The 121,896-nt window shown below is 41.1% G+C and overlaps 10 protein-coding genes across 12 annotated transcripts; 5 read left to right on the top strand and 5 right to left on the bottom strand.

Annotated features, from left to right (window-relative positions):
- The first annotated feature begins 6,428 nt into the window (after positions 1 to 6,428).
- Positions 6,429 to 9,594, top strand: LOC108601662 (cryptochrome-1). The gene is made up of 4 exons (XM_017989563.2): positions 6,429 to 6,657; positions 7,828 to 8,171; positions 8,226 to 9,145; positions 9,198 to 9,594. The coding sequence occupies exons 1-4, from the start codon at positions 6,516 to 6,518 to the stop codon at positions 9,409 to 9,411; spliced, it is 1,620 nt and encodes a 539-aa protein (XP_017845052.1). The 5' UTR covers positions 6,429 to 6,515; the 3' UTR covers positions 9,412 to 9,594.
- Positions 9,595 to 11,703: 2,109 nt separating this feature from the next.
- Positions 11,704 to 17,239, bottom strand: LOC108604481 (phosphatidylinositol transfer protein beta isoform). Of its 3 annotated transcripts, none has more exons than XM_017993968.1 (9): positions 17,144 to 17,239; positions 16,674 to 16,733; positions 13,482 to 13,512; positions 13,303 to 13,414; positions 13,086 to 13,237; positions 12,527 to 12,607; positions 12,280 to 12,389; positions 12,043 to 12,222; positions 11,704 to 11,982 (listed from the first exon to the last, which is right to left on the bottom strand). In XM_017993968.1, exons 2-9 carry the CDS (start codon positions 16,688 to 16,690, stop codon positions 11,844 to 11,846), a joined length of 822 nt encoding a protein of 273 aa, XP_017849457.1. In that variant the 5' UTR covers positions 16,691 to 16,733; positions 17,144 to 17,239; the 3' UTR covers positions 11,704 to 11,843. The 3 variants fall into 3 exon arrangements, with proteins under 3 accessions (XP_017849457.1, XP_017849459.1, XP_017849458.1); XM_017993970.1 differs by lacking the exon at positions 12,527 to 12,607 and adding an exon at positions 12,817 to 12,894 and having other exon boundaries at positions 17,144 to 17,237; XM_017993969.2 differs by lacking the exon at positions 17,144 to 17,239 and having other exon boundaries at positions 16,674 to 17,004.
- Positions 17,240 to 17,720: 481 nt separating this feature from the next.
- On the top strand, positions 17,721 to 19,633 carry LOC108602082 (serine/threonine-protein kinase rio2). Its single transcript, XM_017990106.1, has 4 exons — positions 17,721 to 18,005; positions 18,061 to 18,439; positions 18,498 to 18,689; positions 18,743 to 19,633. The coding sequence occupies exons 1-4, from the start codon at positions 17,798 to 17,800 to the stop codon at positions 19,578 to 19,580; spliced, it is 1,617 nt and encodes a 538-aa protein (XP_017845595.1). The 5' UTR covers positions 17,721 to 17,797; the 3' UTR covers positions 19,581 to 19,633.
- A 298-nt stretch (positions 19,634 to 19,931) lies between these two features.
- On the top strand, positions 19,932 to 21,298 carry LOC108602007. Its single transcript, XM_017990009.2, has 2 exons — positions 19,932 to 20,995; positions 21,056 to 21,298. The coding sequence occupies exons 1-2, from the start codon at positions 19,963 to 19,965 to the stop codon at positions 21,250 to 21,252; spliced, it is 1,230 nt and encodes a 409-aa protein (XP_017845498.1). The 5' UTR covers positions 19,932 to 19,962; the 3' UTR covers positions 21,253 to 21,298.
- A 313-nt stretch (positions 21,299 to 21,611) lies between these two features.
- On the bottom strand, positions 21,612 to 23,210 carry LOC108603711. Its single transcript, XM_017992750.1, has 2 exons — positions 22,078 to 23,210; positions 21,612 to 22,016 (listed from the first exon to the last, which is right to left on the bottom strand). Exons 1-2 carry the CDS (start codon positions 23,156 to 23,158, stop codon positions 21,817 to 21,819), a joined length of 1,281 nt encoding a protein of 426 aa, XP_017848239.1. The 5' UTR covers positions 23,159 to 23,210; the 3' UTR covers positions 21,612 to 21,816.
- A 113-nt stretch (positions 23,211 to 23,323) lies between these two features.
- On the bottom strand, positions 23,324 to 24,963 carry LOC108603712. Its single transcript, XM_017992752.1, has 2 exons — positions 23,900 to 24,963; positions 23,324 to 23,764 (listed from the first exon to the last, which is right to left on the bottom strand). The coding sequence occupies exons 1-2, from the start codon at positions 24,936 to 24,938 to the stop codon at positions 23,559 to 23,561; spliced, it is 1,245 nt and encodes a 414-aa protein (XP_017848241.1). The 5' UTR covers positions 24,939 to 24,963; the 3' UTR covers positions 23,324 to 23,558.
- Positions 24,964 to 26,163: 1,200 nt separating this feature from the next.
- LOC108603710 lies at positions 26,164 to 27,863 on the top strand. The gene is made up of 2 exons (XM_017992749.1): positions 26,164 to 27,322; positions 27,377 to 27,863. Exons 1-2 carry the CDS (start codon positions 26,209 to 26,211, stop codon positions 27,574 to 27,576), a joined length of 1,314 nt encoding a protein of 437 aa, XP_017848238.1. The 5' UTR covers positions 26,164 to 26,208; the 3' UTR covers positions 27,577 to 27,863.
- Positions 27,864 to 28,252: 389 nt separating this feature from the next.
- Positions 28,253 to 29,643, top strand: LOC108603713 (zinc finger protein 664). The gene is made up of 2 exons (XM_017992753.1): positions 28,253 to 28,466; positions 28,518 to 29,643. Exons 1-2 carry the CDS (start codon positions 28,332 to 28,334, stop codon positions 29,556 to 29,558), a joined length of 1,176 nt encoding a protein of 391 aa, XP_017848242.1. The 5' UTR covers positions 28,253 to 28,331; the 3' UTR covers positions 29,559 to 29,643.
- A 318-nt stretch (positions 29,644 to 29,961) lies between these two features.
- On the bottom strand, positions 29,962 to 97,478 carry LOC117134631 (irregular chiasm C-roughest protein). Its single transcript, XM_017992223.1, is given in 16 exon segments — positions 29,962 to 31,229; positions 31,231 to 32,048; positions 54,534 to 54,774; positions 56,570 to 56,603; positions 57,942 to 58,055; positions 58,397 to 58,570; positions 59,550 to 59,708; positions 61,807 to 61,970; positions 63,302 to 63,422; positions 63,539 to 63,650; positions 63,852 to 64,000; positions 64,571 to 64,765; positions 64,928 to 65,071; positions 65,241 to 65,481; positions 67,732 to 67,859; positions 96,904 to 97,478. Coding segments are annotated over 16 exon segments (3,630 nt in total). The 5' UTR covers positions 97,004 to 97,478; the 3' UTR covers positions 29,962 to 30,493.
- Positions 75,269 to 76,094, bottom strand: LOC108603422. Its single transcript, XM_033294215.1, has 5 exons — positions 76,051 to 76,094; positions 75,935 to 75,997; positions 75,759 to 75,884; positions 75,542 to 75,707; positions 75,269 to 75,483 (listed from the first exon to the last, which is right to left on the bottom strand). The coding sequence occupies exons 1-5, from the start codon at positions 76,081 to 76,083 to the stop codon at positions 75,269 to 75,271; spliced, it is 603 nt and encodes a 200-aa protein (XP_033150106.1). The 5' UTR covers positions 76,084 to 76,094.
- Positions 97,479 to 121,896: the final 24,418 nt, after the last annotated feature.

Genomic DNA, 121,896 nt, shown 5'->3' with positions numbered 1-121,896 from the left:
AAGCACAAGCCAAAGCAAAAACGAAGCAAAACAAAACACAAACATAAATATCTGAGTATACAAATACGCAGAGCAAAAGGCAGTTACGGGCTGAGTGGGGTTGGGCTGGATGCCTCATGCATTCCAAAGCCCCAACCATTAGAGCACGGCGTTATTATACATTCAGCATATTATTTGAGCACGTTTTCGGTGTCTGAGATTGCATTTAACATTTTGTATGCATAACCGTCCGTCTGGCCAGAGAGAGCGAAAATATAACTGACAAGATAAAGCAGAAAGAGCTAAATACTTAAGCCAAGTGGAGCAGTTGGCATGCAAATGCAATTAAATGTTTATAATTTGCACAATGTTGAACGGGGCCATAAAACTTTGGGCCAAATATTAAATTAAAATCAATCTCGTTCATATTATTATGCAAATTACGCTTTGAAAATTTCACACAAAAGTTGCCATTGTCTGTATGTGTGTGTGTCTCCCTATGACAATAAAAGGTAATTTGACTGAAACAAAATAAAAGCAAACACTTAACTAACTTTTGGATATGTGCTGCTGCTCAGCAACTGGCGCTGGATTTATCTACAGTGGAGACCCTGAAAGAGCGTACGCGACTCTAAGTGGTGTGTGTGTGTGAACATTCGTTCACACACACATGCAAAGTAAAAAGCAATTTTCGTAACATTTTCATGGGGTTAAGCCCCACACGTCGTGGGCGTGTTGAGTGGGCGGGGCGAGGCGGGACGCAGGCCACAGCAACATCATCATAGCACCAAAAAGCAAGGACATGCGGCCTACCTTTTGGCTGAAGTTGCAAAGCAGCAACAAAAAAAGAGAAACATCAACTACAATTCCATGTGTGTTCCATCTGTATGTGTGTGTGTGTGTGAGTGAATGGGTGTGTAAGCAGAATGGAGTACGTGTTATACTGAAAATGCAATTTGCCTTCTGTGCGAAAAGTACGTAAAATTTATGCAAATTTAACACCGCACTGCCCCCTGCCCATTCCAATTCCCATTCCCATGCCTCCCCTACCTCCCGCTCTCTGACCTCTGCAATTGCCGGCAATGGCGACTATGCTACAAGCGGAAACAGGAAGTCTGCCATTGTGTGCGTGCCTGAGAATGCATGTACTTAATCTGTGTGTGTGTGTGTGTGTCCATGTGTGTGTGTGTAGATGCATGCAGCGAGCGCTAAAATGAAAATGTTGTGAAATATGCGGCCGCTGGGTAAAAAGCAGGCCACATGCAATCGCTCGCCGTATACTACACCTCAAGCAATATCCTATAAAATGAAATTCATTTCGCTCGCACTGCCTTCCATATTTATAGTTTATTTCTATTTAAATCCAAATTGATTTGTGCCCAAGGGTCAGCTAATCTACCCTTTGCTAGTTTCATCCCATGCACACAGAACAAATAAGCTTAGGCGCAAAAGCTAGCACAACATTCCAAACTATTGGCAACATGGCGTAAATTCAACATCAATAGTTTTTACACATTCCGTATACGCCATGTGTGTGCGCTGCGTGGTGTTGCTGCTACACATGTATAAGTGATAGAAAAAAACCAACAGCTCCGCCTTTTTCAAGCCCGGCTAAAAGTATACAAAAAATACCAATGAAAAAATAAAATGCCGCTGGTTAGTGCAGCATCTATGTGCGAAATACATTGCTATGTGTGTGTGTGTGTGTATGTGTGCTCGAAATTATTTATGCTGCAGTGTACGTGCCTTTGACATGCCGTCGTGCTGTTGTATTTACAGTGAACGCTCCCCAATTTCAAGTGCCTTCTTGACAAATTCACATATATTCGGACGTACTTCTAAAGTTACCATCGACTTTTAAAGTTCAATTTCTTCGCTGGAAATTAAGCTGATTTTCTACTTAAGCACCAAATAGCAAACTGTATACAGACCAATTTATTTGATATTTAATAGTCAACAAGCTGCAAGCTTTAATATTCTTCGATTGTTTTTTCAAACAAACTTCTAAAGATTATTTTGAACAAAACAATTTTATATTTTTATCTTATAGAAAAATAACAAAAATTACTACAAGAATTAAATGTAATCTAAAAAAGCTTTTAAGGGCTTCAGTATACAATATATAATTATATACAGAATGGAACTCTATTCAGATATGCCTATAAGCATATTATATCCTTGATGATTACTAAAATCTGAATCGATTTGCGGATTATCCTTATCACAATAAACAAATTGTTTTTCTCCAAATCTACAATGAATTCTTTTGAAGTTTATTTCTATTTCGATGATTATTCTATGATTATGATATTTGACTTCATATACAAAGTGCCCAATTTCGATGCGCTTACAACTATTTGCGAATATTCACTGTATACATATATGTATGTCTGTGTGCGTGTGTGTGTGTGTATGCGGCCTAAGAGTGCGCACGTAAATTCGTCTGCGTTTTGGCTTATGGACAAAGAAGCTGAAGCGTATTAAGCAAACAACGCCGCAGGCACTGCTTGAGTCCTTTTGTAGCCACATGCAATACACGTGTGTTTCCAATAGTGCGAGAAATTGCCTGTTGAGCTGAGAGAGAGCGAGCACGAGTCTGTTAGAGCGGGACAGGGAAAGAGTTGCGCGTGTGTGTGTGTGTGTGTGTGTGTGCTCCGGAGATAAGCGCAAGCATTTAATGCGTTCAAATCTTTTGCTGAGCCACATCAAGACATTTTTCAATCCTGATCTAAGCATAAAGATTATATTGTCTTCAGCTTGCAGCTTTTGACGCCTTGTGCGGGGATTTGGAGCGTCTAGATAAATTTTAAATGCCCATTTGAACATAAACATATTTTATAGCATAGCAACGCTTACAACTGCCAAAGTTAAGTCTCTATGGTAATTATTTCGTCCTTTGTCGGTTCGCTTGCATTTTGCTGACTTCAAGGCAACTAATTAGCTTAAAGTTTGCCCTAACTGCAGCGCAGTTCAATAATACGCTTAACTGCGCTATTCACTCACCTCTTGTCGACCTACTTTCAACGCGTTCGCTATGCAAAACGTTGCCAATTATGCGAGCCGGGCTGAGGCCAGTCCAGTCCAGTCCCGGACAGTCCCGTCCATGGCCCAGTTATGTATATGCAAAATGCCTGCTTGACTGTGGGGGGTGAGGGCTGTGAAAAAGGACTGGCCCTGGCTGTTTTACATAAATATTTATGCGAGTTAATTTGTCGGCACATGGAGTTGAAAGGAAACTGTTGAGGCCACTGTGCGATCAATCAGACATAAAACAATATTTACAATTTGAAAACGACATGCGAGTTAACTCGATTGGCTTCACTTCTCTGTGGTTGCTGCTTACCGCTGTGCCACGACTGTGGTGCATAAGGAGCGCTTGGGAAATTTGAGGAATGTGCGTATGCGTGTGTGTGTGTATGTGTGTGTGTGTGTTTGTGTGTTTGAGCGTGTGTGCGCTTGAATGCGTGTTATGTCCATATGCCCGCAGGTGAATAAACAAAGGCTGCTCGGTACTCTTGAGCCTGCCACTGACAGCCACATGCCAATGCCAAGCACACGCACACACACACACATGTAAACATACATATATGTGAACACAAATGTGTCTCCAAGTTCGAATTGAACTTGTGCTGGGGTCAGAGCATAACATTTTGACTTCGCATAAACAATAGTCAGCAAATAAGATAAACATTGCTTACAAAGAAAAAAACACAAGCAAACTAACAAGCACAAGTTACAACAAAGTTACAACAACAAACTTTAATATATATATGTATTTATATTTATATGCAACTGTTTGCGTATATTTACAAGTATTTAATATGTATTTTAATTACAGTTTGTACTGTTTTTTGCGCTGCGCATAATTTGCGCATTAATTAATTTGCAAATGTATTCATTTCAACTGCTGACATTAAAAGTGCATTAAAGCACTCTCTGCAGTCCTTAGAGCACAATAGAATTTTATATTATTTAACACGCAACACAATGGGAGTTCAACGTTGCGTATGATTGATATGTCTGCCCCAATATCAAGGCTGTAAGGTCAATTTGGCTTTATTGCATAGGCTACGTTTCGAGCAATTGATATTTGCTTATTGTCTTACTTAGCTCCAGACCAAGAGCCAAAAGCAATTAAGATAAGCTGCCAAAGTATACCCAAAAGCAAAGCTATACCTATGCGTATGTATGATGGATGAAATTCGCACTGCTTGCAGAACTGAAGTAAAACTCCCATAAATATTTGCTCAGTTGCTTGTCAAGCGTTTTTGATTGATTAGTATTACGCATGTTTATGTCTGGGAAAATCACTAACCAGTTGAGCATGAATGATTACGTATTACAAATTCATTATTCAACTGTTAGGCAAGCAGCGCAACTTATATAAAAAATATATCCTTTTAAACTATGCGCAATTCCTAGCAAATTCACAATGCACTCTTTGCTTGCTTTGTGCTGCAAACTCAACTAGCAATGATGTAAAGAAAGTAAGCTGCCACACAAATGTAAGCAGCGGCATTCAGGCACACACACACATACACATGTGCGTGTGTGTGTGTGAGTTGATTGAACAAAGACATGCTTGCTAGTCCCTGAATGAAACAATATAAGTGAAGCCGAGTACCAAAGCAATATATGGAAGCTGAGCACCTGAGCGTACTAGCTGACAATAGCTGATTTATAGCATTTTATGGCAAGAGTGGCACTTCAAGATATCATAGAATATATATTAAATAAATATAATAGACAAGTGACCATAAGAAATAGTGGGTAGCATTTATATACATTTAAAAACGCTTTTAAAAATGTTATTTATTTTCTTGCCATTTAAGTATGCTAAGCTTTATGAACTTGCACATCTTCAAGTTTATAAAAATTTAATTTTCTGCTGCTTAATCTAAACTTAAATACCCAACAAACTTTGCTCTAAGTGGTAGTTGAGCAGCTCCATGGTGATTTTCTTTTTGCATCAGCCTCTTACTCTCACTCTGTGCCCCCCAAAAACTTTCTCATCAACTCACGTTGCATTGTAGTTCTGCGTGTGTGTGTGTGTGTCTATGTGTCTGTGTGTGTTGAAGGCACGTGTGTCACGTGGGGCTTGACTGTGGCAGTTTACAGTTGCCGATGCTGCTCTATTCAGCGTGCATGTTACGATAATTTGCTGTTGCCTGGGCGACATTCAAAAGCTGCAGATTATGATGCACACACACACACACACACGCACGCACGCACACAAAACAGCAGAGAGGCAAAATGAAAGGTTGATAGGTTGGCTTATAGCAGTAAGCAGGGTGAAGGCTTAGCTATGCACCTCGCATGTCATGACAATAGCTAAAGTGCACAAGATTAAAATTGCTGGGCTAATTATTTCCCTTAAAATGACAAGAATTTCAAATATTTGTTAGCTATTTTTCATTGCTGTTCAATAATGATTAGCAATTGTCATCATAAGTAATTAGATAATATTTGCTGTAAAGTTGAACTAATAATTAAATAAAATAATAATAATAAGTATTATTAGATTAGCAATTGTCATCATAAGTAATTAGATAATAGTTGCTGTAAAGTTAAACTAATTAAAAAAAAAGCAAATTAACTGTGTAGATTACTCTTATCTTTTCAATTCTTTTTTATTATTAAACTTTGATTGTTTTCATAACAAATTAATTAAAATTAACTAAAAATATAACAATATTAATCTAGGCATTTATACGTAATTACGGATAAGATTGATTATAGTTGAAAATACTTAAAATTGAATAGTTGATCAGAAAAATATTAGCTTTGGATTATTTTATATTTTTCTCATATATTTATATAATCTCAAATAATGCTACATTGTCTTTCCATTGTCTGTAATTGTACTAATTAGTAATTGAACATATTTCACCTGAGCATAAACATTATCATTATTCCAGCTATAATTTAATTGATTAACAATGGTAATTGAGACTTAACAGATATGCTCATTTCCTAATTTCAAGGTATTCAATTGAGGGTTCCAATTGTATAATGGGCATAGCTGTCATGAGTACTCTTCAATTGTAGCATCCAAGCAAGCGATGTCATGAGCAGCAACAGTTTGTGGTCGCTTGGGAGAGCTTTGCGGTAGTAGTCGCGGCGTGGGAGCAGTGTTCTGGTTAGCTGAGCGTACTGCAGTGCTCAAAATGCAACGAGCCGTGTGTTAAGTGCTTACCGCTGTTATTGGCACACACACAAACAGAGACACAGACACACACACACACGCTTTTAAGAGAGACAGTCAGCTTTGCATTGACGCACTCAACGGGGAACAGAGAGAGAGAGAGAGAGAGATAGAGATTGAGAGTGAGATAGCCCCTTGGTTAGCAGCGACGCTGCGACGCAGCAAGCGAAGCTTTGAGCGCAGCGCGTGCAATTGACGTTCTGCGCTATCTACGGCGTCGCAACTGCTTCATTCGCGAATCGAACGTTGCTGCGAGTGTATCGCGTACTTGCTAGAATTCCAAATTTGTCTATTCTCAACTGCGCTTCAGTCTTAAGCACAGATCCTCACCATGGCGGCGCTTGCAGCGAATGTAATTTGGTTTCGCCATGGCCTGCGCCTGCATGATAATCCAGCTCTGCAGGCGGCTCTGCTCGATCAAGATCAAGGCGTTGCTTTAATACCCATATTCATATTTGATGGCGAGAGCGCAGGTAAGCAAGTTCACTGCATTATTATATTACAGTGTAATATTATGACACACAACAATGAGATAATAGTGCAACTCAGCCAGTTTTTGTTTTCTTATTTTGTGTACAGAAAGTTCGCATGCCAACTTACCAGCTGTTCAGTAAGCTTTGAGTAGAGCTATAATCAACTCAAGCAGCCAAAAAGAGAGAGAACAAGATAGCTCGCTATGCCGGAATTCAATTCTAATGCAATTGAGTGCTCAGAGAGAAATTGTATATTTGTTACTAAAGTTCGTTCGCATGCATTCGCATTTAAACACACACACACATGCAAATGTTTCGATGTATGCACGTGCAGACACATGTAGTTGATTGGAAATGCAAATAGCAAGTTTAGGATTCTGCAATATTTATCGTTGTGCAGTTTACGTTTATTTTTCTTGTGGTATATTAAGTATTAAAGGCATAGCCCAGGCGCATATTACGCATACGACATGTTGGCACTAAGCGTAGCTAATTAATAGATCATTCTTTTAAATTGAAAATATTCCCTCTTCAATGAAAGCCAACAAGCTATAGTATTAAATATTAAATATAATCCCACGCGGAATGTTGATTCTTAAAAACTTAATAACAAATATATTTTATTAATTTTAACATATTTATCTTAATTTCTCTTATGTTAGAATCAAGAAGTTCTTGTATAATTTACATTATATATTATCTTTTGTATATTGATAATTTGAAAATATAGCAAATTCAGTGGAGGGTTGTGTGTCTCAAAAAGTGTCTCAAAAAGCAATAAACAAAAAACATAAATAAATAGGCAAGCAATCATAATATACAATATATAATAAATATAACAAAAAATACACATTAAAACGACAATTGACATAAATAAATATTTGAAACATATCAATAAATTAGATAAATTATATAAAAACATAAGCATGCCATTTATTAAAACAAAATTTATTTATTTATTTACATCCTAGTGCAAGCAAGAATTATCTATTGATTTTAAGCATAAGTTACAAAACTTATACAAGCGTAATGATTATTATTTCCATTATTAATACTTATATTTCATTAAATTGAATTGGCAAACCTGAAATGATGTCCTTGTGATTTAATTACACATACGACATGCTGTACCTCAGAGTTTATGACTTTTCTATTTCGTTCCTTTCGCAGGCACCAAAAGTGTTGGCTACAATCGCATGCGCTTCTTGCTGGACTCGCTGGAGGACATAAACGAGCAGCTGCAAAAGGCTACAGAGAATCGCGGCAGGCTGTGGATTTGCCAAGGCCAGCCGGTGGATATATTCAGGCGCATTAACGAGCAAGTGCGTTTGATCAAGATCTGCGTGGAGCAAGACTGCGAGCCCATCTGGAATGAGCGCGATAATGCTGTGCGCAATCTCTGTCGACAGCTGGACGTGGAGTATGTGGAGAAGGTGTCGCATACGCTGTGGGATCCACGCTTAGTGATGGACACCAATGGCGGCATCGCTCCACTGACCTATCAGATGTTTCTGGTGAGCAAAAAGGGGCGCAAGTCTGCGAGCTGCAACTAATTCCCAAAATCGTAGCACACTGTGCATATTATAGGCTTACCACCCAGACCAGTGGATGCGCCCAACTTGCAGCGGGTGAGCTTTGTGCAGCTGTCGCCTGAGCTGGCCGACAAACTGGGCTGCCTGCAGCAATCGTTGACGCCGGAGCAGTTTAATGTCTACAGCGATAACATGGGCTACTTGGCCAAGACGAACTGGCGTGGGGGTGAGACGCAGGCGCTGCTGCTGCTGGGCGAACGCCTCAAGGTGGAGCAGCATGCGTTTGAGCGCGGCTTCTATTTGCCCAATCAGGCCATGCCCAACATTCTGGAGCCGCCCAAGTCGATGAGTGCGCATCTGCGCTTCGGCTGCCTCTCAGTGCGTCGCTTCTATTGGAGCGTGCACGATCTTTTCAAGAATGTGCAGCTGCGCGCCTGTGTGCGTGGCGTCGAAATGACGGGCGGCGCTCACATAACCAGTCAGCTGATCTGGCGCGAGTATTTCTACACCATGTCGGTGAACAATCCGCAGTACGATCGCATGGAGGGCAACGAGATTTGTCTGAGCATTCCCTGGGCCAAGCCGCATGAGGAGCAGCTACAGCGCTGGCGTCTCGGCCAAACTGGATTTCCTCTAATAGATGCAGCCATGCGGCAACTGCTGGCCGAGGGCTGGCTGCATCACACGCTGCGCAACACTGTGGCCACATTTCTGACACGCGGCGGTCTCTGGCAGAACTGGGAGCACGGCCTGCAGCATTTTCTCAAATATCTGCTAGACGCCGACTGGTCTGTCTGTGCAGGCAACTGGATGTGGGTGTCCAGCTCGGCATTCGAGCGTCTGCTGGACTCTTCGCTGGTCACCTGCCCAGTGGCGCTAGCCAAGCGGCTCGATCCGCAGGGCGTCTACATCAGACAGTATGTGCCCGAGCTGAAGCGTGTGCCCCGAGAGTTTATGTGAGTCTAGCATATGTAGCTTTGAATCCTCAATTAATTTGTCCTTGCTTAGCCATGAGCCTTGGCGCATGAACGCAGAGCAGCAGGAGCGCTTTGAGTGCCTGGTGGGCATACACTATCCGGAGCGGATTATTGATCTCGAGAAGGCTTGCAAGCGCAATATGCTGGCCATGCGGGCGTTGCGCCATTCGCTAATTGAGCCGCCGCCGCATTGCCGCCCCAGCAATGAGGAGGAAGTGCGTCAGTTCTTTTGGCTGGCCGACTAATCTCGAGTTTTTGGTTCGTTTGTTTGTATAATGTTTTATTTTGGTTTTTCAATTTGTAATTTTCGGTTTAAATAAAATATTTGCTACAGTACAATTTGTTTTTAACAGCTTATAATTTGTTAATGACACATACTAATTGGGCTTTATGCTTTAACTTAGACTTTTAAATTAATTCATAGTTTATTATCATTCGTATTAATTGTGAAATTATATGCTTTTTATTGGAGTTATATAAATTGATTTAATTGTTTTAAAATATTCACTTAATTAAATTTCATTTCATTGTATTTGTAACATTTGAATTTTTTTTTTTGGGTTTTTGTATTTTGTAAATGTTTCAATTTCGTTTATTTTGAAATATATATGTATATGTATGTATACCTAATTAAATTTGTGTATATTTTATTTTAATGCCTAGAATAATATTTCAAAACTATTATACATACGTATGCGTTTTGCTGTCATTACCAATTTATAATGAGTTTTAGCTAGTTTTTTAAATGGGACCTAAATGGATTTATTGTTGAAATTTGAGTCCCTCGACAGTTGCCACAAAACCAAAAGCAAAACAGTTAGCACCGGCGGCCACTGAGCGTTCCACCAAATGCTTTATTTTAAATGAACATAGTTGTAAGTTCTATTATTGGCAAAGAAAGCGAACTCTTCCGATTCGCTGCTATCGTTTACCATCATATCATCATGTCGTATGTACATGTTTAAGTAGTTTCAGTTACCGAAATACGAATAAATTCGAATAAACATTTAGAGCGCAGTTGGAATAAATTTGTTGCAATTTGTAATGTAAGTAAATGTAAATTTTCAAATAGTAGGTATATACGAGTATATTTTGTGTACTATATGTACGTTTAAATTGTTAAGGAAACAAAGCAACCAACCAACCAACCAACCGACCAACGAGAATGAACGGGAACTCACAGCAATTAACAAATTTGGTTTTCTTCGTTTAATACCTATATTGAATATATATCTTAACATATTATATCGCAACACATACTCAAATAGTATATTCATTTAATATATGTACAATATGCCAATGCATTTTTATATTTTTTTGTTTCTTTGTGTGTCGTGTTTGTGGCCGTGTCTCTAAGGATCTAACAAAACGCCCGGTTCACTTTGGTGCTAAAACCGAAATCTAAACAGAATCTAATTGTTTTTTTTTTTTTTTTTTTATATCGAAACAGTGCTTTAAGCTTATGAGGTTCAATCAAAGTTCATTTTGTGTGTGTTGTATAGATATTTTGTTCTGATTTCTATTGGGGCTAATATAGTACATGTGCTTTGTATTAAAAGCCGTTTATAGTTTTAAAATGGACGTTTCATAGATTGATAAAATAGATGTGTATATTTATAAATTGTTGAGCAGAAAATAGCGGCCAGTAGTTGTTGAGGCTTTCGGTGTGACTAGATTTCAGAGTAATAAGAAGTGTCCTATGTTCGAATTTGTGCATCCAATAAATTGCGGCATAACTTTAAATATTGGCAGTATTGTTTGCATTTGTGTCTCAAGTACTTTTTATACTTCAGCCATACCTCTAATTTTGAATAAGAGTTTAAAAAAAAGCAATCGCTCGTATAAATATTCTCAAATTTAAATACTACTTGAAGAGAAAGAATAAAATGCTAAATGTTGATTTACAGCTTTTTTTTTTGTTGTGTATTTCAAGAGTTAAGCTAACAACGCTGCGTTGCTTCGATCGTTGATGCAGCTGACACAAACAAAAATATATTTCAGATTGAATAAAAACATACACTATATATAAATGCATTTTATCTATATGCGGGCAACGATACTGCGCGTAGAAAAGAAGTGTGATCTTTACATTTGTTTATGTTTCTGCATAAATTCAATGTAATTTATGTTTTATTTCATTTCATAGTTCTTTTTTGTGTGCAGTTGCTTTTTACCTTTTTACATTGTCAATTTAACAATTTAAATAACGAATTTCACTTAAAAAAACACATGGTATTTGAGGAACCAACTCCAGCACTTATAGTTGTAATTAACGCTATAGTTTGACTGTTTATAGAGAATGTGCAGCTAATCCGGGTTTGTGTGCGTGGGTAGGGAGTGTGTGTGTGTGTGTTCCTAGTCAACAGTTTGTACAAAATATAGATTAATTAACAATTTGTTGGTTGACATTCCTGGGCTATTTGGGTGCTATTTATGTATATATATATATTAGAGCTAAGCCTTGTTGGTGTTGTTGTTGTTGTTATACATTTGGTGTTTGTTTTTCGTTATTATTTTTAACATTTTTGCTTTATTAGTTTAGATAGTAATTTTGTATTTATTGATGCATTCTATCATTCGCTTGCTTCAGTTATCATAATTTTGCATATTGTTTTGTTTGTTTTTTTTTTTACATTGTAAATATGTTTAATAAAAACTTTGTCTAGCACATTATTATTTAATCACCATCCGCCCGCATGCCTCGCACCTCGCCGGTCTGGCGTGCCTTATCCAGCTCGTCCTTAACCTTATCCTCAATAGCACGAATATCCTCCATTGTTAGACCGTACCAGCGATCAGTTGAACAGAAAACTTGACTGCAATGCATAATAAATGAGTCAACCATATGCTTCAACAACTTCAGCAGCTTAACTCACCGATGGAAGTTTGTGAAGAGGCGTCGTTCCGATTTCTGTATAAAGTTTTCTACCCTTGTCTGCAGGCCAAACCATTTGAACTCGCATGTGACCAGTTTATAGCATGTCATCACAGGTTCGACGCGTTTCTTCCAGTCGGCGCCCGTCAGAGGTCCACGGCCAGTTTTCTTTGACACATATCTAAAAGTAACATAGATATAATTATAATCCTTGGTTTATCAACATGTCTAAGCTTACGTGGTAGGATCCTCTTCGGGCTTGTAATCCGCAGGCAGCACCGGATCGTTGGCAATGTCGACGTGAACAACTTCACGTACTTTCAGCTTATCGGGCGTCAGTTCATGCACCTGCAAGAATAATGAGCAAATCCGTCAGTACACAAATAACATGCAAAGCAGTAACTTATAAAATAGTTATCATTTGATATTTCTTTGGTGCATGCATATAAGATGATCATGATTATGAAAACCCAAGTGCAACTCACATTATCTATCTCGCCAATGTCATCTTCAAAATGCATTGAGTCCACATAGAGCACAAATTTTTCTTTCATATAGCGAGGGTTCTTACACAAGACAGCCAAATAATAAATTAAATTCCCACAAACGCACCCAATGAAGAAATGAATTTGCAATCTCAATGTACAATGATATTGTTTGGTATTGTTAGTGATATACGTATGTTTTATTATATATGTATGTAAGTGTAGGTAATGAAAACAAAATAAAAACGAAAAACACGAATTAGTCAAATATGTAAAGAGAGTCGACTTACATTATCTGAGTCTCCCGCATCGCCGACGTGCAACGTGTCGATGGTAATTTTAAAAGCATCTTTCATGAATTTTGGATTCTAAAAACATTCGCAAAAACAAATCGTTTCTATTAAATTTACAAATTTCACAAAGAATTCAACTGAAAGAATTACATACTAACTTTTTAAATTACACTCAACAATATGGTCTAAAGAGTTTTTCAATATACAAAATTAATTTATAACTTCATGGCGTATGAATTTGTCGGCCTCTTTTTGTGCACACTTACCGTTATAATCGTGCGACAATAAGGATAAGCATTCCATGCCTCCTCATGTATCTCCAACGAGCCCTTGGGGGCCAATAACCTTATATACGCTGGTACTTTTGATTGCAGATGATAGATCTTATATGTATACTGACCGGAAGTGTACTTGCCGCCTAAAAAAAATGGCGTGAAGCAAATGATTAAGCTGCACAATAAAACTGCAAAGTGGTGCGCTTACCCAACAAGGGAAAATTGGTGAAGGGCTCGTTTTTTAAAACCTCAATGCCCTCGCCACCGCCCGTGTTTTCCTTTGACGCTTCTGCCACCGCAAATAATTGTGCTACTTGATACTGTGGGGAGCAGATTAACTCATTAGCGACAGACAAAACAATTTCATTTTCTTTTTCTCTCTCTTACCTCTTCCACGGTTAATGGCAAAGTCACGCGGCTGCAATAAAAGAAAGAGAGAGAGAGAGAGTGTGTGCATTAGTGTGGATGTGTGTGTGAGTTAAGTGACTGCAAAGCTTGTTGCAAATTAATTTATATTATTAGTTGATGCTTAGGTTTTTAAATGAAATTTTAATTACAACTTTTCGACATGGCTTGCTGCAATAACTTCCTAAAAGTATGCAACATTCATATAAAAGCAGCAGCAGTCAAAATGCCATAGAGCAGGTAGGAGAGGGGGGGTGGGAGAGGAGGGTAGGGGTTAAAACCTTGACAAACTTTATGCAAAAGTTGTGCGTTTGACTGCTTTAGGCGTTTCTACAAAATAAAATTAAATATATAAATTGAAACTTTTTAAGTTACAACCTCTGACTAAAACCACAAACCATGTGCAAGTTCAACAAAATTTTTGTGACAAACTTTAAACTTTGTTAATTGAGCCCATTTTATGAATTGTGGCCAGCTGTACTAACAACAATGGGGGGCAAGCTAAGCCATAATTAACCTTCTGCTGTTGTTGACACATGTAATGACACGTTGCCACATGTTGGACTTGTGGCTGTGGCTTTGGCTGTGGGACGCCAAGGGTCAGGGACTTGGACTTTGCTAATTAAAGCATGGCTAATGAACTTGCATAAACTTGGAGTTGGCTTAGAGTTTCTTTGCCAAGTTTGCTTAATTTAATCATCATCATTTCAAGCAAGCTTATCAAATTAAGTTCTAAATGGATTTTGAAGCTAAAGCTGCAGGCAATTTACTAAATGCAGTGGCCACACATAATATAATCTTTAATGTAAATATAGTCTAAAATACATTTAAGTCATACACACACATAAACATATTGTTATTAGCTTCAATCAGTTGTACAAATGACAATAAAACAAATTGGGGTCTGTGCTTTCGGTTTTTGCTCTTTTCACAATCAATAACAATCAGTAATCGACTATAGTTCGACATGCTTTGTGCCTTTCAGCTTCAGATAAGTGAACAAAGTTTTAGGGTCAATAAACAAATAACGAGAGATCAAATGAAATGTTATCGACAAAAGAGAAAATTAGTAAACTATAACAGAATTATGCAAAAGTTTGCCGACTGGTGGGCTTGTTTAGCAAACAGCCAAGCAAGTGCCATATGTGAGAGTCACTTAAAGCTAGAAATGTACATATGTATATAATTATGGAAGAGCGCTTACTAGGACTCAGATGCAAGCTTGTGGTCTCTGAGCGAAAGGCAATTAAGAAGGGACATTAGGGTGGCCTTTGTTGGCGTAATTGAAAATAGAAAGTGAGTGCGCGCATACAAAGCCATAGATAGATACATATGTGCATATGCGTGTGTGTGTGTGTGGCAAGCTAAGAGAGGCGTCTTGTTGAAGGCTACTGCATGGCTGACTGGTCTGCTTTGGTGGGCGTCTCGTTGGGCACTCGAGATTTGTTCGTTTGCCATAATTAAAGGTCAAAATGCGTCATAAAAATATCTGTATTTGTTTATACACACACATATGTCAAAAGTCGACGGGCAATAGTCACATAAATTAATACTAATAAGGTTTAATAATGGGGTAAACAATTGCTAAAAATAATAATAAAAACATACGTTTTATAATGTTAAACGGTAGTAAAAAGCGAACATTGTTATCTTATCAGCGCGATCAGATCTATAAAATAAGGTCTGGCTAATAGCGCGTGTGCCAATTTCGAGTCAGCGCTAAAACGTAGCAAATGTTCTATAGACAGACACTAATTACATTTGTACACACGCATACCTATATATATACATACATATATATATATATATATATATACTTATATTGTAGATGCAACATTAATGGGCATACGTGCGGGTACTTTGCCTGCGAATTATTCATTTCGGAACTGTTAAGTCACGCAAAATACAAATAAACTTTTCTATAAATATATACAGGCTTAGCCAGCTATATAAGGTTGTGGGTAATACAAAATTTGGATTATATGTAGATTTTTCTGCCAATTAAACAATATATACATATATATAAATACTTGTAATATATTTACGCTTTATGAATGGCAAAGTCGAATGAAGCACACACAACTTTTAAGCACACATCAGTAATTAATGAATAGGTAAGCAAGCGTGGTATGCATTGCTTTTGTTTAAGCATTAACAAATTGTTTACCTAAGAGTAGCTTGTTTTTCTTTTTTTTGTATCGTTATTGCATTGCCAATAAGCGCTGAAATATTTATGGGGCAAAAACAAGTGTGCACACTTTTACTACAGCGTGTTGAAAATGATATATATATTTGTTATAAGAATCTAAAAAAGTTTGCTGCATACATATATCTTCTATACTATCTTAAAGCCATTATTTTCTTATTAATTGTTTTCTTTATTGACATAACGAAATGGCCTGAAGTGTATTGTGCGAAAGAGAGCGCAACATTACGAGCGTGCATGCAAGGAAGTGTATGAGTATGTGTGTGGCGTTATCAATGTTGCCAACGCTGCAGCTGATAACGCACAGATGGAAAACCGGCTCATACAGTTGCACAAAAAGTAAAGACAAGAGCGCCACTGAAGAGCCAGTGAGCAATAGTGAGCAAAGCTGGTTGAGTTGAGTTGAGGTTGAGACTATGAGTCAGAGCAAAAGTTTACACAACTTGGCCCTCAACGGCAGTTGTAAACGTGGCGCAGGGAATTCCGATGTTTATGTTGACAACTTACGATAAATAAAAACGGTCTTATTATAAACTTTTGAGTATAAATCAAATATTTAGCGCTTTCGTTAACTATTATTACGTCATCGGAGAAGTAGTGTAGGAAAAAGCACCAGCAACTGCTGAATTGAAGGCGTAAGATAATGCCAAACACATTTTTATAGATAAGTCATACTTGCAGAGCAGACGGTGACGAAAATTATAGTTTATACGAAATAATAATGGAGTAGAAAGTTAATAAACGCAGATTATTGCCACGCAGTTGGCAACGCGTAACAGTAATAAACACAACAAGTCCGTTCACAATAAGAGCAAAAGAGAGCGCAGCAAGTGCGCCGCAATCTGAGCACAAACAAATGAGTATAAAATCGATTTGTCACACACACACAGGTCGCTGTAGGACACGTTTTGCAAATTGCTTGTGTATCTGAATTAAATATGTATAAACAATGTTGCAGTAATACTCACAATTCCTTGATCTGCATTTTGTCCAAATGTTTTGTTGCTGCGTTTCCTCTTTACGAATGTCTGTTTGTCAGGCAGCGGTGGAGGCGGCGGCGGCAACAACACCGACACACACACACACACACGAGCACACAACGTAACGTGCGAGAGAGACCGACGAAGAGAGATAAAGGGGAAAATTTTGATTTAGATATGTAGTATTTTAAATGCAACCTTCACACACGCGTACGCGAAGCAAATTCACTTTTATTCACACGTACACACAGCGTATGCACATATGTATTTTCAATGACAATTGCTAAAAAAATGCGCCAAACTTTTCTTTGAAACAAATCTCTTTTTTTTATTGCATGTCGGCTGAAAAGCACGAGTCATACCAAAACTCATACACACAATAAATTTCTCACACACGCATACAAACCAGCGTACAAAGGCCAACTATGTTTTATACAAATGTTAATAACAATACGTACAACAGCTGTAGCCGAACGGTGCTTGCTTGCCGCTTTGTTTACTCGCGGAAACGCTTTGCTTATTCAGTTTAGTAGTAATATTAATTGATTTTTGTACACGACAGCGTTGCCAGAGTTTCGTGGGCTAAAACAGCTAAATCAGTGAAATAAAAGATAAAAACATATGTTAATCTAGCTAGTTTCTTTTTACAACTCTATATATATAACAGCATACGTAAATACAAAATAAGGAATAAGATAAACTTTAGGGGCTATTTGTGTCAATTCATTTCTGAATTTGTTTACCTTTTAAATTGCTAATATGGTAGCTCTGCTGGCAGAAAAAGCTAAATTAGCCTAGCGACTAGCTACTTCACAACAAACTAACAAAGCTGACCTGTTCTTAACAGGGTAAAATATGAAGTAAAATATTAAAAATAGTTTGTTCAAGATCAACCAAATACAAACAAATCATGATATTTTCTAATAAAAATGAGTGAATGAAATTTTTCATTCAATTGTACGATAATTTTACAACACTAATACCACATAAAGTAAAATATTAATACCAAAAGTAACTACCTATCGATAGATTCCGATAGATAAAAACAAAACTTGCACGTGTAACACGTAAATTCCGCAAATGCATAGCAATTTATAAAAAACTGCAACAAAATGGGAAAACTGAACGTCACTGTACTGCGCTACTTGACCAAGGATGACTTTCGTGTGCTGACAGCCATTGAAATGGGCATGAAGAATCACGAACTGGTGCCTGGACCTTTAGCAGCAGCGATTGCGAACCTCAAAACAGGAGGAGTGCACAAACTTCTGAAAGAACTTTGCAAGCACAAACTGGTCACCTACGAGCGTGGCAAGAAGTGTAAGACTGACTTGTTATATAAATGTAATAAATTATAAGTATTAACTCCATTCAGATGACGGCTATCGGTTAACAAATACGGGCTATGATTATCTGGCGCTCAAGTCGCTGACACTGCGCGGCTCTGTTAGCTCCTTTGGCAATCAAATTGGCATTGGCAAGGAGTCCAACATATATGTGGTTGCCGACGAGGAGGGTACACCTATATGCCTAAAACTACATAGACTTGGACGTACCTGCTTTCGCAATGTGAAGTCGAAGCGTGATTACCATGGACGTCGTCACAAGGCATCTTGGCTCTACTTGTCACGTATTTCAGCAACACGTGAATTTGCCTATATGACAGCCCTGCACGATCGCGGCTTTCCTGTGCCCAGACCCATTGATTTTAATCGCCACTGCGTTCTTATGGAACTAGTCAACGGCTGGCCCATGTAAGTGCATAAAATTGCCTATTGAATTGGATTTGATTTCCACGTTGTTCACTTGTAGGACACAAGTGCATGAGCTGTTGGATATTCCACAGGTCTATGATGATCTAATGAATCTTATAGTGCGTCTAGGAAACTCTGGTGTCATTCATGGTGACTTTAACGAGTTCAATATAATGCTCACCGATGCCGGCAAACCTATACTAATAGATTTTCCACAAATGATGTCCACTTCACACGAAAACGCTCAATTGTAAGTTACAATATGGAATTATTATAACAAAATCTGACGTATTATTATTACAGTTTCTTTGACCGTGATGTCACGTGCGTACGTGAAATGTTCAGACGCAAATTTGCTTACGAGAGCGAAGATTTCCCCAAATTTAGTGATTTGGAGCGTGATGACGATTTGGATGCTGAAGTACATTGCACGGGCTATGGCTTTACAAAAGAAATGGAGCAGGATTTGCTTAAAGAGTACGGCATGATTGAAGAGGAAGAGGATGAGGATGATGAAGCTAATGAGCCACCTGTTTTGGTGCCAGCAGAAACCAATGATATCGACGAGTATCGGAAGCAATTGGAGCATGAAGTAAGCTACAGTGAAACGAAACCATCGGAGAAATCAAATGATGCTATAAAACGCTATATTGAGTCATGCACACAATTTTTGGGTGACTTGAACGTCAGTCCAGAGGTGCCAGACGAGGTTTTGGCGGCGGCGACAGTTAATAGCGCAGCTAAGCAAGTTATGCCAGTTGAGCAACAGAAGATTGTTGAGGCAGTTCCTATAACAAAGCCATCAGTTGAGGTTGCCGATGATGCGCACTCGATTAGTTCGAATGACTTGGAAAAAGATGAAATGCCAGAGTTGGCCGGACTGGATCCGAAGTCCAGAATGTATCGTCTCAAGCAGGTTGAGATAATGCTCAACGATGCTCGCAGTCAGCGCTCCTATTCAACCACAGCAAGCACAATAGCCCCCTCTGTGATTACAGAACGTTTACGTCGCAATATGGATGTGCATGAGAAGCGGGAACAGCGCAAGCGTTGTGTAGCCAAGGGAGAGGCAAGCGCTGTGCATCGTCATCGCAAGGAAAACAAGGATGTGGTCAAAGAATATGCTGGCTGGGACTTTTAGTTTACCATAAGTGCTTATTTTATTTCTCTTTTTAAATGTAAATAATAATATCCATATGAGTTATATCTGATTTCTTTATCTTTTCTAGTCTGTGAGATTAGACTCTCTTTTGCGTCGAAGATTTGCATAAAATTTTCAATAATCTTAGTATATCTTAATAGAGCATACAAAGCACAACACAATTTTTTTTGCAATCTTTAGTGTCGTAACAACAAAACGTAAGCATTGTACGGAATGCTAATTTATTAACTTAACTTAAGTGCACATAAGCCAGTAGTATAAATGTCGACGTGATATCATCTCTTATCACCTAAGGCGACGACGTATAAAAGATGAAACTTTATACGTGGCAAGCGCAGATTTTAACGGCCACCGGCAAGATATGTCCGCGACTGATTGGCTTACGCACGCATACGTTGAGCAGAAGCTGCGCGAGTATCTCAAAGATGAGGAGTTGCAGCTGGAGCAACTGCATAGCATGCCTGCCACTGCAGCTGGCGAAAATTACGCGAGTGTGATGACACGCATCAATGTGACATACAAGGATAAAGAGCAGCAGAGCAAAGCGGATACTTTTTTGATAAAAACCACATTTGCAGACAAGGATCCGGCAGCACACATATTTGGGCAATATGGCATTTATGTGCGGGAAATGAATATGTATGAATTGGTGCTGCCCAAATTGGCGAAGATAATCAGGGAAGAGCTGGGCGATGAGCGCAACCTCTTTGCCTCCACAGTCGATGTGGATCGCGAGCGCAATTCCATTATTTTTGAGGATATGTCACAGGCTGCTTACTCCGTTGTCGATCGCTTGCATCAAGTGGACTTGGAGCATGCGAAACTGGTGCTGGAGAAGCTTGCCATCTTCCATGCCAGCGCCGCGAAGCTCAACGAACGACAGCCTGGTATGTTCAGCAAGGACTATGATCGCTGTTTTTTTAATCGTTACACTAGAGCCTATGAGCCTATTATGAAAAATATGCTTAAGGCACTAGCGTGCTCGCTGGAGGATGATGAGCTAGTGCATCAGCAATATGCAGCTAAGCTTAGCGGACTGGCTGATCACATTATGGAATACAGTGAACGCGCTATGGAATTTGGGAAAGATGACTTCGTTACGCTTTGTCATGGCGATCTATGGACCACGAACATGATGTTTCAGTATGACGGAGCAAAGCCTAAAAATGCCATTTTTATTGATTTTCAATTCAGTGTTTGGAACTCGCCGGCTATTGACTTACATTACTTCTTTAGCACTTCTCTACCGGACGATCTACGCTTGCATCGTCAGCCCGAGCTGGTGCAGTACTATCATCAACACTTAACCCAGGCCTTGTCCAAGGTCAAGTACCAAGGGCATGTGCCGAGCCTTTTTGATTTCCAGATGCAGTTCAAGCAGCGCGCTTTCTATGGTATGCAAACTATCTGTATATTTATTTTAATAACATGCTTATAACAAATAATTGTTACAGCAATATTTTGCTCCTTGGTATTTCTTGCCGCAATGTTATACTCAGGCACTGAGCACTTTTCGATGGAGCAAGCCCTGTCTACTTTAAAGAAGGATGAAGCCATTAGAATATCTCTATATAAAACTAAGCTAATGCAATCCAAAATAAGAAATTCTTTACCCTTCTTTGATCACATTGGATTGCTGGATGAAATGTAAACAAAATATAAAAAACAAAAACACATTTTATGACTTAATCTTTAAAAAGTGTAAACAATTTTAATCTGAGTGTTTTTCATAAATACATAAATTTAATAAGATAGTATGTATTTAATTAGATTTGTATACACAAATATGACTTAATTTGTCGCTGCAAGATAGAAGAATAAATAGTTTTTATCATTTTCTGTATTTAATATTGTATTATTCATACCGATTATTCTATAAAGTAGAATAATAATTTTGTATACAATATAATATTTTAAAAATATATTTTTTCTTTAATCACGAATTGATAGTTAGATAGTATAATAATTAATTTAAAAACATAATAAAATTGAATTTGTATTTATAAATAAATCATGGCATTCCTAGCCGTAAATTTGTACCAAAGTCACAAAAAAGAATAGTTAATGTAAATAGAAAATAACCCACTTTTAATTTAAATAGGATTGTTAAATAAAGTTTCCTTTGTTGATGCACTCCAAGGAACTTATGTTAGATTTTAACTAATAATTGGGGAAAAGTATTTGAATTTGAAACGTGAGCCACTCTGATTACTTTTCATGGTTCTAGGTCCAGCAGCCCACAGTGATCATAAACGGGTAGAAGTTGCTTAAGTATTCCCTGTAGTCTCTTATTCTTATATGCTGTTCTCTTAAAGTTTCGAGCACGTTCATCGACTTTCATTAAACTGTTAAAATCAGCATCGGCGGTTTCATCATTTAACATTATGGCCTGACAGGTTAGCGTAGCAGTCACAGCTGTGAAATACAATTTTGGTTCATATAGACTATATTCCATAGTGTCGCATCTGTTACTCACCCATGAAGCCACCTTTTTCGATTTGAAGCCTTAACTGCCTGAGTGTGGGTATGTGGCCGGTAAAGTTAAGAGCGCGCAGAGTCTGGACCAGCACACTGTGATAATATTGAATGAGAGCATCATGCTCTGCCATGCGGACCTCTGTTTCCAGCGATGTATTGAGAAAGTAGTGCAGATCCACTGCTGGCGAGGCCCAGGCTGCGAACTGAAAGTCAATCAGCAACATATCCAAAGGTTGATCGGCGGTCTGCTTGCGCAGCATTATATTGTTAGTCCAAAAATCGCCGTGGGTCAATATATTAAATTCATTTGGCTGTGGCTCGTAGACTTTTTCGCTTAAGCGCATGATGTGCTTTTGGAGGCGTTGCAGCTTTTGCTGATAAACACTGCCCAGCTCCGGACAGGAGCCAGCGAACTCTGCTGCTACCTCAACGAATCCCTCGAACATGGGCGAAAATCCACGGCTGTGATTATTGAATATGCCATGATCTAACTTGGTCAGCAAGTCAGGCTGACGTTCATTGAACACGGCCGAGGTGGCATGCATCTTAGCCAGCTTTCTTAAAGCCAGCTTGGTATGCTCCAAGTCAAAGCCGGTCAAGCGATTTCCCAACACATAATTATCCACAGCCAGATCCTCGAATATTATAGCCGAGCGCTCATAGTCCACATGAAGAGTCTGAGCGAACAGCTTCTCTGCGAGCTCAGTCTGCTCCAGCAGCTCACTCAACTGCGGCAATATTTTGTCATACAGCATCATCTCCGTCTGGCTGGCCTGATAGCCCGCAAAGATGTTTGAAATAAAAGGATCATACTCGTAGGTCGTTTTGACTATAAAGAATTCCGATTTCATCTGCTGAGCGTCGTTGAGCGTATAGTCCACTTTGACTCTTGTCATAATACTAGCATAGTTGTCGCCCTTGGCAGTGGCTGGCTTGATATCCAAGTTTACTATATGTAGACTGTTGTCCTTTCTGCTGCGCTGCAGTATGGGCTCCAGATAGGACTCCGTTAGCCAGACAGGCGCTGGATGAAAATCGTTATCAGCGCTAGCGCCGTTGCCGTTACCTTCAGCGCCCATGGTTGAGATGCTTCTGTCGCAACTACGCCAACAATACTTGCGTTTTATACTTAGGCAGATCCTTCTCTAGCTATTGCATAAATAACATTTCTATATGAGGGTCGTAAAGCAAACTGAATTAGACTTGAACTGAGGCAGCTGTAAGCTGTAGAAATAGCCGTGTCATCCGGGAACAATAGTTCCACTATGCTTGCACTATATATTTAGATAACAGACTAAAGGCACGGCACGCGATAAGTCTAGTATAAATTGTATATACTTGACAAGTTGCTAATCTAAGCGGCTTACGAATTAGTTTACAATGCAAATAGTAATTGTAAATATAATAAACTGGCGTGTCTGCTTATATACTAAATGCCGTTTTCTATATAGTTGCTTATCAGCTGTAACTTAACGACTGCTAACAACATTGATTAACCTCCAGCACTCCTTTTGTATCAAAGAATGGCATCAATGCTTTTAGGTTCTGTTGAACTGTGGGATTGTCATATAGACGATTCTTGAAGCGGAGTCCACGTTCGTCATCGTTCATCAGAGCATTAAAGCAGGCATCAGTAGCATCTTCACAAAGCATCACAGGCTGCACAACAACCGTCGAGTGTACAGCTATAGAATAAAGCATATTATGTAAATAAATGACAAATGTTCGAAAGCATTTAATCCTCATTTTCTATTTGTAACTTTGGTGATTTTTTGAGAATTGCAGGTGTGAAATAAATATTCAATATTTTTCTCACTTACCAAAGAAACGTTTTTGCTCTGCTTGCAGTTGGAACTGAAGTAGACTGGGTATGGGCTGCTCGGCATATGCCGACTTCCTTAAAATGTGTCTAAAAATTCCGTGGTAATGTTTGATTAGTGCACTTTGCTCTGAGCGACGTAGTTGCTCTTGCAGCGAAGTGTTGAAGAAATGATGCAAGTCCAAAGTGGGCGAACCCCAGAAGGAGTACTGAAAGTCAATCAGTAGAATGTCCAATGGACAACCCGTTGCGGCATCATATTTAACCATAACATTGTTGGTCCAGATATCGCCATGCGTCAGGACATTAACAGCTCCAGGCACAGGCTTAAAGCACTCCCTGCCTATATCCATGTAATGTGGTGCCAGCTCAAACAGTTTCTTGCCATAACGAGCACATTCAGGATCTTGGCTCATCCAGCGCGCAGCTGCCAGCAAACCACCTACAAAATAGCCGCTATAAGCATCTGTATATTGATTGAAGAAGCCACGATCGTATTTTTCCAGGCTGCCTGCATTGCGCTCGTTCAATATGGCGGATGCGGCATGCATCTTGGCCAGCTTGTGCAGCACCAGCTCAGCATGCTGCTTATCCAGACGCTTAACGCGATCGCTCATCACATAGCCCTGCACGGAAAGATCTTCAAAAATGATTGCCATGCGCTGACGGTCGATAAAGATGGTGGTGGGAAAGAGTGGCTCGAACATATTCAGTTCTTTCAATATTTCATTTAGCTTGGGTAAGATATCTTCGTAAATATTCATTTCACGATTGAAGATATCATAGTGTGACGTTAGCTCTTTTGTCAATTCGTCATCCTCGATGGCGGTCTTCACAATCAGATTCTGTTGCTCTAGCTGCGCTTGAGCCTTAAGTTTGAAGCTTACACGTACACGGTTTAGGACGCCGCCATAGTTTTCGCCGGGACCCAAGGCGGGATTCACTTCCAACTTGTTGATCTTTAAACTATCATCTTTGTAGTATGATCTAAGCGCATGCACAATATACGCTTCTGTTAGCCACTCGGGTGCTGCCGCCATAATATCTAACTGTTCTAGTTATGCATACTGTGCATGACTGAACAAGTTCAGTGACTTTTATACTCATCAAGCTTCAGTAGCTACAGTCAGATATTTCCATAATTTTCAAATGTTTCTACAGCGCAAACATTTGCCCAGCCCACAAAATCTAACCCATTCATTTAATTTAATCATTTAAATAAATATTTACTCTAAGGCTTATAGCAGTCTGGCAACAGCGTCTCAGCTGTCGCTGACGTGTTTCAAGTGTAACCTAATCTGAAATTAATTTGCACTTGCCGCAGCTTCCAACATTTTGAATGCTCAATTAGTGTATGCAACTGTTATAGGTTTGAAATATGTAGAATTTTTCAGTATTTACCTGGCCCATGTTGTACTAATTATATTTATTGATTGTTTTTTTGCTAGCCATTCACGTTCAACATTCAATTTGCTCATTACTACAGCACGTGAGAATGTATATAGTAGATTGTTGCAAGTAATTATTGAGCTTATAGTTGTATTCGAAAGGCTGGCGGGTAAATCTCGATAAAGCTAAGCATGATAACTGAATGCGGCAAGCGATGTTAGGTGATATGCGCAAATATACACTTGCAATTTTTATCTGTGCTTATCCGAACGTTCAACAAACTTAATCCTAGCTAAACAATAATATGATTTATAGATACGACGGCATGAAATGGCCACGTCATAGACTTTTAATTTTGTTATACAATTTTAAGGAAAATCTAAGGAAAAGTCGGTTCAGCCGATTTGACAATACACTTCATAACAATTAGTTATTCTAATAATATAAACATAAACATAAGTAAAAATTGAGAAAAAGCTTACAATTAAACACTTAGGAAATACCCCAATCGTCATATTTATCAATGATCCTTATCTTCCTGTGCTCCTATAATCTTTCTGTTGCACGATTCTAATTATATTTAACTAATAAGCCATATATCATATACCAATATGTATCAATATGAAACTATGAAAAAAAGGTCAAGACTTCCCAGATTTTATATTAAGCTCAAAGCATTTATAGGTTTTTTTAAAAACATGCAGAAGAAAGCATGCATGATGAAATGAATAAAATGATAACAAATGAAGCGCGCTAATCTTCAGACACTTGACTATATTTAAGCAGAGGGATATAAATCTCAATTACAGATTGCGCTTAGGCAATGGCATCGTCTTATAAAAGCCGCTTGGCGTGGAAATTTAAACACATTTGCGACAGCAACAACCTTGATAGAGTCTATTGCAATTTATAAAAACTAGAATGTCTGTTACAGATCTATTAAGTGCACGAGATGCAATTTCTAAGCCTTCACTAAATGTCAGTGAGCCCGTAACGAATGGCGATTTTAGCTGTGCTCCAGTTTGGTTGACAGAGAATTATATGCAGACAGCATTACGTGAATTTTATGCAGAGCAAAAAATAAAGATCATTAAATTGGATGCTGAGCCAGCGCTTGGACGTGGTGAAAACTATGGAGGCGTGCTGACGCGCATAAGAACGGAATTTACCAGACAGGATGGCAGCCTACAAAGCGGTCATTTTATAGTAAAAACATCGTTTGAAAGTGATGAATTTTCTCGGAAGCTCATGGAACCTTATGATATATTCAGACGTGAAATGACAGTCTATGAACAGATATTGCCAAAGCTAAAGTCGCTTCTTTTGGAGATTGATGATGATGAGAAAATCTTTGCCGAGACTATGACCGTTGATTACGACAGAAGTGCCTTAGTATTTGAGGACCTCAATAAGCGTGGCTATGTAATGCCAGATCGATTGGTTGGACTGGATATGAACATGGCCCGCATAGTGCTGCGCAAGCTGGCAAAGATGCATGCCACATCAGCGGTTCTCAATGAGCGTGAGATTGGTTGCTTGGAGACCTTCGATTGTGGCATGTTTAATCGTCACACGAATAACTATGCACCTTGCTTCGTTGGCATGTTGGAGGCAGCCAGCCGATGTGTATCCCAATGGCCTGGCTATGAGAAATATGCAGAGAAACTCAAAGCTCTGGTACCCATCTATATGGAGTTGGGCAAGCGTGTTTTCGATGTCAGTCCGGGTATTAATGTCTTGGCTCACGGTGATCTTTGGACCAACAATGTACTAGTCAAGTATAACAAAGCTACTGGGAAGCCGGAGGATGTCATCATCATTGATTTTCAGTATGTCGCTTGGGGATCGCCTGCTATTGATCTGTTTTACTTTCTAAATTCGTCACTGCAACTTGAATTCCATTTGCATAATCAGGAGGAACTCATCAAGTATTACTTTGATATATTTTCCGAAACACTTCAAAAATTGCGCTTCAAGTCGCACATCCCAAGTCTGCACAACTTTCACTTGCAAATGAAACAGAAATCATTTTATGGTAAGAATGTAATAATAATATTTGGCTCTATAACTTAAAATTTCTTACCTTTAGCCATGCATACTAGTCTTATGATCTTTCCCATCCAACGCAATGTGGAAACAGAGGACGCGGATTTTAATGCATTAATGGAGACTAACGAAAGGGCGATTCAATTTAAAAATGCTTGTTACAGAAATCCAGTGACCCAGAATATTCTTCGGGTCCTGTTGCCAGTGTTTAACTGCGAAGGATTATTGGACGCAGATCAGTAATTTTACCAATTTATATTAATAATACATTCCCATATATAGCTGCTAGTCAGATAAAACAACGCAAAAAACTTACCTATGTAGCTGCTCGTTCTGCTTGAAGAGATGCTGAAACAATTGATTTATTTTATAAAATTATGATATATGTATAGTTAGCAGATATAAGCAACAAAATCAAAATAAATAACGAAAACTAACTGCAACTGACTACCAATAAAGAATCCTATAGCCAGTCATTTGTATTTAGTCTTCGGTTTTAATTTTAATTTTTGATTTAAAGCTTAGGTGATAAATAGTATGATTATTAATAAATATATAATATTAATAAATAAAATATATATATTCAAGACTCGACTGCTTCCTATTATTTTCTGAAGTTTTGCAAAACTCGGCTCTTGACCTAAACCAAAAGAAAAAAACTGACGTAATTGGTTTTTGTATTCGATTTATTTATCTATCTATCTAGATAGGACATCTATCCTGGACAGCATTTATTATAATTTTCCTGCTTTTTATCTAAATTTTTAACATGTTGCTCGAATATCAAAAAATTTTATTTTAAATGTCGATTAATTGGCCTGAAGGTGCGCCTAAGTATCGATGGATTGAAAATAACTTTTGCTCTCTATCGATAGTGCAACAGAAATGGTCTCCCATCTCTAATAGCTTGCTCTTCAAAAACAGCCAGCTGTAGTTTATTTTGGTTACATTTGTTAAATTTTGTTTTAAAATTATTTGAGACTATGAGCTAAGAGCTGATGGCAATACAACTAAGTGAGTTGCTTTGCCGGGTTTGCCTAAAACCGGAGGAAGTGCTGGTGGACATTTATGAACATGTGGAAGAACAAAACGCGGATTTGAGCACGTTGCTGGGGCGGTGTAGTGACATCCAAGTAAGTTATTAACATAATTAAGACAGGAGTATACAAATATTTGCATTACAGGTCGACAGACAAGATGCATTTCCAAAGTTTTTGTGTCAGGAATGTACGGAGGAGCTACTAACAGTAGTAAAATTTCGCGCGAAATGTGTGGCAACAGAACAAACATTGAAAGCAATGCAAGGAAGAGAGGAAGTTGCAGCAGCTGCATCGATATCCGAAGTGGTTGAAGAGGAGCTGGTGATTGATGACGATGGCAATGCGCTGACAGTAGAGGATATTATTGAATACGATGAAAGCGAATCTTTGGAATATGACCAGGATAGCGAAGGCATACTGCCCAGTAAGCCAACGACTAAGAGCTTCAGTTGTGATAGCTGCGGTGCGGTGTTTCAACAGATAGCCACGCTGCAGCGACACATCGCCAAGTCGCATACTGACGAAAGCAGCTTTACTTGCCTGGAGTGTGGTCAAGTCTTTACAAAGGAAACAAATTTAGAAGCGCATAACTGCTGTCTAACGAGTGAGCCTCGAGCTACGACACGGCGCTACTGTTGCACATACTGCGGCAAGCGCTTGCAGTCGCCTTCAAGTCTGGCCATGCATCTGCGTTTGCATAATGGCGAGCAACCCTTTGTCTGTGATAGCTGCCCCAAGGCCTTCAAAACCAAGGCTGCACTCTCGACCCACCAAAAAAGGCACCTCGGACTAATGGACTTCAAATGTGAATACTGCGGCAAAGGCTTTGTGGAGTCAAGCAATCTACAGCGCCACATTGCCTCGCTGCACACCGCCTTGCGACCGCACACCTGCATCACCTGCCAGCGCTCCTTCTCACGAGTTTATCTCCTGGAGCTGCACAAGCGCACGCACACTGGCGAGCGTCCATACTCCTGTGCCGTCTGCAAACGCAGCTTTGCCCAACTGAGCGTGTTGCGTAATCATGAACGCATACATACGGGAGAGCGTCGACATCGCTGTGAAATTTGTAAGAAGACCTTTAGTCGCCTGAATCAGCTTAAAAAGCATCAACTAAAGTCCTGCCTGACAAATGCACAAAGTAGCTCCGAAGTCGTTAATTTTATAGAGCAGCAAGATCTTTAATTGCTAAGTTTTGATTGGTGAAAGAAATTGTGAATATTTGCCATGGAAACTTTACTCCTGGCTTCGAACAAAATAAAATTGTTAAAGCCCTTTTATAAATGAAAGACATTTGTTGTAATTTAATTATTTATTGCATGCACATAAATGTACTTTTTGGTTTTGTTGTTTGTTGTGTTACACATTAGCTTTTGTCATTAATCTAAAAGTTACAACAGTTATGAGTTATTATTTGAATTCATTTGATGTGCCATTTACACTTGACAACATTAGTAAATACATAACTATATACGAACTGAATATGTATGTATATATACCATATAATTTATTTATGAAAAATTACATACATATAAACTATATAACATGCATTAGTTAAAGGGCTCGACTTATTACTTGATTTATTTAATTTCATTAATTAGCAAATGGATTTTTGTTAATTTAATTCGCATGCATTGTTATATATTCGTATATAATTTGATGTATTCATTTACGTTACGTTTTGTTGCTATTAACAAACAATGATTAAGTTAGTACTAAAGTGTTATGTATGCAAATACATTTTGCAATGACTCAAAGTTCATTTTTTTTTTTTTTTGTTATATTTCGTATGCTCAACAGATTGAAGCGAACTATGGCGCAAATCTCTTTTCTTTTCTTTTGGTTTCCGTTTCTTCTCATATGGCGGCGGCGGGTGAATCTATTGCTCTTCGGCTGCTATGTGTGGGTCGATATTTTGGGAAGGGAGGCAGTCAACAGAGTGGATCTACAGGAGCGTTGCCTCTGGCAAAAATCGAAGCAAGAAATAATTATATACTAATACTTATTCGCTAGACTTATGGGAGCAACTCAAGGTGTGTCTGATCACAAGCTTTGCTGGTGGGTAATGGGTGAGAGAAAAGGGGTGGGGGTGAGCAAATTGCGTTAAACAGAATTGTGCTCTATACCGCTGCGCTCTGCTCCGAACGGCGATAATACTTACGCGCCTGCACATTGAGATCGTCGAGCAGCAGCTCGTTGGAGGACTTGGAGCGCTTGGGGAAAATAAGAGCATTGCGCAGCGGTATAACATGTGCCACATTGGAACGCGGCTTGGGCGGCGGTGCGGGCGGCGCACGCTTCTGTTTGTATGATACTCGCTTCAGCTGCCGCACAAAGGATTGGCTTAAAGTGGAGCCACGATTAAAGTCTGGCTCGGCGGTATTCAGCTGCGGCTGAGCGGCATATTTATGCAGTGGCTGCTGCACGTTGCCAGTGGCTTCGGCCTGCAGCTGCTGATCGGAGTGAGTTTTGTTGAGCATGCGCTTGGGCAACTTGGAGCTGCTGTTGCTCTTGAGCCGCTCAAAGAGATTGCTCAAGGTGCTGGCACGCTGCTGCAAAGGTGGTGCAGGTGCTGGATATTTCTGCAGCGATGGTGTAACATGCTTGGGCGTATGGCCAGCTGCCACAGTTGTGGGCGTGGTGCAGGCGGTTTGGGCACGACTTGCAAATACATCATCGTCCAGTTCGCTGAGGCTGACCAGCATGTGCTCGTCGTCGAAGCGATCATCGGTGTTGGTGTTGGTGTTGGTGTCGGTTTGCGTGCAGCTCAGCTCTTGTTGGGTGAACTCTGTCTCGTTCTCGTCATCGTCCTGGTAGCGTGAGAAGATCTCATCGAAGGCGGCATTTACAATGTAAATCGTCGTCTTCATCGTCCGAGTGCTGCAAGCTGCGTCGTGGCTGCCGCACCAGCGTGCCAAACAGATTCTTGCGATAGTCCTCCTCAATGCCGCCATAGGGTCGCTGCAGCTGCTCGCTGGAATGCGCTGTGGGGCGGGGGCGTGGCAGGTTGGCCAGCTGCTGCGCCAATGCCAATGTCTGTGTGCTGCAGCTGTTGATGAGCTTGCCTGGTGCTGGTGCTGTTAGTATGCATTGGCCATGCTGCGATTGTCGCTGCAACGGCAACGGCAACGCCAATTGTGTGTGAGTTTGTGCCTGTGTGTGTGCCTGGAGTGTCTGTAGGCGTTGCCTTTGGCGTTGCACTTGCTGCAGGCGCTGGCGCAACTCCAGCGATTTGCGTTGCACCTGCTTGTTTTTGCTTTGGCTGTTGCTGTGAGCAATGTTGCTGATGTTGTTGTTGCTGCTGCTGCGCGTGCACTGCTTATACTTACTCAAGTCGCGGTCTCGCTCCATTTCGGCCTCGGCCAGGCGCCGCTGCAGCGCCAGCGTCTCAAACGTATGCACCACACTGCCCACATGGGTGTTGATCTCTGGTATGCCCAAGTCGCCGCTGAACATGTCGCGCTGGTGTCGCTGTTGCGTGGACAACAGCTCGCCGCAGCCACTGCCGCGATTGTTCAAAGTATGCACATGGGCGTGGCCGTGTGCGTGGGCGTGACAATGGCGTATGGGCGGCACCGGGCAGCTGGGAAATTGTTCTGTAAACTCGGTGGCCTCATGTTGCCACAACAGATTGCCAAGCTCGTCGTGGCCGCTGGCCGTTGCAAGGGTTGTCGACTGTGGTATGTGGTTGTGTTTCGTATATATATGTTGTTGTTGTTGTTCATGTTGTGTATGAGTTGTTGTTGTTGTTGTTGTTGTTGGCAGACATTTTAAGCAAATTGTTAATGAAATAAACAAACAAAAAACTGATTAGCTAAATGGGCTTTCACAATCAAAAGCGGCTGAGAGAATCTGTGCAAGATTTGCTGTTTGGATGAGCAACTGGGAGAAGTTGGGCATGTTTGTGGGAAGTTCATAAGTTCTTAAAACTAAGCATAGCTTATATGTTAAATGAATACATTGCTAGTCATAAAGTACATACATACATATACTGCTTAACTTGTCTCTCTAGTATATACAACGCATAATAAATTATATATATATATATCGTACTATATTGGAACGCTGCTCATGTCTAAATGCAATGGCTGTTGCCATTGCCATTGCCATTGATTGTTGACGTTCGCTACACGCATTAATATTTCAGCTTTCGTTTGTTTAGTTATGCAACTATTTCGACACGAATACATTTAATCTAAAAATTTGTTTGTTTGCTTTTTCTTATGTTTGCAATCGACCAGCACAGCACAGCACACAGCTGTCAGTTTCAACTTTATGCAGCGCCATACACTGCATGTCACATTGCGTATACGCCAAGTTGTGCGCAAGAAATTAAAGTAGCATGTTATAGTACATGTGTGTGTGAGTGTATAAATACATTGACAACTGTTTGTGCGTATTAATCATGAGTGTGTGTGTGTGTGTGTGTGTGTGATTAGATTTACATTTATATAATAATTGTTATAAATTTGCAGCCAACACTTTCTAGCTGTCACAACAGTAAATGATTGTGTGTGAGTGATTACGTGCTTGTAAGTGTCTGTGTATGTGTGAGTGTGTGGGAGTGCGCATTTAATAATAGCTATTATCAAATGGTAGACTATCACTTGAGCTCGAATAGTGCGACGGCTGCTGTTGCGGTTGCTGTTGCTGTGGCAGCAACTGATTGTTGCTGCTGCGTTTATTAACTTGCTGCTGCTGCTGTTGTTGTTGTTGTTGTTGTTGTTGCTGCTTGTGCATCACTTTGAAATCATCCTGCGACTTGCTGCTCTTGGAGCAATGCTTGCTTTTGTGACCCTTGCTATATTTGGTGTGCTTCAGGCTGTGGTGATGTTGGTGGGGCTGCTGCTGCAACTGCAGCTGCTGCTGCGGCTGCGTCTGGTGGGCATTGCCGGCGCCATGTTGCTGATAGTGATGTTCAATGTGTGCTATGTTGTTGCTGCTGTGGTATTGTGGATGCTGTGGGTTGGAAGTGTCGCTGGCGGTGCCGCTGCTGCCGTAACTGTAAATTTGTGACTTTGACTGACTGCGATGCGCCGCCACATTGTAGGGCACGTGATCGAGACTGTCAAAGGTCTGCAGATAATGTGGGTTAACCTGGGTGCAGTAGTCAGCAGCGCCGCCGCCAGCGTCCACGCCCACAACGCCCATTGGCTGTGGGTGTTTCTTGTATTTGCGATCGAGCGTGTTGTTGCCGCGGTAGGCATGTTGCTGGTGTGTTATGTTGTAGCTAAGATGTTGGTAGTGTGAGTCGGCGTTGTGTGGCTGCTTGGTGCCATTTTTCATGGGCAATGGCGGCGGCTGCTGCTTCTGCTGCTGCTGTGAATTGGGCGATCTTCTGTTGGTGTTGCTGTTGCCATTGGATTTGAAGCTATTGCTGCCGCTGTGCAGCGTGAGACTGTTGTTGCTGTGATTGATGTGGTTGCTGTCGTGTTTCGTTTTGATGGCGATAAATGTGTTGGGCAGCGGCGGCAATGGCGGTGTGCCAGTGGGCGTGGTTATGCTGGTGGCCGATGAAGAGCAAGTGGTTGCTGCTGCTGTTGTTGCTAGATTGTTGAGATTTGTGGTGCTGGCCACGGTAAGTTCCCGCTACGCGGCATGATGTCCCCCAAATGTGCGCAGCACTGGTACGCTCTATTATCGGTGGTGCATAGGTGGGTGGGTGGTGCGGTGGATCGTTGGTAACACACACACATTTATAACAATTGTTGTTGATTGGTGTCAGAGATTGCAATTGGCGCAAGTGATAATTGGTGTTGTTGTAGTTTGGTGGTGTTGGTGGTGGTGGTGGTGGTGGTGTGTGCATGTTTGGTTTGTGGTTTGTTAAAAGGCGCAATTGTTGTTGTAGTTGTTGTTGTTGTTGAGGTTGTTGTTATCGGAAAATGAAATGTCAGAGCGTAAAAAGAGACGAAAAAGGAAAAGAATAGACACTTATCATATAAGTTGTGTATGAGATAATAGTATAAAAATATATATTGATTGCTTATATGTAACTGTGTGTGTGTTTAAGTGTCTGTTGTTGTTGCTATTGTTGTTGTTGTTCTTGTTGCTTGTGCGTCTTTTCATCTTAGAGATAGGTGCGTCAGTTGAGGTGTACATATTACTTAGCTAAGACCAGTTCGTGCCTCAGCTTGTGTTGGATTATAATTATAACTATATGCAGCTAACTAATAGTTAATTATAAGAGTAGTGCAGTGTGTAGATTGTACAAATAAACGAAATACTATTGAGAATGCTTTAGTTAAATGAATAAAATTGTTAACTTAATTGCACTACATATTAATTTACATATTAAACATATATATAACAGTTGCTACAACGTTAAAGGCAGACTTTAAAATGATAGCGACAGACATTATGCAAATGAGAGACAGAGAGAGCAAAGTCGAAAAAGTTGCATGCAGCAAATGCTGTTGCAAGCAAACGCACGCAGTTGCAAATGAAACGTATTTAATGTGGCAACGGGCCAGTAACAAAATACTTGCAACGTGCACATTGCAAATTAAGCAAAGCTGCCCCAAGTACGAGCACGAAAAAACACAAAAAAAAAAAGAGAAAGACTTGCCATGCTGCTACGACTAGCAAGAAAGCTAATTAGCTGGGACAATTTGGATGGCAAAAAAATTGAGCATAAGTTTTAATAAGCAAGCGCGCAGTGGCACGTTAATGCGTGGCAAAATGACAGGGCGGGGCTTAAAAGGCAGCGTCGGCAACGCCAAAGAGTGAGCAGAGAGAGGGAGCGGGAGAACTGGAGAGCTAGAGCGCGTTTAAGTTTCCCCTGGAGCACACTAAATATAGCAGGCGCAGCAACTAAATGCCATGTTGCATTTAAAGGTTGCTGTGGCAATTTCACATTAATGCAGCGAAAAGAAAAGCGAAAAATAAAAATGAAAAGCAAACCAAAGAAAAGTCTGCGCTTTGCGTTTGTGAAGTTGTGCGGCACAGTCAATAACAAATGGTGGCTCACTAAGTATATTACACACACACACACACGCGCACACTCGTGTATACAGACGAATATGGCAAAAGGGAACTTTCGTTTATGCACTCAATGCACTCTCAAAAGGCACTACGCAAGGCACTTGAAGAGCTTCTTGCTACCGGCATATAAAAGTTGACAAGCGTTGACATAATTTTACGCGAGCAATGACAAGACGTTGCTGCTGCTGCTGCTGCAGTCTGGGGCAGGATGTGCCGTCTTGATGTAGACCCTCAAGTGCAGGCGGCAAATAAGCGCGTAAGTAAGTGCCAGTCCAACCGCCCACTCGTTGCTTTGACTGATGGCTGCGAAATGAAAAAAGGAGGAAGCGTCGCACAAGTAGCACTACAACGGCAACCTCAGCTGAGTCTGAGGCTGCGACTGAGGCTGAGGCAGCGACTGAGCTGTAGAAGAATAAGTAGATGAACGAGCATGGCATCTGCAAAGTGCTGCATTTTCTGCGTCATTTATTTACATGTGCACGTTGATGGAAATTTAATAGAGTTGCCACATAATTGCGGCACACATTTGTGGCTGATTGACTGACTGCCTGCCTGCCTGGCTGCCAGGCTGCCTGGTTTGCTAATGATGGATGATATGAGTTAGCAAATCCAAGTAGAGCGAGCGGGTGCATTTTGGTCCGAAAAAGGTGCAGTCGCAAATACTGTTGGATTATCAAGAGCAACATCATCAACAGCCGGAAGTGACTGTCGCTTAACGAGCCAAGGCTGTTGCAAGGAGCTGTGTGTGGGGGAGGAGCTGGGGCTGGGGCTGGCATTTGCGGAAGTTCAACTCAGTGCCACAAAAATTTGAAAACTTTGTAAACAAAACTTTGCACTGTGCACTTTGCCGCTGGCGCGAAGCGAAACGAAACGAAATGAAAAACATCAGGCGACGATGCGATGCGCTCAACCTTTTTACTTCTCAACAACAGCAGCACAAAAATAAAATAATAAAATGCACAAGCATTTGGCGCATGCAAGAGCTCAACTAGTCGATACCCTGTGGGCTGCTCAGCTGATTAAGTTTGCCATGCAAATTGCCGCACACACACACACACGCAACTAGCCCGACAGAGCGTAAGAGCTAGAGTAGAAGATATATAAAGCGGAACCCTGCACCATGCCCTGCTGCATCTACATCACTTGTCAGCTGCACAAAGTTTGCCACACGGCAAATGCTGCTTCCACTACTTGCGCTCAACTTACTTCCACGCCAGTTTTGTGGGTCAGACTTAAGGGGTTAGGTGTGCGGCGGCGCTACTCTGAATAACAGCAACATGAGCAGGGGGCAGCAGCAACAGTAACAGCAACAATGCTTTCATCAATTGTCCAGCGGATGTTTGGCACAGCAGATGCTTTGGCATCGCACGTACTTGGCTTAGAGTCAGTCGCAGTTTCCGGTTAGCTTGTCTGCTCCAACTTCCGCCCCCCCTCCCGTTACGGCCATACGCTGATCAAAGCGCTACTGCACTTCAAAAAATGGCTTCTATTCTCGGCCAGACCACAAAAGCAAATAAAAAATAAGCGAACGCAAAAGAAAACTGCTTTCTACATATTTCTCTAAAGCGGAAGCCATTGCGGGACGGGTATGGGGCTGGGACGCTCATTTTTGCATTTCATTTGAAGAATCTGCTTCAAGTTTCAACTACAGCGCAGCTGGCCTTGCAGCTGTTGTTGTTGCTTTTGTTGCTTTTGTTGCTGCTGCTGCTGCTGCTGTTGTGTACAATTGTAATAACTATCTCGGCGAGTGTTTGAAATGCGTTTACCGAAAACTTTCACGACTACCAGTGCAAGAATGTTGATACTTTAGAATATTTGTGTGCGCGACTTCTTGTGCATAAACTCGTAATGTTAATGGCACTTGGAGTGGGGCAGGGCGGGGCGGGGCGGTCAGCAGCAGCAGCTGGAAAATGTGCTTCGGCACGTACTTATGTTAGTTGTAACTTAAAATGTAAATGGTTATAGTAGTATTTGCGTAATGTGCATAAATACGGAGCGTGGCTGTTGGTGCGCTTAAAAGTATGCTACGATTCTCATCGAGTAGCCGCCCACCTACCTGTGCACGCTGCGGCGTCGACGAAATATTGCTCATACGCCCAATGGGCGTCCATAAAGACTTATATACGCACGAGAGCATGTGCAAGCTAAATATGTGCATGCAATTAACGTAAATAAACCGACAAAAAGTGCGTCATAAATCGAAAAATCACCATTGGCCCATGCCAGGACCCATGCTAAGCCCCAATATGTGTGCAGGACACAAATCACAATAAATCACGAATGCCATTCACCAGCCGGGGGCAACATTAGTGCCACAGTTGTGCGCTATAATTATATAATGTGAGCATGTGTGTGTTCTTCAGACCCTCGTGCCAAAATTAAATGATTAACAAGTTTATTTATGGCATTCGCTCTCTTTTTGCAACGCATAAGTCAAACGGCATACAGGGTGACTGCCAACCATCTATTTGAATTTTAAATTTGCTCACTTAACTCTTATTGCAACATGCTGTACGCTTCATAAATTCTAGTCTTGCCTAGATTCACACCTTTTGCGCCAGTTCACAGTAGAGTGGTTCAAGGACAACAGAATGTGAATGCTGGTGGCATAGGTTGTGGCTGTGTTTGACCACGGAACTATGGCAATTGCTTTTGTGGCGACTGCCGACTGGCGACTGGTGTCTGGTGTATTCAGCATTAAAAATGCTGTGTCCAGGTAAACGGTCAATTGCTTTGCTTAAACGAACGATGGGCGCGCGTTGTTTTGTTTGCTGATTGCGCAAATATTTGCGCAGGCATTAAACGCAGAATTGATGGCCAAACACGCCGACGAGCTGCCGCTGCCGTTGCACCCGCCACCGCCGCAATATAAATTTTAATATTAACGCAGACGTAACCGCGTTTCAGTCTGCGGGTTGCTTTTTTTTTTTTTTGCGTGCTTTGTTTCAACCAGCACTGACTTCTTGACCAAAAACGTTTGCCTTTATGTTAACAGTCTCGTTACTTTTTATTACACGCACACAGTGCGCCGCTTGTGAGCCACGCCATAGCGTCAGAAATTCAGTGTAGTCATTACGAGCCCAAAAAAATACGGCCAAGAATATTGTGATTATGAACACAAATTTGCGCTTAAATTGTACGCATTAGTTGGGTAGCTTTCGCGTTCTTGCTTTCCTTTTTGTTTATACACTTTGGCAGTTATGAAAATGAAACAAAGGTAGGCTGAGACTAAAAGCTTCTAAAAGTCTTAAGGTGAATACTTTTTTACTTAAGTACTAGTACTGCTAGTTTTCAACATTAAGACGCAGAATGGAATTTCTTGTTTAAACTGTTACAGTTTGCAAGTTCATTTGTTGAACATACTATTAGTAGATCACCATGGAATATGAACTTATATATTCTTGTATTTATGGAGCTTAAGTTTTTACCTTAATGTGTCATGTGTTCTCAGTTGTATCTGACATTCTTTCTTTTAGCATTGAGCTTCACTTTTATTGCCAACATAAGCTTTAATTAATGAATGAAAATAATGAATGATTCTTCTTCGCTTTACTTCAATGCTCTTGGGCAAAGGGTATTTCGAAGTTGGCTGCGGTTGGCTTTTCCTTTTTTATTATTAAAAAGCGCAAACTCATTCAATTTTATTGCAAGTTTAATTTTTCAATAAGGCAGCACTGCGAAAGGAACTGTGCCAGCATTTCTGTGGTTTTAAGCTAATTAAGCGCTGAGTGTGGCAGTGGCAGTGGCAGTGGCAGCAGTAGCGGCTTCAATTTCTTTTCGCTTCACGCAATTGAAGAAAGATTAAGGCATAGCGGCGGTTGCTTGAACGCAATTGAAGCAGAAGTAAACCCCAAGCTATGCGCTCTATTGAAGTAAAGTGTAATTTTTAAGCAGTTGCGTTGCCTTTAGTTTATACACACGCAATAAAATGCAAATTTGTGTTACGGCATGCTCTGCTTTAAGCATATTAAGATATAAAAGACACCTGCAGTTGCTGCACTACAATAACTACTGCTGCTTATGCGAGCAAATAAATAACATTTATAGTGTTTTTTCTGCTTTGCTTTTAGCTCTCAGCTTTCTTTAGAACAAACACACAGGCACACGGGCACACACACAGACACGCAGACTGTATAAGGCAGACCATTTATGACATCCGTGCAAGCGAGCAGCCAAGACAGGCAAGGGAAAGAGTCGAAAATGGCAACGCATAAAAACCATATTAAATGCCCTGCTCTTGCGTATTTTGTACACAGCTTTAGTCTTGGGATATGTGAAGCCGCCACAGCGGCAGTCTGAGTCGACGTTTGTCATCTTTTAATGGTGCAATTAGAGCACACGAAATGCGTTTACTAAAACTGAAATCTGAGCTGCGGTTGCTGCTGCTTCCACTGATGCTGCTGCTGCTGCTGTCGCTAACATCATAAAGGATTTTTAATAATAGCGCCAAATTACAATAGACATACACACACACACACACACAGAGAGAGAGAGAGAGAGAGAGAGAGACAGATACACGCAGCAGACAGACATGGCGCTCGCTGTTTGTGTATGTGAAAACAAATTGCGTATACGCCGTGGCACTTTTAAACAAAAGCCATGACAATGCAAAGTTAAGCTTACAGTCTGCCACGCGTAGGCAAACAATTTTTGGCAATCGTTGAAGCTGCTCAGTTCCCTCTCTCTATCCCACTCTTGCTTAGTACCCTTTGCTTTTGCAATTTGCTGCTACTTCTTCTACTTCTGCTGCTGCCGCTGCTGCTGCTGCTACTTGTTGTTTGTTGTTTGCTGTAATTTGATGCGCCATTGTTTGCCGCATGCGTTTTTCATTGTCTCTGGCGACACTTTAGTGTCAGCCGAGATTTTTGTGGGTGTTGTCGCTACCTTTGTCTCGCTCTCTATCTCTCTCTCTCTCTCTGTGTGTGGCTTTGTTTGTGCTTAGTACTCGCTTAGCCATTGCTATGCAATTTCGTCGTAATTTATGCGCGTATTGTTTCTTCGTTTTGCCAGCGCTGTCATTAGTTTTGCATTGCCGGCAAAAAAGCAAGTCTCTGCCACAGGCAGGAGTTCCGAGAGTTTATGCTCTCAAGTTGCACGTCGCACGTTTTGTGTTGCATTGTTGAGCGCTTATTAACTGGCCTAAAGAAAACTTTAAGCCGCAAGCCGGCCACTTGTAAGCCCCCTCTGCTTCATCTAACTAAATGCCTTTTAATGCCTGCCCCGTAATCTAACTTTGAGTTAAGCGTGAATTATGTTAAAGACTTAAAGACAACAGGAGAGCAGAGCGCACTCGCTGCGGAAATGCAGCTGCAATAAATTATGAGAGTGCCGAATGAAGCGACACACGGAATGGTTTGCGACTCAGTGCCACATAAATCCATTTGAAAATTTACGGTGCGTTGAACTTAAAACGAAATACAATAAATGTGTGCGTTCTCTCTCTCTCAGTGTCCGTCCGTCCGTCCGTCCGCATGCAGATGTAATGCAGCCAAAGACGCAACGGACAAGCATGTGCATGTGCGCAGAGGTCGAAACAAAGGCCACATGCCATAACAATAATAAAATTTATTAACGTTCAACAATATTGCATTTCCCGTTCTCGTTCGTGGAGCAGCAAGCAAATGCTGAAAGTAACGTTCAACAAAGATGATATAAAATTAATGCCAAGCGTATAGTATGCATACAAACTTATTGCTCTTGTGTGCAATGAAGCGTTGAGCGTTGAGTTCAAAGTGGACAGCCGAGAGTTTATATAAATTGAACAATGCTGGACACACACACACACATGGGGCGTATGAGCAATAAGCACACGTTTCTCTTCATTAATAAGGCATACATACTTACGTATTATTCGAGCTTTGTTTGTCACACAGGTGCTGCTTAATTAAAATTTGTTATCTTGCTGTGACTTAAGCGTGGCTTATAATCTAAAAGCGTGCAGCTACTCACGGTGCATAGCGCGCATAGCGTTAATAGAAAGTGTTTGATATTAGTGCAGGATATGGCAAGTTCTAAGTGCTTTTGGTGCTAAAGGCGGGTGACCCGCTGCTTGGGGTGCGGAGCAGCTCAAACTAGCAGCAAATGCATTAGTGCCAGGCAAACTAATAATAGCGTGAAACAAAAGAACCCAAATGAAATTATAATCTAGTGGTTTTTTTTTTTTTTCTTGCATTTACTGAAAACTCAGCTGTGTGATAGTAAAAGAAAAATGAGCATTTAAAACTAAATTGCAATAATTATAGAGTGCTGCAGGTGAAATGCTTAATTAAAGCTCTAGTAGCTGATTTTATATTCTATTTTCTTTTTGTGTTTTTTTCTGCGGTGCTGCTGCTCAAATTGCTGTTGGAAAAAGAACTCAAATTATATTTAAAAAGTTGCCAAACTGTGTGGTCGCTACTTTTTCACATACACGAAATGCAAAACGCAAAAAAAAATAATAAAACAAAATATAGAGAAGAGTCGCAAGGCAAACTTTGTTGTATGCAAATTACTTTAGGGTGGAGGTTCGGGTGGTGGTGCACATTAGAAACGCTAAGGGTGTTAAATTTTACGTATAACAAGGTTGAAAAAAAAGTAAATTAGGACATACGAGCACGAGTGAGTGTGTGTGTGCGTGGGTGTGTGTAGGCTTCAGTGCTGTCTCTTGCTGTGTGCCGTATTAATTAATTTGCAAACTTAAATTAAACGTGGATACACTATTAATTGTTTGGCTTTATTAATTTATAATGAGTAAGGCGTGGCGGCTGCTGATGCTGCGCCGAGTGCCATAAACACTTGCGGTTGGTGTGGTGTGGTGCAAAAGCGGTAGGCAACATTAAGTATGCGCCGTGTGGTACGGGTTGTTATGCGTGATAAATGATCCATAGCGGGAAAAGAAAACTTCTCTACGTGCTGCTGCAGATGCTGATGCTGCTGCTGTGCTCCAAGTGCGTGTGTGCATAAGTATGTGTGTGTGTGTGTGTGTGTGTGTAAAGGATTTGTACAATTAACAAAATATGTTTTGTGTGCTCTAGAGTGTGTAAGAATTTCCAGAGTAAGTTTAATTTGAGTTTATATTAGTTGTTAAGGTGTGTGTGTGTGTGTGTGTGTGTGGGTTGGGCTTGTGTTTGGTTTTTGGTGTGTGATTCACATTTGCGCTTCGCAGTTTATCACAGAACATTCCGTTAAAAATTACAATATGCATTGGATGATGCGTTCACTATATATGGACTAGGTAATATATAATAATATGATTCAGTCGCTTCATAAAGATTAATATATAGTAGTATATATAGTAAGTATATATGGTGTGTACAAGTAGGTAAATAATTGTATCTAAATAAAATATCCAAAGAAACGTTCGCATATAATCCGGTTGCACCACAATACAAATTATTATATTAGTATGTTAATCATTAATCAGGCCATCAAATGAGCTTGTTACAAGTATTACGATATATGCATGTATGTATATGTAGTATATAGTATATATATATATATAGATATAATTGTTATGCCAAATCACGATCATCAGCAGAACCAACGAACGAGCGAGCGAGCGAGCGAGCGAGCGATAACGAACACGAGCGAGCGAGCGAAGGAAGGAACGTCAACAATTTGCTTCGGCGATCTTTATAATTAATGTTTAAGTGTTGATAGTAGTAGATATACGTATGTATGTGTGTGGAATTCAATGTACATAACAAAGTAAAATGAATTTATGTAACGTATTTAGTTCATTCGCTTATAAGTTTTCACGTCATCAAAGTTCATCAAAAGCAAGGAAACATAATCAATCATATACATAAATATATATTCATTATTATTTAGATATAAATATAGTTTGTTAATTTGTTGTTACGTATATTAAAATAGTTAAGGTCAATCCAGCATCAATTAATATCATTTACATGTATAGGTATATGCATATATATATACGGAATTCAGATATATAAAGAGCAACAGAGATAGTTAGAGAGTTAGAGAGAGATATAGACAGACAGAGAAAATAAGGGGGCGCTCGCAAATGTTGCACACATTTCAAATGAACAAAATACACTTAAGTTGGAAAAAATTTACATCATTCGGGTATAAAAATTTCCTACTTTTTATTAAAATAACAAACATATGTATGTTAGTAAGTATGAGTAGTATATATATATGTATATACATTTACTGTTTCTTTTTGTTAGCTAAAAGGAAAAACATTTACATTTCATTTAGTAGCTTCTGGCTGAGAAGCCCGCTCTGAATATTTTTTTATGCGACCAGCACATATTTTTGGTTGCGAATTTTGTCTGTTGATGCTCTCGTTTTCGTTTGTTCTTTTGTTTGCTTGGAGTGTAATTAAGTTTAAGATGTTCTTGCTAGAACTTCAGCCGCACGCATACGTATGTGAAATTAAATCTTACTTTATGCTGTTTGCTACCTTTGCTAAGGGGAAGTGGCTTGAAGTTCGGTGGTCGGTGGAGTGGGCTGGGGTTGTGGTTATGGTTGGGCTTGCTTTCAAAGGAGAGCGAGTATCATATAAAGGGCAATGCAAAAATTATAAAAAGTAATTATGGTATTCAAGTAAAGAAATCAACATATGCAATAAACACATTTGCCAAGGTGTAAGTGTAAGAGTGTACATGTGTGTGTGTGTGTGTGTGTGTGTGCTGAACGGATGTGTAACGTGTTTGAATCAATAATGAACCAGTCCAACCAATGCATGTACTGCTGATTGCCAACTACGGGTATTTTTCTTACTGTTTGTTATATGTTTGTTTTGTTATGAAATCATATGTTTGTATATAGAGATGTTGCAATCAACTAGGAGTAAGCACAGCACAGAGCCTTAGCATGGTATAACAACAGAATCCAGTGTGCGAGAGAGCGCACAGTGCTCATGAATAAATCACAACTGAAAAGTTATTGAGTATATATAGAGTAATGCTAGTAGTACAATATATGTATTCATCATTCACACAATGTGAAAATTATCCAAACGTTTGCACAAGGCGCCGAGCGTATAAATATGGGAATACAATTCAACAAAATCAATATTAATAATAATATCCCAATGCAATATTAATGGAAATTCAACTGCAAAGTAGTAAGACAAATAAATAAATACATTAATAAAAACACACATTAAAACACACACAGACACACTTGCGCGCTTAAGAGCATTCACAATTAAATATATATTTTTTTGTTGTCTTTTATTTATTATAAATTTGTTCTTGTTGTATGTGTGTGTGTGAGTGTGTGTGGGTTAGTGGGTAAATCATTCCTTCACGTTTTTTGTTTGTTGTTGTTATAAATTACCTGTACTGAATTTTCAATAGTAATTATATAAATATTTTATATGCATTGTATGTGTTTTAATTATTTATTTAGTTCATACTTTCTTGCTAGAAATCATTTAACAAATCTCTCAGTTCAACTATAAATAAAATTTATTAAATGCATTTTAGAAAACATGAAAATCTTTTGTTGTTTTTGTTATTCAACCAAGCATAGGCATTGAGAAAACTCGACTGGATTTTCAAAACACCGCTAACAAGATTACTCAGACTCAGACTGAAAGTATGGTGCTCGTGCTTGTAGTTGTAGCCGCAAATAATCAAATTCAAATTCGAAAAATAAAACAAACAAAAAATGAGGTAAGAAATTAGAGTTTAATTTAAAAATAAAAACACTTGCTGTTTACATTCAAATTTGCAAATAATTTAGCGTATTAATAACTGTTTATTTTACACTTACAAGTAATTACAAAAAAATTAAATACAAAGTGCATTAAATACATTTACATTGCAGTTCACTTGAGATTCAACAAACATCCTGCGACCCAACTGCGTCTCACTGTATTTCAATCTTAGTTGGCTTCTGCAAACACGCGGTTTCGTATATCTTTACTTTCAACTAAAAAGCATAAGTTTGGCTCAATAGTAAACTAAATTAAAAAGTACATTAAGTATAAATAGGGGCAAACTGTGTGGTTCGGAAAGTCAAAATGAAAGCAAATAACCAAAATAAATGAATGCATGATGCTTGACTTGTGTCCAAAAATTAATTTTCTTCAAAATGTGTATTATAGTATGCGTTAAAAAAAACACTGAACACACACACACACGATATCACAGATTTAAATACAAGCAAATATAACTCATACGCCGTGTATGCATATGCAAGTTGGGAAAAAAACACATGAAAGCCAAGTAGCTGCGGGCATAATGCACAAATAAATAAATATATGTATATGGTATGTATGTGATTTGTGAGTCTGTATGCAAGTCATTTGCCATTTCGCAGCATTAATTATAATTATTAAAATTTTATTGATAGCAGCGCTCATTTGCGTGTATGAATGTATGTAGCTGGGATTTTTATATGCTTTTTCTTCTTGCTCGCATTTAATTAGTTTCGTGTTATTTTAAACGTTAATGAAAATACTCAACACTTTAGCGACGTGTGCAACAGCAAAAATAAAATGTATTACATTACTGACAGCAAAGGAATAAAATTTATATTAATATTTTTATTTACGATAATTGCACTTTCAGATTGCTGAATGTTGCTGTTTATTTTTAAATGTTGTTTGCATTGCAACGTGTTTGATTTGTTGTTCACTCTGCCTCTGGTTTGGTTAAGCTTCAGCTGAAGTCGAGTGTGCTATGAATGAGCTGCTATCATTACTTATCGTCTCTCGGAATTCAAATTGTTGCAAAAGTACAAAGTACAGTGTAAGCTCGTTAACGCGAATTTGCATTGAAATAGAATTCAAGTTAAGTTAAGTTCTGTGAACTCTTTGAATTGAAAATTTGAGCAGACGAACTCAAAGCTGATTTCGAAAGTAAGTTATTTGCGAGCGTTTACTGTAAGTGCTTAAATCGGACCACAAAGCCACAGTCTGTTAATTTAAGTTGCAATAAATAAGTTAGGTCATGGTCGTAGTTTTCAGTGAGAAAAACTAAAAGTGCGCTTGCAATGCATTCAAGTGCCAAGTGAGTGCACCAGTGTATATGTGTGTATTGGTGCATGCCATGTGTGTGTGTGTGTGTATGTGTGTATGTGCTGGCAATAATAAGCTTCAAGTACCTGCCAATGAAACTGTTTAAGTTTAAGTTTAATGGCTGATCCATTTAAGGCTGCAGTTGAGCCCAAGACTTTGGCTGCACTTTGGTTAATTGGTCAAGATTTGCATTTGCCGCACTTGTTGACTCGTTGCAGCTAATTGGATTATGTTATTAGCCAAATTTGTAGCTCAGGCAGCCTTGCGGCAGACCGAAACTTGTTGTTGTGCACACTTCGAAGGCAGTTCTGGCCCTATGAGCGATGCCAAGTGACGAAGTTGGCATAATTTTTTCTAAATTGTCACGCGACTTGGCGACTTGCAACATGCAACATGCAACGGGCTTTGTTTGTGGAAAATTGGGTAATGATGCAATAAGATGCTTCGGTTGATGCCCGCAAATTACGCTGCGGTTAACAAATTGCTCGAAGCGTTAACGGCTGCTCTCGAGTCAAGAGCCAAGAGCAGAGCAGAGCAGAGCAGAGGCCATTGCGCAACTTTTGCATGTCAGCTAGGTCTCCCCACTGCTGAAGTGTGGCTCGGGCTGGGCGGACTAAGTGGGCGGGCTGTCGGCTAGAACTTTGAAGTTTTGATTTATGCACTGTGCCAGCTTGTGGTGCGTGTCCCGGTTGCTTGGTATTTATTTATGAGTTTTGTTGGCTCTGCCTTGCATATTTCGCTCAAGCAGAGATAAAGGCAAGAAAAGAAAGCACAAACAAACGATTCAACGGTTCTCGGGGTTAATTGAATGCATACATTTTAGTGAACAGTACATGAGCAAAAGTTAAATGAAATTTGTTATTAAAATCAAACAAACAAATCGCACACATACACACACTTAGATAGAAAACATGCTGCAAAGGCATCATGATATGCATACAGAAATGATTCAAAAGTTGACAAAATAGAACTTGCAAAATGGTTACAGCAAAACGAAGAAAAGAAGAAAATCAAACACATTTGAATGCAAATAAAAGTGTAAGGACGACAGCAATTTTCATAATAAATGCAAACACAAATGTAAATACATATGCAGACTGCAGTCTGGCACAGCTATTAAGATTAAGGGTAAGTCCTCATTTCAAGACACATGTGTTATTCAAAAGTTTAAACAATCGACAAGTCATTTGCTGTCAGTGCTTTCACACACAAATCAAACACAAAGGTGATCACAAAATGGAGTATGAAATAATTTAAAAATTCAACATGTATCCAAGTTGCGTGTGGTTGTGTGTGTGTGAGTGTGTGTGTGTGTGTTATCAAAGAGTTCATACACAAAATGCATGGAGAGAGAGAGAGAGCACATACATCATTACGGATTAGTGATAAATATACTGGTTACTTGCTTGTTTTGATTTTTTACATGGTATTTTGGAATTGGGGACACATTCAGTTGGCAATTCATATTAAGTACTATATGTATATTATTAACGTTCTTTCGGTGTGTAGTTGCTTTGAGAGTATTATTACAAATGTAGCATGTCGTGGGTGTGGGGGGTGTAGAGTAGAGTGTGTGTTATCAACTTGAGCGCGTGTTGCGCTCCAAATGTTGGCGAATCTCATCGTAGTTGGAAATAAAACTAATGAATGTAGTATATCTCATAAACATTAACATAAATTAAAATTAACATTAGCATAGATCAAGTTGAAAATTATAAACGTATGCAGAAATGTAAAAAGTTGTATTACCTAAGTTAACATACTAAGTAGCATTATTTAAGTCATAAAGTCATAATTGTTGCAGCTTGGGCTGCGCTTTTTGGTTGCCTCTTGCATATAGTATGTAATATATATGTTACTTAAAATAAATGTAAACACGAACATACGTTTAGGCTTAGGTATATATAGAAAGTGGGGAAAATATATATATATATATATATGCACGGTTAAGATAAATTTTGTGGCGCACAACGCGACAGTTCTGGTTAGTTAGTTGTTTTCTCTTGTTGTTGTTGCTGTTCTTGTTAGTTTTGTAACAAATACTTAAATGTGTATGTATGTGTGTGTGAGTGTATTTGTGTGTAGCAGTTTGTAGTTCAGTCTGTTGTAAACAATTGTTTGTTTTTTCCCCCCCTCAAGTCTTTATTTTAAATGCTGCTAACGAAAGTTTACTATACTTAAACCTTAAAACTTCTCAACAGACAATTCTCAATTCAATGTTCGTTAGCGTTCATCATTTGCGTATTTTTTTAATGCACATGTTTATCTCGTTGTAAGACGTTACAATCGCTGATTTCTGTTTCGTTGAATGGAAAAGAAAACAAATATAAGGAACATGACGAAATCAAGAAGTCAAAGTTATTAAAGCGTGTCCATATAACAGAGCAGAATTTTTAATTTGACTTTTATTAACGTATATGCGTTGGTGTGCGTGTGGCCAACGCTGCCGAGGAGGCTACAAATGCCGATAAGTTGCTGGTCAGCCATAAAGTATGCAATGAATTATTGTGGCTGTTGTTACGTTGCTGGCTGCGCTGGGTGCGGGCCGAGTAAAGCAAACAACAGCAACGCTGACAGGCAACCAGCCCCAGTCAGGCGTCTGCATCGGCGTCTGCGTCTCAGTCTCAGCTTCGGCCTGGCATATGCATAATGCAGCCAGCAATTGCCATTGTCAACCAGCAAATGAAATAGTGTCGTCTTCTCTGTGTACAGTGGCAGCCTGCGAAAGCAGCTGGCCGACAGTAAATTAAGCGGAAAAGTGTGTTGGCTGGCCAACAATAACATGCTGCATGCACCAGCCTGCAGCATGCAGCATGCGGCATGCGGCATGCAGCATGTGTGAAAAGAGAGAGAAAAATATTGCATACAGCCTCAGACTCCATAGGCCGAGAGGCGGGCGTGTTATTTGCTGCAGTCGGAAATAACTCAACCGCAAATGAGATAAATTGTGCGCACACAGATAATTGCAAGGCACGGCACGGCACGGCTGGGCGTGCGTATAGCGGTGCGGCTAGCACTCGAGCAGGCGTTACGCCTTGTGTAAATATAACGTATACGTAATAATTGGTGCATGTAATGCCAAAAGCCAAGGCAAGATGTTGCAAGGAGAAACGATTTGGCGCTGATTGCTACCAGTAATGAGAATAAACATAATAAACTTTAAGCATGTTCCTATCAGTTGTAGTTGTATTTACATATGTATGTTGCACTTAAAATTTAAGCTCTATGCTGAACCACACACGCCACAAAAACAAAAAAGTAAAACATTCTTTTATGTGTAATTCGCTTTTCGACGCACGCATAAATTAAACATGTTGTTCGCACTCTCGCGCTTTCATTTTTATTATTTGCTTTCAGCGTAATTACAGATTTTCATATTTTATGCGCTTTGACATTCGCAAACACACGAATTGTCGTGAATTTAGTTCTCCTGCAGCTGCGAGCTCTTTAATGGCAGCCAGCCAGCCAGCCAGCCAGGCAGGCAGCATTTTAATTTCCTTTCTGTGGCTGTGGCTTTTTATTATTATTATTATTGTACGCTTTTTTTTCGCTAGTATTCAATTAAACTTAATTGTCTTGCATTTGCAAAAAAGTTATTCCTTTTGGGCTTGTATTTTCATTTGAAACTGTACAGGCGAGTAAATTTAACATTGCATCAATTCAACTAAAAAACTTAACAACAATGAACAAGTATTGAAAGAATATCAACTCTTAGCTGTGCCTTAGACTTCAGCAAATGCATTAGCTGTAGGATTACAATAGTTACACTAGTTTACATACATTTATTTACGTAGGATGAGGATAATCTCGCATGTGTGGAATAGGGGACTCAGTGAATTCTGTAACTATAAATTTGATTTATGCACTTGAATTTGCTAATTAACATGTCTAATGAATTCACTTTAATATAGTTCATATATATAGTATGTATAAGTTCTGCAAGAATTGCATCAATTGTTAATTGAATCGTATTTATTGTCAGTTGTTCACTATAATAGTATCGTTAATCTAGTCTACTCAGATTGACATTTAAGGTAGTATAGCTTTAGTTCTCCTCACATAGCATGGGGTAAACATATAGATTATGTATATGCAAGCAGACTTATATAGTATAACATATATATACACACACATAACATAGATAGTGGCTCTATCGATTGCCTCGCATTCGGGGCCAATCAGTCGCGCCAACGGTCATTGGCCACAATCCCGTAATTGTAACTGTAATTGTAATTGTAATTGTAATTTTGGGCGCAAAACAAAAACCCAAAAATGTCGCATGAAATGTTGACAAATCCAATTGCTCAACTAGTTCTAGGTGGGCAGACAAATTGATACACAGATACAGAGAGGCAGATAACAATGTTTCGCAATTTGCAATTTTGTGTTGCCGCCAGGTGAGCAAAATCAATCTTGTTGCTGCTGCTGATGCTGCGGGTGACAATGGCATCGATATTGCTGGCAAACTCAATCGGCAGCTAACATTCATATTCAAGTATGAATGTCTCGTTTTCGACATTGCCAGCTGTTGGCTTTGTTGCTGCCGCTGCTGCTGCTGCTGCTGCTGGCGTTGCACTCGCTGTGGACATGCTGTGTTGCTGATGCAGCAGCAGATTGGATGATGTTGCTGTCGACGTGACTCTGGCCGAATTTACTTGCGACAACATTGCGGCTGCCGTTAATTTGTTGCCGCTGTACGGGTTACCTACGGCCCCGTAATAGTTTAACGTTGAGCTTAGTGGCGCGTTGCTCACAGAGCGACGCTGCGGTGGTTGCTGGGGCAGCGTGGGCGTGGCTGATGCCGTTGCCGTTGCATTGCGCAATGCTATGAAAGTGTCAAAATTATCAACAGTCGAAGAGGCATTCGATGTACTCGAATTGCGACGTGCCACCAAATGATGTTGCTGATGTTGCTGCTGCTGCTGCTTGGCCAACAGCACTTGCGGTTGCTGGGCACTGGGCAGCAGCAGCTTCTGTTGCTGCGACATGGACGAGTTGGAGGATGATGAATTCGAGAGCGAGGATGAGTTGACCGAATGCGCGGGCGGATGTTGCTGCTGGTTCGCATAGTATTTGCGCAAATTCTCCAACATGTAGCGATTAGTTAAGCTTCTGTTCGTGTTTGCATTTTCAACTGACAAGGTTGCCCCCAGCGCTGCGTTAGCTTCCCCAGTTGCTGCTGCTGCTGCTGCTGTTGTTGCTGCTGTTATTGTTGTTGCAGCTGCAGCTGTTGGTGTTATTGCTGCTGCTGCTGTCGCTGCTGTTATTTCAGCTCTCAGTTGTGGCTGCTGCTGCTTGCTGCTGGTGGCATAAAGCACGTCGCCGCCTGCGGCAACAGTCGGCTGCAATACGCCATGTGCTCGCTCCACTCTGCTTGGCATTGGGTGCGGCTGACTGCGTTTGTAATTAGCCAGCGCAGCATGCGGCATGGCACGCTTACTCCTGCTGCTGCTGCTGCTGCCAGCCTGATAGCCTCGTGCTGCATAATGCGCCTCCATGAGATCCGCGCGCCGCTGCTTTGTGGCCGACACAGTTTCGAGGTTGTCGTTGCCGCCGACAAAGCCAAAGTATTCATCGCCAGCATACAGCTGCTCCAGTTCGTCATTGTGCCGCTCTGCACGCTCAAAATCGCTGCGACTGCGTTGAAAGTGCGCCAAGTAACTCTCCCCGCTGAGCGTATGGGCGACAGATTTATGCCGCTCGCCTGTCGCCTGTCCATGTCCATCAAGCTCACTCGCCTGTCGCTGCAAATGCTGATTGAGCGATTCGTAGAAATTGTTCTCAGCCAGATTCTCATGATACGAGCGCATGGCCTGCTCCTGGCCTCGATACCACTCCGGCTCGGGCTCCACGCATTCATTCATATTAACACGTATGCGCATATCCCGCATGCCACTGGGAGTAACTGCAGCGGCAGTGGCAGCGGCAGCATCTGCAGCAAGCTCCAGCTCGTCATCATCGTCATCGTCGTCGTCGTCGTCGTTGTCGTCATCGTAGAGAAAACGAGTTGAGCTGGCGCTCTCGGCCAGCAGCAGATCCTCGCTTTGCTCCAGAGCCAGCGCATAGCTGCTGAGATTATCAAAATAATATTCACACATCTTGTCGGGATGCTCATAGCGCAGTTTGACCAAATGCTCATCCTGTTGCTGCTGCTGCTCCTTGTTAGTTGTTGCTTGTTGCTGCTGCTGCTGCTGCTGCTTTGGCGTCCTTTGTTGTGTGGTGGGTCCGCTGAACACTGAGGCATAGTCCGAGCTGCTCAAAGAGTCCGAATGCAGTGCATTGCGCTTGGTTGTGGCTGCTGCTGCTGCTGCCTTCAGTGGCAGCGTGCCCAGATTCTCATAGTTCGGGTACGCTTGTTTCTGAGCTTGAGAGGCGCTGCGCTTGTGGCGTCTGCGCTGCGGCGTTTCGGCTGCAGCTGTCTCGGCCAGCGCTCGCTTGGCCAGCGCCTGACGCTGGGCGCCCGGTATGCGACCCACGGACTGTGTGGACTGCTTGCTGCTGCTCAGCTGCTGCTCAAAGTTCTGCTCCAGATAGTGCTCCAGGTAGTGCAGATTCTTGCTCAGGTCTATTTCGGACTTGTAGCTCTTGTAGATGGTGGCTTGCTTGCCGGCGGCGTGCGCGGCAGCGCAGCGCGACTCGTAGTTGGATATGTTGGCCTGGTCGCCAATGAAGCGAAAACTCTCGTCCTTGACCAGCGTATGGAAGCCGCTCAGTTCGTTGCTGCTGCTGCCGCAGCTGGCGTCGCTGGCTGTCTTGAAGTTGCGGCACTTGTCCTTGATCTTCTGTATGCCCTGGCGCGTCTTGGCCTGCAGCCGCTCAAAGTAGTTAGACTTGCTGGGCGCTGAGCTCGCCAGCAGTCGCGGACGCAGCGCAGTGTGCTGCACGTCGTAGCCGCCGCTGCCGGCGAGGCGCATGCTCTGTATGCTCTGCGTGCGATTGGGATAGCGGTAGCTCAGCTTGAGCTTGGGCAGCGAGCCGGGCGGCGGCTCGGGCTTGTGCAGGCGGCGCAGCGAGAGCTGCTTGAAGATGGCCTTGCTGAGCTTGGGGCGGCTTTTATCCGCGGCCGGCTCGAGCGTCTCTGCATTGAAGTCCTGGCGCTCAAAGCGGCAAACGGGCACGCCCTGCAAATAATGCGGATTGCTGGCAGTTGCTGCTGCTGCTGCTGCTGCGCCTATGGTTGGCCTATCGAATAGGCGTCTCAGGCCTTTGCTGCCGCGTTGTGCGGGGCGTGGCGCTGGGCGCAGTGTCGCATTGTTGGCACAGCGCAGGCGAGGATTGACGCCAAGCGTGAGTATTTCATCGTCGTGAAAGATGGAGAAGGGATTGGTGATCACCGTCGAGTTGTCGCTCTGGGCGGTGAGGCTGCTTACGGATCTAGTCTTAGCGTATCTAGGATTACTTATGGCTAACTGCTGCTTATTGTCTAATACAACTACAACTTTGGCTTCATTGTGTTGGTGTGAGTAGGCGTAGGCGTGTGGCAGCAAGGGCGGCAACTTGGCCGTGGCCTTTGCCGCCGCCCGCTTGGGTCGCAAGTCTGCCTCGGAGCGATGACGCCGCCAGTTGGGGCGTGGGCGCTGCGGCTGCTCACGCAGCGAGTTGCTGCGCTTGCGAAAGCGATAGAACGGATTGTTAATGCTGAGCTTCTGCAGCAGCAGCTGCGTGTCCTCAGCGCTGCCGCTGACCGGGAGCGACGCCGGCTGCTGCTCAGGCTCGTTGCTTAGATTTAGGTTGAGCAGCTTGGCTGTTGCCTGCGGCTTCAGTTCACAGTTCATGTTGTTTTCTAGCTCGCTAATCGGTTGCTGCAGCTGCTGCTGCTCTTTTCTGTTGCTACTACTATTGCTACTGCTATTACGCTTGCTACTACTATTTAGCGTACTGGCTTGGCTTAGACTATTCGAGCTATTGCTCGCTGCACCCAATCTAATATTATTCTCACTGCTATTCTCGCTGCTGTTGCCTTTGGCTAGCTCTAGCGTATTGTTGTTGGTCAGTGATGTTGTTGTTGTTGTTGTCGCAGTCATCGTTGTTGTGCAGTTATTATTATTATTGTTGGTATGTTCATGTTCTGGTTGTTGTTGTTGTTGTTGTTGTTGTTGTTGATGGTGTTCATGTTGATGCTGATACTGAAGCTCATTGCTTTCATTATCAACTGCCTGCTAGACCCTAGTGGGCGGTTGTAATATCATTGCAGCCATGCGTACCTTCATTGCCTCCGGCGATCCATGTCCTGGGTATTGTTGCTGTTGTTGTTGTTGCTGTGCGGCAGCATGAAGCGCGCTTACCGCATGTTGCTGCTGCTGCTGCTGCTGTTGTAGTTGCTGCTGTTGCTGCTGCTGCTGCTGCTGTTGCTGGTGATGATGAAAGCCGGCGGGCGTTGTGTAAATTGAATCACCTTGGGGCCCACTTGTGCTATCCGAGCGTGATTTCAAATCAGCTTTTTCGCTGCGGGCGAGAAACAACAGAGGCAAACGATAAATTTCTATTCGCAAAAGATTCCAAATTGGTAATATGTATGACAATTGTGGCCGCCCATCCCCATCGCCATTCCCATCCCCACCAATCCCCTCAACGCTTTTGTAATTTGCAGCTATTGATTGGCAAATTTCATGGCTGACGCTTAGCTGAATATCAATTTATTTTGCCGAGTCATGCCGCCGGCGCTTGTTTACATTTGGCCTAGGAAATTAAATACCACGCTTAGCTTAAAGCGCTGGCACACCCCACCCCACCCCCTTTCGCTTGCCAGCTAATGCGATCAGTTATGCATTGATTGATGCGCAGCTTTATGAAATTGAATACTCGTTGCGGCTAGTTTTGTGCACTCGGCTGCATATATAATGATTACTGCCACAAACATGCAGCGAGCGGAAATTCGAAATTCATTTCCGTGCCGAGCACCCCACGCCCCACACCCCAAAACCAATTTTTTGGTGCAACATTTTGTGGCTCTGTGTGTGTGTGTGTGCGTCTAAGCGCATGTTATATAAGCAAAATATGGAAATTTTTAAATGAGAAGCAAGCACACCAATGTGGCAAGCCAAAACAACGGCCATGGCCTCATAATTCATGTCTAAACAGCCCCACAAGCGTAGCTTGAATATGTGTGTGTGTGTGTGTGTGTGTGTGTTTGTGTGTGCTGGGGGGGTGGACACGGGTAGAATTGTGAGCGATTATTGGGTAGCGTGCTTTGCTCTACGAAACAAAATACTCAACATTTTTGTTGCTATCCTAGCCTGAAACACTTTGGCGACTTTGCAATGTTGAATCCTTTATATATGCCACACACACACACACACACGCACACAAGCACATTACTCATTGTGCTTGGGCTATGAGCGAAAAAATTAGAAAAGGGAAGTCGAGCGTGTGTGTGTCTGAGCAGACGCAACGCATAAATTGGCATGACAGCGCCACCTGTTGGCTATTCTATGCAAGCGCAGCGTCGATTTTTACAAATAAATTTATGTGTGCAACGCACTATGGGGCATTCAATATGATTATGCGGCATTAAATCAAACTGTAGAGTATTGTATTAGGCAATCTCAATACCTAAGTGTATATTATTTATTTTTGACAAAAATGGGCGTGTCTCTACAAGAATATATTCAGTTACTTCTATTTAATGATTATTTAAATTTAATAAATTCAACAAACAGAACGTTTTTCTGATACATTACATGTATCAGAATGTAAATATAATATAAATCTCAATATGAATAGTGTGTAATTAAATTTAAGAGAATCCATTACAATCGATTAGAGGCTCAGCTTGACTGAATCTTTCTAGAACAGTTCATATATCTACTATATACGACACGACTTTACATTTAAGTCCTTTCATACGTACAGAAATTATAATGTTTGAAAAATCATATGCTATTGCTCCTATAGAAGAATTTAATAGAAATTAAGTTTTAGTATGCATACATTTTTTTAAACTTTTTTCCAATTGAGTCGAAACTGTTGTCGTATTAGTTTTGTAACATTTTACATATAAAAAAAATTAGCCATAGCACATAGCCGCTCTTATTTTGGACACTTAGATGGTATGAGCTCTTAAGTCTTCACATTTTAGATATGAGCCATAACAGTTTGAAATATTCTTTATAATTTAACATTAGAGATGAACGACAAATTTTTCTATCAAATGTCCCATAGTGCAGCGTTGCATACATAGCTGTATGTGTGCGTGTGTGTGTGTGTGTAAGTGTTAGAGTGTGAGTGCTTTTCAACTTACCTGTCTTTATCCGATGATTTATAGCCACGGGAACCTGCAATGGAAACAAAAATAATAATACATGAGTTTGCTATCTGCGTTGTTGTTGTTATTTGAATTTCTATTTTGCAATAGTTACGCTTAAATTTAACACATAAATGTGTAGGCGCATATATATATTTATTGGTTAGATTGATGTGTAAATAAATTGAGCAGCCAAAGGCGTCAACTTGTGTAATTTTAGCACTCAAGGATCTTTGCCACAGATCTATCTTGATGTGTGTGCTGAGCGCTGTCAAATGGCGCTTGATTATTTGACAAGCACTGGCAGCTGCACTGGAGCTGCTGCTGCTTTAAATTTTGTGGCTAAAGGGTAAGAAATTGGCAGCTTGATTGACAACTAAGCAACAAGGCGTAATTGCCTGCGGAATTTACTATAAGATTTGTATATTGGCCAGCCAAGGGCTTTCTGCTATTTTCAGCTTGAAACAAATTTTAGGCCAAGTTTACGTTTGTGTTTTGTACTTTACGTTTGCAGCTAATTGTTTAAGTATTGCTACTTTGGCGGGTTTTATTTTGTTTGCGGCTGGTTCTCTAATTTGTAATTAGGCAGCAAAAGTTGCGCAAATTGCCAGTCGGCGCCTTAAAGCCGCAGCTCTCTCTCTCTCTCTCTCATTCGCTGTGTGAGTTAAAGGCGCCAACAGTTGCAAATTGGATGCAAATGGTAAGCAAATTGTTGCAAGTAAGTCTCTGCCACTGCCGCTGCCGCTGTCGCTGCCGCGCTTCGAATCCTTTTGTGTTGAGCCTGGGCGGAAAAGGAAAACTGACCACAGGCACTGACAGCGCCAAACGCGCTAATGAATATTTTATGAGATTTATTTGAGTTTGAGTTTCCAGCAAAGCCAAAAGTTTTCCTACCCCCACGCCCACGCCCACCCACTGACGCTTTGTGCTATTTGTTTGTGGGGCATTCTTATATTTTATTTTGCTGTTTTTCTTCTATTCATATTTTTATGCTTTGGCTTGGCTTTGTGTGTGTGCGCTGCGCTGCAAGTTTTTGTGTTCTTGCAATTAGTGTGACAGGCGTCGCCTTTTGGCCACGCAGACCGCAGAGCAGCGCTGAACATGAGCAGAGCGCCCAAGTTCGTCGGCCGGCATTGGTTGAAAATAATGAAGAAATGCTTTAATTGCTGCGGCCTTGACTGCGACATTTTCTCTTTGAGTGGCGCTCGTAATTAATATGCGGCATTGTTGCCAGTCGCCAGCGCCAGTGCCAAAGCCAGTGCCAGTTGCTAATTGTTGGCGCCCACATTCTAGGACTGCTTTGGTATTTTTATAATGTGCTGGCGCTGGCTCTTTAAACTTTTTAACGAGCCACATCCACTCAACTTACCTTTGAAGCAGCATTTTTTGCTCTTGATGGCATAAATGCAGAGACAAATCAGAATCAGGATGGCGGCCATGCAGCCGCCCGCGACGCCCAGCAAGTAGCTCATCTCCAAAGGTTCTACGCATTCCACAAAAGCCGCATCAGCGAATATGCAAGCAATAAATGAAATTGAATATTATGCATATATATTGTGTATCAGATGGAGTGTGGATATTAATATTGATATGCACACGTATAAAAGGAAAATATTTAATGAGTTATTTTCATGCAACATGTTTAATTTGAAGTTTGATTAATTGCGCGAATAAGTTTCGAGAAATCAGAAATCAGCGGCTATTAAATTTCTTTGTGCAATTTACAGATAATTTCCAAAGGTATTCGCTTTAATGATATGCATGTGTGTGTTCGTGTGTGTGTGTGTGGGATGGAGTAAAAGAAATAAAACAAACACTAGGCACCTGCAAACGTACCCTCCACAATTAAATGTATGGCATGGCGATCGGTGCCGCGTTCGTTCTCAACCACCAGATAATATGGACGCGAGTCATGCTCATCGCTGTTGTGGATATGCAGAGTGGACAGATAGCAGTCCTCGCGCCCGTCCTGCTGCATATCGTCGGCACGGAAGCGATCTAGAGTGGAGCAAACAAACAATAAAATGCAATCAATTAAATATGTGTATTTATTTATGGCAATTTAATGCGCCAAATATGAACAGAATTATGCACAATTTGTCATTGTAAATCATTGGCAAATACGCAAGTGGCAACTACTATTATTTATTAAACAATTAAAGCGCTGATTGATGGCAGTGCCAGTGCAGCGCTATGTGGGGCTGGGGGGCGTGGCATTGCTACAGACTGCAGCAGACAAGCTGAAAATGAAGACTAATGCGCGAGATTTGTTGTTAGCCCCACGATGCTGCAACTGGAAGCAGTTCACGCCAAAAAAAAAAGCTGCAACGTCAAGCGACGAATGGGAGAGCGGAATGAAAAACGAGCTGGAGCAGCAGCGCGCGCGTGTCGCTGTCCGTTGGATCAAGGATTACGGACAAGTGACACGCGTAGGAAGAAGTCAAAGTCGTCAGACTGGAACTAGGGATAGCACTGGGATCTCGTCCCTGCCACCAGCCACCAGCACTAGCATAGATAGTACATCGTACCTGACTGTGTCATTGGTCTGGGTCTGATTTGGTCTGTTGGCCTCGTAATCTGTCTTGTATTGTGCGGTGGCATGTGGCAATGCGGCCATGTGGCATGCCGCACGTACTCGGGGCAGCGAGCTTATTCAATGTCAAATTTGCGGAAAAGGTTTGTTAATGAGCACTCAAGCGCACAGACCCCTGCGCAGAGGCTCTTGGCTGTTGCTGCTTCTGACATGCGCTGCCTTTGATGCGTTGGCTCGCTTTGCGTTGCGTTGCGGTGCGTTGCGTTGCGTGGCGTGGCGTTAATTGAGTTTGCGCTTATTGAAAAAGAAAAACTACAACTAAGCAGCTAATTGCATTTTCATTAGCTGCCCAATGAAGCGCATGCCATGTCCGTGTCCGTGTCCGCGTCCGCATACATTTGTTCGTTCGTGTTCGCATCAAGTATGTATGTTACGTATACGCACCTATGCCCGAGCCAGCTTCCAGACGCAGCGAGCCCCACTCCCAGGCCACGCGGCTCGGTCGGGGATCCGCACACACCACCATAGTGAGGATGGCCGGCTCGCCGCGCTTTACGGCAATCGTGTGCATCGAGGGATGCAGACGCAGCACCTGGGGCGCACCTGTAAATAATTGTAATTGAAAGGCTTAAATAATGCTGCAATCAAAAGCTGAGACTTAAATTCTAAGCATAATTAACGTATGTGTAGCTTGAATTACTGCAAATTATCTGAATAGCACTTGTAATTAAATTTAACACCGACTACACATTTAGCCTTCGGCCCCAGACAAGCTAAAAAATGCGCAGCGCTCAACCACAAAATTCAACATACGCGACACAATGTTTGTTGCAAATAGTTGAGCGCAGCTTTTTCTATATTGGAAATTGCCTGCAGCACACACAGACACATGCATGCATGCATGCATTAGTGTGTGTGTATATTTATATTTTTCATTTATGAGCAGTGGCTTAGCTAGCAACGCATAATGAGCTCTGCTATTTTTTAGATTTATTTATTTTATATATATATGTATACACATATATTTTTTTGTAGCTGCTGTTAGTTAACTAGTTCGTTAGATTTTTATGCCATACACACACATATACATCGACGTATGCATGTGTGTGTGCAAACTGTTGTGCGCTTTCTTTTTTGCTGCTGCTGCTGCTGGTTAGCTCAGCTAAATTGCTCGTGTCCTTGGTTGGTCATAAATTATGTACGTGCTGTGGTATTCAGCACTAAATTTAAATATTTTTTTGTTGTTGCTGCTGCCTCTGTTCTGTTGCAGTTGCGCGCTTGCTTCTTGCTCACGGCACTGGCCATGGCTATAGTTGTCCTGCACTGCGCTCGACTTTGCGCTGCTTTTTTTTTGCCTTTCTGTGCTTCTCTGTTGTTTGCTATGTGGTCATAAGTTCATTTTGAATTTGTGTAACATTTTGGTTTAGTCTGTTGCAAGCTCGCTGATTCAGTGGCGCCTCCAGCCGTCAAATTGTGTGGCTTAAAAAAGAGATGCCAACGCGCCAGCGCTACCCAAGTGCAGCTTTTTAATGGAGTTTTGTGTTGTTTTAAGTGCGCATTAGTTGCGCGGGGGCAGCCCAGAGAACTTAAGCGAACAATGCCCCAATCAGATGGCACACAAGTTAACAAACAGTGGCTATTAATAAATGCATACAGTTGCACTTTTACTTTCTGTTTAAATTATATAGTGCTATAGTATTTGCAGCAACTTACAAATTGCATATTGACAAATATTTGTTTGAATTTTAGGGCAGCTATTAAATTTCATAAACTTTCATTCTTTTATCTTTTCTCAATTGATTTTTGATTGAACAATTCAAATGCTTGTTTAAAGGAAATTGACACTCTAGAGAAAATTGAAATAAAAAATAAGCGGGCTGCTTGTAGTGAGTCATTATCGGCCTAACAGTTGCTTAATTGCTTGTCCTGGCATAACTCATTTTATTATTGCGGCCACAGCATTTTCTGTCAGCGCCACCAGTTGCGGTTGTACTCATATATTGCGGTTAGCAACAACAAATGCACAAACATAAAGAAATAAAGAAACCTACATGCAGCAATGACAGACTGGGTAGCCACAGAGTTTAAAAAAAAAACCTCAAACCGAGCCGAAATCAGCTTTCAGCTGGTTTAAGGACGCACAGATTTCTCTTTTAGAGGCAGAGTTACGGTTAAAGTAATTTTTCATGAATAGCAGCAACTCTTAGTAACGACAACTAACTATTCCGAACTATTAAAAGTGTTGAAGTTTTACGGCCTTAGCTCTGGCTTTAAGTTAGTTAATCAGAAAAGTTGTATTAGGTTATAGTCAAATGAAGTTAACTGAAGTATATATAGAGATCGACAGTATGTGTCGCTATAAGTGTTCAAAGAGTCTAAATTTAAATGACAAACAGTGTCAATATAACAACACTTCACGTATATGTTTTTTTATATATTAACACTTGAGTAGTATGAGCACGCGCTTATCCTAACTTCAAATTGTATAAAAATTTTATGTGAGCTCAAACATTTTTCCCACTTGGCATATTCTCTTTATATCAATGGAAAAACAAATAACTTCTGTTTGTATAGTAAACTTGGACCGAGCTGTGCTCCTAACATTTTACTTCGGACCGAGGCTGGACACGCCCATTTGGGCCATATCTAATTGAAAGCACTGAATCTTAAATTTATGCGTATCTTTTACTTATGCACTTACCCACAACTTGCAGTGATACTGGATCCGAAATGGCCACGCGCTCCTGACCATTAATATAACTCGTAGCCCGGCACTCGTATTCACCTTGATACTCATAGGTCACGTTGTCGATAACCAGGCGGGGCTCGTTGCCTCGCTCCACATACTTGGAGCCATGCGAAATACTGTCAAAAATAGAGAACAAAATGCAAACCGGAAAATGTGAACATTTTTTTAGGCAGCAACTGAACTGATTGGCAAAAATGCAGCAGCCACATGGCGACTTTGGTGCCGCAGCATAGCATAAGTGTGTGCGTGTGTGTGTGCGTGTGTGTGTGAGGCTGCCGTAGCGATGCAAGATATTCGATATATTTTTAATATGGCAAAATGCCTTTTATGTAGCAACATAGTTGTTGTGCTCTCTCGCTCGCTGTGCGTACAAGCGCAAGAAAATGCCTTTGCCTTTGATATGCATGCAGAAATATTTTCTGATCAACGAATTTCGTTGGAGAGTTGTTGGCTTTAAGGTAAGAGCTGCAGACTTGAAGTGCAATTAAAACCAACAGCACATAAATCAACAGATAATGCTAATGCGAGTCCAAATTATGCTTAAAGCTAAATGTAAAAATATGTTATCTTCGCTCAAAAGTCAATTTGTATGCATAGCTGACATGGATGTTGTTGTTGGCACACGCGCATTGATTTATGTCAGAGGCGCACTCACACTCTGTTGAATTTCTGTGCCACGCGCCATTGAGCGTGAGTGTATGCGTGAGTGTGCGTGTGTGTGTGTGTGTGAAGACAGCTCATTGCGTCTCACGCGCAGAAATTAGTTTTCAACAATTGAAATTTAATTTCTATTAAACACGCGCAGGCACGCTTCATTAAATCAACACTTGAATGAGAGAGAGAGAGAGAGAGAGGGAGAGAGCTGGCAAACAGTGCGTATGAGTCGCAGTCGCAGGCATTAAGCCAATCAATAAGTAGGCATGCCTCTCAATCAATCGACAAGTACGCCCTGGCACTTTGGCACTCTGCATATGACAATGTCTTTGACTCGTAGCGTCTAAATATGCTCGCAAATCACGTACAGACAGCAGAGAGAGACAGACAGAGAGATAGATAGAGAGAGAGAGAGACTGTTGCTTGGACAAGTCGAATCGCAATATCCACAGCCTGGCAAGCTAATGTACACATCGATGTAATCAAAAGAAATGCAGCAAAAAAATGTCATAAGGCAGCGTTTTTTATGTGTGTGCTCTATAGTTAATTAAAAGGCTGCAAGTCGTATTAGTTGCCGAGTCCTTGAGTGAAGGAGCGGGCTGTTGTATTTGATTGTGCGCAACAAAAACTCATTTTGTGCTCAAGTTTGTGCTGGGCTATTAAAAATAGTTGCAAGTTGAGCAACGATGCGCATTTATTTGCATTAAGTGTACGTTTGTAAATAGCAAACAGTAAATATTGCGCATACGCAACGTGCATTGCATTGAAATTAAGGCTAGCTCAGTGGACTTACCGCTGCACCCATTTGTAAGCGGGCATGGGATTGCCGTCGGCCACGCACTCGAACGCTGCTGGACTGAAGAGCGGCGCGGTGGTGAGACGGTCGGGGCCAGCTGAAATAATTTTGGGTGGATCTGACAATGGAAAGAGCGAGAAAGAGAAAGAAAAGAAAAGAGCAAGTCAATAAAAATTTAAGCAAGCTTTAAATAAATACGAGCAAGAAGACAGAGCTCAGGCTCAAGGCACTCACATTTAACGTCCAACTGCACCGACAGCTGCTCCGAGGTGCCCACCGAGTTCTGCGCCTGGCAGGTGTACAGACCAGCGTCGCGTCGCCCAACAGGACGTAGCTGCAGCGTTTCCTGTGAGAGAGCGAGAAGGAGTAGAGATAAAAGTTGTGTGCTGGCAATTTAATACAATTACAAAATTTCTGCTACACTTAAGATAAATACACAGAGCGATGGCGCAATTTTTTTTTGGTGCAACATAAACAAGCTGCAACTACAAGTTGCTTGCTTGCTTGCTAGAGTTGAGTTGGCTTGGCTGGAGTTGAGTTGACTTACCTGCAAGCTCGCTATCTCGGAGCGTCCGGCGCGACGCCAGACGATGCTGGCTGGTGGATTGGCATCGGCCACGCAGCGCAGCACAAGCGCATCCTTATCCTCTTCCAAGTCGATTTCCGGCGAGCCAATTAGTCGAATGGTTGGCGCGTCTGCGAAGCATGAACAAGCGCCAAGATGAGTAAGCAAAACAAGCACTAACCAATACAGAGGCAAACAGGACGACAGCATAGGACATCAGAGCAACAAGAACAACAACAACAACAACAGCCACAGCAAGAAGCAATCGTAAGCTTAAGCGTAATGGCTTGTTGTCCTTGTTGCTCACGTCCTGTGCGCTGTGGGGCCAAAAACTCTTGAATTGCTTAACTAAATAGGAAATTGTTGCAAATTGTAGTTATTTAATTATTACAGCTGTCTGCAATGTTTGCTTTCTGTTCTCTCTCTGTCTGTCTGTCAGTCCCATGTTTTCTCTCCTTAAGCCCAACGACATAATTGCAATAAGCTCTGCTGATGTCCGCTGGGCATTGACTGGAACTAATTTATCTAAAGCTAAAGCTAAAGCTCAGCTGCGCTATCTAACGACCAAAGATACTTAAAGATATTGCCGCCCATCTATGCCCAGGAGCACCATTTTGCTTTCTGTTTGCTGTTTGCTGGCAACACTTTTACTTTATAATCCGAGTTGAGTGGCGCGCTTTTAAATTGATTTAATTGCTTACATTTAACATCCATGCGCGCATCCACCGGCACTGATTTGGCTGTGTAGGACTCGTGGTAGGCCAGACAGCGTAGCATGTCGCCGTGGCGTTCGCGCATTGCCGGCACCTGCACCACTGAAGTGGCCGACCAGGTACGTGGATTATCCGGTTCGGTGACATTCGTTTGCGCGTGTATGGGTTGAATTTCCTGGTCACCTGTGTGTGTGTGCAACAGAGAGAGAGAGAGAGGAAAAGTGAGAAACAGGAAGAGAGATAGCGGCTTAAATTGCTGTGGGGGCAACGTTTGGATTACAACCGCAATCAAAGGATAACAGCTAGCACTTCCACTGCCTGTGTGTGTGTGTGTGAAGCACTTACCCAAATACCATTTAAGCGTTGCAGGCGGATTACCATAATGTGAGACGCATTTGACTGTCGCCACCGAGCCGGCATCCACTGTAATGTTATGTCCTGGCGGCACATGCACCGTCTCGTACTCCAGCCGAGGTCGTTGTGGCGTCACTGGAATGGACAATTGTTAGGGCTTAATTAGTTGTCGAAGTGCATAAGTAAAAGTGGAATGTGGTAGTAGTAGAAAAAGAAAGCTGGCAGCACTTAGCGAGCGTGTGTCGGTTAGCGCAAAACATTAATCATACGCCTCGTTGTTCGCTGTTCGTCGTCGAGCACTTACCACGCACAACCAATCGCACCGGTTGACTAGTCAGAGCATCCTGCGTGGTAAAATCACTGGCCGTCACTTGGCACTCCCACAGGCCATCGTCAAAGTCCAGCGTAGCCGAGCGTATCCACAATGAGCAGTCGCCACCGATTTGCATGAGCAGCGGTGGCGGCTGTAGATCCGTTTGTAAGACACCATTGCCGCCATGCGGACGTGAGGCCCATTCGTATTTCTTGGCATAGATGCCAACGGGCTGTAAATGAGATGAAAGACAAGTGCTTGGCATTAGTACAGCTGCTGAAACAATCACAAGACCAAAGACGAGACGGAGAGGGAGACCGACCCCCTGCTGATGTGGAAGCTGCATGGCAATCAAATGATTCAGGCTTCAGGCACTGACACTGTGATTGAAAAGGGGCCAAAGGTTCAATGGGAGGAGTGTGACTGACGTTGCTACGACATGTTTAGCATGTTTAACTTTTTGATGTAGCCAGGCGTATAATTTCATCTACGATTGCCATACACACACACAGATACACACACACACATGCACTTGTATAGAAGCCAGCCTTGCAGAAGGTCGGATATTGACCGAGACTGACTGAAACTGGCCACTGCCTCATTCCCTGCTTTGCACTAACGTTGAGCATTTTGCACTACGTGTCGTTTAGCTTCAGTTACAACTGAGACTGAGTCTGTTGGCAGCTGCTACTGGTTACTGCTGCTGCTGCTGCTGTTGCTGCTAAATTGGCATTAGTTTGTTTGTTAATTGGAAATTAAATTACAATTAGTGATCTTTGAACGCGGCACAGCATTCGCTTGCCCTCGTTACACCCTTTGTTTGTCTGTATCTGTGTGTGTGTGTTTGTGTGTCTGGCGCCATTTTCTATAGCTGGCTAATTGCGTTTGGCCTGTCCGCCTGCCAATTTGTTTAGTCATTTTTGCGTTGACTTGGCGAGTCTGCTGCTTTAATTGATTAAATTAATGCTATTGCTGAATGTGTTTGTTTGTGCTTAGTGGCGAGCATGAGTTGATTGCAGCAGCAGCAGCAGCAGCATCGCAAACTTGTGCCCAACGGTCACAAATTCAACTTTGGACATTTTTATTTGCTCGCTATCTAGGCCAAGCATCGTCTGACTATAATTCAGATAGCAAGCCGAGGTTAAACGACTGTCACATTAGTCTATGCAAGTGTGCTCGACAATAAACAGCGCCAACGACCTGGGTCAACCTACAGTGTCTGCCCACTGTCAAAATAACAAGGCAAGTCGCATTCTATGTGTCTGTATCTGTGTGTGTAATTGACATGGTAGTGAACCAAATAGTTATCAATTGATATGCATATTGTGTTGTATATATAATGCTGTTGCTATTGCTGTTGTTATTAGAGTCAACCTGCCAACACACACACACACACACACACGCACACATTGAAATTTATGTTGTGACATTTCGATTTGCATTTGGCAATAACAATGTGCATACATTAATTGCTTCAAAGTCATAAAAATGAGACCGGTCCATTGTCATTTTGTGCATATTGTAAATTTATGACTGCAAAGCATCACTTTAGTCTCTCTGATACACATTTCTATGTCATGGACTCGTAGTGTGCTATTTATGCCAACAATGGCAGTCGAGAAAAATCGAAGATAAATATTCAAAAATAAGTAGAATTTTAAATGAAAGGCAAACAGCAAACGCATCTCGGAGGTCTAAGCACTTCTTTTGCATGTGAATAGCAGTCTCATTGCAAATGCAAATGCATATAAACCCCCTTACCCTCCCTCCTCAACGACCTACTGGGTAGTTGGCATTCAGTCAGCAGACACGGAGAGCATATAAACATTTAAGTTTGCGATGCAAATCGAGACCTTGGCATGTGCAGCATATGCAAACGTTTGTGCCAAGCTGCAAACCAATAAAAGCAACAATAACAACAACAGCAACGAGCAGAAGAATAACAACGAGAATAGTTTCGCATTGAATGTGTAGCATATCAAAATTATGCAACAAAGGCATATGATCAACATGCATAATAAGACATAAAAAGTATGCGGCAATCTACTCAGCTCTGGGCAGCTCTCAGCTCCTGCTTGACAATAACACACAAAGAGCCAGAGCCAGAGCCAGAGCCAGAGAGAAGCTTCTGTGGAAGTCGTTGAGGTTGCAAGTTAATTGCTTTAGTCTATATTGAGAGACTGTAGTTTAATTGAGTTTATGTGTAGGCGCATTATGAGGACAGAAAGCACAAAAAGTTGTCGACCTTAACGCAATATTAGTTTGCTGCTGCTGCTTCAAATGAGTTTCAACAGGCAGTTGCTACAGCATATGCTGCTGCTGGCGAAAAAAGGAGCATTTAATTACGACCACAGGACGAGACTTGCATGCCAAATTGCTTCAGAGTTCAGCCTGCGTGTAGCTTAAAGTTGCTTTGGCATTGCTTGAATCGCATTGCTGGAATTTAACAGAATATAATGCTGAATAAATAACAATTGATTACCTTGTTATCCTTTTGCCAGGAGCAAGTGCCCCTTTTATCGATTACTTTGCATGTGAGCAGCGCGTCCTGACCCGGATTCACCTCCGTGTACTTGGGCTGTTCCGAGAAGCGCTGAAAGCACTCGATTCCTGGAAATAATAAAACAGACAAGAGCGGAATTAGCACAAGAAACTAGCGCAGTGGCCATCAAATGTGAGAAACAAAGTGACGCGTCAGCCCGCATTAGCGCGCTTATCGGTGCCGCAGTTTTGAGCGTATTAAAAATAAACATGGCGCTGACAAACATAAATTACACGCATGTAACATAGTCGAGTGTTGGCTGCTGCTGCTGCTCTTTGTGTTTTCTTTTTTGCTGTGTGTGTGTGTGTGTGGGTGGGTAATACAATTTTATACGCTTGACGCCTGCATTTGTCACGCACGCGGGCAATTAAAAAGCGACATTTGCCCTGAGGCGCTGCCATTTGCTTATCTTGCCACTTGCCACGTCCTGCATGCAGCAGCAGTTTCATTATCATTTCTTACTGCCTCGCTGGCTTGTTTGTTATTCTTTTTTTTTATTTTTTGTGTATTTTTCTGTTTCCCACCTGCGGCTGGGGCGTGGCAGAATTTATGTTAATTGCTGGCATGTTGAATATTTTCTTCGCTCTTGCACTCAATTACACCAATTACGGGTAGAAATTACAAGTGTTGCTGGTGCGCGATAATGGTTGCTGCTGCTGGCAGCAACTGCCTACGCCAACAGCTGGGCCACGTGTAAGCTTTAAGAGTCAGCTGCCTAACTAAAGTGGCCGCCTTGATTGAAATCTAAGTCGTTGTGAGTGAAGCATTTGTCTATGGTTACGCATACGCAGCGTTGTACGCTTGGTTCGAGTTATTGTCGCTGTTTGACAAATAAACAAGCATTATTAAATATTTGTTTATGCCAACGCCTTGTTTGCCTCGAACATCACGTGACCAAAAGCTCGAACAGCAACAACAACAACAACAACAACGACAACAACAAGTCGAACACGCACACGCATTTCCCCCTTTCGTTTGATGATTTATTGCGCGTTATTGCCACTTTAATGCGTTATTTCGACTTGCTGCTGCTGCTGCTGGCCCCGTCAGCATGTTGCGCTGGCCATGTTTGCATTTTAACGCTTTTTGTTGTGTGTATAAATTGGCTTTGTATTTCAATTACGTTGTTAGACGTCGCCGTCACGCGTCTGTCCGCCTGTCCGTCCGCCTGTCCGCCTGTCTGTCTGCAAACCGTTTTTCGGAATCAATGCATATGCGGACATATTGGTTTTCAGCTGATCAATTTGGTCTGCCATTCAGCAGAGCTGAGTTGTTGACGGATTGCGCCATGGCCATGGCTTTGGCTTTGGCTTGTGGGCTGTGGCTGCTAACAAATTGTGTTGCCTACTTTAGTGCGCTTCAAAGCAAGAACCACGCGCGCGCTCTCGGCTTAATTGAAACACATTGTAATGTACAGACTTGTTGTAGCAAAGCCGCAGACACATAAATAAAGCAATGCTAACAACTCAACTCAACACACAACACGCCCAGTGCTCAGCTCTATATTCATTCGGCAAATAAAAATATTAAAAATAAATAAAACCCGACAATGTAAAGCAAACTTGGAAATTTTCAGCAGCAGCTGCTGGTGCTGCTGCGCTCACTCGCTCTCGAAAAAAATAAGAAAACAAACAGAGAGACAAAGTTTGGGGCAGGCGAATAAATTCAGCTGCTACAAATGGCAGCAGGTTAGCAGCAGCAGCAGCAACGGTTGCAGTTTTAAGCTAACGCTGAAGCTGAAGCTGAAGCCGACGCTGCCGTTAGCTTCAAGTGCGTGCCGCTGAGTGCTGCTTACAGTTTTTCTTTACTTTCATTCTTAGTTTTTTTCTGTGCATGCATCTGCTGCTGTTCATGTTCCCACTGTTGTGCGCTTTGAGCGCGCGCGCTGCTTCAGTTCAAGTGGCGCTGGTGTTTCCTTTTTTTTTTTTGTAGTTGTTGTGCTGCTGTCTCGAGCGCTTAGTCTGGGACAGAGGACGAGGCGTTGCGACGTGCCTGCGCACATTCAACAAGGATAACAATTACTTCAGTAGCATGTCCGCCACTCTGCCTCTATCTATGCCATTCTATTTCATTCTGTTCAGTTCACTGCTGCCGCAACAACAACAAGAACAACAACAACAAATCGGTTTCGTTTTTTTTTCATGCGTCTCTTATTTACAATTGTTTTGAGCTTAAATACTTTAAGCACTTGCACAGTTTTACATTCTGTTCAAGCTCAATTTGTAATTAGAATTTCATTTTTATGGCTAGTCACACTAAAAAGGAAAAATAAATATTAAAAGCTTGCTGCTCAACATTAAATTTCTTGCTCAACTCAACTCTCCTCATCTCATCTCATTTGTTGAGTGCGTTGACCAACCGCTCAAAGTGAATTCGCTGCCCACTTGGAGCTTGGGGCACCTATCGACTTGCTTTGTCGGCAATCAATGAAAGCAATTTGCGAATCTCCTGTGATATGCAGCGAAGCACAAACAAGCTTAGCTCGCCGGCAGTTCGACACTCGTCCACTTCCAATCATCAGCACACACTCACACACACACACACATATAGACATGTGTATGTGTATGTCACATTCTTAAGAATCGATGGGTATGTGCAGCAGTCGACACAGAATTGTATGCAAAACAAATGTGGACGTTGATTTGTGAATTTTCAAATTTATGACAAGCTAAGCCCAGCACTACACCCACACACGCATACGCAGACAAAGGCACTCACATACGCTGAGCAGGTGTCAAGCAAATCATGAGGCTTACAAGAGGCAATAGCTGTGTATGCTTAACATAAAAGAGGAATGCCAGACACGCCCAAACAACAAAAGCAGCAACAATAGCGTCGGCTACCCATGGACCGACCCATCAGCAAGAAAGCAGCACAAATCGTTTCGAATCCCAAGTCCCGAAATCGCTTTCTTCGTGCCTCTTGTTGTGTGAGTATTTTGCACGCATGTTAGTCTGTCTCTGTGTGTGTGTGTGTGTAAGCTATAATGGGATCCTTGCGTTATCCCCGTTGCTGTAGCGCTGCCGTCACCTTCGGCAAAGTTACCCGGCTACCTACTTAAGCATAATGATATATTTAGCTTTGCCAAGTGATTGTTATTTGATATTCAACAGATTTCTGCGCTACCCTTGGCTGCAGCCAAGATAAGGGCACTTTATAGCTCAATATGCTCGACTGTGCTTTGTTAAAATAAATCGATGCGTAGCTCTTGTTATTATTTGTTTGCTTCAGGCGCTTACACGTCAGTGGCTACAGCTGACAATAGTGCGTATACGTAATTCTTAGCAAACTCAAGTTTATTGACGCTATTAGGGCGACAAGCAGTCAAAAAGCATGTAAAATACTATTAATTGCCCAGCCACGCCCACAAAAAAACTCAAGTGCAGCTTAGTTGTGTGTGGACTTGTAAATTGTCAAACAGACAGCAAAGCAAAAGTTGACCGCAAAGCAAATAAATGGCGATTTGGGTATTCGCTTTTCTTTATTTATTCATATACACACATATATGTATATGTATGTGTGTGTGTGTGTATTTATGGCTCATTGGTCGCAACTACCTTGCAGTTGTTGTTGTTGCTGTTGCTGCTTGGCACTCGAAAATTTATGCATTTATTTATAACAGCGCGTACGCTACGCGATGATTTATTGTAGTCTTGAATATTATTTATTTTTTGTTTGCTTGTGTTGTGTGCGTAAAATTCATATGACCATCAAGTGGCCACTTTGGTAATAATGCATGCGCTGCTCTCTCTCTCTCTCTCTCTCTCTCTCTCTCTCGCTTTCCCTTTGGGGCGTCGTGTATAATTTTTGCATTTCATTATGTCCTGCCACCTACTCGCGCTTTTGAGTGCGAGTTTAAATTTGATCTAAACATTTCTATACTTTAAAATGACCACGGAAAAATAAAATATGTGCGCTCATATTAAATCTGTTGGATATGCGACACCGGAACGAAATTGGCTTGCACGCAAAACTCGTTACACACACACACAGAGAGAGTGGGAGAGTGAGAGACACGCATACACATGCACATATCGCGTTGACATTAATTTGCCAAAGGGTACGACCGACCTGACGTGTGCCTAGCAATTAAAACGGGAAAAAATACGTTAACGTCGGGGCGAACATAGCTGTAAAGGGAGTAGGCTAAACGTTATAGCGTGCGATAAAAGCAACTGTGACAGATAAGGGAAATTGAAATTAATTTGAATGCATAATGGTGGGTGGTCCTTTGTTGGCAGCAGCAGCAGCAGCAGCCCCGTGGAATTTATTAAGGTTCGAAAAACAATTTCGAAATATGAATCTATATTAGCCTGATTAAGTAATACCGCTATTAAAATATAATGTGCCAGGCATTAAAATTAATATTTAATTAGCACAAACTGTTGTGCAAGACTCAATTAAGACTCACACGAGCATATCGATGGATTAAAGCCACGGATGAGCGACAAGCTGCTTCGCTGGGGAAATGAAAATAACTTGAAGGTCAGCCAAGGTCAGCTAGTCCTATTCTTCAATTAAAGTCTTGCATATGCATTAAGATATGAGATATTAAAATCCCTAGGGCTCTTTTCGATTTTCAATTGAAGATAAGTCCTGGTGCGTTCGACATCTAATTTTAGGAACATCGTTATATTTTAAGCTAGAGCCATCAAAGTACATAGTTTATAGATCAGCGGAAATGCCCGTTAAACAAATTCGTACACTGGATTACAAATCAGCAATTCCACACTTGCTTAGTAAAATATATATTGGGAGTTCTAGAACCAGCTGAGCGTGTTAGGATGATAAGCAGTTGTACTAAGAGTAAGTAAATTATTAATAGAGAAGAGAAAGGAGAGGCCAGAAAGCGAAGCGTGACAAAATATCGTTAAGTTAATTTAATTGAAAATTGGACATGATTTTAAGCCAACAATATAATTAAATAATTAACAAATGAGTGTCGCTAAACACGAATCTGAGTAATACGAATAGTGTACAATATACAATTCACATTTGTTATAAACAGTTTATTTTGCCAGGATAAACTTAGATTTTCAAAACTATCAGTGAAATAAAGTGGTTAAAAGATAACAGCTAATCCGAAGCTTAGCGCAACACCAAACATAATGCCGCATATATCAACAGACCAACAGTCCTTGGCCTGCTTTGGAATTGGGCAGGCAGGCTAAGCAGCTATAGATCAGGCCAAGCCCATTCTGTGATTCTTGCAGAGACGACTATGCATAGCAGATGGGCAAACATGAATGCATAACAAGCAGTGACGTTCAAAGTAGCATATTAATTAGGCTGATTAGACTGGCAGCAGCATTGGCTGCGCACTCTGGGCCTAATTGCAGTGTAATCAATGAGCCTGTTCACAAAGTAACAATAATGGCTTTTATTAATATAATAATATGCGAATTAAGAAAGTTTTGCAAGTGTTGCTCAGGGCTAAATTACTAATCAACGCAGATGCAAGCCGAGCACAACAGTTGCTTTATTAAAAGAGCAGAGCATATCAGACTACAGCGTAGCAGAGCAGACTGTCTATCTGTCTGTCTGACTTTGCTTTTACTCAAAGTGAAATTAGAGTCTGAGCCAATGCGCACCTGCGCTGCGGCAGCGCCAGCAGCAAAGCTCTTCCACACTTGAGCACGTTAACCACCAGGGGATAGGGGATGGGGATGGGGATGGGCTATGCACATTTTACATTTTGTTGCGCGTCTTTTGCAGGCACTTAATATGTCGCCCTTAAAAACTCCGATCCCCTTGCGTGTAGCACAAGTTTTTCTATGCATTTCTTGTTATTGTTGTTGGCTTTGTTTTTTGTTGGACAACTGCGTTGCTGGAGAGCTGGAGACAATGCCGTAATGCACATGAGAACGAGCAGGGGACGGCGCGGCACGGCAAACCCATTGCGACAGACAAGCAAATTTTAGCACGGAAGCGGAAGTCATTGTTGTCGCACAATGGCGAACGCGTCGCAATTATAATAATTTTGATTGCATCCACCTACATTCCCCGCTCTCTCTTTCGGCTTGTTAGACACCACGTTGGTTGCATGAATTATGCAGAGATGGAGCTTGGCCCCTCAGCTTTTTGTCTTTGGCAGCGCTTTCAGTGATTTCATTTTTAATTGCGAGCACTCATTTGCCTGCTGAAAGGCGGCAGCGCGCATGTTGCATGTGTTGCACATGTAAGCTTAGCATGTTGCATGCTGCATGGCGTTTGGGCCCAACTAAACTAATTGGCAACACAACTGAGCATAGTCACTTGGCTAAGCAAATATATAGCCTCTTAAGTACAGTCTTAAGCGCACTCAAGTTGTATGCACACTCACACATTCACACACACACGCAGATAGAGACAACGAGCTACGTGCTACAATGGGGCAGCTGGTTGGTGGGTTGGTTGGTTGGGGTAAAACTAAAAACTATGCTTTGATTTGCCTGAGTAAACTGCGAAAGCCAACATAAGCTGCGGCTGTTAGCCAAGCCAAAGTGCCGCTGTCTGCTATGAAAAGCTTTTAATTTGTCTCAAGGGCGTAATTAAAGAAAACTGCAAATGTCTTTTGAAAAGCTCTGGCCGACAGATAGCCAAGTGCAATTGCAAATCAGTGCAAAGCCAAGTTGCAGACAGAAGCAAATAAAGAGTGGCTGCCAAAAAGAAGAAGAAGAAGAATCAGAAGCAGAAGCAATGCGGTAATTGTTTTAAAGAACTAACCAAAAAAGATGAGCAGACTAACGTTCAACTGGCTGTGACATAAATTTCATTTGGTCTAACGCTGCTGCTGCTGCTGCTGCCACTGGGCCTCAAAGATTGCTTGGCAGGCAACATGACTGGCTGCCAGGCATTGTAAGTTTGTCGTCTAACACATAAATTCGCCTTTTGTCTCAGTTGCAATAACATTTCCTCAACATGCACACACACACACACACACGCGCGCAGTTGGGGGAGTGAGCAAGCGAGTGAGAAAACACACCGACACCTTCTATAATTCACACACACACACACAAGTGCAACTTTTAGTGCTGACTCGGCTCCAGAGACAAGAGCAAAGAGAGACAAAAAATAGCATAGAAAGTGCCAAAAAGCTCTGTTATGTTTGAAGTAGCAGCAGCGCAAGCGGTCGACGAAGTTATGCAAAGTCAGCAGCGGACATTGACATGCGTGTGCGTGTGTGTGTATATTAAATGTGTATCTGTGTGTGCGTGTGTGTGTGATTCAATTTGCAGTTTTGACGTTACACACACACACACACACACACACACATAGAGTATAGAGTCAAGCTCTCACCCTCGCAGCGCAAAGTCAAATTGCCATATTTCATCCATGACTTTTATGATTCTTTGCTTTATTTTCATTTTTGCGCAGCATACATTTCTATAAACTATAGAAAAAAAACAGAAAGCAAGAAAGACAGCAAACTTTATGAACTTTTCAACACATTTCACATTCACACGTGCTGTCAAAGGTGTGAATGCTGCTGCTGCTTCTACTGCGCGCCAGCTTCAATGTCGCCCACGCATTGCGTGAAATACTTTCTCGCCATGTCGCACTCGCTCGTATCCGCATAGAAGGTTTTGGGGCATTTTTGCATGCCATGCACACGCATGCAGATGGTCAGATGAAGTGGAAAAACATTGCACTCCTCCTCGATAAAGTCCACAGCAGGCAATTGGCTGCTAAAGCGCGTTTTATGCTTTTCATCTATAAAGTAGGCAATAGTTTTTAGCTCAAGCTACAACTCACAGCGAATGAAACTCACAAAACTTTGCACACTTGGTAAAGGCGCTGAGCATAAAGGATACTGCTTCTTCTTGTGGCGCTGGCATTGTGGCCTCAAGACTGGTTCTAATATTGCTCATGTCCAGCTCAAATGGCGGATCGATGGGTATAAAGCCACGGTCCATGAAGCGACACTCCTCAATGCACTGCAAGTTACTCAATGGGTTAAGCTGCTATGGACGCCATCAAAGGCTTACCGCATTGATAGTATACTGCTCCATTAGTTTGAATTTACGCTGCGGCAGACTCAATGTGGCTCGGCACTCGGCCACGCCTTTGTCTAGGCTGGGACGCAGCAGTTGACAGCAGCTGGCCGCTAGACTCTGAACCGCTAATTAGCTAAAATATCTTTGACTTTAACAGCAGCGCTCACCGTTGCTTGATGGCGGCTTGCCTTGCAGTCCACATCGCTTTCAACGGCAACATACAGCAGCAGCTAGACTTGTACTAAAGTTAGTGCAGTTACTAGTTAGAGCAGCAGCTACTTACAAAGACGAGGCATGTTAGCCACTGCGCTGACATTTTGTCACTAAACTTTGTTCATGTCACAACACAAGCAAATGATGCTTGAAGTTTTGAGCGCGCTCTTCATTAATGCGCGCAATTAAAGTAAATTAAATCGTTTGTGCAGCCAATAAACATTTTAATTAGTGTAGCTGCTGTTGCCTCTAGCATTGATTCAATTGCCCGTGCTATACAATACAATTATATTATTTGGCTTAATAATCAAGCAAACGCTTAGTCCGGCAGAGCGAAAGAGATAGCGCATGTCCAAATAGGACATTGATGATTGCTTCATACGGCTATGATTAATTAACTTGGCCACGCAACGCTCAAGTTCGTGGCCAGAGCGCCACAAGTTAATAAATTGTTCGTTGTTTTGCTTGCTAAATTTAGTTTACCTGACTGACTGCCTGACTGACTGCCTCACTGCCTGACGCTGACGCTGACGCTGACGCTCGAGGTCAGAGTTGATTGTTAAAGGCAACACTTTTTCTTGATTTATTGATATGCTAATTGAGTGTTTGCACGTTGCTCTTTTTTCTTTTGTGTTTTGGCCAAGTGACGAGTAAAGCTCACACACATATGTGTGTGTGTGTGTGGGGGTGTCATGTTGTTGTTAACGTTTGAAATTATGAGGCATGGCACGCAATTTGCATGGCAAGTGTTGTTGAAATTAATTGTAAATGGTTGTAATTTGTTGCTGGCGCTGCCAATGTTCACTTTCACTTTTCGCGTTTACAGTTTAATTGCAGCTTACACGAACACACAGCAGACCCAGGGCTCTAACCCACCCCCACCCCCAGCTACTATTACGCCCAACACACGATTCTTAACAATTTGAGACCTTGGGCCAGCAGGTTTAATTAATTTATGGCCATGACTAACAACCAGGGGGGCTCCTTTGCCTGGGCAAATGCGCTTCAAATCGGACACGAGCGTGTTTAATATGACGTATAAGTGATTTATGGTAATGGCTTCAAGGATTGCCCGCGCTAGAGCTAGAGCACTTAAACTGTTCGCTTTTTATTCGAATGCCCAAATAGTATTTTATTGCTTTTAGTGCTAGTTGCATTTAAAAATAAGAAAATAACAAAGACAAACTAATTGTCGTAATTGTAGCTTTGAGCATAAGCTGCTCCCAATTAAGCACCATAAATCTTGGAATGGAAAGGTATAGTTAGCATAGCTTAGTAGCTCAGTTATAAACTTAGTTTAAATGTAAGTTTAGTAGACACTCGCAAGCTCAAGAGTTCAATGATTACAACTGTTCACTTATTAATATTCGAATTTAAAATAAATTATAATCAGTAAGGATACAATTCTAAGAATTATTTAGCATTTTAACGGCTTATTATTCAATGCATTCATTCATTTGTGTATTTCCAGCTTTTTCCCCATAATTTTGTGTGGCTTGGTTACTACAAATATTTATTATAATTAATTGGATTGATGTTCGCACAAACTTCTGTGAGATGAAATTAAATTCAAGGCTACTTCACAATTCAAATTATTATTTCAAGTAATGCTCAAACCGCAAACGATCTTCTTTCTCTATCTTTCAACTTTCAATTCTCCACATTTAAAACTACTGCTCCTTATTCTAAGCTATACTTGCACTTCTCATTGTATGTTAAGCTGCTTCTGTGAACCCTACAGAGTATAAAGTAAACTCACTATTATTCGCAACCTACAATTATGTGTTTGTTATCTCTCTCTCTCTCTCTCTCTCTTACTCTTTGTCTGCTGTTTTAGTTGCCGCAAATACTTTTTATCAAACGATTTTCGCATTGAGTTTAACTTTGTAATTTACTTACTTTATGTTCTCATTTGATTTATTTTTTTATGAGCCGTTTGCTGATCAACTTTCTCCCTTTTATTCTGCACATTTTTCTATCTCTTCCTCTCTCTCTCTCTCTCTCTCTCTCTGTCTATTTGCCACGCCATTGTTTTATAATGTTGCTGCAAAATTCAATTTTAATTATGTGCAATTTATCACGTTATGCTGCAATACTTGTGCCCTCAAGTTTTCTTTGCTTGCTTTGTGCTTTCACTCCCACTGAAGAGGCGAGTTGTGCTTAGTGAACATTTTTGTTGTTAATCAAAAATTCAAAAAACGCGCTTGAAAGCATTTCAATTAAGTTAAAGTGTAGAATAATTTGTGGATTTAATTATGTGAGTGCGGCAACACAAAATGCAATATACCTGTCTGTGCACAAATTACGAGCACTTGCCAAATATTTATTTCACCATGTTTATTTCTAATTTGAGCACGTTCTTTCTCTCTTTGTCTCTCTTTCTGTTTGGCTGTGTGCTGGCAGTCGTTCGCTTGCATTCTCATTAGCTAACATTGCTTTTAATCAACGTTTTATTGAATTAAACAAATTTGTTTCTAATTTAGAGCTACGAAATCCAGCAGCTGCATAAAGAGTCCAGCCTCCTCCTCCCAGTCCACCACCCACTCGGCATGACATGCATGCGAGCCTGCCAGCCTCCGCCGGCTGGCATAGTTTCTGTCCTCAATTTTCTCGACATTTTTTTGGGCTCTTTAACTGTTGACAGTCGGGCAAAATTTGTTTGACAGCGGCTCATATTTGCCAGCAGCAGCAGCAGCAGCAGCAGCAGCAGCAACAGCAGCGTGTGGGCTGCAGCATCAGCAGAGTTAACATTTGTCTATTTGCAGCAGCTGTCACAACTATCAACAAGCGCAAATTGATTTTTTAAATGATCTTGATTGCCAATGCTGTTGTGCAAGTTTGCCATTTTAATTGGAACAACTGCGAGCTGAATTCGTTTTAAATATTTAGCTGCCAAATGCTTAGCTAACATGTGAATATGTCCCTGAGCACATCTGACATATGCAGCAAAGTGTTTAAACGTGTTTTCGCATTATCCAAATGTTAAATGCACTCTCGTCAAGTGAGTTAAAATGACAACTTGCCACATTAGCATGCCACAAATAAATCAACAACAACAAAATCGAGAGTTACTGCAAATTGATGTTACAGCTCCGACTCACATCTCACATGTGTGCTGTAGTTGATGCACTACAAATTTTATTGCGTGCTAAATATAACAAGTCAATAAACTAGTCAAAGCTAACTAAATCTAAATCTTAGCCATGCCCAGTTGTATGCAATAAAAATTTTACGATCTGGCTGAAATGGCAGCAACCCCAAACACCAAACACACACTTTGACCTTTGCTTGTAGTAGCTTGGGCATATAAAAAAGAAAAGTCTCAGCCATGTCATAGGCTTTAAGGAATTTATGGATTAATTTGATCATTTTTGTTACGCTTGAAACAATTTTATTAACCAGTCGCTGCTCCGGTTTATAACCTTCGTCAGTTCAGTTTTTATACGCTGTTGTGCCATTTGTTTTTATATATTTTGTTGCGAAATGTTTGCGTTGCGTCTCTTCTATTTATTTGCCGCACACACACACACACACACATACACACACACACTCATAAAAATGCTTTGCTTCAAAGCCCAGCAACGTGTGTGGGAATTTGTTTGTTTACTTGCAGTTGTTTTTAAAAGAATGCATTTTTATATACATTTTGTTGCCATGGCGCGAGTATAAAAGCATTTCAAGGGTTATAAAATAAATAAATAAAAATCATGTGTAACCGAGCTCTCAAACCGTTTGCACTTTAAAAACACAGCAGCAAATACAAGCAAACTCTAGATAAGCAACATTTTATTTCAAACAACTCTTTGGTTTTTCATCTGAAACACACAAATTAAAACTGTTCTGAGATGCAGTAACAGTTGAGAGAAAAGATTTCACTTAACTTATTAAACTAGTTATTTTTATATAAATTAAAGAGCTGACTTATTTTAATATTAACACTAGCATTTTGTGCAAATTCTATTTGGAATTTAGAATTGTACAAATGTCAATTGGACTATCATGTTGATATATTATATTTGGCTTGACTTCTCTACCTTTAAGCTTAAAACATTTTTGCTACAAAATTTCAATAACTAGTGCGAACAGTTGCATGCAAATATTTAACAGCAGCATGATATGTAACTTGAAGATAAGAACAGCAAAAACAGAATAAAATTTTGCTTGCTTTGCTGCCAGCTTGGCCGACTTCGAGTCGATGACAACATAAAAAAGTTAACAGATGTAGAAGTTATGATGACAGGGCGTTGCCAAGTATGGGCTGATGAAAATTTAAATACAATTTGTGGGAAATAATTGTAGTTCCAAAAACTTATTTACGTATTCAGCTTGAGATAGTGAAAAAACAGAAAACATTTTAATAACAAAAACCGATTTAGGTTAATGTTATATCAATCAAAGTACAGTAAACATTCTACACAAGCAATTGCTATGGAAGCAACATTTTTACTGTAGCAAACTCAATATAAGCAACTTTATTGATTTCAAAATTTCTATATAAGAAGCAGTTTTATTTTCATTCTTTGGCTAAAATTGACAACAAAGTAAAAAAGGCCTTAAGAAATTGAAATTAGAAGTAACTTAAAATCCTTGTTCATGACAAATCTGAGAAAAATAACGTTTCAAATTATATTATTAGACTAAGTGTAATCTATGAAAGTGTGAATTTCTATTTAAGTCTTAAAACTGACAAATTTTGCAATTTATACTCCTTTATTTATATAAACAACTTTTTCTACAAGAACTTTATTTTTAAACAAGTATTAATATATAAGAAAGTATTTATGCCCATAAGCTGTCGAAATGTTAAAGCTGAAACTGTCGCAACAAATTCCAGAGTATTATCTAGTTGATTGTGTTAGCCAGACATTTAAATATTCGTGTTGTTAGCAACTGTGTTTTAGTTTTGACAACGCTCATGTTGTCGTGTTCGATGCTCAGTTTACCTTTTTGCTGTGTGCCACTGTTTGTGGCAACTAAGTAAGACCGCATGCAACAGCAGCAGAGCGTTGGCCACGCTTTGCCATATTATCAGCTGCGCTGACATTTTCTTTTGTTGCTGATGATTGTTGTTGTCACTGAGACTGCGACTGAGCCCGAGCTCTCTTTTAGTGCAATTTTTATATGAATTTTTGTGACACATTTAGTTGTGTGCGTTATTTTTATTTGTCTGACATTCGCAGTGTGGACTTTGGCGCAGCGTCCAGGCCAGGCCAGACCAAAAGGAGAACTGAACTTGTTGTTGTTGTTGGCCTGCGTATGTGTCATTTTGTCACATACTCTTTATGTTTTATTTAGCAGTGCTGACTGTTTGCCTTCGACTGCGACTTGGCCATTCGCTTTAAGCGCCTTTTAGTTCTGCATTTTATGTGCCACCAGTCAGTGGCATGGCCACAAAACCCTCACGCCTTGCTTTATAAAACTTTGTAGCCTCGCTATACTGCTTGCTTCATATTTTATGAGTTTTCATTTCCAGCAGCAGCAGCAGGAGCGGGGCCAAAGATAACCGCCTTGAACTGAACGCTAGTTTAATAAAAACATTTTCCTTGTCTCTTGCGCTTGGCTGTTTAATTACTTATCGCTCGAGGGCAGCCATTGTCAATTTTTTAAACGTTCGCCGTTTCGTTACGCTTTTGACACTTAATAGCTATTTATGGCCCGGCTTGCCCTCTAAGCCGCACCCATACGCGCACTCTTGCAGATTTATTTGTGTTTGTTGAGGCATTTTTGTGGGCTAGCTATATTTTATTTTCGCCATTTCATCATAAATATTTACGCACGTCCCCATATAAGATATACAACTTTAATGGCAATCGCGTCGCCAGACGCCAGACAATATATAATATTGGCGTTGGTATTTTATTGAAGTTTAGTTAGCTACCCAAGGCTTGTTCGGTTTGCCTTTTGAATGTTGAACAATACTTGTTACTTTGGCACTCGACAGACACACACACACACACACACAAGTTGACAATGTTGTGCTGTTGTATTTAAAAGGATTATGCACTTGTGTTCAACTTGGAGTGCAGCAGCAGCTGCCTGCCTGCCTTGAAAGCCGTCGCGTGTTGTAAGCTGTGATAAATTGCTCCTCAACTGAGAAACAATTGAACAGACAGAACTCTCTGGCAAGGCACTGGGCACTTGAGCAACTACAAGTAGCTGTTGGCGAGGTGTAACTGCCGCACCACAACAAGCCCGCCCCTAAAAAAGCTTTTCTTGCAAGTGGCCAGCACACACACACACATGCGCACATGTGTCATGCAGCAAACAAAAAACAATTGCAGTTATTCTCTTTAGCAAAAAAGTTTTATTGAAAAACATTTTAATGTATATCAGTTGCTATAGTTACCATTGTTGTTGTTGTTGCTAGTGCTGACCATTCTAGTTGCTGACTTTTGACATAATTTGAAATTGCATTGTCAAGTGCGCCAGACCACAGTGCCACATGCAACTTGCAGCAAAAACTAACATAATTTATTGTACACAGATGCACATGCTCATGCCCTTTATCTCTTAGTCCGTTACACATATATATTTCTATTTTAAATTAATACTTTTTGCTGCGTGCTCTGTTGTTGTGCTATATGAATATGATTTGATTTGAGTCTGCACTTTCGAGTGTTTGGCGCAGTGCCTTGCAGTTGTTAGAAAGCAATACAAGACTTTTGCTTTAGCAGCAGTTTGCTGGCTGCCAAGATTTTTGCTGACACTTGATTTATGTATTTGATTATATTTTGTAGATTTTCTATGGCAGGCAGCTGAGCGATTAATCAGTCGGTAGCAAAGCAAACTGCTTTTAACTACGCAGCGAGCGCCATTAAACTGACATTAATGAGCTCGAAATAAACTAATGTAGCCCAGGCAGCAACATTCATTTAGCAACTAACAGCAATCGTATCTCAGACGCTGGCACAGACTTCAGCGCTCAGCACAGGTGGCGCACATTTGCTGCTTTGCCGAAATAAACATGCATATTTATGCGAGAATAAAGAACAGTTGCAGCAGAGCATAGAATGCCGTTTCTTTCTGAATAGTAACATATATAGCGCATACGCAGTGTGTGCCGCAAGCCAAAGCTATGTGCTGGTCAGCAAACCCATTTTGCCCCGGCGATAAATTAACAACAACAACAGCAAGGGTAGAGCTGATGGCATAGATGGTTGGACAGACGCGTTTAGTGAGTCAGTGAGTCAGTCAGGCTGCTGCTGCTGCTGCTGCTAGAGTCAATGAATGAAGTGAAATTACTTAATGGTACCAAATTGTACTTTGCTTAATTACTCGGACACAGATACCCAACCACAGTGTATACACAAAGCAACACACACTAACATACACACGCATACACGTCTGCATGTTATTTATACCTTTTGTTGGCCTCGACGTAGACGTGGGTGCCTCTTGGTTCGTTACGTACAGACGCGCGGCTCTTAGCGCTCGTAAACTTAATCGCACTCAATGTATGCGTGTGTTTTCGCATGTGTGTGTGCCTGCTTTATGGCTGGCTTCTTTTGAGCTTTGCGCTTTGTATGCGCTTACTTACTTGCCATACATATTATTAACGATGTTGTTGTTGTTGTTGCTCTTATATTACGATTGCTGTTTTTACTTTTGACTTTTCGCACGCTGCCCTCGCACGCTGTGCTTGAATCAATTTCATCTTCATTTGCATTTATTTAAATCTACATGGGCTTACATGACGTATGCGCAATTTACATAAGTTAATCGCTTCACTTTAAGTCTTGACTTCTACTATTAATAGCTTATCAGCTCTTTTTGCCATAAGCAACTGTTTTCAACTCCTGTCCGCAAATATTTTTTTTGTTAATGGTGTGGTCGAGAGTGAGTGGGAGGGGACACCTGTGTGCACATGATGTAATATACACAACATACATAGCCCCTGCTACTGGTCTGCTCTGTTCTGTTCTGTTTGGGGCGAGGACAACACACAACAGCATTTTAATAATTACGCAGTGCATTAACTTTTGGCCCTTGTTGTCGTCGTGGCTGTTGCTGCCGCTGCTGCTGTCGCTGCTGCTGCGGCTGTTGTAATTGCATAATAACAATGTGTGTTGTCCGGCGGCGTCAAATCATTTTGTGTGCGTTAAACAAACAATGTACAATCTACAAACACAACACACACTACGGCTGGCTGTCGCCAGCTGCAGTTACAGTATGTGTGGTGTGTGTGTTTACAGTGAATTATTTATGCTGAATTCAACGTAAAACGGTTTATTGTTGTTACTGCGCGGCTATTGTGTCATTTTATTAGTTTTCAAAATTTGGGTTAATTAAAAATTTATTTGCGGCAATTCTTTGCTCTCTTTTCCCCAAAGCAAACAAAACACACACGTACACACACACACACATTGAAACATTGATTTGTATTTGTACTTGGCTTTGTGTGGAGTGTGAGTCTGGCCTCATTATTTATTGTCCTGCGAGAATTTGTGCTCATTTTCTCGTTGCAGGATATCCGATAGATGTTTCGAGCTGCCAATTTAATCGATTTTAGCCAAAATATATGCACTAGAAGTCGAAATAGCCGGAGGATATGCCAGTGAATTGATATGGCAATGCATTTATCATTCGCCCTCGTCAATCATAATTAGCATGCGCTCATTAATGCAAATAAGCAGCATACCTAACGAAATTAATATTCAATTCAAGCGAATGCAGCGCAGCGCTGAGCTCAACTCTCTGGATAATTCCAGTGCTCAAATAAATAAACTTGCATTATTCTTATTCTATAACAAAATTTCGTCACACTTCATTGCTCACACCCATTGGGGCGGGGGGAGGGCATTGACAAATGTAAATTTCCTGGCACTATAATAATATTTTCCAACAAATATCACAAATCGGCAATAGCAAAATAAACGGCTAACAAATATTTATAGTGGCAGGCAGGCAGGCAAAGCGAAAACGAAAACGAAGGCGAAGGACATACATGTATCTAGATAGAAGGGAAGCGGGAAGGGGGAGGGGCCAAGCAGAATGCAATATTTATTACAAGTTGCATTCAAGACAGCTCAGACAACAACATACACAATGGCTGTCAGTCGAAAACAAGCAACTAAAAGCGTAGCAGAGCCAGAGAGCAAAGGCTTTCAAGCAGTAGCTGGAGCAGGAGCAATTGCTGCAGGTCCTGCTGCTCGCTGCTCGCCTGTCTTGCTCATTCCTTCGCCTGAGCCCCAGTCCAATTCTAGTCAGCGTCAGGCAACAATGTTAGTATTATGGCAACATGAATGAAACAGCGTTGGAAGCGGCAGTCGGCAGCCAGCAGCAGCAGCAGCAGTCTATTGGCATTCAAGGATATTCAGCTTGCCTGCCTGGCTGGCATGGCATGGCATGGCATGGTTAAGTAATAGCAAAGGCATTCGCAGTGAAAATCATTTAAATACAAGTCAATGTCAGGCACTGAACTCTAGCATAGGAGTTACGTTCTGGTACGTGCTAGCCAAATAGAAAAAATAGAAAAATCAACTCTACGAAATTGCGCTGAAATGAGCTTTTTAATGCCAATAAAGCATAAATCGTGTGCAGACTATAAGCCATCAACATGAGCTGCTAGCTGATAGTCTTGGCTAACTATATTATGATTTTCTTGCAGTGCATGGAAATTGTGTGTAAGCGACAACGCATACGGTTAATAAATGCCAGCCAGGTCCTAAGCCTGGCCACAATAGCAGCAAATCTCAGCAGCAGCGGCAGCAGCATTGAATACATTTAATTCAGGGACATCAAAATGAGCTATGCTGACAGTTGGGTACGCAGGTAATGTATTTTCGTTTTATAGGCTCATTAAATTACGCTTTATTGCCGTTAAAATAAAATATGATGTGATAAAAATGCCTAGCCCCAAGCCTCGAGCGAGCCTCGACTCGGCACGCTTAAAATTGCGTTTTAAATGCGCTAATAAAAATTACATTGAGGCATTAGCTAAAGCTGTTCAAGTAGAGCGAGAGCGAGAGCGTAAGCCAATATGCGTTGCACCTGCTTAATGGCGGCAACTTTTGTTGACTGTTGTCAAAAGAATTTCAACGCTCAACGCTTTACGCTTTACGCTGCTTTTAATTAGTGCACTTTTTCGCTTGTTGTTTTTTTTTTGGCAGCCTAGTCGAGTCGAGTTGTCGTTGTCGTTGTCGAGGGCTGTCACATTTGAATAAAATGAATGGAAACGTTGGGAGAGAATGAAAGAAGCTTAGAGCTTGCCGCCTGCAACAAAAGTAGCAAGCACAATCAGAACTGAGCCCGTTACGTAGTCAGCGCTTCTCAGTAGAGAGAAACTGTCAGCCAAAACTAATCGGATTAGTGTGTCAGTACTTTTTGCAGACCTTACGCCACATGTGTGACCCACACCGGCAGTCGAGCCACCGCCACCGGGTGGTTGATGCCACACATACGCTGCATGGGTGTTGGGTGTTGGGTGTTGGGTGTTGCGTTCGTTAGCCTAAGTGACCTCCATGCAGAAGCTGAAGCTGCGTCTCCCCAGCACGTTTTAATGTAATTAAAAAAATATCCATACATGTCCTACTAGGCAGCCATACATACTATATATTATATATATATATATATTTAAATATATGCGTCAGTGTGTGTGTGTGTAGTGTCTGTGTCTGCGCGTCAGGTGAGGCGAGTTAAATCTGTGCTAAGTCTACGGCTTTGGCCTTAAATTCTCAAATCCACATTCATTTCAAACTGAGCAACTGCTGCTCATATCTGACAGGGACATGGACAGCGACGCGTCATTTCAAAGTGAACGTGCATAATTTTGACGTATGCGATTACAACTGGCAGCACAACAAATGGCACAAGAACAACAAACAGCAAACAGCATGTAAGTCTCTGCTCTGTTCGCCTTGGAGGAGACAACACTGTCGACTCGCTGCCATAAACAATGTCAAAATACAAAAAGTGGAGTAAAGCGTCAGACTAAAAAACTAAACAAAAACGCTGCCAGCAATAAAAGTAGAGACCGCGTCAGGCACCAGCAAAAGAACATCAATCAACGCCAGGGAGAGGGAATGTGAGGCACGCGATAGAGCCAAAGGTACAACTACGCGTAGCTACGATAGCCAAACGCTCTCACTGTCTCTCTCACTCTTTCACTCTCTGCGTGTGTGTGTGTGTGTGCGTTGCAAGTTGTTTGTAGCATTTACATGCTGTTCTGGCGACCACAAAATACCAACTAGTCACGAACCGAGGAGCAGCAGCAGCAGCAAGGATAGCGCAAGGGCAAAACCAACACTGACTACAGTCAGTTCACTTACAGTCGCTGCCAGGCAGGCAAGCATAACTACTACATGCGCATAAATATCATATATACGTATATATAGAAATGCATGAGCAAACACTTGCTGGTGACCCAACCAGATTAAAAGTGTTGCTGGGGCCAAAAATTGAACAAGCCTTTAAGCCTGTACCAATATATGCAGATATACTAGCTAGAATGTCAGTGTATGTGTGTCTCTGTGTGTGTGTGTGTCGCCTAGTGTCAAGCTAAGCAGCGATTGCTGTTGGCTTAAGGCAATGCATTTCATATTGGCTTATGAATTTTGAATTTTATCTAACTGAATAAAATTCCATGCATTTGTTTACTTTATAAAATGTATGAAAGAAAGAATTTATGGCACTTGATTAAAATTTTGTGCCAAAAGAAAGAAATATGTGAGTGTAGAACTTGCAATTTGCATTTTATATAAATTAGAAACTATAAAACGAGCTTGTGAAATATTGTTAGAAATTCAATTAAATAAATAAATATATTTAGTTAGAGCTGGAAAAGCTGAGATCAATGGCTGAGCTTAAAATGGCATAGCAAACGGAGATCGATATATAAACTAGTAGCTTAATATAGAATAAAATGCAGCAGCTGTATGAGAATTAGTAGCAGGAAGTCGCGCGTGGAATTAAAGCAATGAAAGCGAAGGATAAGAAAATTCAAGAATACTTGAATTTAATTCAATATAAGCTTATCAATACAATAAAGAATAAACAATATTTACAGAACCAAACCCTACACATCTGTTTTTATTTTCTTTTTATCTTTATCTAGACCAATTTCATAAATTTATTATAATAGTCATAAGTTTTGACTATAAGATAAGTTTGTTCTGATATCTTTTTTTTGTCATCGTAGCTAAATTGCTAACAAAAACGTTCAAACTTCTTACATTGACTTTATATAGACCATGAGCTTGTAGGCACATAAATATAGTAATAAAATATGTATGTAAGTGCGGGCTTGTTTATTAGCTACATACATACAAACATATTGGTATAGTATATTTATATATTTTGTGGTGTTGTGTGTGGCGCAGCCGCTGTGTTGGTAATTACAGGTGTCGTTGTAATAAATTACCTCTGAATTTACTGTTTGTCGTACGCAGCGTTTGCTGTCTTGTGGCAGTTGTTGTTGTCGCTATTGTAGTTGTTGTTGTTGTTGCTGTTGTTGTTGTTGTTATCGGTGTCGCTGTCAACGTCGTTGTAGTTGTGTTCATTGTTCTTGTCACTGCTGCCAAACCGTAGAGCAAGCTGCCAGCTAGCAGCAGCAACAGCAGCAGCGAAGGAGGAGGAGGAAGGTGGGATGAGCCGTCGGCCAGTGGCACTGGCTGCTGCTGGCAGCTCGCATGTCCTGCCATTGATAAGCTTTATTAAAAAGGATAATGAGCCCGGGGCTACACGTAAGCGGGGCAGTCCTTGTAAGTGTATGCATGTGTGTATGTGTGTGTGTGTGTGTGTGTGCTTGCCCTGCCTTGTACATGTGTCCATTATAAGTTTTGTTGTTGTTTACGAGCTGTTGCCGCTTATTATTATTGTAGTTGCTGCTGCTGCTGCCGTTGCCGTTGCCATTGCTGTTGCTGTTAATAGTTATGAGTTAATAGTTCTTTGTTTTCATGTCGTTTGTCGTTTCTCTCTTTTCATTACTTTTTTTGCGGATTATTATAATTACTTTCTGTGTGGCGCATATAATGAAATTAACTGTATACTTTATAGAGAGTTCCACTGCGCCCGACATCAAGTACAATCGAGGCCTGCATATGGCAGCGTTTTAGCCACGACCTTTGACTATTTATGTAATCATTGAATATACACACACACATACACACATATAGTTCGTAGCTCGTAGCCAGCAGTTGGCTCTTGGCCTCGTTTACAGCCATGTTTTTGGCTGGAAAAGTTTGCGCCAAACGACTTTTTGATGTTGTTGATTAAGTTTTGATTAGCTGCGCTGTCGATTTGCACAACAAGCTCCAAAAATATCAGCCCAAGCGAACACACACACACACACACACACGCACAGACAGTAAGTGAGCATAACTTTTGGGTTGTTGCAGTAACAGCTGGGAAAACACGCAGCGTCTGTCTTGGAGGATACGCTTGCATCCTTGAAATTAACTGAGCGAGATGTATTTCATTTGGAGCGCATGTATTGCATTAAATGCAGCTGCAAAGTTTGTGCAAAAGTTTTCTGGCAGCGGCTTTATAGCTTAGCTCCACTTCATTCCCTAATCCGATCAATGTTGCAAGCGAATTTGAATTTGAGGCATGCAAACGTATGTGGCACACACTGAATTTTGCTTAATTTCGCATTTTATTCGCATATCAGTTACTTAAAAGTTTGCAGTTCAACACTTGCTGCAATTGCAAGGCATCGAAGCCAACTGCCACTCAGTGCTAAACAGGAAACGGAAATTGCTTTGCAAACACTTTGCAGCAAGCTTAGTGCAGGCGGCAGGCGGCAGGTCGCGTGGCAAGCGCCACAGCAAATAGTGTAAGAGTCAAGTGAAGTCAGGTTAAGGCTTTCTTACACCCTTTTTGGTGTTAAAGCCAAACCCGAACCCGAACCCGAACCCTCGCAACCGCCCCCAGTCCACCCGCTTGCGCTTGCGTAATTTTCTTGCGCTAGTTCCAGCAGTTTACTTCGTGGCTTTCGTCTTTTATGGTCATAAGCAATGTAAAATATGAATTGCGGTTGCTGAAAATCTCTGCAGCAAAACGGCCAATGCCAACGCCAGCGCCAGCGCCAGCACCAGAGCCAACACTACAACCTTAACCAAATCCCTTTTCGAGCTGCCAGCCATGTGGCTTGTTGACTTTGTGGCGCATACGTTAGTTGGCAACTCAGGTGGCTCGGCTAGCCGCCAGCTAAATGCTCTAACCACGACCAAGCTACAGCATTTGTAAGCTCCTAGCGCTTGGCATGACAAAAGTGTGTTAGAGCCAGCGAAAGCAGCAGCTACTGCATTTAATTTCGCGCTTGTGTGGCACATTCCCATTTATGTCTAAATCCACTTTGGACTTGCGCAAAAAATTAAGTGCACACACACACACACTTTTCACACACACACACACAGATGTGTGTAATTTGCCGCAGTCTTGTGGCTGAAACGTCGAGTAGCTGTGTCGTCTTATTGAAAGTTGTTGTAAGTTAAATTATGGCCAAAATGCTGCTGACGGCTTTAGCTGTATTGCGTTTATACGCGAGTGTGTTTGGCTCAAATTACCTTTAAATTGAAAATTATTGTATGTGAGCTTGCGCTTAACTCGCATTTACCTCGCCCCACCCCAAGCCCAGCGCATCGCTTCGCCTTAAAGCCCGCACTGCATAACTCACAACTCAACTTCACCGTGCGAAGAAAAATAAAAATAACAAAAGCAAAAAAGAATTCGCTCTGCTTGCTGCTGTTCCAAATTGCGGTAGCTTTTTGTGGTTGGCATTTGGCCAATGGCATATGTTGGCGTCTGCTGGCTTTCAATGTTTTTCCAGCTTTGATATACTTTTACTCTAAGCTGATGCTCTGGAGACCACAGACGCTTGTCATGTAAATAAATTAATGTGCGGCAGGTTGCGTAAGCAACTGCCTGATGTCTAAATTTGGCTATAGGAGAGAATTTAAACTGAGATTAGAGCGCCTCAGCAGCAGCAGCACAAAAAAGTGTAGCATACTTTTGTGGTTGAAATTCGAGTGCGTCAATTTGAGCTTTAAACTTGCTCAATTTGTAGAGCCTGCGAGCTGTGTTTGTTACACTCTGATCTCAGGTTAGATTGTTTGCCTAACGGGGTCGTAAATAATTCATTTGATAGCTTGACATAACAGCAGCAGCAGCAGCAGCAACAACAACAACACATAGACTCGTTAGTATAGAAACACATAAACACACACAGCAGTAGCCAATATATTGTCGCAGCTGTCTGGTGTTGGTCAAGCAGCCGAAACGGTGACAGTTTCCGTCGATATGCTGCTTGGGGATCTGTCCACTGTTACAAGATTTCGTGATTTATATGTTTTCGCTTTGACGTGACTCGACGCTTGGCCCTCTCGCTTATCGATTTTGGGCCGCCCGTTTTATGAAACGAAACGACACTCGACGTAGCAAACTTTGTTTTGCCTTTCGGCTTTATGTGCGGTACAGTGCGGTGCGGTTGCGCTTGCGGTGAGCGAAACGCAAACTTCAGCAAAATAGCATGGCGTCATTAATTTTACTATCTGCTTCAGCGACCAAGCGACCAAGCGACCAAGCGACTGAGCGACCCACAAGGGAGCGTTACAATTGCCGCAAACCGCGTGCGCGTAGCGTTGCAATAATCTTGTTTTTGGGGGAGCCACTCACACTGACTAGTGGCTCGCACTTTTATGTGGTTCGCTGGCTAACTTTCAGCTTTCGACGAGTTCCAAATAGTTTGCATGCCACGGTTGAGTGAAAATAGCTGTAAATGGCAAACAGATCAAATGAAAAACTTTAATCTATTTTCAATTACGAAGCAACAACCTTAGCAGCCTACTCAGCACTCAGAGCAGGAGAGCTCAGCAATAAAGCTTAACTGAGAGCTGCTGCTGCTGCTGCCTTGCATTTGCTTTAAGCGCCATTATTTGAGAAAACTTTGTTAAACTGTGTGCTCCGAACATTTAACCTGACAAACGTTGATGCAAATTAAAACCCGAGTATCCATCAGCTTTGTGCTTGCGGCGCCGCCTGCCTGCAGAAGCAGCAGCAGCAGCAGCAGCTTATTTATAATCATGTTCAGCTGAGCGGCATTTAAGCCCTCAGCCCGTACCATTATTTAACAGGGAATATCCATGTGCTTAAAGCCTTTCAGATGATGCCTCAAAGTCAGGGGAATTGCGTATTTCAAAAGTTTCTGACCCAAAAGGATTTGCCATATGTGTGCATGTGTGTGTGCGTGTGTGTGGGTTGAGCAACTGCTGCAAATAACAAACAAACGACTATGGATTTTGTTTGCTTGACTTTACTGCCACTTTGGTCTGGTCTGGTCTGGTCTGGTCGGTGGGTTGGAGTGTTGAAAAACAGCTTTGGCTATTTGTTCGAATGGCCATTATCTTTATCATCAATGTAACGGCCGACAAGCAAGTGGCAAGTCTCTTTTACTTGCCACTCGCCACACATGCCGCATGCAACAACAATAAGCTGCTGCTGACTGTTGCGTCGTCGTCGTCGTCGTTGTTGTCATGGCAAAGCAACATATTCAATTTGCTTTTTGTGCTCTTTATGCCTGAGCTAAGCAGTTTAACATTTCTTGCCCACAAATTGTTGGAATTTTAACGAAACAAATGCTCAGCTTAGATTTTTACTAATCGCCTTAAGCTCTGCTCCGACAGTAGAATAGAGAAATCATAATTCATATGCTGTGAACTGCAGACTAATTCAAGCATTTTAATTCCAAACTCTGCAGCTGCAAATAATAAAAGTGGCAATCAAGTAAATTCTGCATTGCAATGCAAGTGTCAAGTGCATGCTATCAACTTAAACAATTGCCGGCAATTAAATTTAATGCCAGTCAAACTTTAGCTTTGAGTTGTTTGATTTTTCGGGAGCGACTGTTGACAAGCTCTCAGCTCAGTGCTGGGTTGGTAGGTTGGCTGTCATGGTCTCTGAGGCTATAAAAATTCCAACAATATGGCTAAGCTCATCAGCAGGTCTTAGGGCAAGCCCCAAAGCTACAACTGAGCCAACATCTGAGTGAGAGCGAGAGCTAGAGCCAGAGTTAAGGTAAAGTAAAGGTAAAAGGTGGAATTACAATTTAAAATGCATGCATAATAAATAAGTGCTCTGAAGGCTCTGACGAAGGCTCTCAGCATAACCACCAACAAGGCAAGAGCACAACTAGCACAATGACTAATGCTGTTGTGGCCAGGCTAACACAATAATAACAACAACAACAACAACAACAGCAACAGGAACGAAAAGCAACAGACATATAACGCCACTCAGTTGAACTACACTTCGCATAACTGGGCCACAAATTCCTTATCTGTGCATTTGTTGGAGAGTAAATGTGACCGAGCCCAGAGGCACTTAAAGCATACTTAAACATTTTTTGCATTTCCAAACAAATGTTGCTCCGAAATGTAAGTGCATGTGGTCAAGTTTGTGCAGCTAACAACAGTTGCAAATTAATTACGTTGCTATTGCTTTTCGTGCCTAAGCTTACTATTTTCTTAACTGTTTTAACCACCCACTCCCACGACAATTAGTCCACACACACACACACACAACTTTGAAAAGTTTGCAGCGCATTTATCGTTTGCTTGTTTAATTAGGCTGCTGCCACTTGGCGCAAAGCAATCAGCTGCTTTCACCATTAACCATGCGCCGCTCTTGTTGTGCCACAATGAACTCACACACATACATAAAATATATGTGAGCATTTGAATACACAGAAAGAAATGATGCACTCAGTGCTTTGCATATTCAAATACCAGCTGTAAGTCTTAAGAAACTCAATTTAATGGTCGAGCATATTATATTTATATCGCTAAAGCAGAGTTTGAAATATTTAATTGTATTTTAAGCACTTCATTGACATTGAGCAATAGTTGCAAGTAGTTAGATATCCAGTAATGAGACTTATCTAGATTTAATACCAGAACCTAAATTACTAAACAGCTTTTGTCTCTGCTCAACACAAAAGTTACTTCCATGTCTCTGCAAAATTAAAGTCGAGTATTTTCGAAAATATCATAATTTATGTTGAATAATGGCAAAAATTTAGTTCATGAATTTTATTCTATATTGTTGTAGATGTGAACGCATGTAATTTTTAATAGTTATTTTAAAAACTATGTTTCTCAATTTTATACACAATTTTAAAGTTTTGCACAGAAAAGAAAATCGAAACATTTTCATTATAATTATTGAAAATATTTCAAAGAAGATTAACTCTAAATATAGCAGCTGCAGAATAATAATATTAAAGGCGACTTGAATTGAAGTGCACGTAAGCTTATGATACGCTCATCAATCCGATTAATTATATTTGTAGCACAAGAGTACTCAACTAAAAATCTATTTAATAATTCTCTTATATAATTTTATTCAAAGGTAAATGTTTGATTAATTTTTGCATTTCATATTTGGTATATATTCGAATAATGCCTGCTAGGTGAGAGGTTCACTTCTGCCCAATAAATTAATATGGTAAAACCTATTAAAAGGCTGACAATTTCATATTTAATGAAACGCTAAAGGATTAGCCAATTTTTTATTATAAAATTGGCAATTATTTGTGAATAATTTTTTTCTTCGTGCATGCTTGCAGCTCTTGCTATCATATAATATATCGCGTTTATACAACAAGCACAAAAAACTGAATGTAGGCTGCAACGAATTAAAGCATTGAAATTATTCATACTAGCGATTGCTACTGTCTATATATATATATGTTTTTTATTGAAATAATTGTTGCATGCTCGCTGTATTTGCGCAAGTTTGATTGGGTTTGCTTGTTCGTGTTTAACTATTTTGTTATGTGAGCTGCTGCTTCACACTTGATAATCTCTATGCCTTTTATTACGCTCAACGCCTCAAACATTTTAAATTGAAAAGTTGTGTGTTTGGCAAGCTTCAGCTTCAGCTTCGGCTTCAGGGCCCCGCATAATTTGTCTATTGTTTTTTGCTAAGCTTATGCGGGCAGCAGCTCTCTAACCTCTGCCCCTAATCCTGGCCGAATGCTTTTTGCGCAAATATTAAAATTAATATCGCTTATGAACTCAAACACCTTGCTAAGTGTACAACTTAAATTTATTCACACACACACACACACATACAGTTATATACACGTGTGGCAAGCACATAAGTATGCGTAATAATGACTTAAGCATTATCCTGCATATAAAGTTGTTCATTTCATTGTTGTTTCTCGCACATTTCCTCTTTGATTTTACTCCACAGCAGCAGCAGGAGCAGCAGCAACAAGGAGGAGGAGCGACCTTGGCTGCTTGTGTATGCTGTGGAAGTTTTGCCGCTTTCCATGGCTGCCATACATTAACTTTTGGCTTACATATCGATTGTTATTGTTGGCATTGTGTTGCATGCATAATAAACTATATGAAAGGCATAACATTTTTTGCACCATCGCTGGGCAGCTGAACGGAACTGAACTGGGCGATGTTTACAATAAAAATTTAATGTCGTATTTATACGCCCAACGATTTGTAAAGATTTTTTGCTGCTCTCTCGAACTTTCTTTGTTTGTCGCCCACTTGCTGCTGTCTAAAACATAATATCAATTCTCTGGCTCCCGCTGTGTCACTCTACTTAGCTTATTTTTAATTTTGATTCTATTCGATTCTGCTCACATTGTAAATGCCAATTGATAAATCAATTCCATAGCTAACTAATCGAATGCAAAAAACAACAACTTGTTTGTTTGAGCATCAATTCCCGTGAACTTTCTACAACAAAACATTTCCAAATTCAAAATAATTGTATGCCTAGCAACATACAATGCATACAGACTGTACACATGCTGACATTCTCATCACAAAAATACAACATTTTTTCGTAAATTAAACAAGCGAACAAAATGTATATACAAACATAGATATATATATGTATGTATATGAAATGTGGAAACCGTGAGACCAACTGACACAAAAGACCGACCAGCTGTTTATTTTGGGCTTTTTTAGTTGTTCATGAATTCATTGATTTTATTGTTTTTTATTGCCACAGTGTTGGACTAACGCAATAAAAAGATAAAAAGCAAATCGCTAGGCAGAGCGAGCAAGAGAGAGAGAGAGAGCGAGAACTGCTGTAATTTCTGTCGTTTGGCAGGAAATGCGAAAATGTTTTCAAATCACTGAAGCACAAAAATTTCAGTCGCATTGCTGGCGAAAAAAATAAAATTATACGTCAATGCTCTAATAGGTGCGGCAGCTAAGTCGCTGGTATACATGGCGTATACGTGATTTTCACGTCGCATTTACGCTTTGTGAACTTGACAATGATTTTGGGCAAATGCTACAATTAATCGAATCGCAAGTTATTTGCAACATAACTCAAGCTGAAAGCTTTAATAATTATGCAGCCAGGCAGGCGCCACTCAGCCAATTAACATTGCTGTTGACCCAGTTCCACCTGCTCGGGCTAAGCACCATCGACTTGTGCATAAGTAGGCTGAGAGTCGTCGTCGCAGTACGCAGGACGACGTCAAAGTCATAATCGAAGGCAAGTCATCAGTGCATGGATCATTAACACGCTTGCCGCACAGACAACTTGATTGAACTTCTATGGCCTGCGCGTTGCGCATGGGCGGGGGTGGGGTGAGGGTGAGGCCAGTTTGAGTGGAGATTAATGCTAATGTGACAACTTAATCGAAAGTCATTTATAAGTCATGTCAAGTGGAGAGCCAACTTCAACCTCTTCGACTGGCTGACAACATTATGACGATGCCACAGCTGCGTTGTCACTGCTGACAACAGCGACACACACATACACATACACGTATGCGTATGCGTAAGCGTGTGTGTGTGTGTCAACGACAAAACCATAAAACAGCCAGCGGAAGAAACGCGCTAAATATTTGTACTAATTTTTCGGTGCTTTCATGTTTGCTGATAAGTTTATTGGCCAAAAAGAAAGAGGAGTAAAAGTAAAAGCGTAACATTTGCTTGGTACTTACCCGGCAAGCCTGATGTGATGCTGATAAGCACAAGTAGTTGCGTCACTAGCGCTTTGTAGCTGCTGCTCCGCCTGCTCGAGTTGCTCGAGTTGCTGCTCATTTTGTCGTTTATCGAGAGTTGTTTGGCTTTTATCGCGCAATGCGTTACTTTGTCAACGCGCGTTGTACGCCGCTGTGCGGGTGTGTGTGTGTGTGTGAGTAGCTACCACTCTTATCTGTCTAACGTTGCCTGACTGGCTGCGGAGCGGGCGGGGCGGGGCGGGACGGGGCGTTGTTGGTTGGTTAAGTGCCCGTACACACACTTGACTTTTATTGCACCGACACGACAATTTGCGCTAGTTACACTTGTTCAAGCTCAGGTTGCGCTAGTGCCGAAAATAATGTATGTAAAATTTGATTTGTTGCAACGCGCATTTAAAAAAAAATATACGAAAAGTATTTAATTACAAAATATAACAAACGCGAACACACTTTGCTGCAAATATAAACAAAAAGAACGATTAGCACACTTTTGGATTCGCTGGTTAAAATTAGTTGCTTTTATTATTATTATTTTTTGATTGACACTTTATGCACAGAGCGAGCGAGAGCAGAAATCAAATTTACAATAAATCTTTTGCTACAATGCACGTCAATTTATTTGTTAGTTTTGTTGCTGTTCTCTTTTTTTTTTTTGGGCACAGGCCATAATTTGTTCGCAGTTTCAATAACAATTTTTATTTGCAGCTCGTTTGGCGTTTTTAATCAGAAATTTACACAGTCACCGCATCAGGCAAACAAATTGCCATCGAGTCTATCGTGGCTGTTGCTTTTTTGTTTTTGTTTTTGTTTTATTGTTGTTAGTCGTGTTATTGTAACTGTAACTGTAGCATTTGTATTTGTGTTTCTGTTTGCAACTGCAGCCAAATGAAAGCACAATAAAAATTTTCAATCAAAACTTTTTACTCGCTTTCGTTAGCTTATTTTTCTTTTTTCGCTCGCTCTCTCTCTCTCTCTCTCTCGCTCTCTGTAACACTTTTGTTGCTTTTTAGCGCTCGTTAACTCCAAGGATTCGCTGCTTCGCTCCTATTTGTTTTTTTTTGCGCTGCCTTTTTTCTTGGCTTTGTTTTGTGTACGTTGCTTTTGCTTCTCTCAATTTTTAATGCAATTTCCACGCTTAACTGCACTTTTTGCAGTCCAGTCCCAGTTTGGCGCTGCTGTTGCTGGTCCTGTTGCCGTTTTATATTGCATTTATTTACACGCATACACTTTCACACCCATGCGCATCCAAACTCACACACACACACACACACAAACAGAATATGTATACAATTTGCATTGCGCCAACATGCATTTGTGTATGTATGTGTGTGTTCGCTTTTTTTTTATCTCTTCGCTCTTCCTAGATAAATTCCTTCTCCTCTCTTGTATATTTTTTTTCTTGCCTTTAGTGCCGTGTCCTGTTGCTCGCACAAATTCAAATTACTTTTGCCGTTATTGTTTGTATTGTTATTATTGTTGCTGCTTGTGTTTGTTCTTGCATGTCATGCTCATTTCTTCTATCAGTTTAGCAATTGTTTGTTGTAGTTTGTTCTTCGTGTTGCCAGTGCTGTCATCAAGTCTTCATTGTGTGTTCTGCAATGTGCTCGGGCCTCAGCTGTCTGAGTTAGGACACAAGTATCTTATAAACGCAGCTTCGATTCGGTACTTGTCGCTGCTCTGGCTTGCAATTGCTCCACGCCTGGGACATCTTTAAATTACTCGCATGCAATTTGTATAGCCTGCAATGGAAAAAAGAGAAACAAAATATATCAAAATTCTATTCACTTATCGTTTTTGTAGATGATTAAAAATATGGGAAGTGAATAATGCTGTATACCCTCTTTGGTGTGTTTTAACATAAATGTAGAAGAAAACAGGTTAAATAAATAACTACTTTTGCTTTTAAAAAAAGCTGCATTGCAGGGTAGAATAGATATGCAGACAGCAGATCAATAGATTTTCAATAATTAATGCAATGCCCATTTGTTAAGATTAATTATTTTTCAACAGTCCAATATAAAGCTGGACACTTAAAGTTTGGCAAGCACTTTATGTACAATATTTTAGAATTTTGTATTTTTTTTTTTTTTTAATTTTTATTGTTGGAAGACGCCATTGCACCGCGCACTTTGTATTAATCACCTGCAACATGTGAGTTTTTTTTTTTTTTGAAAAGGGGCCAAAACTGTTACTATCAAAAACTAATTGTTTCTCTCAGAAAGCATCAGATTGTTTCTATGCCAAGAAAATCAACTTTGAGACCACAGTGCAGTCCTTAAAACAAAGCACAATATGCTCAGCATGATATGAAATCTAGGACAGGAGAAATTTAATTTATGTTGATCATTATAGAATATTGTAAAGCTCTGATAGCTCTGTTCTAAACATTGCAATTAAACTTTTAACTTTTAAGTACTAATTATGTTACTTGTTGCTAAATAAATCAAAAAAGAAAATCTAATACTTCTAAAAATATTGAAAGCTATTGTTTTAACAAATACTAAGTATGCCTATTAAATATTAATAAATTAAGTCACTCATTATTTTTCAATTGTTCGAAATAGTTAGTAATTGAAAATATTTCACAGCTTTGTTATATTTTGAGTAATTTATATAAAATGCTAAAAATTGTGATGCCAAGTGTGACATTGAATATGTTGAAGTCCTTTTAAGACTGTTCTAATATCAGAGATAGCAATTTTCCGTAAGTCAAATAATTGTTAAGAACTGAAGAACTGAGTTACGAATTTTTTAATAAATGTAAGTCTATGCACACATTACAACTTTTTTTTATCTAAATTGCAGCTTTATTTTAATTAACATATTGCAGACGTCTTATTTAATCTTCAGTGCACACGTTCGAAGCATGTGCGCTTGGCTGTTCGTTTTTCATTTGCTCATGTAAGACAGTGAGATGGGCTAAGCGCAATTTGCAATGCCCTTTGATGTAACTTTGTATTTTCATAATTTATTAGTTCGGCCTGTAGTATTATGTGCTCAAAGTACTCGCTTTAATTTTAAACTTTTGCGATTCATGCTTCAACTTCAACTGGCTGCAAGGCAAGGCAAGGTAAGGCAAGAGACGGCTGGCTGGCTGACTGGCTGTCAGAATCTTGAATGCGATCGCACACATGGCCGGAAAATGCGTCACTCAGTGCCATTATTGTGCCATCACATTTCGAAACGTGTACACGGGTACGGGTATGTGCATAAGGTTGGGCTGGGCTGGCAGTGCGAGTTAAATAAGTCGTACGTCTGCAAAGGCTATTCTTATATTTAGCTGCAGCTAAAAAGGACGACGGCTGAAGGGCTTTGTTGCAGACAAAGTGCAAACAGCTACGACCATTATTATGCTTTATTTTCCGCTTGACACCTTTGGGCTGCGTTGCGCATTTCCTTTTCACAGTCAGCGCACGTCCATGGCCAGTGCTCGCCCCCAGAACCAGAACCAGAACCCTTTAAGCTTATGCGCGACTGGCTCGCCTATGTGTGTGTGTGCAAAAAGCCTTTTTTCTCATATATGCATGTATATGTATTTAGCTAGCCGAGAGGCAGAAAGTGCGGCCTCAACTTTATGCAAAAGTAAAATGCATGCATGCACTGCCTGAGGAGTGCAGAGCGGGGGAGTTTGTGGGGGTTGGGGTAGGCTGAAGTTGGGGGGTTCGAGCTTCTTATCAACATGGCAGTGAATGTCAGCTACGTCATGTCGTCGTCGTCGTCGTCGTCTGAATTGAAATTTATTATTCTGCTTTGTCGTGCGTATGCATATGCGCCAGAACATACAGGACGAGGCACTTTGCCACCCCCATCCACTTCTCCCCTCCCCTTATGTTGTTGGTGCGCTTGTTTTTAATATTTTGATGGTGGTGGTGGCCCGCACTCTGGCACCTGTCAGACGCGGCTCTCCACTTGTGTTAATTGCAAGCTGACGACCTTTGATGTATAAACTTTATTTCTTTTTCTAATTTCTGCCTTTCTTATTGCGCTTGAGTATATTGTTTACATGTCTCAATTATCCTTTGAGCTCTCACACACACACACACGCACACTCCCATGTACTGAACGCTTTGCTCATTTCGCTGCGCTCTCTCATTTCAAAGCATTCCACGCTGCGATGATTGGCAAGCAGCAATCATTACTTTGTTATCTGAAATTAAGGAGCCAAGGCTCAGCTCACCTTTGTAAGAAATGGCATAAGTTTGTCTACTTAATATGCTCGGGTTGTAGGCAATTTTTGATTGCATAAGTTTGCCATTTTCATGGCTGATTATCTAAGCCTAATACGTGGACTAATTCCAAGTCTGCTCAGCCTGCCTGCCGCGCCTTCATCCGGAGATAGCCGCAAGGAAATTTTTGCTAGCCACATTTAATGAAACCCCTGTCGTCGTCGTCGTCATGGGTCTTCTTCTTGTTATAGGCAACAGAAAAAAACTTGTTTCTTTTACTTATTTTGCTGCTGATAACATTTGCCATTTTGCCGCTTAGCACTTTTTGCAGCGCGTTGCCAAGTCTGGCTGACTGGCAAAATTATGCAAAGATTGTGTGCACAACTTCAGACAAACAGAGACAGATAGAGGGAGCTAGAGTAAAGTCAACTTACAGCTGTGGTCAGAGGCAAGTTGAGCTGAGGTCAGTGCCAGGCACAAATGAAGTTTGCGGGTTAAAATGTAAATGTGTTGCCCCAGGATGTGCAGCATTTTGGTTTTTGCCAATGCGGCGCAAAAGAGTTAACTGCCCCCCAAAGGCTGCCCCAAGGAGAGCTTTAAAAACATCATGATGATGATGATGATAATTTGACGGCCGCTTCTTTCTTTCGTTGCTTCATGCGAAATCAGTTAAATAAGTTTGTTTACATGTCTTCGTTACGGCGACGGCTGCTCTGGGGCGTAACCAACAACGTAACCAGCAGTGGCAGTGGCAGTGGCAAAGGCAGTGGCAAAGGCAGCGGCATAAACAAAATAAAAAACACTTAGCGTGTGTATGCAAAGTAGGTGTGGCTGCTGCCCCAACATTGTCTGGACGCTGTGGCGGCGTCAGTTCGTTTTTCTGCGGAAATGAGTGTAGAAGAAAAGTCTCAGCACTTCAGTTGCCAAACAGCCCAACTCTCTCGCACACACGCACACTCACTCACACACACATATAATTTACTTTGCAACTTGATACGGAACGTTGACTGAGCCTAAAAGTATGCAGCATGTAATTTGCGTTTTGTTTGCCCGTCAACGTTTGCTTTATGTAATTTGCATGTAAACATGTGCTTAGTATTTCTCCCCCCCCCTCTCACTCCAACCATGCACATGTGCTTGCTTGCTTGCTTGCTCGCTTGTATGAGTGTGTGTGTCAAATATAAATAATTTTGTTCAGCATATTTTGTTATTAAGTGTGGAAATGTGCATATTTTCTTCTTGGGCATGTCTGCGTTAACTCCTTTACCTTTTTGTTTTCGAAGCTTAACGCCAGCATTTCGTTGTTCGTGCCAGCAGTAAATTTCCGTTTGCCATCATTTAGGCAGGGCAGGCATAGTTCACTTGAACTTTGTGTGTCCGTCTGTTTGTGTGTGTGTGTGTGGCTTAAATTATTGGCTCTTGCGCTTTATAAAGTGCATGACCAAGCGTGCTCTAACCTCCTTTTTGGCTCACTGAACTTTAATAGAGTTTGCGGCTCGGCTCTCGCATAAGCGAATTGTGTTTTGTCAAAGTTCAAACAAATTTGCGTCGGACGACAGTTGGCACAAACTTTCGCAGCCAATTAGCAAGGCGCCCACTACAATATGCAAGACTGCAACACACACACACACACACACATACATAGTGGAGCTAAGCTTAAGTTGCATGTCACGTCAGCTGTGGAATGGCCAACAATTTGCAGCTAAAGAAAAGATGAAGACGCATAGCCATAAGCCATAAGCCATAACACACATACGCACTGTTGCCGCAATGGATAAAAGCCAAAGCGAAAGCCGTAACAATTGATGTGGCTATGTGTGGCCTGCGCTGCATATTAAGCGCTCTAGGTGCAGCTACGTGGCCGTTGCCGTTGGTTGGTGCATTGGGCAGCCCAATCAATGATATGTTGTTGCCTTAAGTTCTATTGCCTGCATTACGCTCTGCGCTTGGCTTAGAGCTTGTAAGTGTTAAATGGTAAATGGCTTTTAAGCCTTTAATGTAACTGTTGCCAGCGCAGTAAATACAAAGTGTTAAATGACTTTCGAGCAGAGCCAGCCCACGCGCCCACCCACTGACCCTAAACAAATTTACGAGAACTCAGCTACGTCGCTATTTCTTCTTTCTATTTTTTAAGACCCAGCGCATGCATCGTGTTTATTTATTGAGCTGTAAATAAATATGCGCTGTGGCGCGCAAATAGTTGAAGTGGTTGCCACAGACACAGAGACGAGAGTGCAGCAGGTGCAGCAGTTGCAATCGATGGCGCACTTGACTCCAAAGCCAAAGCCAAAGCCAAAGCTTGAATAGATAGACGCTTCAAGTGCCGTTCGCACTTTGGTCAACTTCATTTGCAGGCCATCTATCTAATGAAATGGGTATTTGCATGCAGCAGCAGCAGCTGCGCTCATTAGAAAAGCTGAAGCCCCATTCTACGGCAAATGATGCGACAGCAGCAGACTTAACCGATTTCACGTAAAAAGGCTCTTCAGCTTTATCGCTGTAATCAATTGTCTGCATTTGAATAGTTGACAAGCGATTTATGGGCCATTGAGTGAGCAGCAGCAGCAGCACCGACTGATGCGATTGCCAACTGAGCCACAACCCCAACCCCCACCCCTCAATGAGCTGTGACAGTCAACGCCCCTAGCTGGAAGCTCATTTCTTTTGTACGCGCGCACTTGTTGTCGTCATCGTCGTCGTCGTCGACTGTTTGTTTGTCTTCGATCTCTCTGGTCAGTTCATTTCTTTGCACTTGTTTCTTTCTCGGCTATTTTTTTGTTATATCCTTTTCGGAAATCAAGTGGAATGACCCGCACGCTCAGTGAACATGTTTGTTTGTTTGCATTTTTACTCTGTTTCACTCAGTTGTGGCTATAACTTCTGTTCTTGTTTTTTCCTCCTGCTCTGCTCTTTGTTATTGCTCCTGCTGCTGCTGGCTCTGTATGTTTTACGTAATTTCGAAGAGCAGCCGGAAATGGCTAGGAAATTGAGCCAACAATAACAAGCACAAGCCACAGTGAGTGTAGCAATAAGCCAACAACAACTTACAGCATGCACGAATGGGAATAATAACGAAAATGCGTCTGTCTGCCCTGCCTGCCTGTCACTCAGTCAGTCTCTCAGTCAGTGGGTGAGGTCTCTTGGCTTTGGACAGTCGATGGCCCATATAATATACTGCCAAGTGTTTTTGACCTTCTTTTCTATTGTGTGTGTCTCCTCTTCATCGGTCACTTTGGCTTTTTGGCAGTTGCCCAAAACTTTAAGCGCTTGTGAATTAAATTAAAAGGCAGTCAAGCCAAGGCTTAAGCTAATCATATTAATTCGCTTTAAATAGCGGGGCGGGGGGAAAAAATAAAAATGCAGCAAGCTTATTTCGTCAGCGCTCACACGTCTCTGGGGCATTTAGTTGGCAGCCTCTTGCCACGGCTCACGGCTTTGCATCTGGGTTAATGTAATGTGTGTGTTTTGTGTCGCCAGTGACATCGAGATTGATGTCAGCTAAAGCCTCAGCTCGCTCGCTCGCTCAGTCGCTCACTCGCTCGTCGTATGCATCATGGCATTGCCTGCATGCATGAGTTAGGTTTGGGCTTTAGCCTAGATTGGCATTGTCATAAAATGCGACACACACTTGCACAACAAAATTCAGCTGACTGTGATTCTGACGGTTGTCTCTAAGTCTTGAGGCAGGCAGGACAGCCAAAGGACGAGCGTAAGAACGTGCAGCAGCCTTTTCGAAATGAATTGCACTTTATTGTTGGAATTTTTCATGCGGTTGCTATGGCACGTCTTGAACTTTAAATAGCTAAGTAGCCTGGCCGCAGTTGAAACGGGTGCGAAAACCACAAAGCCGAACACACACACACACACACGTATATATATTACAATATGTGTGTGTGTATATAGTATTTTGTTTAGAACGTGTTGCTATTTGCCTGCACTCGTTGAGCAATGCCGCATATTTCCGGTCAACAGAAAAAATTCAAAGCTTGCATTTCGCAACCACAAAGCACTGACACTGCTACTTGCTTCTCGCTCTCTATCTCTCTCTCTCTCTCTCTGTCTCTCTTTCTTTTATTTGCTGCTTTTTTTGGCAGTTATATAGTGCTGGCAAAAAATTCAATCAAAATTGTTGCCATTTAGTTTGACATTTCATTTTGATGGCTAGCAAAAATGATGATAAAGTGACCACTCCAGCAGCCAAGCCTTGGCCACCCCAGAGAGCCACCCAACCAGCCACCCCAGCGGGTGGTGCTATGAACGTGTCTTGCCACTGCGCTAACGGATACAAGCACTTTGCCAACTATTTCTGTTGGCTGCTTTCATAAAGTGCCAACATCGCTTAAGCATTTTTTTCGTCGTCGTCGTCGTCTCTGCTCTGTTTCTTCTTCTTCTTGCCGCTGCATTGCTCGCTTTAGCTGCAGATTGCGCACAATTTTTAACTGACCGCAAGCTGTGGGTGCTGCCCCAGCACTACAATATGCAGAAAATTGATTTTAGCAGCAGCAGCAGCAGCAGCACACACAGCTCTAGCCCGATGTGCATTGGGGGTTTCTTTATTAAAAATATAAGCGAGTAAGTATGAGCAATGCTACAATTTGGCGCTACTTTATGACTTTTAATTTCCTTATAAAACTATATTTGCAAATTTAGTAGCGTCATATATTCCAAAAGTTAGTCTTACACACGCACACATTGAACGAGAAAATCGATGTTGCTGCTGTGAGCAGACAAAGACACAGAACTGCGTGAGTTGCTGCTGCTGCTGTAACTGCCATAAGCAGCTATCAAGAAATCACAACAAAATGTACAAGTACCGCACACACACACACACACACACAAATGTTTGACAAAAAGTTTTGTGAAAAGCTTTTCACTGATTTTGCAATGTGGCAGCAGCAGCAGCAGCGGAGCGGAGCGGGCGGGCTGGTTAGCTGGCTGGCTGACTGGTTCATAGACATTTATGTGGCCCCAAAGATGCTATCGGGTTGACATGAGTTAAGCTGCTTTGCTTTCTGCTTGTAAGCAGCAACACATACGTTGTGCGCATCAGAGCGTGTGCCTTAGAAAAGGGTGTGCCACGTTTAAATTGTACTCGTTAGAGTTTTGGCAAGAGCCTACGAAAAAACAAAACTCAAACCGCAAAGAACTTGAAAGTTGAAAGTTTTCGGTGCGCGACATCGAGAGTGAGAGTTTGTTTAGACTTGTCTGCTATTTAGTGTTGACACGCCAGGCAATTTGGCAAATGCAAACAGCTTGCGAGCCCATATTACACATACGCCGCGTGTATTGTGTGTGTGTGTGTGTTTGTGGCATTTCACTTTGGCTTGACATTAAATAAACTTGTGTCATTTCAGCACTTCGCGCCCCCCTCAACAAAGCCGCAATGCACCCCATGGCCCCACTACATTAACTGTTATTGCATATTACGCACATACTTTACTATAGATGGAATGCCTTAGAAGCCCAAGCCGAAGCCGAGGCCGAGCCATGAAGCATGGCATTGAGATTCGCGCAGAAGGGAATTACAGCTTAATAGCCAAAAGCAATTTAAGCTCTCTTGCTCTTATTTACACGCTTGCTTAGACAAAGACAGAGTCAGAGTGAGAGAGGGAGAGGGAGCGTGAAATTGCCGCAACAAGCGAAAGTGAACGCGCATAATCAAGTTATGCTCATTACTTAAAAGACTGCTGACTATATATAGTACACATATATTACCTGATAACTGTCTGTTGTGGCGGTTATATAAGCAACATATACAAATCTGGGACTAAACGCCGCCGCCGCTCTACTGTTAACTAAAGCTGTCTAAGCGTTTTGCCATTTAAATGCTAAATAGCTGGTAAATGGCAGAGCGTGTATATCCTGCTGATGTCCTGGCATGCTGCGCGTGCTGCTGCCAAAGGGCTGCTGTCCGCAGGCAACAAAATTAAAGTGTTACCAAAATAATAACAGCAAATTGCCTTTAAACGCACACGCTCACACACACATAGACGAAACACTTGTTTGTCAGGCAGCTACGCAAAAAAAAAACAACACACAAAAATAGCAACAAAATTGTGTCTCTCACAGCGGGTCGCAAGCGTAGCTATGACCTCCCCCCCAGCTCCTCCAGCTCCCGCTGGCACAGTGGGGCGTTCTTCAGCTTGTCACTGTGTGGCACGAGCAGCAACGAGGTCAGGGGTCATGGGGCGCAGCACATTTATTTAAATATTATACGCGCTCAACATGCAATAGTTAAGCAACTCTCTCGCTCTCTCTCTCTCTCTCTCTCTTTCTATTGCTGATCAAATTAGTCAAGTTATACTACGCCAGCTACATTAGCGACTGTTAATAAATCAGAATTAATATTTGTATATAGAGTATAAATTTTAACCGCTGGCAATTCTCGCTCTCAGCCACGCCAAATAAATTGCCAAAACGCTAGAAAATGTTTCCTTTTTTATGGCCTCGACGACTTTGTACTGCATTCTTTGGAGTGCGCTGCTCATTTAAACGCTACGGCTGCCTGCCAGCCAGCTTGGCAGCTAGTGTCCTTGATGTCCTTGGCTGGCAGTTGCGCGTGAGACGTGAGACGTGAGGCGTGAGGCGCTTACAATGTCGCAAGACAAAATCTCCAATCTACCCAACTGCAGCTGGACCTGCGAGTTATAGAAGAAAAATGCCACTGAAACGTGCGCAACGTTACGCCGGATATCCGTTGCGCGTTGCCAGTTGCGAGCGAGTCCTCCGAGTAGGAGAACAACGGCTGCCTTTATTCATGCCTCAAGTGCAGACCGAGCGACAGAGCGACTGAGCGACCGAGCGACCGGCCGTGGGCCGGAAACAGCGCATGTTGCAAAAGCGAGAGGAATTGCGTTACTTAAACGTAACCCAAATGCCCGTCAAACGGATATGTCGCGTTAAATTGCAAATGGTTGACGCTAAGTGAGCCCGTTCACCATCCCCCCACTTGACTTCAGCAACAGCAACACCAGCAGGACTGGCTTTAAGCGAAGCGAGCATCCCACTGCATGTTCATCTTAATAAATCCTAAGTAATTACTGCTACCCAAGCGGAAGCAAAGTAATGCAAGCAAAATGCACACGTGCTCTAATTACTCTGCTTCAGTTGCATGTAATTTGTATAAATATTTTATGCACAAGTCTTCCACAGCAGCAATAACACATTTAATTAATGAATTCATATAAAAAAGGTGAAGCATTTAGGGCACAGTCAGACTCTGCTTTAAATTACAAAGCCCAACAAGTTTATTATCTTTAGCAATGCTTGCAAATTTAATGAATTAAACATTAACTTATAAAGCTCATTCAGCAATTCTTTTCTTACAACATTATTTTATTCCAAACACATTTCATGAACATTAGACAGAGCTGGGAGAGTTGCTTTAATGCCTACGCTAGTTATCAAGTTAGTCAATGTTAACAATCTTAGTTTGAACACCTTTTCAACTTGAAATAAATTTAGTATTAATTGTATTTGTCAACAATGATATTGTGAGAATTGACTTATTTGTCAAAGTGAGCCATAAGAATGAAAAGTAGAAGGCCAAGCAATTTCGCTGGCACCCAAATTGAAATTGCAAGGATAATGGAAAATAGTTATGCGTAAAATATTAAATAATAAAAAAATAAAATTAAATAAAATTATAATCTAGTTCGAAAGGTCACAAGAACTTAGGCTACTCTCATTTAACAATTTTAAAAATCAGCCTCAAATTAAAGTTTCAAAATTTTTAAAATGAAATAAAATCGGATAACGAAACTTCAAGCTAGCCTGACTAATTGATTGGATAATGCTATTCAAAGAAATATAAATAAGCGAATTATCTTCATGGCATTCCCCATCATAATTTAATACTAGACCTGAGTACATTCAACTTTTTTATCTTTTATTTTTCATTTTTAAAGCATTGCTCTCATCTTTGTCTCTACAAAGAATTGTTGGATATGTTTTATTGGTTTTGGTTTTTAAAGCTTAAACAAGGACTTATCCTGCTCCTCTACATTCAATCACATGAACAGACCATTTCTACATTTTTATATAGAGTCGAAACAGTTAGTTGTGCTTTAAGCATTCCAAATATCTCAATTGCTGTCTATTCATTAATATAATTGCATGTTAAAATATTGCAGCTAGCATTGCACACACACATAAACACACACACGCACAGACAATGTGTTTTGGCTAAAATTTATTATTACTTGAAAGCTGTCTGGGCTGCTTGCTTTCGATCCTGTTGTGGGCAAGTGCAGCCGGAGCAGCAAGCGTGAGCTGCAATGCACCCTGAGGGTCGTGCAATATTAATTTGGCCGCAGCAATGCCAAAACTAATATATAATGTCTGACAAATGCACTCAATTGCGCTCGGACTACCTATGACAGGCAAATAAATAGATTCAAACGAGGTTCTAGCACACACACACGCACACACATGGAACTCATAATACATAGAAAGCAAATGAGGGCTCGGCTCGCTGGTTCAGCTGTAGTTAATGTGGATGTTGATGCTGATGTTGATTGCTGCTCTGCTGGCAACAGACAACATTTGTCAGTGGAATTTGGTATCTCTATCTCGCTCACGCTCTCGCACGCTGTCTCTGTTGCTCTTATTATATTAGTGTTTGGCTTGTTGCACTGACATTTGCTTAACCTGCTTATAAACAGGAACGTATGCGTATTGCGTATGCTTAATATTACATAAGCCACCTGCATGTTCAAATGCAATACGAAACACACACACACACACACATACACACAGAGATATGCTTATGTATATAGGAGTCATGCGACTGTTACTGAGCTTGTGAACTGTTTGCCGTTATTGCTGGCGTCAAATTGTTAAGCGCCATCTAGCGTTAGCAAATTGTATTATGAATAATTGCGTTTTGCTGGTTGCCACACAGACACACACATGTGTTTGCGTGTGTGTGTGTTGCTGTCATGTTGTACACTTTTAGGCGTTTAGCCTGCTCTGGAGTTGTCGATGCTGTCAACGTTAGTCGTGCTTTGGTCGCCACAGTTGTCGCTTGCGGCAATTTAAACCAAATTCATGCCCCAAATTTACTGCTATACGCACATATGGCTGCTAACTTCGTAACAGGCTTTAATCCAAAGAGTTAAATTGTGACAGACACTGAAATTAAATACTGCTGCTTGCTTAAACAGATACAAAAAGTTCAATCAATCAATCATTGCTGGCAAATTATGAGCGATGAGTAAATACAATGTTTTTGTTTTTACATGCAGTGCACTTGTAATTGGGCAACATAAACTTGGATTAAACTATTTAGTTAGTGCGCATTATAAATTTTGAATCTGCTACAAATTGCACACACATCAAAATCGACTTTTCATCATTACTGCATGACGTTAAAAGCTTCTCAGTTCGGTTTATACATAAAAAGCTTTTAATTAAAACCAAATAGATTTGCATGCTCAATAGGTAGAACTTTCATTTCTGATTTGAAGCTCGTTAAACAAACAAAGTATGGCCATACACTAATCACTTTAAAATTCCAGCTTGCCAGCGTCCATTAAAATGAATTTCAATTAACTAAGCTCAGTTCGGAAAACTTGTGAAAAGTCAAAAGTTCTTTTGGCTGCACATGACTTTTATAAATCAATAAGGCTTAAGAAACAGCAAATTCTAACCTCAGTAGGCAAACACCCTGTATGCGTCGTAGTGTGTGTGTGTGTGTGTGTACTTAAAGTTGCTGCAATAGTTGCACGTGTTATTTCATGCGGTTGACAATTCTGTCTCATTGCATTTGTATTTGCAGCACGTTCACAAGTGCATGTGTGTGTGTGTGTGTGTGCATTTGTTTATACAGTGAGACCAATTTGCCTTTTCGGCACATTAAGAAGCAGCTGCTATGCCAGAGTCGCACACACACACACACACGCTGAAATAGAGAGAGAAATGAAGCAAAACCATAAATGAAATTCAAACAATTTAATATTTGCTGCAATGTGGTTGGAAGACAACTCAAATGGAAGCAAAATCGCCGCACAATGAACATGAAACTTGCCATTGGCTATAATCTGCTTAGAGAGAGAGCGTGGCATTCACCAAAGAAGAATATCACAATGCATGGCCCAACACAATGAACTTTCAGCGCGAGCAGCGACCAGCAACAGGAACTTGCCCCAAAGGCAACACAGACGCCAAGCGGCAGGCAATGGCTTCCATTATTGTTCAGTGGCCGCTTTGGTCATTTGCTCAACGCTTCAATGAGCTAACGCTAACAAGACGCAGCAGCAGCGGCGACAACACTGAATGAAGCGACAACATTGCTGCTGCTGCTGCTGATGATGAGAGCGCATCATAAAAAACGAATGAGAAAAAAGAAAATCTAATTTAGCGCAAGTGAAGGCGCCTTCTGAGCCGAGCACACAACGAAAATCATGCCGTGGCATCGCTTAATGGAAAAGCAGCAGCCACCAGCACCAGGTGTTGTATAGAAAGGTGGGTGGGTAGGTAGCTGGCGAAGTTTAGTGCTCTATGGAGCATGCGGCATTTGACACTAATTTGGTAAATATATTTGCTGCTTAATTTTTATAAACTTGTGAGCCAATTTCGCTTGCTCGCTGCTCTCGAGAATTTCGAGCAACAAGAATTTTGAACGCCTTATGAACTTGCAGCATATGTTTATTGTTGCTGCTGCTTATGTTACATAAGCTGCTTTTATGCTTGAGCTTTAAACAGCAATTGTTGCGCCTAATAGACGTGCATGATGTCATGACAAAATAAATACACATATTATGATTATTTTTACATGGCATTCAATAAATTCATTGGGCCACATGATTACGCATATTCATATATATATATATATATATATGAAGCTGCCACGTCATGTGTGGCAAGCCTTCAATTTGTTGAGCCAACTCGGCTTATGCAACAACAACCAGAACAACAACAACAGCAACGTCATCATCATCAGCATCATCATTGGAATGAAATGCGGCTCAACTGCTGCTTGAATGCCTTATAATTATGAATTCGTTATGAGCATGTGTGCGAGCTTCTGTGTGTTGTTTCCTAAGCTTTAAATTACTTTTAAGCTGCTAAGAGCTGATGCTGCAAAATGCTCTGTGTGCAACTACAACAAATTAATTAGTTGAAAAAGCAAAAATTGAACTGACACGAATGCTGATGCCAACTGACCCCAAACGCAACTGTTGCAATGAACTTTGACAGCAAACTGTCAGCTGCTAGCCGTGAAGCTGTTGCCACTGCCACTGCCACTGTCACTAAAACTCTGCTACAAGAAAATCTACTTAAAAGTAAAGTCTCGAGCAGCAGCTACAATTAGACAGCAATCAGCGCAGGCGCTGATGTAGTTAACAAAATTTGACACCCGCTGTTGCTCAAAAGTGAAGTTGGCTGAACTGCAGCAACAAGCGGCAAGCGGCAAGTTGTCTTAGCTCATGCGCTGCCACTTGGCCTGGCCAGCCGTAGCAGAGCGTTTAATTTTGTTTTTTATAAACTGGCGAAAAAGTTTGCTGTGTTGTCGCGCAATGATGTGACAGTTGCTGCTGCTGCCTGTTGTGATAAGAAAAAGTTTTGCAAGCTGCTGCGCCTTAAAGAGTGCGTCAACAATGGGTTGGGTTTGGGCTTAAAGCGAGTGTTGCGCCTAATTGAAATTTTTGGCAAGCCAGCTGCGTTTGCCATTTGTCGCGCGAACGCTTCCGGCTGTCAGCTCTCGCTCTCGCTCTCGTCTCATTTTGCTATTTGCTCTGCAGCAGCAGCACCATCAGCAGCAGCAGCACATGCACGAGCGCCTAAAAGTACACAGCATTGATATAGATTACGTGCAACCGCAGCACCCTGTACGGCGTAGAACGAACGCTCTACGCTTCATTTTATTTTGCGTGTGCGAAACTTTTTGCAGACGCTAAAAGAGAGACAAAATAAATAAATATAAGGCATAACACTTGACATTGACAAATTAGTTTCAGCAGACAAGAACACTCTGTGTCTGTGTGTGTGTGTGTGTGTTGGTGGTGCCACCCACTTGCCCCACCCATTCAGCAGCAGCACTGTGTTTGCGGCTTGACGTCGTCAGTTGGTTAAAACCAACTTGGCGCATAGCACAGCTGAGTCGAGTCAAGTCAAGTCGAGTCGAGTCGAGTTGAGTCGAGTCGAGGTTAAAAATAATAAAATACCTACTGACATGATAGACACGAAAGACTTTTCTTTTTATTTAGCTTAGATTGGAAAAGTTTCGACAGTCCACTGGACGCGCTGGCAGCACTTGCAACTAAGTAGCTCGCAACAATGGCAGCTGTGATTTGCCACAGCTTGTTGTTTCGCCCCCTCCCACCTCCAAAAACCCACCAACCCACCCACTATCTTGCAATGCCCTAACACATGCCTTTTATTATAACATTTGCAGGCTAGTGCGTGGACTAGTATTTAGGTCATGCCTACGAAATAAAAACAAGACAAGAAAGTATTAAAGTGAAGCGCAGCCAACTTTTTGATACACTTTGACTAGTACAAGCAGAACAAACACACACAAGCAACTCTTAGCTGTCACATACCAAAATTTCGTTGCTCTAGCTCTTATAGTTTCCGAGTTCTTGTCGCTCATACAGACGGACAGCGCTCAATCGACTCAGTTTGTTCAGTTAACGAAGAATATATTTGTGCTATTGGGGCTGCTACATACGTATGCACAACTACATGCTACCCATTGCATTTTTTATAAATAATCAAAGTGTATAAGAACCACAGCATAGTTGTCGGCGCTGGAGCAGCTCTCAAATTTATGCTGCCCAGCCTGTCAGCTTAATTCTCATTAAACTGACAACTTTCTGTATAAATATTACCAACAGCCCCGCTATATATCATATTCTTAATAACTTACTTACGCTCCTGCTTACTTAGCATGCGTCTGACAAACTTAAAACTTTTCAATTTGCTGCGCCCTCTGGTCAAGTCAAGCGCGCCTGTCACCCGCGGCAGACCGTACGCCGTACGCCGTATTGTGCCGCTGCCAAGTTATGAAACAAATAAATTAGGCAGCGTGCACGTCAATCTGCATTTTCGAAAAAAATAACGCGACAAAAGTTGCGCTGGCATTTTATTAAGTGCTTGTAGTATTATTTACAGAAACTTTGCCAGGCGAGAATATCAGGGCGCCATAAATATAAGCATATATATACATTTGCAAGTAAGCGCATTATTTGGTGCGCTCAACGCCAGGGGGCGCTCTCTCAAAATTGTTTTTCAACATAATTTTTAGCTGTTTTGCGGCTTTTCAATATTTCAAGCGTGCGCTTGAAAGTTCAAGCCGAGTAAGTATTTTTTTTTGTGTGTGTGCGCATAAAGTTTATTAAAATAGATTGTTGGTAATTTTTTTCTTCTTCGCTTTTTTTTCTCTTGTGAAAGCAGAGTGCAGTTTGCCAAGCATATTTCAGTTCTACTCTATTACGTCGACTGCTGCTGCTGCTGCTTCTACTACTACAGCTGCTTTCATTTTCTTTTTAGCGTAGCGCACTAATTTATCAGCGTTCTCAAATGCTTCCAATAGCCAACACACTTGGGCTCTCGGCACTTGGAAACTTCGTGGCACACTGCTCTTCACATCGCTGACCACCTAAGTGTGCCACTTCATTTGCATTTAAAATGTTTTCGCCTGCTCACTTACAGCCTCAACTTTGGTCATTCATTTGGCACATTTCTCTTTGTTTAAACCAACTCTCGGCAAGCTGGCAGTCGCCATCGCCACCACCATTGAGTGGGTCAAGCGGGTTGCCCAGGGTTTTATTTGTATTGCCTTGTCGACGTCGATATTGTTGTTGTTGTTGTTGCGCTCTACGAATATTCGTTGCTTTTCTTTGCGGTTTCCCCTTTGGACGCTGTCAGGCATTAAGTGCTCGTCTTGCTCATCGCTATGTATATATATGTTTATATATATATATATGGATTTCATTGATAGACAACGAGCAGCTGAGCAACTGTTTATATATCTCTGCCACGCTGGTTTATCTGCAATTTGCGCAAATTAAATGTTAGCGCAATTTCTAAATTGCGCCTTAAAGTATGCAATGAATTCTTTTTTATTGTAGCTACCTTTTCCAATTTATGGCACTACCAGATAAAAGTAAATGACTTGGTGCTTTAATTTACGACCAAAGGCAGACTCGAAAGTATTTAGTCTTCGTGCGCCTGAGTTCTCTCGAGAATTCAATTTGCTGGACCATATAACATGGCAAATTAAACGCTAATTGCAAAGCGCCAACTCTCATTGGAATACGACGCATCAAAATTATATTAAAAATGAATTTACATTTTTAATTCGTTTCTGGTCGGGCGTCTTAATTATTACTTCGACTTCGAGCTGCTAAATGCCAAAAAGAAAAAAAAAACAGCAATTGCTATGATATTATTTTCGACCTTCAGCATTGTTATAGCCCCACCCCCACCCCCACCACCTACATAATGATTAGCTCAAGAGCTCTAACTGTTAGGGCATTCAGGGTCAGCGCCCTGCAGCAGTTATACACAAATAAAAAAAAAAATTATTTTAAAATTAATTACTTCAAAGTTGGCCAGCCACGTTTTTTGCCAAGCAGCAGCGGCAATGGCAATGGGCGAGGATGAGGCTGACAGATTAAATAATAAATTATTATTTCAGTGAGATCCAATGAAGTGTGCCAAATTTAATGCTGGCTGTATGCATAGTTGGGCCCCAAAGTTACTTCAAAGTGAAGCCACGTGGAGTGAGGGGCGGAGCGAGCTAGGCAACTGTTATTTAATAACATAACTTAAGTACGCAAAGTGAGCTAAATATATTATTTGATTTAAAGCTCAGCCATTTTTAAGGCTTTTAATTTAGTTGCTGAGAGAACTTGCGTTGCCTTTTTTTTCGTTTCGTTTGTAATTTTGCGCATCACGCACTCGACAAATTGCCTGTTTGCTCTACTTTGCTTTTAAATTAATGTTTTATTTATGTAAGTGAAAATCTACATTTAACATTAAATTCAACAATTTCCATTATACGATAAAGAATATTTGCAGCGACATTGTCAAAGTCAACAACTTTGGCGCAGTTAGAAAAGCTGTCGCCATTGTTAGGCAGTCAGACGGAAACTTACCGTTAGTTAAGAGCGACAAGCGACAAGCGTCGCTCGTCTCGCTTAAGGTGTTTAGAGCGATGCCAGAGATATTGATCAAAAAATAAACTGAAGCGGGGGCTGCTTACCTGCAAAAAGGCAATAAAGTAAAAGATATAAATGTTTTTAGTTTTCGCCAAAGAGGATTAGTATAAAAATATACCAAAGCGAGCAAATTTAGTTCGTATATATGATATAATTTATGGCCCGTCTGCCATAAAAGGGTGTGAATATGTTCTGGCTGGCATAAAAAGCCAGAGCCAGCTTAGCACCAATAATAAACACACAAAATGTGTCAACACCTTTTTTTATACGTGTGTGTGTGTGTGTGTGTGCTACACTCCCTTTAATCTTTCAGTTCGCTAAATCTGCCTACACACACACATAGGCACACACACATGCACAACATTTGGTAAATGTGTGTAATAATTTGTTGGCGCGTGTCTTTGCTACGAAGACGCAGACAGACAAATATATCTAGCACATATTTTTTGTGAGTTTCCAAGTATTTTGCAGATCTATATTCACACACACACGCACACAGAGAGAGAGAGAGAGAGACACACACACACACTGACAGGCAGACGTACAGGAGCCACAAATTATGAGCAACGTTGGCCCCATTTAATAAAAATAAAGCAATATTTTTTGGTGGCATAACAAGGCTACGGTTGGCTGGCAACCATTGTGGGCGTGGCAATTTATAAGCCTGAAAGCATTTACGCACGTTAACTTCAGCAGAAAAGGGTTTGCTGCCCCTCCAGACGGCGACTGTCATCAGTTTGACATTCAACACCAGAGAGAACAAAGTGGAGGAGCGTTAAGCTCCAGCGCCAGATTTGTATACAAGTCGCTGCTGCTGCTGCTGCTGATTCAATCGCACACTCAATGCGTCAATCAGGCAATCTGACAAACCCAAGACCCCATACACGTGTGCAACAATAATGTCAATGTCAGCTGGCATATGGCCCCTCAATATGGCACTCGCCTCACCCTTTGCTCTCTCGCTCTGTTGCATATGCTCTTAAAGTCTCTTCAACCTGCCGAATGGCGAATGGCGTTATTTTCAGGTTCATTAAGCGTTTAATGCCTCTAAATAAATTTTAATTTTATGGCCGCCGGCCAAAAAGCCGCTGCGTGTGCTTTGCCTTTCATCCAGGCTCAACCGGAGCAGTGTAACATAAAATTTCACAAAGGATTAGGCGCGCTTCACTGGTGAGCTTTGCATCTTAGCCAGGGATTTGGGTTTTATAATTGTGCAAACATCGAATATGCATGCATGTGAAATATTGATAAGGCTCTATCTATAGCTATATATAGATATTGATTGATAGTATTTGTTATTAATTTGAGCCTATTAATAAACATGACATTTATTCAAATTAAATTAGATTGTCGTACAAACAATAAAAGAGAAATTACACATACAAAACTACGCTCTACACTTTGACAGAGCGTTAAGTGCTAAGAATAGAAACTTCAATGCCAAACAAAGAAATCCATGCAGACATTAGAATTAATAAGTCAGATATATTGATTCGTCACCTACTCAAATTAATGCAATATTGCCGCTCAAATTCTTGGACAGCAATAACATTATTTATTTATTTATTTATTTATAACATATATGTTAGTTAACTGACGAGGCGATGGCACTAGTATTTTATATTATTTTTGTATAATAATTAATCACGTAAATCAATAAATAAATAAAAAAATATAATTTGACAAACGAAGTAAACAAACAGAAACCTTCTAACAACAAATGAGCTTCAGGTATAAACAATTTTATGCAAACAAAAAAGATTTTCAATATAAATAAAATTCGTTTAACTCAACCCGTTGGGTGTAAAACAAAATTGCGTTATAGAAACTAAATCTAACATTGTTGGGAATAAAATTTTGGAGTGTGAAATTCGTAGTCATTTGTTTTTTGTAATCGGCTGACTTCGGCTGATTATATTTTGAATTAAATACATATAACACATGCTTCGATTACAAAAAAATTGTATACGACAGTTATGGATACATTAAATTTAAATAAAAAAAATAATCCTTAAATCCTATTAATTATGAAATACGTTTTAAAAATTACAAAAGTGCGTAGTGTTTAATAAATTAACAATAAAAAATAATCAAACGCCAAAGAGTTTCTTTTAAATGAACTCTATCGAGCTAAAACATAATCCACAAATTCTATTGTTTAATAAATACGTTTCTATTTTTTCTACTTTTAAATCCGTATTAAAGTTAAGCAAACAAAAGAGTGTTTAATTTATTGGAGTCGAAGCTGTCTGCGTCTCTTAACTAAATTTAAATTATAAATAGCAAAGGATATATGACAATACATTTGGGCCGACAGCAGTTCAAGCCTCATACGACAGAAGTTTGACTGAGATACAGGCGAGGGATTGGGGGACAAGACTTTGATATGCGGTTATGTATTCGTGTTAAGTTGACAAATTGTTTTGGTAAATATTTGCGTGATTTCGATAATAATGTTGCCAATGGCCCTTGTTGCGATGCTTGTAGTTTTGTATCTGTATCTGTATCAGTTTGGTTTGCCTCATGTGTTGCGGCGCTTGCGGTTTTTCGCGTTGCAGTTGAATATCTGTGGATATATATACGCGTGTGTGTGTGTGTGTCAGCGATGTGACAATGAGGCTTGCCTCACTCTCTAGTTTGATTGAAGTGGCCCGGCAGCGATATTAATTAGCTGGCAGTAAGTTAGCTTCGCATATTGCATATTAATTACACACACACTGACACACACACACACAGCTCTTCTTGCTTTTACACCGCTAATTAAGGATCAGGAACACACAAACATGCGCTTATGGTGAAAGCACTTAGGGGCAAACGCTTGATAGACAAGTGTAACATAGTTGAGTTGTCTTTGGCCGGGGCCATGACAGCGGCTACTTGGCCCGGCCCACTAGCTGAGCTGAGGCTCGAGCACTCGACTTTGTGGTGTGTGTGTAATTAACACCTGGTCAATTGTGCGGGTGTTTGTGCAAAATGACGGCCAATTAGCAGACATTCAAGTTGGTGTCATTTGCATTAGGCAGTGCGACTGACAATCAAACCCAAACGCATTATCCGAACGAACTTTCTACGCAGCAAAAACTTTTGCCAGAGTTCGAGGCTTTTGCTTCTGCTTTTGCTTTTGCTTTGTTTGTGCAGCGCCCGTATCAGAGGCCGCAAAACCAACAACAAGCCAACACTTTCCAATGAACTTTTCAGCAGCAGCAGCAGCAGCAGCAACTCATAGTGGGCAGGTGATTTACGTGCTCATAGACCATAAATAGTAGCAAGAGCAAGAGAGCGAATGGGAGCGAGAGAGCGTTAAGTGGAAACAATGGCGAAAAGCATCAGCATCAGCATCAGGCCATGACGACAACGTTGCAAAAATCTATTTAAGCCACAACAACAGAGAGACGACTAAAGTAGTAGTGGGCCAGGTAACGCTCCTGGGCACAATTGCCAGCCGATCGGCTTGGGGCATGCATAAGTAATGCCAACAACTGCTAATGGCGAGTGCGGCACTTGCAGCATATTAATTATGAATAGCCAGTCTACACTTTTTATTGCTCGTCTAGGCAAACAAACGACCAAGTTATGCTCGTTTTATTAGCCTAGCAAATTACAAATTGTTGAGCAACACAAACACAAATGAGTCAGAGCTCAGACTTCAGGTCGATCTACCTGCTTTTTATCATTAAATGCGCATTAGGGCAACGCGACTGCAGTTTGGGACGCATAAGTAACCACAATCGAGTTGCCTTGACAACTGTCTGCGAGTTGTTAACCTGCCCTTGCTGCATTTAACGCAGGGGCACAATTTTCTCATATTGTCATTGTTGCGCTTGGCTGACTTGTTGTTGTTGTTGTTGCCACTTCCGTCGCACGTGTGCGCGTAAAATTAGAGCCTGCCGACTCTCTCTATAGAGAACCTGTTGGAATTTCAGTAAGATCGCATTACTGCCGCCCCCCACGCAAAGCTCAGACACAACTGCGCGCGTTGTTCCCAGCGCTTGAACAATAAAAGCCATTCAGCATTAACAAATAAAACTAATAAACCACCACTAGCAACTCGACTGGCAGCAGCTCTGCAACTTCAAGCTCAACTCATCTTTCAGTTTTTCAGCTCATGCTGTGCCTTTGTTGGCCCAGGAAACGGCTACGCTCTGACAAGCTCCAGCAGACTAAGCACAAATGAACAACAACAAAAAAGGCAACAGCAACTCTCAACTGTTTTGAATTTACACACAACAACAGCAGCAACAGAAGAAGTAATTTCGCACTTCATTTAGCTTTAAATTAAAAAGAGAGAACGACAACGAGTCGCTTGTTCAACAATGAATGCCATTTAAGTCTGTTGGAGCTCTTAGCATTTAGCTCATAAAGCACGAAATATCCATAAAAAGCCGGCTAGCCATAGCCCGATCACGAACTCTCATTTAATCACAGCCTGCCCCGGCCCGGCCCGGCCAGAGAGCATGCAAACAGATCTGTCCCCGTTGGGATGCGAGATCGCCTTACCCATCATCCATGCTAGCCATGCCAGCCAAGCTACGTGCTGCTGCATAAATAAAAAATGAGCACGAGGCTGACGCAGCAGCAGCATCAGTCTTAGATGCAGATGCAGCTCAGTGGAAATGCAAGCAAAGCATTCTGCTTCCTCTTCTTCTTCTGCTTCTTCTTCTTCTTCTGTTGTGCATGCACGACTCTAATTATTATTGTCGCTGCAGGCGACACTAACTAGATTTTGAGTAAACAATTTAAAAAATGATTTTGTTGTACGAGGAGTCGCTACACTAAATGTAAACTTAATTACAAACTATACATAAGCCTAAGTGCGTCTATTCTATTGACCAAGAAAAAAGTGCCTTACAAAATGTTTAAAGAAAATAAATTTATTAAATTTTAATTAATCATTCGAATATTATACTTGAAGTACCATTAAATCCCCAAGGTTTTTGATATCAACTTTTTTTCAATCATCATTTATGTAAAAGTTATTAAAGAATTTTTAACGTAGGTAACCTAAGATCAGCAGTTTATAGCCAAGTAGGCAACACGTTTGTTGATTCTGTTGTAACTCTTTATATATTCAAGTAAACTTTAAATACTTTGGCTTGGTTAGATCGTTCAGTAAGCTCTTCAATAATATATGCACAAAGTAAAATCTGCATGATATTAATGCATAGAGAATTCATAATACATATTTCTAGTATGTCATAAGTATTTTGACAAGCAGATTGCTTAACTTAAATATTAATTATCACCAATTGTAATATTTTTCTGTATTAAAAATGCTTTTGACTCTTTTATATTTATATATTTTTTTATATTTATGTAATATTTGGAAATTATAAAATGGAATTAACTATAAAAAAAAGTAAATGTTACATTAAAAAATATTTACAAAATACTAGACAATATGAAAAAATAAATTTGTTTACATACGAATGAATAATATTAGTATCCCTACCTACACTTGATTATCGATTAGTGATGTCTAGGAGCAATAATGTCATTAATTTAAATGAATTTGCCTGTGTTGACAAATATCAAAACAAGAGTTACATTAAACGCTAAAGAAAAACGAAACAGTTTATATTGTTGTCAAGTAGTAAAGTTGCAAATATAGACACAATAATATCTAACTAACTAACTAACAA

This window comes from Drosophila busckii, chromosome 3R, assembly GCF_011750605.1.
Source record: "Drosophila busckii strain San Diego stock center, stock number 13000-0081.31 chromosome 3R, ASM1175060v1, whole genome shotgun sequence".
In the NCBI taxonomy this organism is placed as follows: Eukaryota; Metazoa; Arthropoda; class Insecta; order Diptera; family Drosophilidae; genus Drosophila; species Drosophila busckii.
The sequence above is the reverse complement of the archived record's forward strand: the minus strand, read 5'-3'. Positions and strand labels throughout refer to the sequence as shown.

Bases quoted from the DNA above. Each gene is read 5' to 3' on its own strand.
- LOC108602007 (XM_017990009.2), top strand. From the start codon at position 19,963: ATGTCCGCGACTGATTGGCTTACGCACGCATACGTTGAGCAGAAGCTG. The intron at 20,996-21,055 runs GTATGCAAACTA...TAATTGTTACAG, and splicing joins CAAGCAGCGCGCTTTCTATG to CAATATTTTGCTCCTTGGTA.
- LOC108603711 (XM_017992750.1), bottom strand. From the start codon at position 23,158: ATGGGCGCTGAAGGTAACGGCAACGGCGCTAGCGCTGATAACGATTTT. The intron at 22,017-22,077 runs GTGAGTAACAGA...TGTATTTCACAG, and splicing joins CGAAAAAGGTGGCTTCATGG to CTGTGACTGCTACGCTAACC.
- LOC108601662 (XM_017989563.2), top strand. From the start codon at position 6,516: ATGGCGGCGCTTGCAGCGAATGTAATTTGGTTTCGCCATGGCCTGCGC. The intron at 6,658-7,827 runs GTAAGCAAGTTC...TTCCTTTCGCAG, and splicing joins ATTTGATGGCGAGAGCGCAG to GCACCAAAAGTGTTGGCTAC. The intron at 8,172-8,225 runs GTGAGCAAAAAG...CCAAAATCGTAG, and splicing joins TGACCTATCAGATGTTTCTG to CACACTGTGCATATTATAGG.
- LOC108604481 (XM_017993968.1), bottom strand. The intron at 12,608-13,085 runs GTAAGTGTGCAC...GTCTTGTGTAAG, and splicing joins ATTGTCGCACGATTATAACG to AACCCTCGCTATATGAAAGA. The intron at 11,983-12,042 runs GTGAGTTAAGCT...TATGCATTGCAG, and splicing joins CTCTTCACAAACTTCCATCG to TCAAGTTTTCTGTTCAACTG.
- LOC108603710 (XM_017992749.1), top strand. From the start codon at position 26,209: ATGTCTGTTACAGATCTATTAAGTGCACGAGATGCAATTTCTAAGCCT. The intron at 27,323-27,376 runs GTAAGAATGTAA...TCTTACCTTTAG, and splicing joins GAAACAGAAATCATTTTATG to CCATGCATACTAGTCTTATG.
- LOC108603422 (XM_033294215.1), bottom strand. From the start codon at position 76,083: ATGTCAGCGCAGTGGCTAACATGCCTCGTCTTT. The intron at 75,998-76,050 runs GTAAGTAGCTGC...GTACAAGTCTAG, and splicing joins GGCTAACATGCCTCGTCTTT to CTGCTGCTGTATGTTGCCGT. The intron at 75,708-75,758 runs GTAAGCCTTTGA...AGTAACTTGCAG, and splicing joins AGCAGTATACTATCAATGCG to TGCATTGAGGAGTGTCGCTT.
- LOC108602082 (XM_017990106.1), top strand. From the start codon at position 17,798: ATGGGAAAACTGAACGTCACTGTACTGCGCTACTTGACCAAGGATGAC. The intron at 18,006-18,060 runs GTAAGACTGACT...AACTCCATTCAG, and splicing joins CTACGAGCGTGGCAAGAAGT to ATGACGGCTATCGGTTAACA. The intron at 18,690-18,742 runs GTAAGTTACAAT...TTATTATTACAG, and splicing joins TCACACGAAAACGCTCAATT to TTTCTTTGACCGTGATGTCA.
- LOC108603713 (XM_017992753.1), top strand. From the start codon at position 28,332: ATGGCAATACAACTAAGTGAGTTGCTTTGCCGGGTTTGCCTAAAACCG. The intron at 28,467-28,517 runs GTAAGTTATTAA...TTTGCATTACAG, and splicing joins GGCGGTGTAGTGACATCCAA to GTCGACAGACAAGATGCATT.
- LOC108603712 (XM_017992752.1), bottom strand. From the start codon at position 24,938: ATGGCGGCAGCACCCGAGTGGCTAACAGAAGCGTATATTGTGCATGCG. The intron at 23,765-23,899 runs GTAAGTGAGAAA...TTTATTCTATAG, and splicing joins AGAGCAAAAACGTTTCTTTG to CTGTACACTCGACGGTTGTT.